This window comes from Parasteatoda tepidariorum, chromosome 6, assembly GCF_043381705.1.
Source record: "Parasteatoda tepidariorum isolate YZ-2023 chromosome 6, CAS_Ptep_4.0, whole genome shotgun sequence".
In the NCBI taxonomy this organism is placed as follows: Eukaryota; Metazoa; Arthropoda; class Arachnida; order Araneae; family Theridiidae; genus Parasteatoda; species Parasteatoda tepidariorum.
The window spans coordinates 74675821-74802218 of NC_092209.1; the positions used below are offsets into that span (position 1 = coordinate 74675821).

At 29.0% G+C, this 126398-nt stretch overlaps 5 protein-coding genes across 13 annotated transcripts in view; 2 read left to right on the plus strand and 3 right to left on the minus strand.

Moving 5' to 3' along the window:
* Positions 1-23945: 23945 nt before the first annotated feature.
* LOC107455332 (dnaJ homolog subfamily C member 17) lies at positions 23946-51595 on the minus strand. Its single transcript, XM_021147690.3, has 10 exons — positions 51285-51595; positions 48441-48510; positions 47584-47642; positions 46534-46621; positions 32543-32613; positions 32081-32165; positions 31573-31622; positions 27713-27790; positions 27535-27609; positions 23946-24469 (listed from the first exon to the last, which is right to left on the minus strand). The coding sequence occupies exons 1-10, from the start codon at positions 51351-51353 to the stop codon at positions 24215-24217; spliced, it is 900 nt and encodes a 299-aa protein (XP_021003349.1). The 5' UTR covers positions 51354-51595; the 3' UTR covers positions 23946-24214.
* Positions 51596-51679: 84 nt separating this feature from the next.
* Positions 51680-58185, plus strand: LOC107455335 (GTP cyclohydrolase 1 feedback regulatory protein). The gene is made up of 3 exons (XM_016072859.4): positions 51680-51844; positions 53192-53286; positions 55423-58185. Exons 1-3 carry the CDS (start codon positions 51809-51811, stop codon positions 55556-55558), a joined length of 267 nt encoding a protein of 88 aa, XP_015928345.1. The 5' UTR covers positions 51680-51808; the 3' UTR covers positions 55559-58185.
* Positions 58186-66033: 7848 nt separating this feature from the next.
* LOC107455338 (eukaryotic translation initiation factor 5) lies at positions 66034-83947 on the minus strand. 4 transcript variants are annotated; one of them, XM_016072862.3, is made up of 14 exons: positions 83685-83947; positions 83423-83529; positions 78980-79109; positions 78227-78252; positions 75732-75995; positions 74640-74721; positions 74043-74215; positions 73099-73215; positions 71876-72022; positions 70468-70620; positions 69575-69736; positions 69324-69488; positions 68740-68877; positions 66034-66498 (listed from the first exon to the last, which is right to left on the minus strand). In XM_016072862.3, the coding sequence occupies exons 5-14, from the start codon at positions 75804-75806 to the stop codon at positions 66373-66375; spliced, it is 1338 nt and encodes a 445-aa protein (XP_015928348.1). In that variant the 5' UTR covers positions 75807-75995; positions 78227-78252; positions 78980-79109; positions 83423-83529; positions 83685-83947; the 3' UTR covers positions 66034-66372. The 4 variants fall into 4 exon arrangements, with proteins under 4 accessions (XP_015928348.1, XP_015928349.1, XP_015928350.1 ...); XM_016072863.3 differs by having other exon boundaries at positions 83622-83692; XM_016072864.3 differs by lacking the exon at positions 78227-78252 and having other exon boundaries at positions 83685-83912.
* A 10117-nt stretch (positions 83948-94064) lies between these two features.
* On the minus strand, positions 94065-101690 carry LOC107455337 (eukaryotic translation initiation factor 3 subunit a). The gene is made up of 2 exons (XM_016072861.4): positions 97984-101690; positions 94065-94463 (listed from the first exon to the last, which is right to left on the minus strand). The coding sequence occupies exon 1, from the start codon at positions 101455-101457 to the stop codon at positions 97984-97986; it is 3474 nt and encodes a 1157-aa protein (XP_015928347.1). The 5' UTR covers positions 101458-101690; the 3' UTR covers positions 94065-94463.
* Positions 101691-107048: 5358 nt separating this feature from the next.
* The window catches only part of LOC107455340 (protein lifeguard 1), a 25849-nt gene continuing 6499 nt past the window's right edge, over positions 107049-126398 (plus strand). For 3 of the 6 annotated variants that reach the window (XM_071182633.1, XM_071182631.1, XM_071182632.1), the window contains exons 1-6: positions 107049-107265; positions 112865-113074; positions 114130-114208; positions 116305-116358; positions 121756-121846; positions 125131-125168. In XM_071182633.1, the coding sequence (XP_071038734.1) occupies positions 112918-113074; positions 114130-114208; positions 116305-116358; positions 121756-121846; positions 125131-125168 (419 nt within the window). In that variant the 5' untranslated portion in view covers positions 107049-107265; positions 112865-112917. Of the gene's footprint in view, positions 107266-108767; positions 110548-112864; positions 113075-114129; positions 114209-116304; positions 116359-121755; positions 121847-125130; positions 125169-126398 lie in introns of those variants that run through there. The other 3 variants (XM_043043038.2, XM_043043040.2, XM_043043039.2) reach the window with 2 other exon arrangements.

The following is a 126398-nucleotide window of genomic DNA, read 5'->3' on the forward strand; positions in this document are numbered from 1 at the left end:
CCTAGTTCATGATTATATATATATATAATGATGATGATGATGATTTATTATTTATTTTTAGCGCAAAGGTGTTTAAGAGGGGTGAGAGTTCGGATGAAAATTATTTCGAAATAAGAGGTTGGAATGAGGTTCTGAAAGAACAAAGGATGGCTAAAATGCCAATTGGAGAGTCTAAGAAGACTCATGAAAATGTCCTTGAATGGGACAAGGATCAACAGTCTGAGAAGACTGGTGTTGATGCAACTCTTGACGAGTTTGATATGGCCATCAATGACAAGTTTGAGTTGCGCGATTGGAGTGAAGTACTCGCAGAACAAATGGTGACTGCAATAAGAGCTTCCAAGAAAGCTCATCAGAGTAAAACTCTAGAGGAAGAGATGGTTGCCAAAAAGAGTGAACACAAAACTGCTCTTATATATGGAGCATTTGATGAGTTGGATAGAATTGAAACCATTGAGCAAATGATGCTCTGGTTGATACACTGGTGAAAATCGAAAAAAGACTTTCAGAGAACATGTGATGAGCTGGATACAGTTGATTCGGAAGAAAAAATTATGAACTTGTTGATACGCTGGTAAAAACTTGAAAATTGCTCTTAAAGTTTATGAATTTTCAATGGACAGTTAATGAGCTGGTTAAAATACCTAAAAGACTTTCAAAAGACGGTTGATGAGCTGGATACAAATGATACGCTCCAACAAATGATGCAATAGTTGATACGCAGATAAAAAGTTCGAAAAAGAAACTCATAACGATAAAACTGTTTACTCGATAAATTCAAATACACTCTGTAACAAAAAAATCGACGCTCCAAGAACGCACTAAGACGCGCAAAATTTACGCTCGATCAGGCTGGAATGATGCCGACTGGGGACGGTCTTTAGTGACGAATCCCGCTTCCAACTGTGTCCTGGCAATCATCGAAGACGTGTTTGGAGACGCACAGGGCAGAGGGGGATCCTGCCTTCACTATTGCACGCCACACCGGCCCTCAACAAGGCATTATGGTCTGGGGTGCCATTTCCTTTGACAGCCGGACCCCTTTGGTCGTCATTAGAGCTACACTTACTGCACAGTGGTACGTCGACGACATCCTAAGACCTGTTTTGCTACCGTTCCTTTTGCAGCACCCTGGGCTGGATTTTCAACAGGACAATGCCAGACCACGTATGGCACGTGCTGCTATGAACTGTTTGCAAGCTTGTCAAACTCTTCCTTGGCCTGCCAGATCACGAGATCTCTCTCCCATCGAGCATGTCTGGGATATGATGGGAAGGCGATTGCATCTGGCACGGAATGTTGATGACCTCGTTCGACAATTGGATCGAATTTGGCAGGAGATACCGCAAGAGACCATCCGGGAGCTTTATCGGTCTATGCCACGCTGTATGGCAGCTTGTATCCAGGCTAGAGGTGGGTCAACACCTTATTAAACTTGTTACTGTAGCTCTGCTATAAATTATTCAATTGTTCTGAAATTTTAATCATTTACTATTCTTTACATTGTCTTCCTATCCACCAATTTTCGTTTCAATCGGACAACTCCTTCTTGGTGCGTCGATTTTTTTGTTACAGAGTGTATAAGACTTTTTTCAATTTTAGTTTCTCAGAAACCATCAACATTATTTTATCAGCAAAAACTATGTAGCTAAAAAGATTTTTAAAAAAATATATCAAAAAAAATTTTTAAAAAAGGTTTTGATCCTAACTAGAATAAATTACAATAAATAATCATTTGATATAGAATTTTGCGTTAAATCTTTTGAGGGAAAAGAATTTTAGAAAAGGACATAAAGACATTTTATTAGCTACAAGAGATATAGAAAAATACTCAAAACGTAAAAATAACGTATTGGGATCCAAAATTTTAATGGATCTCTTTGCGTAAACCACTGGAACTATTAAATTTTTTTTCCAATGCCCACCAGGACATTAACTTTTGTCTTTCGGGTATCAGAAGGGCAGATTTGTTGCCAACTCTCACGGTTACCATATTAGGTGAGCCAAGGTTGCTCCCACAAAGAAGGACAGATAGTACAGAAAAGAGAAGGAAAGAACATCCATACCTAATCCGGGACTCGAACCCAGGACCTTTCTTGCTTGAGGTCAGCACTCTGATCACCGTAAGGCTGGTCGGCCCATTAAATTAATAATCCCAAGTAAAACGGTAAGATATTATTTGATCGGAAACTTCATTCACTGGAAATAACATTCATTGGAAATAACAGTAGCCAATGAATGCTGATTGCCTTGTTAACGACATTAGTTTGTCATCCTCTCTCCATAGCACAAGGAAATACATTTTACACTGATTTGCCCTCCTCAGCCACTGTGGCTTTTCTTGTTCTGTTTTTCATTTTTTTTTCTCGACTACTACGGCTTTTCTAGTTTTGTTTCTCTCCTTTATTTTTCCATTGGCAATTTCACGTTTTATACTTCAACTTACTTTTGTTTCTTCTCATTCATGTCTGGCAAGTCTTGAAAATGGGCGCCTGTTTTTGAGCACTGGGAACATGTCGATTGTTTTTGAATAATACTGAAGTTTTTGAAACAACTAATGCTGGAACCTTGTCACCCAGATTATACCCAGGGCTAAACAGAATAGAAGGGCTAGTTCACTCCGCTCTTAGAGCTGAAGCTACGATTTCCCTCCTCATGACGTCACTGTGTCCACAGATCTCGGAGATCGCAAGCAAAGATACGATAACTTTGCATCTTTCTCTTTGTAAAAATAAGTTAGACTTTTTCTGGTTATTAGCCTTTAAACTTTACGTAATTAACACATTATTTCCGCTCATAAACATAGCTCAAAAAAAACTTTCTTGGTTATTATATTAAAAAAAATACCATTTTAAACTTATAAAAATGTTTTGCTAGTTGGTGAAAACGACACGATAAATACTTTATTTTAAAAAGTTCAGTTTTAACTTTAACTATTAAGAAAAATGAAGGCATATATCGACACTTTTTTTATCTACATATTCTTTTATAAAGATAAGTTAAGTTAAATTTAGAATCCCTGATTTTAAAATATGTCGTTAATAGCAATTTGTTCATACTTAATCATTAGGAAACATCAACCTTAAACGCTAATTACTGAAACAAAATAATAATTTAGGTTCATAATGACATCAGAAATTTTACAATTGTTTATAGACATTTAAATTTACGATGATATAATATATAGATATTTAAATTGAAGAGAATATAATTTTTAAAAAAAATCATAAATATTTAGAATAACTACATTAAAAAATATGTTATGAAATTAGGAGAATTTCAACTATATACTATATATTTTATTTATACTTTTTACTTACATTTTAATTTTCTTTGACTTTATCTATTTTTTAATTCTTTTCACCTGCCTTTCTTTATGAAGTAGCGAGGCGGTTTCTATTTAGATAATGAATTTTTATAAAAGTTCTTTACGACAGAATAAACGTATTGCGGTTTTATATTAACTGTGTCATTTCGGAATCCATTCTTTACATAGTTGTTCATTTACTTTAGGGAACACGCGAAAAATTATACTTTTTCCTTTTGTTTTTATATCAGAATTTTTGCAAGTTGCAATCGCGCAAACTGGCATTTCGATAATAGTTTTAAATTCTTGTAAATTCACTGCAAAAACTGAGGAAAGTCATTATAGAAAATAACAAATGTCTTAGAATATCTCGCAAAAAGAAATGATCCAATATTAGTTAGAGCTAGTAAGGCCAAACGCTCCGTTCTTGAAGTAAAAGTGCGAGCTTTGCGCCAAAGTGACGTCACTAGAGTGACGTCGGAGGATCGGCGCGGCGAGAGATACTTCAAATGAGTGAACCAGCCCTTCTATTCTCTTTAGCCCTGGATTATACCTGTTCTCCTGGTTAGGGTATTAAAAACCCAAATTTGTGGTAAAAAAAAAGGTATATTTAATGACAGAATACATTTTTGGTGCCTGACTTCATAATTTAAATCATTGTTCTAAATTATCGTAAATGTCTCAGACTTGGGAGTCGCAGTTGAAGAAAATATTGCAAGATTAGGAAGAAAAAAATTTGAAAAAAAAAAAAGAAACGAGTAGAAGTTTTTGATGTGAAAGAAAATATTTATAAAAATATTTGTAATTAAATGAACAACAATATTATTCGAAAAAATTATTATGAAAATTATATGAATTATAACTTATCACAAGCTTAATTTTCAACATGTGAACTTTTTTGACCCTTTGTTTTATTGGAGTATTAAAAAAGAACTCAGAAAAATTTTGAAGAGTTTGAAATATCGATATTAATAAAGGAATTATTAATAAATAATCTTTTCTATCATAAATTCTAAAACTAAGTTTGTTTAGATAAGTTGAAAAGTTAATAAAAAATATGTTCAAGTGAATTTTATGTATCATTTGCAATAGTATCCTAGTTCATGATTATTCACTAAAGAATCTTCTTCTAATGCTTATATATGTGGATGTGTGCAGGTAAGGCTTATATCTAGTTCTTTCTCATTATTACAGTATTTGGCACAATTACAAGTTTATATAAATAAATTTCTTTAAATTTATTTCTTCAACTATTATATTATAAGTGTGTAATTTTAATTGAGATAATTGATCTTAACCGTAATTGTTCATAAGAAATAAAAGTGTATAATTTATAGTTAACATTAACCTTCTAATAATATTAAAACATCCCAAGGATTTCGTAAAACATTTTTTGAATATAAATCGATGTAGGAATCGAACTTTCAGAAAAGTTCGGAGTCTAATTATTTACCTACCGATCACAGCTCTAATTAGCTCATATTTGATGTTATTTTTAAACAGAGAATTGCAGAACAAATTTGGATCGGGAAAATACATTTTCGTAACAGGAGGAAGTGAAGCTTGAATTTCACCTTCATTTAAACATCAGAAGACTCTATCTGTTTTAGTCCATTCGCCAATTAGTCCATTCGCCTAGTTGTCAAATATCTACTAGATATAACAGAAGTGGATTTAATTAGTCACCAAAAGATAATCTGAGTCCTTTATGCCATTCGCCTAACTCATTTCAAACACATAAATCTTTAATCAAGGGGAGAGAGGCGAATGAACAATTGGCGAATCTACCCTCAAATAGACCCCGGAAGTCATTTTATATAAGAAATGCAATTTAATCGAATTTTTTATCTTTCTCATATTTTTTCATTCTAATTGAGAATTACGACCAAACAGCATAAATATGTTCTTTATGTATAGTTTTACAATTATATTTTTACATTAACAGTCGCTAGCATGCGAGCAGGGAAAAAAATTTTAATTATTATTTTTTAAGACATGAAATTGTACAAAATGCTGTTCAATGTATTGAACGCTGAGCTTCACTGGCTTAAATAAATATCCAGCAAAGACCATAGATTTATAATATAGGTATTATTTTTTGAGTAATAAAATTATTCTCTCAGGAGATTAATTAAACGTTCTGTTAAACAAGTTTCGTTCAAAATTTTTATAATAGAAATAGGCTTATTCGCAAACTGATCCACTCCTTAAGTAGGCTTAGCAACCTACTTTTATGACGCTAGTAGCTTTCAGTTGTTGGAGATGATGATTTGTCACGATTTTCAAATTGTGGAGAGAGAGTTTGATTCAGCAGTTCCGGTCCAAGAATGAAAAGTCCAGAAGATGAAAGTAACGTTATTGCTTTAACACCATTAACGTGATAAGCTGTTCAATCGACAGATGATACAAGCAAAAAGAGAATATTGATGTATTATTTTTTTAGCAATAAATTGTACTCTCAGGAGATTAAATAAATATTCAGCTAAAACAAGTTTCATTCATAATTTTTAAAATAGAAATAGGCTTATTCACAAGCTGAGTCACTCCTTACGTAGGCTTAGCAACCAACTTTTATAACGCTACTAGCATTCAGTTGATGAAGATGATGATTTGGCTCGATTTTCGGACTGTCGAAAGATAGTTTGATTCAGCAGTTCCGGTTCAGAAATGAAAACTTCAGAAGATGAACCGATGAACATAACATTATTGCTTTAACACCATTAACGTGATAAGCTGTTCAATCGACAGATGATATGAGCAAAAGAAGAATCTTAAGGTGTTATTTTTTAGAAATAAAATTGTTCAATCAGGAGATTAAATAAATATTCAGCTAAAACAAGTTTCATTCATAATTTTTAAAATAGAAATAGGCTTATTCACTAGCTGAGTCACTCCTTAAGTAGGCTTAGCAACCAACTTTTATAACGCTACTAACATTCAGTTGATGAAGATGATGATTTGGCTCGATTTTCGGACTGTCGAAAGATAGTTTGATTCAGCAGTTCCGGTTCAGAAATGAAAAGTTTAGAAGATGAACCGATGAACGTAACATTATTGCTTTAACACCATTAACGTGATAAGCTGTTCAATCGACAGATGATACGAGCAAAAGAAGAATCTTAAGGTGTTATTTTTTAGAAATAAAATTGTTCAATCAGGAGATTGAACAAATGTTCAGCTGAAACAAGTTTCATTCAAAAATTTTATAATACAAATAGGCTTATTCACAAACTGATTCACTCTTTAAGTAAGCTCAGCAACCTGCTTATATGACGTTGCTTTCACTTGTTGGACATGATGATTTGTCTCGATTTTCGAATTGTGGAGAGACAGTTTGATTCAGCAGTTCCGGTTAAAAAATGAAAACTTCAGAAGATGAACGTAACATTATTGCTTTAGCACCATTAACATGATAAGCTGTTCAATCGACAGATGATACAAGCAAAAAAAAATCTTAAGGTATTTGATTTTTGTTTCCTTTTTTTTTTTTTTTTTTTTTTTTTTTTTTTTTTTTTTAGTAATAAAATTGTTTCCATAGGGAATTAAATAAATATTCAGCTGAAACAAGTTTCATTCAGAATTTATATAATAGAAGTAGGCTTATTCACAAACTGATTCACTCTTTAAGTAGGCTTAGCAACCTACTTTTATGACGCTACTAGCTTTCAGTTGTTGAAGATGATGATTTGCCTCGATTTGCGAATGTGAAGAGATAGTTTGATTCAGCAGTTCTGGTTCAAAAATTTAAGGTTCAAAAGATGAACGTATGCACCAACAATAGATGATGATTGCTCCAACACCATTAAAGGGATAAGCTGTTTAGTCGACCGAAGATACTATCAGAAAAAGAAATCTTAAAGTATTATTTTTTACGTAATAAAATTTTCCCAAATTTCGTTCACTGTATTGGACGCTGAGTCTTAGGGGATTAAATAAATATTCAGCTAAAACAAGTTTCAGTCAGAATTTCTATAATAAAAATAGGCTTGTTCGCAAACTGATTCATCTCTTTTAGTAGGGTTAGCAACCTACTATTATGATGCCAGTTGCTTTCAGTTCTTGGAGATGATGATTCGTCTCGATTTGTGGATAAAGGAGAAAAGGCTTGATTCCTCAGTTCCGGTTCTTAAATGAAAGATTCAGTAAATGAATGTTTTTGCGTCAACACCATTAACATGATAAGATGTTCAATCAACAGATGTAAAAAGAAATAAAAGATATCACTCTTAAAAACAAGAGATTTATAATATTACTGTAAGCGCATTTGAAACGCAAAAAGTGCTTTACTTACGAAAAAAAAAGTAATAAATATTTTCCAGAAGAAAAAAAAATTTATCGTTAATCTATTTTCAGCGATTTCAAAAATCATTGCACACTAATACACTGCAATTTATTAGAGCAAAAAATCAAAAGAATCTGATTTTTCATTTTTACTTACAAATCTATAAAAGAAGAAAAAAATAACATCTAAAAACGTATCTTAAGGCTTTAAATCTTAAAAAAAAAAAAAATCCTGGAAAACTTTTTCTGGAGTGATGACAATAATCTCTTCATCTCAAACATTCTTAGAAGGGAAAAAAAATAGACCAAAAAAAAAAGTTCCGTTCTGATATTCATAACCGGGCTTCCTGTCTTTTCTTTTATGATGGTGAAGATTTTTTCTTCCACCATGTCCGAAAACTGTTCTTGCTTATCTACAGAACATGCCTCCAGGGCGCGCTACTTCACAAGGCAATCTTACCTTTCTTTTACGAACGCGATAGTTCCAAAAAGTTGTGTGTTCCCGCGACCTGCATATTAGGTGCTTCGGGCGCTGCTGATCTCAGGGTTTTTACCTTTGAAAAATAGTATAAAGAAAAGATTCGTCTACAAACACCTTTTTTTTTTTATCATTTAAAGAGTAAAAGTTTAGAAGAAGAAAGCTACTTTTTTTTAAGCATTGTTTGTTATTATTCTTTAGAGTAAGTTTATGCTTGAAAATGAAAGAACAGTTCTAAAGGTTTTGATAAACTTGTGTAAGCAGAAATATCTACAGTAGATATGAAAACTATTTTTCTAAAAAAAATTGTTAAGCATTTTCAGATAAACAGAGAATGCACATTCAAAATACATGAAAAATTATGTTTTTTTCTTTTTTTTTTTTTTCAAAGTAGCCCATGATATAGTAGAGAATTGACTTGTGATAATAATATGAGCTATGAATGACATTTAATATTATTTAATTTACAATATTTTGTCCTTTTTTTTACGAATGCGATAGCTCCAAGACACGATAGTTTTTATGATAGTTTTGTTTGTTATTATTCTTTAGATTAAGCTTATGCTTGAAAATGAAAGAACAGATCTAAAGGCTCTGATAAGCTGGTGTAATCTAGACATGAAAGCAGTTTTTAGAAGAAAAAATTTTAAGCATTTTCAGATAAACAGAGAATGCAGTTTAATTATATATGAAGAATTATGGTTTACCAAATTCGCTCATGATATAATAAAGAATTGACTTGTGATAATAATATGAGCTATGAATGACATTTAATATTATTTAATTTACAATATTTTGTCCTTTTTTTTACGAACGCGATAGCTCCAAGACACGATAGTTTTTATGATAGTTTTGTTTGTTATTATTGTTTAGATTAAGCTTATGCTTGAAAATGAAAGAACAGATCTAAAGGCTCTGATAAGCTGGTGTAATCTAGACATGAAAGCAGTTTTTAGAAGAAGAAAAAATTTTAAGCATTTTCAGATAAACAGAGAATGCAGTTTGATTATATATGAAGAATTATGGTTTACCAAATTCGCTCATGATATAATAAAGAATTGACTTGTGATAATAATATGAGCTATGAATGACATTTAATATTATTTAATTTACAATATTTTGTCCTTTTTTTTACGAACGCGATAGCTCCAAGAGACGATAGTCTTTACGAGCACGATAGTTTTGTTTGTTATTATTCTTTAGAGAAAGTTTATGTTTGAAAATGAGAGAACAGTTCTAAAGATTTTGGTAAACTTGTACAAGCAGAAATATCTACGGTTGATATGAAAACTATTTCCTAAATGAAATTGTTCCATATTTCCAGATAAACAGAGAATGCAGATTCAAAATATATGAAGAATTATGGTTTTTTTTTCAAAGCCCATAACATTCTAGAGAATTGACTTGTGATAATAATATGAGCTGTGAATGACATTTAATATTATTTAATTTACAATATTTTGCCCTTTTTTTACGAACGCGATAGCTCCAGGACCCTTTTACGATAGTTTTGTTTGCTATCATTTCTTTAGATTAAGTTTATGCTTGAAAATTAAAAATCAGTTCTAAAGATTTTGATAAACTTGTGCAAACAGAAATATCTACGAGTTTCAGATATTTATGATATGAAAACTATTTCCTAAATGAAATTATTCCATATTTCCAGATAAACAAAGAATTTAGATTCAAAAGATATTAAGAATTATAGTTTTCCTAAGTGGCTTGTGATATACTAGAGAATTGACTGGTGATAACAAATCGAGCTGTAAATGACATTTAATATTATTTAATTTATATTATCTTGCCTTTTTTTTTTTAAGAATACGATAGTTCCTAGAGTTGTATTTTTCCACGACTTTATATTAGGTAATAAAAAAAGAATATCAAAATAAGCCGACTCTTTGGTAAGCTTAAGGGGGAATTAAAATACTAACCACTTTATTTGTCGGATGAAAATTAAATAAGTTCGTCTTGAAAATCCAATTATTTTACGGAATCCAGCAACCCAAAATTAATTAATTAAATACACACAATTACTGACCAGATGCAAAAAAAAACTGAAATTCGTTAGTGTTACTTTTAAAAAATATCCTGTCTTTATATTTTATTGTTAAAAAATAAGTAAAATTTAGAAATACAAAATGTTAAAAGTTATTCAAAATTTGAAACTATGAAAGTGTCCAAGGGAAATAAAGTACTCCCGCAATTGATTTTACTAAAATATTTGTTGAATGCAAATAAATTGATTTATAAAACAATTTCTTCTTGCCAATTCGAAAATCTTCGCTTGAGCTGAATTAGAAAATAAAAAAGAACAACCACTTCGACAGAACACTTAATACGTTCTACTATTGATAATTAAAAAGAAATGAAATCTTAAGATTAATTAATGTCACAAATATAACAATTGCGGTCTTATAATGCATTATTAAAATCACTCAAGTGTCTTAAAAAATGTATCTTGGCGGTCAATTTTCCTAGCCCTTATTCAGATGCTTTTCCTCATCGCAGAGAAGAAAATCCATACTAGGAAAACCTCGTGTGGTAAGGAAAAGCCAAAAACCAAACGAACATAACGTAAAGCGTAATGGCTTAAGCTAAAAAAACACCAATCAATGATTTATTATTTATTCAAGTAATAAATTATAATTCATTGGAAACTTATCTGCATCAGTTGTAGCTGTAAGCAAGTATCCACTTTATTTCCAAAATTTCTATTAAAAAGGACATTTTCTTCTGAATAAATTGGCTGCAATCATGAGGCTCGCAAAGGCCTAATTTTTGACAGGGAAGTAGTCATAATAGTTTTCTAAATTTAATGCATAAGAAGAAAATTCTTATGGCTGCTAAATATTTGCAAAAAGATTAATGAGTTTTAGCTTTTTCTCGCTTTTAACTTTGATGAATTTAAATCTATGAGGACTCAGAAAGAATTTCTTTATTTGTCTGAAATATTCAGGGGGATTTTTAAAGATTTCTAATTATTAAGGAGCACACATACTCACCGCACCTCCTGCCAAAAACGTCCATGATTGTTATCGATTCACTCCTCAAGTTAAATAATTTGTAAGTTTAAACGAGCATCCAATTCATCTCTGATTTATTAGTATTCTTGGAATTAATTAATTATGATATATGGACTACTTGACGTTGAACTGTAAATTATAAACAAATATGTACTCTACTTCAGAAAAAACTAAATAATTTTAAATCATCATTTTATAACTCAAGATAAATATTTTTTAAAAGTAAACAGAATTTCATTTTGTAACAGCTTTCATTAAAGTAGCTTTATTAGAAAAAAATCATAGAAAACGCACATGTTTCTTTTATAAACATGCATTTGTTTACGGTGAAATTTACAATATGAAAATATTAAAGAAGTTGTGATGTTAGAAAATTTATGGTTTTCGTAAAAATGTACATTTAAAAATAAAATGCTACAGAGGTAAAAAAAAAAAAAAATTTCTTTTTTAAAAGAAACTGTCGATGATTGTCAAAAGAAAAAATCCTACGTAGTTATTCAATTGTTTAAAAAAATATTTTATGAAATTAGATTCTTCTGAATCAAATTTCATAGAATACAATCAAAAATTGAATTCAGAATTCACGCTTCACAAACGATTTATATGAAATGAATCTGAAGAGCTGAATAAGTTTACTTAGCAATGGAAAAATTCTATTGGATTTATATTGATCTCTTTCTTGAAGTAGGTTAATTCAAGCTTGTAAGCGCATAATAGAGTCTTTAGAGCCCTTTTGGGGTATCTACTCAGCCTATTCCCGATATATTGGAAAGAAAATGCAGCAAGCCGCAATCAGAAAGACTTTTCAAAATCGTCTGCCGCTTAGCGGAAAAAGAAAAAAAAAATTTTAAGTCGGCCATCTTGAATCGCAAAATACAATGAATGGTTTTAGTTAACGATTGATTCTATTCAGCCAATCGAGTCTTTTTTAAGCCCTCCGGTACGTTTTTGTGTCCCATTTTTTCCAGCCTTAAACTGACTACTTCATGTCGGAAGAAAATTTCTTTATTCTATTTTTTCTTTTTGTTTTATTTGTCGACTCTGAATTCTACTACGATCTTTTTGTTGTAATTGGTTCTCGAAGTTTTCTGTTATTTTCTTTGTAACTTTTTTTTTCTCTTTTTTCCCCCTTTAATTCTAACTGAAACGTATTAGCATTGCATCTTGCTTTTTTATATCAATCTCAGATTCCATGTTCAGCCTCGGTTCCGAAAGGAATATATTATTTGAAATTGAATTCTGATGGCAACGGTATAAAATTGAGCGCGCGAGCTCGCTTTTTCATTTCCCTTTTTTTCCATCAAAAGAACAAGTTTTTCCTGATTTGTCCTTCTGATTTATGGTTTGCTGGATTTTTTAGAAAACGCTGTTTTGGGGTGTTGTGGCTTTCATTTTCTAAAATTCTCTCGAGTCTGGAGGCGGATTTCGAAAGAATCTTACACACACTTTTTAATCAAACTAAAATTGGAAAATTCAATTCCATTTCACACCTGACACAAATAACGACATATCACTTTTACTTTGAAATTTGATCAAAACATAGAGCAATAAATTTATAAAAGCACATAAATGATTTAGAATTAAATGAAATTATAATGAATATTTTAAAAATATATGCGCACAGGGTGTTCCATAATCACCACTCTTAATTTATAGTTTTACAAAATTGAAGAAGTGAAAAAAAATGTGTATATTAAAAGACGTAAATTTTAATTTCTGAAAAGAAAAAGAAAAAAATTATCATTATAAAAAATATATTTATTTTATAAATATAATTTCATCAGGGTTTCTTATAAGTGTGTAGATAATACAATGAGATACCGGCAAGTGACGTAGTGTAGATATCTCGATCCTGATTGGTTCTTGAAATGTGGTATTTGTTTACGTTAGCAACTATTCTTTTCGTTCTATTTCGAGTAAGCCAGCTCTGTCAAGTATAAAATCACATAAGTGACACGTACTATATTCTTTCACAAAGATTCCTTCAAAAAAATTTCAATTCTTCCATTTTATATTTCTAACTTAACACAAAGACCGGTACGAAGCTATGTAGAACATAAACAAACTAAGTATGCAAAGTTGCCAGGTACACAAAACAAAAATCTCTCTCTCTCTCTCTCTCTCGGATTTGAATGTACAGTTTCATGTCACAAAAACCAGAATCAGCTATACTGCGCCAAATGAAACGACATAACGTTCTCAAAATAATCTAATCAAAGTATGTCTGTCACAAAAAAAAAATTAATAATAATAATAAAATGAAGCAGGAGGAAGAAAAGAATGCCGTGTTGTCTCTGAATTGTAATAGCTGAAATCTTCTTGTTGAAAATAAGTATATATCTAATATATATAATTACGTGATCTCTTACGTGGCTCCCAAATTTTGGCTGTATTTCTTTTCCGCCGGTGGCAAAGTTTGCTTTTTGTTTACGTTACTATTTCTCTTACACGGCGAATCGACCAATGATTGCCGCTAAAGATGTCACATGCCAAATCTAGTTGAGATGGCTCAACATATAGCGCTTTTAAAAACGGAAACGGAAATAACCAGAGAGCATCAGCTGCGGCAATCTCATATTATTAAGCTAGGCAGAAGTAAGTAGTCTTTGTCGATAGATCTCTATTTTAGTATTTTGTCGAAAGCGCTTTTTATCACGAATTTATTTGACGATTTTTGATTTATATCACGAATTACACTATAGCACATTTCTAATAGGTTTAACGAATTACATGTCATTTATTTGAATTCAAATTTATTTTAATGACTTAGTATTTACTAAAAAGATTAAATTTTTTTTTAAAAAAAAGTTTTTATATGGATTTGAATAATTGTTTTGAATTCTTAGAATTTTGTGCATTTGCAATGTACCTAAGTTAGTAACGAGTGAAGCGAGCTTGGTTTGCGAAGCAAACCATTTAAGATTGCGTCGCAATTTTCGGGGGTTAGCGAGCAGGGGGTGCAGCCCACTAGTTTTAAAAAATTGTCTTATGAACTCGGTCCTGAAATTTGGAATTTTATGTTTTATTACTTTAACCAAAATGAGGGATGTTACACTTGTTGTTACTCCTCCCTCTCACTTGTCTCCAACTGTTACAAATTCAGAAACACCATTCAACCCCGGCATCATTTATGAACGGCTTCTAATGTATCTAGCTAATTTCCAGTACTAAGGTAGAATTAATGGATGGCCCCTAATATAACTAGCTAATTTCCACGGACGGACCCTAGAAGGAAAGGACCTTTATGTATCTAACTAATTTTAATAACTGAGGTAGAATTTATGGACGGTCCCTAATGCATCCAGCTTATTTTCACAACTGAGGTAGAATTTATGAACGGTCCCTAATGTGTCTAGCTAATTTATACAACTGAGGTAGAATTTATGGATGGTCCCTAATGCATCTAGCTAATTTCCCAATTGAGGTAGAATTTATGGACGATCCCTAATGTATCTAGCTAATTTGTACAACTGATGTAGAATTTATGGATGGTCCCTAATGCATCTAGCTAATTTTCCAATTGAGGTAGAATTTATGGACGATCCCTAATGTATCCAGGTAATTTCCACAACTAAGGTAGAATTTATGGACAAACCCTAATATATCTAGCTTATTTTCATAACTGAAGTAGAATTTATGAACGGTCCCTAACAAATCTAGCTAATTTCCACAACTGAGGTAGAATTTATGGATGGTCCCTAATGAAACTTCCTAAAGATCATCCATAAATTGCAACTGAGGTACAGTTTATGGATGATCCCTAATATATCTTGCTAATTTAGACAACTAAGGTAAAGTTTATGGATTGCCTTGAATGTATCTATAGTCTGTTGCAAGTTAAGAAAAAACCATTATCTCTCTGTTTGATACCATAATACAAAGCATAATTATTATTTTTTTAAATAATTGACAGCAAAAATTAAACTTACCAAACAGTATTCCAGATCATTTAAATCAGTTAATTTTGAATATTTAGCAGTATTAATTATTGCTATCATCACTATCCCCAGACCACACATTTTCGATAAGTCCATCCATTTGAAAAAAAATTGTTCTTGTATTTTTATGACATAATCGATGGCATTTTTCCAATTCTCGGTCGCAATGCCATCTAAATCTTCTTGAGCTAATAGTTTTACGTTTGAAAATAATGAGGGTTTTCTTTTTCTTCACATTGTATCCTTTAACCTGCTTCTTATCATTTTTATAGGGTTGAGTTCGCTGTGGTATGGTAGCAGGCGTAGGTTGCTTATTTACAATGGTTATTTATTTATTTGCGATTTCAACAACTTTATATTTCTTATAATTATCTTTTTAACTTATTCTTTAAGTTCGATTTAAAGCATGTCGTCAGTCCAATCAATATTTTTGTTACTAAGTTATTCTTAAATAGTTTGCTTGTTCCAGGACTGAGAAGAAATTTTCTCCAGTTTAACACTAGCCCAAGGAAGTCATTTTGACTGCTTTTTAATTTCAATTCGAAAAACAATGATGTATGTAATGACACAATATCTTAGAATTTTGTGACTTTTCCTACAACATATAATCTTTTTTATTGTTAATATATACTAATAACTTGTTATATAACTGTAAATAATATAAAAAAATTTTAAAAATTGATTTTAAACAAATGTCTTTACACATTAGTTATTTTTTCACAATCCAGTCATTTTGACTGTTTTTTGGCACTGTTTTTTGTTTATAGGTATATACTAAATTTCAGTCTCTCTATTGTTAACTGAATGGTATGAATTGTAGTCAACAACTATGATCTGGCTTAAGTTTTGACTCCAGTTTTCTATCCGACAAAAACTTCTCCATCACCTGGGTCAAATCCTTGGCTTGAGCTAATGTGGCTTATAATTAGGCCCTTTATTTTTTTCATACGATACTGCGAGAAAGCCCGAAAAAAGATGGAACTTCGTGTGCACTTTTGATTGTTGAATCTTGCCACTCGTGCTATGCCCTGTGATAATCCACGTTTCGTCTAAATAGATATTTTTCTCAACTCCCTAATACGGCACAAATAATTTCGTCCCATAGAATAATGTCAGTCCGTTCTATTAAAGCCGTTTGAATTTTTCTCTTCTTGAACTGAAATCCCAAATCTTTCATAATGCGTGATAACGTCGATTTATGAATGTTTTTTTTCTTCTTACAAAAATGTTCTTTTCGTTATCCATTTCAGCTATAGTTTTTCCAGTGTAGGAATTACATTTCTACAAAAGAAATAAGAATGTAAAAAAATCATACTTGGCAAGGCAATTACATTCCAACAGCATGTTCTGTACCCTGCGTATGTAGCAACCTTTCTTATTTTCTACATTCATAGCAAAAAACAAAGAACTGGAAACCCCAGTTGAATTACTCTAGGAACAGTTTCATTAACGCTCATTTGTTTATTTTCTTCTCATAAACAAGAATAAGCATTTAAGACATTTTTCCGAGCTGAACTTCGGAGTGATTTCCCGGAACGAGAAGCAGAGAACTAATTTTTAGGTAGAGTAGACATTTTGAGAACAGTAATCAAATAATGCGATTTATAACAAATTCAAATCAAAAATTTTAAGCGATAAAGTAGAAATAACAGTAATTAACAATAATAACCAATCAACAAGTAAAACGAATTAATAAAAAAGATATTTAAAAATCGTTACACATCTACGTTTTCCTTTTTGTTTTTAAAGAAATTGATAAAAGAATAATTAATATTGCTCCTCGCAGACGATTTTCTTCTACAGCAAAACAAAAGAAATTTTATTTATTTTTTTAGTGGTCCAATCAAATTCAATGCTCTCGCAAGGAAGACTAGGAAACTAAAACCTTTTTTTTTTTTAAATAATCTTATGATATATACCGTAAACGATAACACGAAATATATTTCTGTCAGACGTGTTTAATTTTTAAAAGCTTTTATGTTGTTTTAAAAGCACATTTGCATAATTTGATAACGAACTAAAACGGAACTACATGCAGTCGCGGATGGTTACTTAAATTTTATACTACAATAATCTTTTCTTAACTTGCTTGCAATGGAGCTTAGTTAATTTTTACAACTGATGGAGAATTTATGGACGGCATCTACTGTATCCAATTTCCACAACTGAAATTGAATAATCCGTTAACCTTCCCTAAAAAAAAAAGAAAAAAAAGGGGGGTTAATTTAAAATAATGACAAATTAGTTTTAAGAACTATATTTTATTGCAGCATATGCCAGGTGATAAAAACTGGTTGAATATTCGATTTTTAGACAATCGAAAAGTATACTACATACAACACTGTTTTAATTACTGTCGCATTAAAAAAAAATTTTCCGTCAGTGTGTCTGTCTATGCGTACGAAAAAAATAGAGCCAATACGAAAATTTAGCAACTATCAGGGAAGAAAACGTCTAATGCTAAATTGTTTTTGTAAAGAACTAGGAGACTCCGCCCCTGCTCGCTCCCGCTCACCAATCCCCGATTGCTTCTCATTTATTATTTTTCCCAAAGTCGTTATTTTCCAAAGGGGAAAAAAAAGTAGGTTACTTTATAAATAAATATGAAATTAGTAAAATTTTATGAAAGCTCATTTTGTTTTATAATGTCAATCGTAACAAAATGAATAATAAATAGTAACTAAACTAATTATCCAGTGTTTTTATAAAAAAAAAAAAACTCTATCCCATTTTCTATACATTATTTGCATACCTTTGTAATTTCAAGTTTCTAAGTTTTAGAGTTTTTGCGCAGCTAAACATAATGTAACGTAAAATTTAACAACCAAAATAGTGAAGGTGGCGTCGTGAAAGATTTTTTTAAAAACGCTACAAGCTTTACTTCTCATTGTATGTACCTTGAATAACGCAGGCAAAAATTCTCACTTTTATTTGTTAGATTTTTAATATTGTTACGAATTTATAAATATGAGTGTTTGGCCGATAGCTTGCGGGTGTATAAAAAATCAAACGTGGACTGTAAACTATTTATTTTGCGGGTGCGCTGGTAGCGCTGCGGAGCGTGTATGCGCTTTTGTTGTTTCACATCAACTGGCTCTTGGCTGATAACAATGACGCCAAGAAGCCAACGGGCGTAGCAACATACCGGCTTCAACATACCGGGCCACCTTGAAACATAGTTTCAAAATTTGCACATAAATTGACAAAAAACAGAATTAAACTATACATCTAATAAAAAGATAATTATAAAAACTAATGCAACATACATAAAATTTAAATATATATAATTATAAACAGATGTATAGATTCCTTGGTATAAACCGGATAACTAACACNTGTTTATTTGTGGCTTGAAGTTAGGCTCGCAGAAAATGCCGTTCATGGGTTAAATTTAGTAGGAATAACACAACCTGTGACGTAGGCTATAGTATACCCAATTATATTTCTGTCAGACGTGTTTAATTTTTAAAAGCTTTTATATTGTTTTATATGCACGTTTGTATAATTTGATAACGAACTAAAACGGAACTACATGCGTCGCGGATGATTACTTAAATCCTATACCGCAATAATCTTTTCTTAACTTGTTTGCGATGGAGCTTAGTTAATTTCTACAACTGAGGAAGAATTTATGGATGGCATCTACTGCATCTAATTTCCACAACTGAAATTGAGTAATCGGTTAACCTTCCCTAAAAAAAATTTTAAAAAAGGGGGCTTAATATATAATAATGACAAATTATTTTTAAGAGCTATATTTTATTGCAGCATATGCCAGGTGATAAAAACTGGTTGAATATTCGATTTTTATTTTTAGACAATCGAAAAGTGAACTGTACAACACTGTTTTAATTGCTGTCGCATAAGAAAAAAATTTCTCATCTGTATGCGTCTATGCGTACGGAAGAAATAGAGCGAATACGAAAGTTTAGCACCCAGCAGGGAAAAAAACATCTAATGCTAAATTGTTCTTTTTTAAAGAACTAGGAGACTCCGCCCCTGCTTGCTCCCGCTCACCAATCCCAGTGATTGCTCCTCATTTATTATATTTCCTAAAGCCGTTATATTCCAAAGGGGAAAAAAACGTAGGGTATTTTTTAAATAAATATGTAATTGTTAAAAAAAAACTTTAAAAAAATTCGATAATTCGTTTAGTTACGATCTGTTATTCATTTTGTTACGATTGACAAACTGAGCTTTCATAAAATTTTAACTCTATTCCATTTTCTGTACATTATTTGCATACCTTTGTAAATTCAAGTTTCTAAGTTTTAGAGTTTTTGCGCTGCTAAACATAATGTAACAACCAAAATAGTGAAGGTGGCGTAGTGCAAGATTTTTTTCAAAACGCTACAAGCTTTACTTCTCACTGTATGAACCTTGAATAATGTAGGCAAAAATTCTCACTTTTATTTGTTAGATTTTTAATATTGTTACGAATTTATAAATATGCGTTTATTCTTTTGTTCAGGGGCTAAATATATCATACGGACCCTAAATAAAGAAATTAGAAAAATTGCTAGAGTATCGCGTAACTCCAACGTAATTTAGAGAAAAAATAAAGCCTAACGTATTTCTTGCGGAAGACTTGGTTTGGCGACATTTTCGCTCACTTAAATTTTGTCGCCAAAATGGTAGTTCTGGAAAATTAGTGTTTCAAAGCGATAGGACTAATATTTACAGAGTTTACGAGAATTGTCTAGAATCATACCGAAAGTTCCGACGCCAAGCCAATAAAAATAGGAGTATGAGAGCGTCCGCCTTCCAATGAGGTGGACAGGGTTCGAATCCCAGCGATGGCATCTAGATAGGAATTCCGCACCCGGGATTGCACAGAACACAGTGCTGACGTGAAGTATCATCCTCAGAGGTAGACGGATCATGGATTAGAGTCCCCTTGCAGTCAGGCTAATCGTGGGAGGTTCTCATGGTCTTCCTCTCTATGTAATGCAAATGCGGGTCAGTTCTATCAAAGAGTCCTCCACAAAGGCAAATTTGCCCCAATACTTGATCCACGAGTTCTCTTGTCTTCTGGATTGGGTTCAAAATTACAAGCTACATAGTTGAACATTAGTAGTGGTAAACCCGAAAATTGGATTGGCTGTTCAATGACTGTTATAAAATAAAATAGGAGTGTTCGACGCCGAGTAATAGTATGATTGTGACTGTAGCAGTGTTTTGACTAGAGTCAAATCTTTGACCTGTCTGTGATTCTAAATCCTTTGTTTTGCTGTATTAAGATATTATTCGAGCTGTATTTGAGTGCTCAAAATAGCTGTATTTTCTAGAAGTTTTTGCTAATAAATTTTCGGAATCTCAAGGAGTGTTCTATTCATCTCCAATCGAAACGAACCACTGTATTTGGTACAATATTTTTATAGTACTTACGTTAACTAATTTAAGGGCAATAGTATGGTTACTTATTCTTGTAGGTTCTGATTGTGTTTTTTTAAGAAACTTTTCTAGTGAACTTATAAACTTATATTAGCTCACCTTTTAATTAAAAGACTTGTGAAAATATAGTGATAAGACACACTTCAAATTGTTCAGGAAAGTTTTTTTAAGAGATTTTTTTTTTTTTTTTTGATGATGAAAAACATCACAAATTTACTGAAGGCTTAAAATAAGATGTTTATCTAGTAAAGAAACTACTTGGAAAAATATTAAGAAACAGTTTGATGTAAAAATATGAGTTATGGAAAAAAATGTTACTTATCAGAATACTGCCACAAGCACTTGAATTGAAGAATTTTGCTCATTTTCATTTTGGCAAATCGAATTTCACAGTAAAAGGTTTAGAGCAGAGGTTGCCAAAGTGGTCTATATAGACCCCCAGGGGTCCATTTAACAAAAGCGGGGGTCGATCTGAGGGATAGGGAGGGTCGATTGTGGGTCAAGAAAAAAAAAACAGTTCTCAATACGCAAATCACGCATACCTAATTAAGTATGTAAAATTTGTGAATTTTTTTTCATAATTGACTCAATATCAGTTTCTTTATAAAACATAAATTAATAAACGTATATTTATTGGGGTGAAACAAGTATTTACGTACCANCAGTGTTTGGCCGATAGCTTGCGGGTGTATAAAAAATCAAACGTGGACTGTAAACTATTTATTTTGCGGGTGCGCTGGTAGCGCTGCGGAGCGTGTATGCGCTTTTGTTGTTTCACATCAACTGGCTCTTGGCTGATAACAATGACGCCAAGAAGCCAACGGGCGTAGCAACATACCGGCTTCAACAATGAGTTTATTCTTTTGTTCAGGGGCTAAATATCTGATACGGACCCTAAACAAATTAGAAAAATTGCTGGAGTATTGCGTAATTCTAACATAATTTAGAAGAAAAAAAATAACGTCTAACGTATTTCTTACGGAAGACTCGGTTCGGCGACATTTTTGCTTACTTTTCGATAATTTTGGCGACTAATGGGCAGTTCTGGATAATTAGCGCTCCAAAGCGAAAGGACTAATATTTACGGAGTTATACGAGAATTGTCTAGAATCATGTCGAAAGTTCCGACACCAAGCCAATATAAATAGGAGTGTGCCACACAGAGCAATATAGTTTGTCTACGGTAAGAACTCCCACCGCCACAAAGTCTCAGGGCGTCTGATGCTATGGAAACTAGAATAGCACATTTCAGGGAGGGCTAACACAATAGACAAAAGGAAAAGATTCCCTTCCTCTCGCCTACCGTAGCTAAAACATGTCCTAAACAATGACCCAACACCCCTTCCTGAAATAGTTTTGCCTCGTTACCATAGTCACCGCCATGGGTCCAGACGAATGGGTAGGGGAGTTCTTACTTTAGACAAACTATAGTCTGATTGTGACTGTAGCAGTGTTTTGGCTAGAGTCAAATCTTTGTCCCATCCGAGATACTAAATCTTTTGTTTTGCTGTATTAAGCTATTATTCTAACTGGATTTTCTAGAAGTTTTTCCAAATAAATTTTTAGTCTTTAGGAGTGTTTTATTCATCTCCAATGGAAAAAAACTAAGTACTTACATTTATTAATTTAAGGGGGATATTATGGTTACTTATTCTTGAAGGTTCTGATTTTGTTTTTTAAGAAACTTTTCTAGTGAACTTATAAACTTATATTAGTTCACCTTTTAATTGAAAGATTTGTGACAATATGGTGATAAGCCACATTTCAAATTGTTGAGGAAAGTTTTTTTTAAGAACTTTTTTTGATGAAAAACACCACAAATTTAATGAAGGCTTAAAATAAGATGTTCATCTAATAAAGAAACTAGTAAAATGCCTACTTGAAAAAATATTAAGAAACAATTTAAAAATATGACTTACATGGAAAAAAATGTTGCTTATCAGAATTGAAGAATTTTGCTCATTTTTATTTTGGGAAATCGAATTTCATAGTAAAAGGTTTAGAGTAAAATACAATTACTATATTATAAAATAAAAACGTTTAAGATCCAATAATTCATACATTGAAATAAAAAAATTTAGTTTTCTCCTCATACTTTTTAATGAAAATGTGTGTTACCTATCATTTTAAGTTAAATTTGAATTAATAACATAATTCAACAGTTAAATTAAGAACATATGCAGTTAAAAAATATTAATTTCTCTTTTTACTGGAAATGTTTACCTGTTACTTATCAAAACCAATACTTCTTGATTAAAAATCGATATTTTAATTTGCAGTAATATTACTAGTCAATTTTTAAAAACTATTTCCAATTATGTTTCTAGAGATGGGGTAGAATGTAACAAAATAGCCAGAAATGAAAAACATAGTTTACATTTTTATTTCAAAAGAGTAAAGATACAATTAAAGAATATCAAATGGTTCGTGTTAAAATCGCAATTGATGTAAATTATCGATTTAAAAAAACGTTTTAGCTTCTTCTTTTTTATATTTAGTCCTTGATCTTTATTTTAAAGTTGATATTTTGACAAAAAAATAATAATAATAATAACTATATTTTAAAAGCTTAAATTAATTAAAAAAACAAATGTAAAAAATGTGTACTATAACAAGAAGAGCAAATAAGTTTTTTTTTTAAAAATATTCATTATTTTCTGAGAAAAGGTACAATTAAGTTGTCCATTTTAACATTATTTAGGATAAGACATCCAAATCCTTTAAATTGAACAAATATAATTAAGATATTCATACTTTCATATGCTTGTTGCTGTGGAATGGCCAATGAGCATTCCCTACCTTCCAGTTTAAAAAGAGTTAGTATAAAGTAGCAAAGAATATTTTTTTTTAAAAATCCAATCTATAATAATGAAATTTCAAATTTAGAAACCCTACTTCGAAGTGTCTAGAGTTTTTACATCTTTGGACAATTTCAAATTTAACAACAAAAATCTATAATCAAAATATGCTGAAAAGAAATGTAGTGTAAGATTTAGTTACAAGATTTGAGTCATTATAGAGAGAAAAACAATATTAAAATTAAATTTACTGCAATAATTTAAATTTAATAATAATTTAAACTATAATAGTTTAATTTCATTAGCACAATCATTTAATTTCAGTGTGCAAAACTGGTCAACTGTAAACCGTATGCTTATATTTTAATAAGAACAGATCGTAGCTGTTTTAATTAAACTCAGAAATAAATTGCTTATAAATTGGCATAAAACTAAATTTTTGCAGCTAGTAAAAGCCAAAAAAAGTTTTCTGTAGCCCTCTTCTGAAAAGGTTGAGCATTTCTACTGAATAGTGTTTTGTTTAAGAATTCCTCAACACTTGTAAAAATATCCAATTTTAACCACTTAATACTCTCAAATAAAAGAGAAAAAAGAAAATATAAATTAATAAATTTATTTACAAAATTGTAAGAAATCAATTTTTTTATGATTTAAGATCTCCTTATTAAATAATTACAAGTTTATATAGAGAACAGAAAGTTTCACAAATGAAAACAAAACAAATAACAAGGAAAAAAAACAGTTTAATATAGCAAACAAGTGAATATCTTTGTACATATAACAAGCTTGAAGTATTTACACTGACTCTAAATAAAGTATAAAATAGAAATCTGACAGTTTAGCATTTATTATTAATCTGTTGAAGAAGACTAAACAATAAGATTTGCCTTTATAATATATTAAGAGCTTCATTTTGAAAGAAACATTTTTGTATAAATGGTAAAAATGGAAAATTTAATACTAAACCTAAGCTAAATGCAAATTAAAATTTATTAATCATCTTCTTCCATCATTTGTTGAATAAGACGCTTTCTTTCTTCAGCTTGTCTCAATTTCATTAAAACTATACTTTCATAATCTCTTGAAGTCAAAGGGCTAACACTGTTCTCTCCAAACTCAGGTGGTGGACCTCTGGTAGTAGATGGACTTTGGAACCGAGCATTATTTGGCAGTTGGGGCTGACCACTAAGCCATGATACAGTAAGAGGAATATCCGTATTTCCTTTCTCTAATTCAAAGGCTCTTTGCTAAAATTAAAAATGATAATCAAGTATAAACTTTTAAATTTGGTGGTTAAGAACAAATAGAATATTAGAGTAGAAAGCAAATAATACACTGCACATCAATGAAAGCACACCAATGCGTAAAAGTACATTTTCAAATAGTGTAACTAAACGGAATCAAGGACAATCGTTAACAGCTTTATGGATTTTTAATCTACACTATTTCTTTCACAATATTAAATATTGAAATAATTTTAAAGAGCAGAAACAAAAAAAATTAGTATATTTGGAGTCATACAATCCAAACAAGTTTATAATCTTAGACTATTTTGCATGAAGTAAATTTTAATTCTATTTCTAGAAAGAAAGAAAAAAATCTTTGCTGTTACATAATATATTTAGTTGCTCTGCATAACAATTTTTTCCTAACTTGAAGACCTTGAATTTAAAAACCTGTACCAATGAGTAGAAAGCAATTTTTCCAAAAAATTTTTTAAAAAATTCCCTAACATAATATTAATACAAATCAATAAATATTAATGAAAAAAAACAATTTCAAATTTGTTTAAGAGAAGTTTAAAACAAAAAAACTCACACTCACAATTCAAAATGTATCCTTTAAGATAAGGTAAAAATTCCTCAGACTACTAGCGAAGTAAAACTAGACCTGATTTTGAATAATAATTTATATTTATTTATAAAATATAATCGCGTAATCATTAAAAAATAACACAGTGCAGTCTATTAGTATAAAAACTTACAACCACCATATATTTTTCTTCTTTTGTGGGATTTCATGGTAGCTGTTTTAAAACAAATTAAGAAAAACTTCCAAAACCTACTTAACAAGTAACACCAGGTCTTCTAAAATATGTGCATTATATACTTTCCGTTCTCTGAACTTTCTGGTTTCAAATTGCTTTTCAGATCTTAAAAAGAAAATTATAACCTTAGAAATCTAAATATGAATGCTAAGGCAGTGAAAGAAATTTTAAATGTTCAATTGTTTTTCGATTCAAATGCATTTGGTCATTAATCTTTAATGTACTAATAGAAATAGATTTTCAAAAATTAAATTCCAGTTTAACACGACTTATATTATTTTCCTGGTGTAATTGGGCTAAACATTCAAAATATTTATTAAAAAAACATTCATTCATTATTGTTCCTGGTACTATTATATAAAATATTTAAAAAAAACATATCAATAAAAAAATATGTTTTTTAATCATAGAAATAAAATTATCCTTATTATTATTTCCCCTTATTTAATTTCCCATCTTACAAAACCATAAAATATTTTATAAAATAGTAATTTGCTGTGGTAGATGAACATAAATTTCTATAAAATTAATTTCAAGCTTAATACATTTTTTGGCCCCTAATATTATTATACTAACTATTTTAAGCTAAAATATTAACTAACCAGTACATTTTTAATGAATAAAAAAGTTTGAATAGAAGAATTAACGATAAATTTTTTTCCCTACAAAAAATAAATAAATCATTGAGGTACATGATTTACCACTCATTATATACATTGCAAGTGCAGTAATACAAATTAATCAGTAATTAGTAATGCACACTTAAAATTTAATAAATCTAAATTTCAATTACCTGAGAAAATTTTGCAAAACTAACAATAATTACATACAAATATGCTCTGCAAAATTAAATATGAACTTATTTCCTAATACCATAATGATAAACACAACGACAAACTAATAATAATAGTAAGTCTCTTTGATAAAAGCTCAATGTATTTAGCCTTATCTATAAAGATTTCAATTTAGTTTTTTTTTTTTTTTTTTTTTTTTTTTTTTAAATATTTAGAATGATTAAATTCTTTCAATATGTTAATAGCATGCATGGATAAAAATGCTATTAACATTGTAAAGCAACAGTGCAATAATTATAGCAACTATTATTTATTCATTTAATAGCTGTATTTCAAGGAATTAAATAATTAAACTTATGATTCAATAATTCTGAAAGAAAAAAAAATTTTAAATAAGAAATAAAATTTAAATTGTTAAGATAATATTTTATAAGTTTCATGAATTTTCACTAGATAACAGCACATTACAATAAAATACCATGTAAATTGTGTTCTTCACCAAAAATTCTTTCCTGAATAACTGAAAAATGTAGTTTATTATTTTATATTGCCATTTTCAATCAACTAAATTAACAATATCCCATTCAATCAATTGTAGATTTTGGAGAAAAAAAGTTTCTTAATTTACATAAATCACACATTTAGTAGGAGAAAAAAGAAAAGAAAAGAAAAAAAGCTGATAGGAAATAACAAACTTGATTATATATCTTAATCTTCAATATAAGTAATTAACTTTTCTCACTATTCTAAATAATCTCTTTTTTCAAAAATCAATTAACAAATCTGATCAAAATAAAAAATTGAATAAGATTTTAAAAAACAAGTTTGTGATTAAGTTGTAATAATAACAAAGTAAATAATTAGGTTTAAATTTTAATCCAAAAGTGTCAGGAACTAAACCTGGGGACGGAACCAATGTGCAAAGCACTTATGAAATAATTGAAAACATACCTGAATTTGAGCAGGAAAAAGAGTGTACATAGAAAGCATACACGTGTAGAATATTGAAGTTTTTATTAAAAAAAATATCAACGCATGTTTTTTTTTAAAAAATTTCTGAATATGAATCTTGATGTGCAATTTTTAAATCAAATGAATACAAATCACAATGTGCGATTTCAAATCTTGTGAATGCAAGCAAAGTTTAAAGATGAAAGATAACAATTTTTCATTTTTAAAACCTGAATTTTTGATTTTTAGAACCATATTACAATGTAAATAAATAATGCATAAATATTTTATGCATTTCTACATGAAGTAAATAATCTATTTTAAAAGCTAATTAATTAATTTGGTAAAAAGTAAAAATGAACAATTCTAAACTTCTTTAAAACTTAAAGTTTATTTTGCTATTGAAGTTTTAAAACATAAACACACAAATCTTTTTCAAACAAATATATAAATAATATTTCTAAATGAAACTGAAAAGTCTTAGATATCACACTGAGTTCAAAACTGAAGTAATACTTACAGCTGCTTCAAGACTTGAAAATTCTAAAATAGCAGTGCAACGCTTTTTTGACGGGTAAACATTCACTTGACCATACTACATAAAAATAGATACAAAACAAATTAAAATGAAGAAAGTGACAAGATTTTAAACAGAAAAAGTTCTGTCAAAAAATTTAAATGAAATTATCCGCACTTACTTTTTCAAATATTTTCTCAAGATCTTCTTTATTATAGCCTCCATTAGATATTTCAGACTTAGCACTTTTCCATTTCACCTAAATTATTTTTGGAAAGTAATGTATATATTTAGATATAATAATACATTTAGTGTTGAGAAAAAACACACATAAAATATGTAAATTTTGTAATTACTGCAAAATAAAAAAATTCATAGGATTTATATGTAAACAAAAAAGTGGACCTTGAAACTAAAAAGTAGTAAAAATGTGTACATCATATAAATGTCATCATTTTTTTACCATTTTAGCAAAATCTTCAGTACAGGCAGGCATATACTATATATAGATATACATATCCGATAGCAAAAACCCTAGAACGGGGCAGAGGTTGATGTTTATTATCACAACATCTGTAGAATATTTTATACTTAAGACTTTTTAAAAAATGAACAAGGGGGAGGGGGGGATTGCCAGCAGAAAAAACTAAAAACATGTAAAAATTAAAGATCAAATAAAAAAGAAAAGATTTTATCTATATTTTACAAAAAAAAACAGCTTTTTTTATAATTAGGTACCAAAAAAAAGCCACTTATTCATTATTCTGGTTATAGTTTTATTTTTATGAAAAGTACCTATGATGATATTGCAATGATTTTCCTCTAAAAAAAAAAAACTTAATTGGCACAAATCAGAAAAGCATAAATTACATTCTGTTAACTTATTTTTTTAAAATAAAAATAATAAATTATTTAAACATATATTATCAACTACAAGTTCATCCTTTTTTGCTGATTTCTTCATTGGGTTTAGCATTGTCATTTCTTTTTTTCTTTTCTTTTTTTTCCTTTCAGGCAAGAATAAAGTAGTATGTATAATTAAATTGAATTTAAAAATAAAAATTAAATTTTGTACATACTTTCATTATATTTTATATTTGCAAATTGTGGTCAATATATGTTAAATTAAGCTAACTTTTTACAATAATAATCTCTGGACTGTGTTAAAGTTAGAAACAAATTAAAAATTTTGAAAAATTTAAAAAAAAACAATGTAGGACAAGATGCCATGACCATGTCTGTCCAGACATTTTGTGAAAGGTCCGTTTTTGTAAAATTGTGAAAAAATTACTTGTAATTTGTGAATATAAAATAAACATTAAGTCACATTCTTTCAACCAGGGTCCGCTTTTGTGAATTTGTGCAAATAGGGTTCGTTATTGCAAAAAAACTTTTTAAAGGAGTTTTTAAATTGTAAAGACATACAAGATTATGCTCAACACTGTAAAATTACAATTAAAAAAATTTAATTTTCAAAAATAAACAGCAATTACAGCTACTAAATTAGTGATGCAACATACAAATATTTGGTATTTAGCCTATACTGCAGAATATTCATTTCGGACAAATAAAGGAAGAAGCGTCTGTCAAAGACAAGATTTAGTTCGTTTACATTTGTCATTCTTTCCACCCCCCTTCCTGGGAAGGGTTTATTCAATTAACAGAACAGTAATGGAGATAAATTTGTGAAGGGTCCGTTTTTATGAAAAGATATTTTGTGAAGGGCCGTTAACGGACCCAAATTTCTTCTAAACAGACCCCTGATGACAAAAATAAAAAATATGCTCATTAAGAACATGCTGACACTAATTTTAATATGTTTGCAACTACATTTATTCAAAATTTTAATCCTTTCATTTGCATAACAAACTATGTATGTAAGTTTAATTACATTAAAAAAAAACTTCTAAAACACTAAAGTTACAGGACAAGACACCATTAAATATTGGTATTCCTACATGAACTTTAAAGAGTATGCTTATGGCAAGCACATCAAGGATAATTTTAAAATATATCTCATAACTTTATATGCTTCAACGAAATTCCTTAATCCTTCTTGAACTAAAGAGTCATTTATTGAATATTCATGCATATATACTGTCAAAATACTTGAGATGAAAAAGAGGATGTTATTAACAGGGTTGCCACAGATAAAAATGAGCAAAATAGTTGCTTTTAGTAGCCTAAAGCATGAAAATAGATGCCAAAAACAATGAAAATAGTTGCCTAAATAAGAACAAAAATAAAACTATAATTTTATTAAATGACTTAATTGTCGTATACCGTGATCCATTTAGTCAAGTTGGTGGCAAATATGAAAATTTTTATATAAACTATTCGCAATTTTTATATAAACTATTCGCGTAAATATTATGTATGGTGAGTTTTTGTGAAAAGGGATTACTCAAATTCAAAATTCATGCTTAGTAATATCGTATTAAAAATTGGGTTTTTTAAAACTATGCAGAATTTCGTAACAATAACCGTTGAAAAGGCGATAGAGAAACAAAATAGACTTACAGTAGAATCTGTGCAAATTGAACGCATTAAGAAGTGATGACTCAAATTTGCAATCTAAAATTTTTTATTTTTCAATGTTTTAATTATTTATTTAATTCTTTTAAATTTTATTATTTTTATTTTAAATTTTTTATTTTTTAAGAAAAGAAATTCAGTGTGCTCCGAAGATTTCGCAGACTGCAGGTTTTCAACCCAATTTATGCTAAAAAACATTTCTAGGAGTACAGAAAAGTTTCCTAATAGTCTCCTTTTCCTGAAAATAGTTGCTTTTTCATCCTTTTCAGGCAAAAAAAGCTGCCATAGTTGCCTCATGATGAAAATAGTTGCATTTTAGTTGCCTGTGGCAACCCTGTATTAAGTGTTGGCGTGTTTGCCAGATGAGTACACACAAACTTAAACAATGGGAAATAAATTTGTTTAAACCTACAAAGTATAGCTTTCCTTTTAATATATTTTTTAAGTTTGTATCAGGAAAATTTGTTTCTAAATGGCACAGGCAACTTTGAACAAAAAATTTCTGATATTGAAAATCTAACATAAGTTTTTTAATGAAAAATTTATGATGCATGTATAAAACACAATGCAGCATAAGAGTCCCAAAATAGGCAATTGAGAAAATATATACGAGGCCTGTCTAAAAAGTATCCGACCTTAATTTTTCCCTCACAAAGTAGTGATTCTAAGGCGGCGTAGCAGTGCACGGTGGAAGGAGGAACCTTAATGCACGTGTTTGAAATTTTTTCACCGCGTTCGCTTGTGCAAGTCGCTGGCTGGTGGACGCCAAGTAAGGTGATGTTCGTAGTGTTCGTCGGATTTAGTTTTCTCGCAAGATGACTGAACGAATTGAGCAAAGATACTGCATCAAATTCTGTCAAAAGCTTGGTGATTCTCAAAACCAAACAATTCGCAAGATTCAGCAGGTATTTGGAGAAGAAGCGGTGGGTGTAACACAAATTAAGGAGTGGTTCCACCGTTGAACAACTGGCGAACTGGACGGCGAACAACTGGCATTTGCATCACGACAACGCCCCTGAACATTCACCCCAATTGATCCACACTTTCTTAGCCAAACATGGAATTACAACCGTTCACCAACCCCCCATACTTCCCGGACCTGGCTCCTTGCTATTCCTGGTTGTTTCCAAAATTGAAGACGCCACTGAAAGGATCCCGTTTTGAAAATAGAGAAGAGATAAGGCGGAACGCGACGACGGAGCTGAACACCATTCCAAAAGAAGACTTCCAGAGGTGTTTCCAGTAGTGGAAAGATCGGTTGGTTAAGTGTGTGCAAGCACAAGGGGCCTACTTTGAAGGAGATTAGGGTCCCAACTCCGTCAGGTATTCGAAATATTTTTTCTGGCCAAAGGTCGGATACTTTTTAGACAGGCCTCGTAAATTAAATAGTTGCAAATGATCCTCGAAAGATAAGATGTAAAATATTAAAATTCTGAAAATATGTTTATAAGAAATTATGTAAAATAAAATATTGCAATGTTACTGAAGATAATAAATAAATTGAACCTTTAATCTTGGTTGTTGGTCTTCATTCGTTGGCTGTTCTTTGTCAACACCTAGACAGACAAAATTCATAGCCTTTAAAATTTATAATCATATTTAACAATTTAAAACAATAAACGCTTAAATAAACCTTTTTATTTTTGAAATTGTTTTCAGTTAATGTATTTCATATACAAGGGTGAAATTTTAAGTCAGTTTATAAGAATAAAATAAAAATTTGGATTTCGTTTTCCTGCCCTAAGACATTAACGATCTATGAATGCTTAGTAATTTGGCAATTTTTTTAATGAGCTTAACTTATTGTTATTCTAATACTGAATGTAGTTTTGAATTAGATTTTTAAAAAATGTATAGAGCAAAAATGGTTATATAAATGGTTATGAAGGATCAAGGCAATTTGATACCTATAAATTTATAAACAAAAACCTGTCTATTTATATAATATATGTAATTATAATTGCTCGATAATAATATGCTAAATATGACATGAAAAATATTGTAAGTAACATACCCAAATTCTCATTTATAATTTGTTGGCGAAGAAGTTCCATCTCCTTTTCAACTATGCTCGATCCCTCCTTTCGCAATCTATCAATCTAAAAATAAATATATCATTTAATAACATCATTTATAAACATTTAATATATTTAAATCACATCTTTAAATAAATAAACTATAACAGTTTAATGAGTATAAATAATGTACATAGTATAACAGTGTAAATTTTAAAAGAATTCTCTGGAACTCGATAATATTTTTAGAAAAAAATAATGAAAATAATACAAAAATCCTGAAAGAAGTTACATACACAAAAATATTTCTAAAAAAATAATAATTTTTGAATTATTAGTAAATAATTATAACTACTTTAATAAAAAAGTTCTTTTTTAAATTTTTTGAAATATTTTAATTTAAAAAAAAAAAATGCATTGCAACTGTGCTTAGTTTAGTATGTTCAGTTCTTTATGCTTACTTCTTTTTTAAGTTTCTCTGCAGATTTAAGTTCATCAAACTCTTGGGCAGCTTTTTCTCTAGCTTCTAAATCTGTTTAAACACACAATAGTGAGATATTAATAAATATATATTATAAATATGAGATATTAATAACAAAGGTAATTGCAATAACGTAACTGTTAAAAGTGAACTAAATAATAAAGCTATTATACTACTTTATTATTGGGATTCTACATATTCTATTCTATTATTCTACAAAAAGAAATTAATGAGTTATTTCTACAACAATTCATACACTGCATACTTATAAATTAACTTCCAGATGAACAGAGTGTTCTGAAAAGCACAAGAAGTTTCATGAATAAAATTTTTTTCATACAGGTAAAAAAAAAAAGAATTCATGAAAAAACAAAATAATTTCATTTAATTTCTAAAAGAAATAGAACGAATAACCTATTTTTATTAATTTTGACAATATTTCTTAAAAAAATGAACTTTTTACCAAAAAAGACGTTTTATTTTTTATTTACTTTATTTATCAAGGGTGGATGATGAGAAGAAAATATCAAATTGCAGTTTAGGTCAATATAATTTTGCTCTCCCGCCACATTTATGCATTATCATTGCCAATCAATGTCCTATCTCACGTAGGATCTACTATTACACCTCTGGGTGAAATGTCACATTATGGACAATAAAATATACCTCCAAAAAAATTTATATAATAATAATAAAAAAAAATTCCTGTTACTCTATTATGAATAAAGCATCATTTCTCCAGAGTAAACCCTCCCTCACCTAACCAGACATGGGCACATTAATTTTTATCTAAGAAAATTCTTTTAAAAATCCTTTATTTGAATAAAGCAAAACATAGTTAATAAAGCAGTAATAGCAAAAAAATGGACTTGCTATAGTTTCAGATTTATAAACAAGAACTTTCATTAGTGTCAGAAAATTAGTGTTTCAAGTGTGTGAAAGGTTGCTTATAGAACTGAAAATATATTTTCATCATTTATTCTTTATTCTCATTGTTTTGCTTAACTCATATTGTACTGCATTCAGGAGAACTCTTCCAAATATCAGTCTCGCGTGGTGGGAAATACTATGGTTACGAGAGTAAGTCACTTCGGAAAGAAGTGTGGAGTGAATAGTTTTGTCATGATCATGGCACAAGTCGATCTGAGAATATTTTATTTGCGATCAATGAACTCCTTCTTTCTTCCAATGCACCCCCATCAGAAATGTGCTCTCTCTCTTGTTACCATAGCGGCAAACAGCCCCATACTTTTAGTCTGGAGGAGGTCTCTTCAAAGCTAAACAGTATGTGGCACAAAGTATATCTATCTTCATTTGGATATGCTTTGTATGCAATTTTTTTAGCATGAAATTTACAAAAGTGTGAGCGCTTTTTATGGACGAAACAATAGAACAAGGTGAAAAATAAATTTTCATGTGAGAGGGGTAAAGAAGAATATTGCAAAACAAACCTTTGTTTATGCCTTTTAACCAATTACATTGTTGTAAGTTCTTTATCGCATGATTATACTGTACATTGTAAAAACTATTTTTTAAAAAGACTTAATACGACTAAATGTCTTACATGCAGATATTAACAATTTTTCTGGCATTTACATCTGGGATATATTTCATATTATCCATTGAATTTGGAAACTTTCCTTAGTAAATCATTCATAAAATTTATAATCGTTCATATATTATTGTTTGATTGGAAAGACAAACTTTGTAAAATGTCTTAGTTCAATGAAGAACAAAGACATTTTTATCCCTACAAAAATTAATGAGATTGGAGTTAAAATATAAATACATTGAAAATGCATCGCTAAGTTCTTTTAAACCAAAATATTAACCATTTACATGCTTTAAAAAGGGAACATGAACTTAGAGTTTGCATTTAATGAGCAATTAAAGTCTGAATATTATTTTTCATAGACTTAAAATTTACACTATGAAATATTTTTTGCATTTAGTTTGGTTCCGTCACCATAATTATTTGATTATTTATGAATTTTAAAAATTTGATTAGTTCTTAAATTTTTAGCCTACTAGTAATATAATTTACTAAAAATCCAATTTTTATAATACAACTACAATACTTACAAGCTTTTAAAATGATAATATAACCTTCAGTTAGGCATTAAATTCAAAATTTTAAATTAAAATTTTAAAATCAAAATATTAGTAGTTAAAAAGCAAAACTTCAATTTTTGAAACATTGGCATTTTAATTCTAAGATTTCAAGTGATACTTTGAATTATTTCATCTGCATTTTCTTCAGTTGGTATTATGACACTTATTCAAGATTAATAATGAAGTTTGAAAAAAAAGAGGGATAAAAGTGTTTAGGTTCAACTTCTCTTGACATGAATTTGCAGATGGGAAAGATACTGACAAAATACTTTAGAAAGTAATGCACTCTTTTATACTTAGCATTTTTCTCTTTTCTTAAGACTCCAACTAATAAAAAGAAATTCTTTCTGATAAAATGATGTCTTATACAGGGTGTTATACTTTTTTGTGTCATTTGACAGTGAATCTCAACTCTATCAGACTTAAGATTTAACATTTAAGGGATTTTTCAATGTCTACACAATAATGGTCTTGGATAGATTTTTACTATTCATAGTTTATCCTTTCTAAATCTTAAGATTTATTTTAATTTTATTTCTGTGATGAATTCCTTGATACCGAGTGAGTTAAATAATTGTATGCCTCGTTTTATTATTTTTCTCATTTTTAAATTTTGTTAGATCTTAGCATCACGACTAAGAGATGTATAGCAAAACAAGAAACAATGACCTTGTTAAAATCATATTCTGATTCAGATTTTTTTATTCTTATTTTTTTTATAACCATAGTTGAACAGCCGACCCGATTGTGGGCTTACGACTACTAGTGTTCAACTCTGCAGTCCTGTAATTTTCAACCCAATCCAGAAGACAAGGAAACTCCTAAATCAGCCACCCCATAGGTATGATTTGTTTTGGGAACATGGAGGACTTGTGACTAAACAGATTTAACATGCATCAGTCATCATTTACTACACGGGGAGTCTCCAGCCGGTGATGATCGAAGAAATTACCTCTTGGACATGAGCCCATTGCCTTACTAACAAGGCTATCATGGCCTCTAATTCAGATTTAGAATATCTAGATATATACGAGCTAGAGCCTGATGAAATAAGAGTTTTAAATAATTAGGAAAACATATATTAAAATGATTTAGAGCCTGTTATTCCATTCCATGCCAGTAGAAAATTGTTTTCATAAGTATTGGAGAACATGAAGTAGAAAATCAAATATTAGAGTCAAGTGCAACTGTGAAATTCTAATGAAGTGAAATTTGATGAGTCAACAAAATTATAATAGTTGAAAACAATTTTGTAAAAACATCATGAATGCATATTGAGCTTTTCTTGACATAAACTATTAATGGAGAATATGTAGAATATCTCATCAATATATAATCATTTTTTTTTTAAATATTTAAACTATTAATATCTTTCCCAAAATGATATTGAACAATTTCTTGAATTTCTTAGTAGATGCCATCTTGTTCCAATTGAAGGTATGTACTGGAATGCAGCTGAAGCAATCATGACCACCGTCAGTAAAAAATACTCCTGCCAAATGTTAATTTTCCAAAAAAAGAACATCGTTAAGAAATTATCAGTCATTTTCTAACTGTCTTTATAAGCCTTTTAGTGTGAATTCATCAAATTTCTAGTAAATTGGTTTAAACTTCTTAGTTTGGTATTCAAACAGTTAAAAACAAGCTTCATATAGATCTTTTTTCTTGATTGGATCAATACACAAGATGCAGGTTATCTTCTTTAAAGATATTGCGCTGAGTTTTTTTAAATCCCAATATAATTTTTCTTACTTTGTTTCTTGTACCTTTTTTAACGTCACATGCTTTGAGTTCTAAAGAGTTGAATTTAATAAAATATATAATATACCTCAATTTGAACATCTTACAATATCAAAAAATACCTAAGCAATTTTTTCTTAAAAATTTTTTATAAATTAAGCAAAAAAATATTTCAATATATACTCATAATGAATTTTAACTTGTTCCCGTTCCTTTTTAAGTTGTTCCTGCTCCTTTATTTTTTCTAAATTTTTCCGCTATATCTTCATTATTAATATCATGAAATATTTCCCCAGGTTCTCTGAATTAAAATAGCATAATTCCTATTATCATGGCTAGTTTTATCTGATTTTATTCACTTGTATTTATTATCCATGCACAGTTTTTCCTATTTCATGTATTTTATATATCTACGCCTTTTATTGAAATTTATTGACTTTTTAACATATTCGTCTCACTATTGACAGTCTTACTACCTTTATGTATTTTATAAAAATAAAATTGTAGTGTGCATTTTACATTTTAATGCTGCATTAACTTACTGTTTGGCGCAGCATATCCTCTTTTGGATCTTGTGCCATTAAACTCTGCATTCAATCAATTCCTTTTATCATGTTACAAACTGCAACCGTAACTCCTTATGCTGTCGAACTGCAACCGTAACTCCTTACGCTAAGGTCAGATATGTGTATGTATTCAGGCGAGGAAGTCGAACTTCTTCATCATCACTGAACTTGTAGACATCATATTTCATTCATCGTCATGATTTGTTAATTAGAACAATAAAATGTTCTATTGTTATTCAAATTGGCTGTCGTCATTAGATATTTATCATTAGGTATATTGATGCCAACCCCGGACCTATATATAAAAAAGGTTGGTCGTACTGCTTATACTACATATAGAACATAGCAAGGTAAGAGATACATTTCATTGATTCATTTTTGGAAGTTCGTAATGGGACCTTCAGTTAAAAGGAACAACTTTATTCCATGGACCTTTCCAAATCACGAGGACCGGATGGCACATTCATGGTGTCATAATTGATCATCTCGGTTTACGTGGAAGGCAATTTCTGCTGGACATTTTTAACCACTCTTGGAGATGCGGAGACTGGAAGAGAGCCTTAATAATTCCTATGCAAAAAAATGGCAAGTCTGCAAACTCCCCCGAGAACTATAGGCCAATAGCTTTGACTTGTGTCTCATGCAAGCTTATGGAGAAAATGATCCTCTGCAGACTGAATTTTTTCTTAGATTCCAAAGACCAACTCCCCCGAGCACAATATGGTTTTAGGAGGGGTCACAGCATCACTGATCAGAACCTATATTTCAGTCAAAGCATTAAAGATGCCCAAAATATGAAACCCACTAAACATACCGTTGCTGCATTTCTGGACTTATCAAAGGCCTTTGACAGAGTCTGGCTAAAGAAACTTATTGTTAAGCTTAATGAGACCTTCAACATTGGGGGCAGAGCCCTCGCTTGGATCTCAGATTTTCTACCGAACAGATTCATCAAAGTAAAATATGTTAACACCCTCTCCAACAATTTTAAACTATTCCAAGGAGTCACTCGGGGCTCAGTTTTGAGTCCCACACTTTTCTCACTGTTTCTGGGGGGACTGGAGGAGAGGCTGAATGGAGCCAGCAAGATTGNCATTAGTGTCAGAAAATTAGTGTTTCAAGTGTGTGAAAGGTTGTTTATAGAACTGAAAATATATTTCCATCATTTATTCTTTATTCTCATTGTTTTGCTTTACTCATATCGTACTGCATTCAGGAGAACTCTTCCAAATATCAGTCTTGTGTGGTGGGAAATACTATGGTTACGAGAGTAAGTCACTTCGTAAAGGGGTGTGAGGTGAATAGTTTTGTCATGATCATGGCATAAGTCTATGTGAGAATATTTGCTTTGCGGCCAGTCCACTCTTTTGTCACTTTAATGCACCTCCGTTAGAAATATGCTCTCTCGTTACCATAACAACAAACAACACATACTTTTAGTCTGGAGTAGTTCTCTTCAAAGCTGAACAGTAGGTAGCACAAAATATATCTTCATTTGCATATACTTTTTAATTTTTCAAGCATAAAATTTACAAAAGTGTGTTTTTTATGCACCATGCAATAGAACAAGGTAAAAAATACATTTTCTTGTGGGAGGGAAAAAGAAAATTGCAAAACAAACCTTTCTTTATGCCTTTTAACCAATTGCATTGTTGTAAGTTCTTTATCGTATGATTATACTGTACATTGTAAAAACTATTTTTTAAAAAGACTTAATACGACTAAATGTCTTACATGTAGATATTAAAAAATTTTCTGGCATTTACTTCTGGGATATACAGTCGAACCCCGCTATAGTGAACCGTCTGCGCACTCAGTAATGTGTCCACTATAACCGATAGTTCACTATATCCAAATTTTTTGAAGAATATTTTTTGCATAAGACAGTTGAATGATTGAAAATTGGCTTTGCAATTTTCCATAAGTTATTTAAAAAATTATTAACTAATTAACAGATAATAAAGCAAAAATTATGGAAAAAGTAATTACGTCGCTAAATATTAGTTTTATTTTCCCCTTTTATGAAAAAATTTGTGATTTTTGATCGAACACAATTTGATTTTAAATTGAGTTCATCAATTTTCTTATCTACAATGTGCAAAGAATGCAAGATTTTTACATTTTGAACAAGATTTTGAATCATCTTAACAAAGCATCTTCTACGTTTTCTCTTTCAGCTCCACGCAGTTTTTTCGATGAAACCATGTTTTTGTCGTATGCCGCAAGAATTGCACTTCGATTTTTCCAAATGTTTGAAACTGTAGATTTTGACAAGGAAAATTCCTTACACAGTGTCGATTGATTGGTTCCATCATCAATACGCTTTACAATTTTAACTTTGTCCTCTATCGAAAACGCTTTTCTCTTTAGAGAATTTGCCATTTTCACTGCTTTTGAAATAAAAATCTTGTCTCAAATAGATAATGTAAGAATATGAAGAGAGCAGCTGTAGAATGAGTTAAATTGTTCCCCTTCTTGATTGTCAAGGGGTGATTTGTAAAGAATATGGTTTGAACAGATAAGAAAATTCCAAAAATTCAGCAGGTGGCCAAGTTAACTAGTTGTAGAGCAAGCTTGGGGAAAAGAGATAAAGCGAGGCTTGTCAGGGAGGGGGGAGTATAAGATAAATGATCTGTTTGACATTTATTACAGTATAGTTAAAAGTGATAAGCATAAAGGAGAGTAATATGACACATTTTATAGGAATGCATTCATTTTCAGTCCCAACACCTACAAGTTTAAAGATGGAGGACTGAAAAAGATATTTAAAGAAATGAAATTTGAGTCCACTATAACCGAGTTTCCAAGTTCTAAGCTGTTCACTATAAGCGTTAAAAATAACATTATTTAAATAGGAATACGGACGGGACCGCTAAAAAAGTTCACTATATCCCAGGTTCACTATAGCGGGGTTCGACTGTATTTCATATTATCCATTGAAGTTGGAAACTTTCATTAGTAAATCATTCATAAAATTTATAATCGTTCATATATTATTGCTTGATTGGAAAGACAAAATTTGTAAAATGTCTTAGTTCAACGAAGAACAAAGACATTTTTATCCCTACAAAAATTAATGAGATTGGAGTTAAAATATAAATAAATTGAAAATGCATCACTAAGTTCTGATAAGCCAAAATATTAACCCTTTACATGCCAATGCTCCAAAAATGTAACATAGACTTAGAGTTTACATTTAATGAGCAATTAAAGTCTGAATATTATTTTTCATAGATTTAAAATTTACGTTATGAAATATTTTTTGCATTTAGTTTGGTTCTTTTACCACAATTATTTGATTATTTATGAATCTTAAAAATTTGATTTAGTTCTTACATTTTTAGCCTACTAGTAATATAATTTACAAAAAAATCCAATTTTTATAATACGACTACTAAAATACTTTCAAGCTTTTAAAATGATATTATAACCCTCAGTTAGGCATTAAATTCAAAATATTAGTTAAAAACCATAAGTTCCATTTTTTAAACATTAGCATTTTAAGAGCTCTAAGATTTCAAGTTATACTTTGAATTATGTAATGTGCATTTTCTTCAATTGGTATTATGACACTTATTCAAAATAAATAATGAAGTTTGAATAAAAAGGGGATGAAAGTGTTTAGGTTCCCTTAACTTGAATTTGCAGATGGACGATGAAAGAAAGATAGTGGCAAAATACTTTAGAAAGTAATGCACTCTTTTATGCTTAGCGTTTTTCTCTTTTCTTAAGATTCCAACTATTAAAAGGAAATTCTTTCTAATAAAATGATGTCCTATATAGGGTGTTACACTTTTTTGTGTCTTTTGACAGTGAATCTTAACTCTATCAGAGTTAAGATTAAACATTCAAGGGATTTTTCAATGTCTTCACAATAATGGTCTTGGATAAATTGTTACTATTCATAGTTTACCCTTTCTGATTCCTAAACTTTATTTTAATTTTACTTCTGTGATAAATTCCTAGATACCGAGTGAGTTAAATAATTGTGTGCACCCTTTTTTTTATTTGTCTCATTTTTAAATTTTGCTTGATCTTAGCATCACGACTAAGAGATGCATAGCAAAACAAGAAACAATGGCCTTCTTAAAATCATATTCTGATTCAGATTTTTTTATTCTTCCCTTTTTTATAACCGGAGATGAACAGACGACCCAATATTGGGCTTACGACTAATAATGTTCAACTCCGTAGCCTTGTAATTTTGATCCAAACCCAGAAGACAAGGAAACTCCTAGATCAGCACCCCCATAGGTATGATTTGTTATGGGAACATGGGGGACTTTGTGACTAGACAGATTTAACATGCCTCAGTCATCGTTTACTACACAGGGAGTCTCCAGCCGGCGATGATCAAAGACACGACCTCTTGGGCATGGGCCCATTGCCCTACCAACAATATCCCGGCCTCTGATTCAGATTTGGAAGATCTAGATATATACCAGCTAGAGCCTGATGAAATAGGAGATTCAAATAATTAGAAAAACATAAATTAAAATGACTTAGACCCTGTTATTCTATGCTAGTAGAAAATTGTTTTTAAAAGTATTGGAGAAGATGAAGTGGAAAATCAAATATTAGAGTCAAGTGCAACTGTAAAAGTGAAATTTGATGAGTCAACAAAATTAAAATAGTTTAAAACAATTTTGTAAAAACATCATGAATGCATATTGAGCTTCTCTTGACATAAAACTATTCCTGGAGAAAATGTAGAATATCTCATCAATATATTATCATTTTTAAAAAAATATTTAAACTACTAATATATTTTCCAAAATGATATTGGACAATTTCTTGAACTTCTTAGTAGATACCATCTTGTTCCAATTGAAGATATGTACTGGAATGCTGCTGAAGCAATTATGACCACTGTCAGTTAAAAACGCTCCTGCCAAGTGCTAATGTTCCAAAAATTGAACATTGTTAAAACAAAAATTACCACTCAATTGTTTTAATTTTATGGTCTTTATATGCATTTTAGCAAGAATTCACCAAATTTCAAGTAAATTATTTTACACTTCTTCATTTGATATTCAAGCAGTTAAAAACAAGCTTTATATAGATCTTTTTTCGTGATTGGGTCAATGCAAAATGCAGAGTATCTTCTTTATATCCTAAGACTTGTAACCAAGTTTTTAAAATTCCAATAGAATTTTTCTTATTTCGCTTCTTGCACTTTTTTTTTTAAGTCACATGCTATGAGTGCTAAAGAGCTGAATTTAATAAAATATATATTATACTTCAACTTGAACATCTTATCACACAAAAAATTACCTAAGCAATTTTCTTTTTAAAAGATTTTCATTTTTCATTAATTAAGTAAAAAAATTTCAATATACATTCATAATGAATTTTAACTTGTTCCTCTTTCTTTTTAACTTGTTTCTGCTTTTTTACCTTTTCTAAGTCTTTCCTCTATATCTTCATTATTATATCATATAATATATTTCACCAGGTTCTCTGAATTCAAATAGCATAAGGCTCTTTATTTTTCTTTTATCACATGCTACCACTACTAAAGATTTGAATTTAATATACATAATACTTCAATTTGATTATCTTATCATTAAAAACATAACTGAAGCATTTTTTCGTCAAAAATTCTTTATTTTTCGATTAACTAAAAAAACATATATATTCATATTAACTACATAGTCATATTTAATTTCGACTTGTCCCTTTGTGCATTGTTCTCATTCTTTATTAAACTGTTCCTTTTTTTTTATCTCCACTGATATTTCACCAATTTCTGTAAATATATAGGCTGCAAAGCTGTTGTGCTTGTTGAAACAGTGTATAAACTTGTTAACTGTGAAAGTTTTGCCAAGTAGTCTAATCGAGTCTTGAGAAGTTTTGTTTTGATCTGTTTCTCCATATTCCAGGACATTGCTCGAAGATTATTTGAATATACAAACTGAATCTGTTAAGTCCAATAATATGTGACAGTGTAAAAATGTGTTATTGGATGAGCTGAGTATTCAGCAACAGTAGTTGCCTACGACAATCTTATCAAAATCTAATAAATCACTAAAACTGTAATTTTGGAAATATTTTTTATTTATTCACTGAAATATCACAAACTAAAGAAATTAAGTTAAATATAAGTAATTAAATTAATTTTCTTTGCTCTCACACATAGTTTTTTTCCCCTCCATTTTAATAATGTGCTGTTATAATTCAGCTATACTCAGACTTTTAAAATAAAAAACTATTTATATCACACACTTGTAGATAGTTGACCATTTTATGGCAAAAACAAAAATTTATTAAGTTGGAAAAAATAGTTTTTCTGGATTTGTTGATGAAACATAAAAGTTGTAATTTTCGTCATTCCATTAATCCTTTCATTATTACTGAATAGTTTATCGATTATCATGGCTTCCAACTCTTCAAAAAGGAATAGCATGTTATATCATCTATTTAAAAAAATACAATACAGAAGTGGAAAAGCTTTTTAAAGAAATGCAAATCAATAAAATTAACTTCAAAAATCCAGGAACTCAGCTAACAATTCAGATTTAGAAGCTGCTTTGTACAAATGGACTATTCTAAGAAGTAGAGAAGAACCAGTATCTGACAGGCAATAATGCAAGTGAATTGTTGAATAAAATATAATTATCAGAGTTTTTAGGATAAAAATAGACTGAAACACAATGCATATCTATACTGAAGACTTGAATTATTTCATGTTATCTCCACTATCAACTTTTTCTTTTATTATGTAAACTACCATATTATGCAAATTTCTTTCAATAACTTTCCAACCATTCAAAAATTTTCTTCTGAATCACAAGACTTCAATTAATAAATGTATTTCTAAGTCATTTGTTTCTCATAAATAAAGGTCAAAGTTCTTTCTCACATTAAACTTTACAGACTAGTGCAAAGAAGCGTGACATTTCTCTATCATAGCAAATCCCTATGTAAACAGCTTTATTAATAAGTTGAATTCTGACAAATAATTTTTAGTGATTAAATACTACTGAACATATTCATAATTATAATGTATTCATTCGACACTCAATTTTTGCTTCCAATTCTTCACGGAACATCCTCCACTTCAACTATATTTTTCCAACCATTCATTTTATGTGTCTCACAAACATGTTGAAAACTTTAAATCAATGTCATAGCTATAAACTATAAAATACAATAATTATCTACAAGTTGCCAATAGATATTCTCAGTGTTCTCCCTAAGTGTTTTTAAAAGAACACCTGCCCTTTGATTCCTGTAAATGCAACCTACTTGCCCTTTATGTAATAAAAAAAGTCGCCATCCCTTTAAGTCTTTTTTATTTATTTTTTTCAGGAAAAGATTGTTTTCTTCACCACCTATGTGAAACAAAAGTCCATTTCTGATTTGTTTCAGATGATTATTTAACTTCAATTTTTAATTTCATTCCTTCATTTTAGTTAGATTTTTCTTATGTTGTCTGATTTATATATCTCTCGGTCTCGATTTTGGTCTCAGAGATATTGACATCATTCATTTGGGAGGGGGTTATATTAATGAATTTTTTTGTGATTTTAAGTTCTACCATTTAATTTATTTTAATAAATACCTTTATTTAGAAATGCCCTTTCAAATGTTTACTTTCTCATAATTTTCAGTTTAAAATGTAAAAAAAAATATTAAAAAAAAAAGCTTTAAAGTTGTTTATCAATTAATCTCTTTCTTTAGATTACTTTTCTTAGGGAAATTTATACACAGAGATTGTCTTCCAGCTCGACTTAAATTATTTTCAAAAACTTCAACTTTTTTTGTTAATGAGTGATAATTACTTCATAACATATACACATAAAACATTATAAAAAGTTAACTTAAAAATTGAAGATCAAATTCAGTTATTACATAACATTACATATCTTTATAAATTTTAAGTAAGTGCCCTTTCAAAACTCAAAGAGCCCTTTTCTGCAATTAAGCATCCTGCCCTTTTTATTCCTAGGGAGAACTTTGTACTATTAATATATTTTTTACAATCGCTGTTATTGTTGGTATTTTCAAGCTAAGAAAAATTTCACTTAAATTTTTTGAGAATATAAGGACTGCAAAAGTGTTATAGTACAAAGCTTAAAAGAGGTAAAAATAAAACTGTTGTATAATGATGGAATATTGCAAAAATCCTAAAATAAAACATTGGAAACAAAGAGTAATCTTAATTTTTAATATTTTGTTTTGATGTGAGTTTAGTATTCAACATCATGTAGAATTCACCAATTGTTAAAGATCAGTTAGATCAATATTATAAGCTAACTGTATAGCCAATATCTTTTCCAAATTTTTCCAATTCAAAACTTCCGTATGCATATTTCTTAACTTATGTTTTACAAAATTTTCTCGACCTTATTGAATATTAAAATTAGGAAAAAAATTTCAAATGGTGCATTTTCTCTATGCTTCTATCAAAAGCACTTGTAAACCAAAACTAGCATAAGAAGTTTAAAACTTCAAGCCTAATTTAATGTGTAATAAACTTCATTGTATTTTACTTTTTCAAAATTAGCAGCATATGATGACATATTTTTATTATCATAATTTTATTTTTCATAGAAAAATTTGTAAAGTATTATTAAACTTTTGTTTCTAACATGGTTACTTTAACAAAAACGTAAAAGTTTTTAATGTTAAAAAAAACTAAAAAATTGCAATCAAGAGGGTGCAATTAGATCACTTTTATCTGTAATCAAACACGTCTTCAAATAGAGCACTTCATACCGCGAAAGAACTTTCATAGTAATGCCCTACTACATAAAACAACATCTTGGACCAGCAAGTGAACTTAAATACATAGTAAGTTCATAATCTAAAAATTCAAAAATAAACATAAATTATAACATAAGAAAGAAAAAGTTTTCTACTGATGAAATCAAGAATGTAAATAAAAATTAGTTAAGCCATATTTTCAAAACACAGTAAATAATTTTTCATAGGTATGGAGCAAATTATTAAAACTTTCACAAAGAAGAAAAAAAGATTACCTTCTTTAAGTTTTTTGCGCTTGCTGTCAAGTTCTCTGTGTCGAATCTGGGCTGCTTTTCTTGCCTTTAAGACTTTATCATAAGCAGCCTATTTAGAATAAAAGAATTAAATGTATTAAATATATTATATACAGGGTTGGCAAGTTTTTGACACATGACGGTTTTTACCGGTTTATACCATGGTTTTTACCGTCATGTCAAAAACCCATAGTTTTGGTAAAACTGTATTTTTGAGTTTAACTGCTTATAATTTAAAATTAATTCATTTTTGGGCAATAAAATTAGAAAAAAAGTTGTTAAAAGATATTTAAGAACAGATTCTTGCATTGAAACATGATTATATCAAAACATACTATTTGAAGTAAAATATTAGGATACTAAACAAAATTTTCAACATTTCCAAGCATCATTTTGTTTGGCATATTACATTACTGAAGAATGTCAAGTCATTCTTGACTTAGAGTTTATTAGTAGTTACAAGTTTTGAAAGTTTTNAAAACACAGTAAATAATTTTTCATAGGTATGGAGCAAATTATTAAAACTTTCACAAAGAAGAAAAAAAGATTACCTTCTTTAAGTTTTTTGCGCTTGCTGTCAAGTTCTCTGTGTCGAATCTGGGCTGCTTTTCTTGCCTTTAAGACTTTATCATAAGCAGCCTATTTAGAATAAAAGAATTTAATATATTAAATATATATGTATGTGCATATATATATATATAATGAATATTGCTACACTTTCTTTCCCTTTTATATAACTATCTTAAAGTCAATGTAACATCTTACAATAATTTTGAAAAATAAAACTTTTTATCTTTTTGAACTTTTGTGTCATTTCATGCTAGACACAGCATTCTATGTAATCAATGACAAATGATATATTTAAAAACCAACATAAATCAAATTATACAAATTTCATAAATTAAGTTGAATAAAGTATGGCACTATCTTGAATAACAAAATAAGTTTCTTTTCATAAAATATCCATTATGCTTAAGCCTTACCTATGAAAAAATAGATATTGACTGATGTTGAATTTGAAGAAGAGCCTCAGAGCTCATAAAAATCTTGATAGGCTAAATTAAGCCTTACCTATTGAAATACAGAGCTATAAGCAAAAGCAGAGAGCTCATAGAACTTTACTATACTCAATATCCATTATTCTAAACAACAGTAATATTAATTTGAAACGAATATTTTTAATAAGACTTTTTTTTTTCCTTTGAAGCATACCTATTTTTTTTTTTTAAATACACTTTTAATACTTTATTTAATATGGCAACAAACATCAAACACTTCTTAATGTTACATTAGATTAAAATTATTTTTTTTAAGAATTGATCAGATAAAGATAAATTCAACAAACTTTTTTTAAGTCAAATAACTGGTTGACTGTATTTTAGTATAGAACATAAGAATTTTAGAATCTAATTCATCATAAAAATAAAAAAAATCGAACATTGTTAGGATAAATTAGCTAGTCTAGTTCTACTATCAAACATCATTAGATGCATTTATGCTATCAAATATTAAATTCCTTAAATAAATAAAAGGATTGAAAATTTTCTTGAATGAATGAATGAGTAAAATGAAACATAAACAGGAAAATAAATTATTCTTACCCTTGCAGACTTGTCTGTAAGTACTTGTAATGCCTTAGAGAGTTGTTGAAAAAGTTCAGCTACAAAAATAAATAATAAAATTACTTTTTGACAACAATTGGTGAATGAGTCAAAGTGAAAACCCTGAAAATTTTAAGTGCAGAAAAATCGATATTAAGATTTTATTTTATTTACCATATAATGCATATTTCATATTTAATCATATCATGTTTCGTATTTAACACAATTTTTTTGAATAAAATTTCTACCTACAAATGAAGAATATCACACCTTTATAGTAATTAATTTAAGAAAAAACTTAGTTCTCACAATCTCAATGTTGGATTTTCGAGATCCTGTGAATATGAATAGTGATATTGGATTTTAAAAACATGTGAATACAAACCACAATATTGCTCTTTGAAAACATGTGAATACAAATTACGACATTGGATTTTAAATTCACGTGAATACAAATAGCAAAATTGATTTTAAAAATGCATAAATACAAAACACAACAGCGTATTTTTAAACCAGGTGAATACAAATTGCGATGAACAATTCTTTAATCATGTGAATACGAATCACAATGTGTAACTTTTAAATCAGGTAAACACGAAAATCAATTCTTTGTATTCAAACCATGTAAATAAAAATGCGATTTTAGCAGATTCCGGTCAGTTCCAAATATTCAAGATGGCGAAAATCAGCGAAACCAGAAGAATCGAATTGGATTTCTGCCCATAGAACCATGATTTTTATTATGCAACCGTAAGACCGTAATCTCGACCATAAAATCACAATGATAGCAGATAAATTGTAACAGTCGGTGCTGCTGAATCAATACAAAAAATTCACTGTAGTAACAAAATACATACCTGCTTTAGGATTATCAGGATTTTTATCAGGGTGACAGGCTAATGCTTTTTTTCTATAAGCACTTTTTATCTGAAATCAAATAAAATGTATAAGTTAACATAAGTCTCTTTACTTTTATTAATAAAAAATATCTAAAAGAAAGAATTCATAAAATGTTAAACTATAGTTCATTGCAATATATTTAAAACACAAATACTTCGAAATTGCTTAAAATAGGAGTAAAAATTCTTAGAAATTGCTTAAGTTATGGACAATGTTACTAATTAAAACAAATTTTTGGGAAAAAATGTGAATAAAGATGAGAATGAGAGTCATGTTAACATAATCCACTCAATTGTTGGTCAAAGAACAAAAGTATTTTTAAATTAATGCCCGATTCCCTTTTCTGCAAACATTTTCAAAAGATTTTATTTCTCTTTCCAAAGAGGTATTCCATGGGAAGTTTCAATTGTTGTTTTTTTGACAGGTCTCTATGACACATTAAAAAAAATCCGGATGTTTTACTATTCAATTTATTACACGTGAATTTCAAATTACTAATTTGATTATTTACTTAGATTATTTTTAACGTCAAGATTCCACAGTTTTTTTTCCCGACTTTTCGGCAGTTATTGCTAGTGCTACCAATTTCCCAGGGTCCTGGTTATTTCACAGTTGATATTATTTCTAACAAATAAAATTTTAATTGCACATTTAAATAATCAATTTTTGATCTGCTCAATATACACTGATATAAATCCATGTAGTGTTTCCATTGCATTTTTGGTAGTTATATATTGATTTTTACCTAGTATTTAAATTTTCTGATATATTTCAGACAATGTGGGAGGTTCCACCCTGCATTTTAGAATTTATTTTTTAACGCAATGATTCTACTTTCTTTTTTACATTGCTATTGGTTTTCACATAGCTTTTAAAATTTTATTTATTTAATACGATATTATTTATTACAGCGGAAACAAACCACATATTTGAGTAACTCCTTTTTTAATAGTCCGATTCACAAGATTCCTTCTTGATCTTTTTTCATTATTTACGGCGGATTTCACAATTTTTAATTTTTTTTTTTAAGGGATGATGATTCACAAAATATCGCTCATAATCGTAAAATAAAAAAATATTACATTCTTCAATTAAAAAACTACAAATAGTCTTTTCTCTCTTTTATAAACATAGCACTTTTGTTACTTTAAATTAGTAACACATATATTAGTCATATTAAAAGTATCTTGCAGAAAGATAATAGTGCTAAAGAGTTTTGTTGCAGAAAGTTCGAAAAAATTCTGCCACAGGGTTAACAAAACAAATAAGTAGATTAAAATTTATTCAAAATATTCGTTAGAGGCTCTTACTTAATGAGCTCTTTTTTTTTACGATCTCTGAAAAAAATCTATAACCTAATGTTGCAGTCAGAGTGCATTAGAGACAATGATATCAATAATTTATTTTTAGAGTTGAAAGATTAGGGGGGAAAAAATGATTTTAGAAAAAACTAGGCATCTCAAACAAAGAAACCTCTTCTTATCCTTTCAAGCTAACTAATTTTTATGATGTAAAATTAAATACAAATTTAAACACTAAACATATATTGCTTAATTATTTAAAATAGTTCTATAATTCATTATTGGTAAATTTGTTTTTACACATAATTATATCCATTCACTTCAAAATGTCAGTAGGGTTCTTTTTTACTGACGCGAAATTTTGTGCATCAATCGGGTGCTTATAATGCCAACACAAGTGGCGTTTTCGCACCAAGAAAATGACACTAACTGAAACTTAAAATGGGGAGATTTCCGTATCGTGATCTGTGGCAGAATAATAACCAAGTCTAGGAAACTTCTGGGCACAGGCCCGCGAGAAACTAAAAAAAAGATCACAGAAAGACCCAACTCGAAAGGTATAACTCGCAGTCACCCCCGGGCAGAGAGGATATTTCCGTTTCGTGATCTGCCGCGCCAACTACAATTGCCAAGGTGCCAAATAGATTTCAGACATGCTTTTTAAGAAAAAAAATATGTAGATGTTTGCCCGGGGGTGGCTACAAGTTATACCTTTCGAGTTAGTCCCTTTCTATGCTGTTTTTTTTAAGTTTCTAGCGGGACATTGCCCGGAAGTTTCTAAGACTTGGCAATTATTCTGACGCAGATCATGATACGGAAATCATACCCCCGGGCAAATATCTACATGTTGTTTTAGAAAAAATTTCAAGTTTTAACTCTATTTGGCACCTTGGCGATTGTAGTTGGTGCAACTACGAACTAGCTTGTTTTTAAGATGAAGTGCACTACGCTGTCACAATAAAATTTAATTGTAATTGAAAAAAATTGGAAAAATTAAGATTAACGAGCCCCTCTTATTTTGGTGATTTTTCTGTCTGAAAACAAAGAAAATGACTGAGAAGTGAAATTTTTAAAATGACCAAGTATCCCCAACAAAATGGCAATTTAAATAAAAAGAAAGTGAACCAGGGGCCCCCACCAGGGGGGAAGTGGGCACAGGATGCGCCCACTTAAAGCTAGGGGGGGAATTTTTACACTAAATAAAACGAATAGTTTGGGGGGGGGTATTTAGAATTTGCCCAAGAATGCGCCCAAGAGCTTGGGGATGCCACTGAAGTGAACGATTTTATACGCAATTAAAGCTCCAGGTTAGACTGCCTCATAAAAATGCGACCCTATTCTACACTGTAAGCAAAAAAAAATTTTTTTATTGATACACACTTTTAAAACCTATAAGAGAGTAAAAATTCATTATTAAAAGTATAAAAATAATCGCCTAAAATATCATACGTAAAATATTCATTAAAAACAGCCTAGTGGCAAATATTAATAAATGCTTACTTCTTTTTCTTCGGCAGTTGAACTTATATTCAATAAATCATAAAGATCCAGTTTCATTAATTCCTCCATGTTTAAACAGATGCGAAGTTTTAATCGAATTTACAAAGAAACCAAATATGTTTTTATTCTAAAAAAAAATTTTATTTTACACGGCTAGAATTATTTCGCCTTTTTATAATTTATTGCATTAGGAACATTTCCTGCTTTTAATTTCTGCCCGTTAATATTCTGCCCAATAACTATAACTGAATGCAGATTTTAGCTTACATATAATATTTTTAACTGTTCATAATCGAACATGGTGTATTAGTGACAAACTGTTTTAGGATGAAATTCAGTGTAAATTTTTTAAACTGAATCCTTGCAATTCGTTTAACATTTATGAGCTGTCTTGTGCTATTTTGAGCTAGAACAAGGACGAATTTACGAACTAAGAATTGAATTGTATATTATCAATACGCAAGAAGATAAGAAAAATAAATAGATTTATGATATTGAATGAATTCTAATTTTTACTATTTAAAATGCCCTACGTTGTGATATCTACACAAATAAGAGTGGTATGGAAACTGTTTTTTAATTAATTCTTTCTATTTTGTGAATTGGTTATGGCATGTTATTTATTTTTGCTGATTACTATTACAACTGAAGGAAATAGTATTTACTATTAATACGGGAAATTTTCAGTATTCTTGATTACATTAGCTCACTTGTAGCATTTTAAGGAGAATATTTCTTTATCGTGTCCTGTCTCACAATCGCCAAGGCACCCAATGAATTTTAAACTTGCAAATTTAAAAATAAATAAAAAGGAAAACATTGAAAGTAAAATAAATACATGAAACGTACGTAATAAAAACTTAAAACCGCCCACGAGAAACTAAAAAAGAAAACATCACAGAAAGGGACCAGCTTGAAAGGTATAACTTGTAACCACACCCGGGCAACCTGCGTTTGAAGTCTAGCATTTTATCATGGAACAGTTAAACAAGGACTGATACACACTCTTGGTCTCATCACATTCTGATTAAAAGGTCACCTACCCTTTCATTGACCACTGCCAGTGATGTCTAACTTCAATGATGTTTTAGGAACCATGTTTTAAGTAAAGGAGGGAAAAAAACAAAAATGACACCTTAGAATGACTGATTTTTTTAGAAAATGGATGGAACAAGTTGCTGCTAAACATTTCTGTAACTCTGACTAAACACTCTTATTTAAATTTAAATAAATTTCCATCTGTAACGCTGTAGTTTTGATTCCGATATCTGATGGTTGTGAACATGATAATCTAAAAAATTTCAATGTTATCATGTATAAAAAGGTTCTAAATTTGATTTCAAAAATCGGTGGACATAATGCAATAAATTTTTAAGACTTTCAAATGTCTTGAAGCTTTGAAGTCTCAAATATTTTATCATTGTCCATATTTGAGACATTGATGTTTGGTCATTGATGTTTGGTTTGCTGTAAAATATGTCTGTCCAATTCCGCAGGCAAGGTTTGAAAGAAATTCAGACAGCCCTGAGAAAATGTTTGCACTAATTTTTAAAAAGTCTGAACAAAAAAACTCTATATTTTTGAAGGAAATTTCAAACTAAAAAATTTGTGCTCTGGTGTAATTTTAGGCTCTGAGAATTTTCTGGAGCCCTGGCTGGACTTAATTAACAGTTTTAACTCACTACAGCTATTTAATTTTTTACTCTATTTACTTATTAATCTATATTCAATTTCCTTAACATATTCTTTTTTTTCTTTATCTGTATAATAAAAATTTCAAATTCAAAATATTTTTGGAATTCCTTTAACAAATTTACGTTGTTTTAACTACCACATTAAACTTTTAAATTAATTCTTGTTTAAACATAATTTATTTTAAATTTCTTTCAATATTTTTTTATTTACAGGAAAGTGGCCCAACTATAGTGGGTGATGAGCAAGCAGATCCTGAGCTTATGAAATATTTAGGTGCTGAATTGGTTGTGCAGTTAGGAAACAATTTGTAAGCTGCAATTTGTTCAGATTTTACTCACATTTCAATTTATCTTTGGTTCAGACATGTTTCAGCAAAAGAGGAACAAATCTATACAACGTTATAGAAAATTTGATTTATAAAAGATAAGATATTTTAAGTTCATTAATCAAATATATGATATAGGATTAGGAAAGTTAAAAATAACTTATTTAACATTCAAATAAATTATTCACTGTTAAAAAATTATGGAATAAAGAGATTCTACCCTGCCGAATTGAGAACTTTAATTGATGCCATATCTAATACTGCAAGGGGGAAACAGACCCAAGCATTCAGCTTAAGCAGTTTTTATTTATTTAACAACCAAGGATTCTAAAACTTTAAATATATTTGGAATATTTTTATTTTAAAATTATTTTTTTAATAAATAAATGTTCGGCTTTGGCAAATATTTTATGTAGAATCAAATATGATTTTAAAACAAATTTAATAAAGAGGTGTTTGGCCATTAAAATCTAAATTTTCTTTACTATAAGAAAATTTTAAAAATAATTTGTTGAAAATAACATTTCTTTACTATAGAACAAATCTTACCTACATTTATATCAAAATGAATTTAAATTATGAATTTTGATAAATATATATATTTTTAATGTTTTTTTAAATAAGCTTTTTTTCTACTAATGTAATACATAATAGGGTTTTTTTTCTACTCCTGTAATAATACTCCATTTTTTAGGAGTATCTAATTATGAACCTGCCTAAGCATCCTAAGCAAATCTGTGTGGCCTGTGTTATTTCATATCAAACAAAGACTTAACAACAAAGACTGCTTAAAATAATTATTTGCTGAAATTTCTATTTAATTCTACCTGCATAAATAGCATTTTATTCAAAATATGCTTTATTTTGTTTGTTTTTTTTAAAAAAAATATGTTCCTTATTATATATAGTAGAACAATAAATTATAGTAAAAATGATTTTCATAAAATAGGAAATTAAAACCAAAAATTATTTCAAATATGAAACATTATCCTAGCCATTTAATTTTGTTGCTTTAATTCATTTATCATCTTTTGTAACTAAGCCTATTTCTAAAAAATAAATCTAATTTTTTTAATGCATTTTTTTCCTGAACTTGTTTTTATTCTGTTTAACTTCAGTGTTCATCATATCTAAAAGTATGTGACATTTCAAACATTATTACAGCATTGAAAGAATTAGTCATGTTTATTATACTTATTTTGGAGTTTAAAAAAATCTATTGTTATGTGTTTTAGAAAATACTATTTACCTGTAGTTACTCTCTATATATAAATATGATGCATTGTACATGGTCAAAGATACAACAAACACACAAAAAAAAATTTATTACATTTCATTAGTGAGGTATATCAGAGAATCATGCTATCCACAGAAAATCTTGAATTATTCACTTTTCTGCATGTATCTTTTCTAGGAATATCTAGAGAAAATGTTCTAATATACTCCCTAATAGTATCAAAACACATGATGAAGGGGAAAAATTAAGTATTTTGAATTCTTTTTGTGAAAGTCAGCCTGGCTAAAGTATGACCTCCACTTTATGTATGCAAATGTATATATTGATTTATTATTTTCTTGATTAAATTATGTTAATGGGTAGAATCAATCCCTTATTGTTGTGTTCCTCGCATTATTGCAATGAATCAGCTAGGAGGCTGAGCGTTCAACGTACCTGACTATGAAGCAGATAGTTGCAAGTTTGGATCCCGCTCTTGGTATGGATGTTTCTCTTTGTTGTTTGAATGTGTATTACCCTATGAACAGGCATATTTTGTGGCGTGGGTAATGTTGCTCGCCTCTGCAAAGTAGGTTCATAGGTGCCCACTGTTTAGCATTAATTGAGAAACAGTTCTGGAATCGTCAGAAGCGAAGAACAAAAAGTTCAGTGCCTGCCGTTATAAAAAAAATCTATTGTATTGATATATTTTGCTTTGGTAATATTAATACAATAAAAGAACGCACTCATTTTTGCAGATATAAGTGTGTTGAGAAAGAGGTTATATCTTTTCGTAGTTAATTTGTCTTTATTTTTATATAAATTTTAAATTCTTTTTTTAGTTATTATTTTATTTGTGCATACATGTAGATTATGTGTGACTATTTTTTTTTCTCTTGTAGCCAGGAATATCGATCTGCTGATCCACCAAGAGTTATTTTAGACAAACTGGAGCTTAGAGGTTACAGAGTAGTTGCTATGGCAGGTATTGGCCAGACATGTATTTGGACTCTGAACAAGCCCCCTGAGTTTGCTTAATAATATACATGATTTGAATATTGTGTAAACCTATACTCTAGACAAGGAAAAATAAGGGCTAATAATGATAATCAAACCGTATTTCTAGATGCATAACTATAGATGTAGAGAAAATGTTTTCTATAGGATACACTAGTGTATTATTGTACTATTGCAAATGTATAACATAATTTATGTATTTGTTTTTATTACTTTATTGTTAGTTAATCGATTAACTAGTTTTATAATATGCTTACGGATAGAAAATGATAATTTAAAACGTATGTAGAATTCTTTATTAATTTATTTTAAGCTTATTTACTGACATATACATATCTCTATAGGATTAAATTCCATTTTTTTAACACAAGTACATATTTTTAGTTTGTAATTTTAAATTGCTGAGAATACTAATCTTTTGAGAGTTTTTGTTAGAAAGTATTTTATACGTGATATTTAAAAGTATTTTTATCCAGAGTAACCAGTTAGAGTAGTTATTTTATTATCATTATTATTTTGTAAAATTTACTAATTATGTATTAAAATTTACATAGTACTGGTGAATATGATGCTCAAAGGATCTTCACTAAAATTATATGATTTATTATTTAATTCAAAATAATTTTTAAATTAAAATTGCCAACTACTTTTTAAAAGTTTGAATTCTCTTTATCTACAGAAGAGGTTCCCAAATAGTGTTCCATGGAACCATAGGATTCTGTGGAAAAGTCACTGCGGTTCCAACAATTAAGAATTTATTTCATCAATTTTGATTTTTGAAACCTATAATTAAATTAAAATTGCCAATTAATAGACCTGTAATTAGGTTAAAATTGCTATTTTAACCTAATAATTCATTATTTATTTAATATTTCTGTTATTTTTATGTAATTATTTAATTGAAGTACTTGTAAAGAAAGAAATTTCCAAACAATATTTTTAACAAAAATAACAAAATTCTATTATTATTTTGCATCGAGTTAAAATAGCCAAATTTAAGAATAAAGGAGTATATTTTTCTGATAACCATTCTCAATGTTTATTTTCTTCCTTTTTTGTTTTTATTTGATGGAAATCATATCATTAATCTTTTTTCTTCTTCTTATCAATAAATGAATATTCTTCATCAATGAATATTCTTCTTATCAATAAATTAAAATAAATAATTATTTTTTAAGAAAATGGGTTTTACTTTTTCAACCTTAGATTTTAATGATTGTTAGTTGAGGAAAGTGTAAAACACTTTGTTTCTCATTCTGTTAATAGGTATTCTTCTAAATTATAATTTTAAAAAATTAACACTATTTAATAAATGTCTAATTAACAATAAATGAGATTTAAGTAATATTCAGTATTATTTATAGTATGTTTTAATAAATGGGATTGGTGGATATTTAATTTTATGAATATTTAATTTTATAATCAGTACAAATTTTAACCAATGATTCTTACTTTGGGCAGATGTAACAAGATTTGTTTCTTACTTTTCTTATGAACATTCTTAAATTTGTTTTAAGTAGTTGTTTAAAGAAATTTTGGTTGTGACAATTTAGACTTTAATTATTGTTAGTATATATAATAATATAAAATGTTCATTTTAAAAATGTTCAATGAAATATTTTTACTATCTTATTGATTAAAGATTTAGTCATAAAATAAATAGTTTTCATGAATAATGGAAAACAAATTATTTAATTTTATCATTTTATTTTTTAATGTATCAAAACTTGCATATTTAATTTACAATTCGGTTTCAGTAACAATAGCAAATGTTTTGTTTTTAGAATTGTTTATAGATATATATATGTAATACTCTGAGATTTATATTTTTTATATTCTAAGATCTCTAGTTTGAAGTATGTATATTACTGGATAAAAATGTATTCTTGTAAAGTATAAACATTTTCTGTGTGTTTATAAATATCATGCAATGTTTGTATGAAGTATGTTTTTTATAATTTAAAAATTATGTTTAAGAAATTGTTGTATCTTAGATTAATATGATTATAGCATACCTTTTAAAAAAGTGAAACAGTATAAATAGCTAAGAAATCTTATAAAATGTTACTATATTTTTTATACTGTAGATATTATAAAAGAATGTTACCGAAGTAGTGAAAAATTGTATTTTATATGTTTGAGATTATTTACTATACATTTTATACATTATTATAATTTACTTTTTATTTTTATTGTTTAGTTGCCTTAGAAATCGTATACTAAAGCATTAAAAAAAATTCATTTGCCTGTAATACAATTATTTTGTAAATTACAACTATCTATGCTGTCAATTGATTGGAAGATCTCTTTTTAACAATTGTCCCTCCACTATAAATTCCATTTAAAATTTGCCATAGAGGGGCATTTAAATATCATTTTAATATTTCTTTCAACATGTTCCTCCCCTATTCAGTTTTTTGTTGAGAGACATTTTAAATGGCATTTCTAAATCACTTGAATTTTTGAGTTACAGTAGAGAAATCTGGCTGTAAGAGCAAACATTAGTTTAGTTTAAATAGGGCAAGGCAGTTACATTCAAATGAAAAAAAGATGCAGTAAAACTTCACTAATCTGAACCAGTTATGTTCATTGCTTGTTTTGATTAATCCAAAAATTCTGATTGTAATTAATGTTTCACTCGACTTGTAAAATAATTAAGTATAAAGGTATAAAAATTTGAATTTTTTCCGATGCTAAATTGTTTTAAAGATGAAAGGTTAATGTGTTATTAATTTATCTCTTTCAAACTAAATTGTTGCTTTACCATTGTTTCCCACCGAATTGTGTTACTTTCCCATTTAAACTACATGCTCAATGTACCCTTTATATAATTTTTTAAATATTCACTTGAACCAAAAGAAATTATGTAAACTTATTTTATCAACAAATTTCTCCAGATTTTCACCTTAATTAAAATTCATATTTTATCTTCCTATTCTTTTATTCAATTTTTAAGAAATAAAAACTCTCTTTTTAAAAAAAAGGCTTTTAAGAATATTTTTACAAAGATTCTTTTCAATTATAATTTTGGAGAAGTAATATCAGTTCTAATTATTTTGAATTTCCAGAATTCGAATTTTTCGGGTTCTACTGATTCTCAAAGCATACTCTGCTTATAAAGTCTTTAACTAAAACTATTTTATGTCTTGCATATTTTTCTTTACAGCCTAATAATGTAAATAATATGTTACACTAAATTTAATAACATTTATAATGTTTAGACTAAATTTAATTGCAGATAATAATAAAAAAGATTTAATTGCAGAGATAATTTTAATAGTAGTATACATTGTGTGTGCAATAAATTTTCACTTTCTTATGCATGTAAAATAATACCAAAACTCAAAAGAAAAATTTCTCTGTTTTTCATTTATTTTTCAGTTTAACTAACTGCATTTAAGCAGTGCATTTATATTTTTTACTTTTTATAAGATCTTAGTTAAGATAATTCTCATATTTACAACTTGTCTAATAATTTTTATTTTTTGTATTATAGTTATGAAACTTTTGTAGTTTTTACAAAAAAAAATTATATACATAAATATGATATCTAAGTGCTAAAAGAAACTCATGTATAAGCTTATTTAAGAAACAGAACAAATTAAACTATTAAAATTTAATAGTGAGCTTTGTGAATGTAAAAAAAATAATCTTCCGTTAGTTGTAGAGCTGAATGGGTAAAATTGTACAAAAAATTGCTAGTCAACCAATGTTTCTCTCTTTGCATAGAGAAAAAAAAATTTCCATACTTTTGTTTATATGTTTAAAATTAAGAGACAAGTTTTAAAATCATGTGTAAACTGTTGCTCCTAAATTAGTCTTCCTTTATAAATTAAAAATTTTTTTACTAAATATGTAATTTGTTTTTTGCGAACTTTTTATTTACTGTAAAGAAACTTGTTTTGTTTTTACATGCATATTTATTCAAATATACATGATTGGAACAGCTGCTCAAATTGCACAAAATGAAATTTCTGCACCAGCCTGCTACAAAACTCTAACAATATTCATTGTGCAAAAAGCACAAATTTGGGTCAATTTTGCACACAATTTGTGCACAAAAGTCAGTTTTGTTTGCTCCGAAAGAGTCATGCTGCTGTTCCATCCCTAAATATGAAATTATTAAGAAATGTCTGGAATGTGTCTTAACTATTGTGTGTATATTTGAATAATATATATTTTGTATTTGATATTTATACATGTGTTAAATGGAAGTTCTACGCTAAAAAAAAGTACTTAACTGAGTAAAAATATTGCCATAATAAGTACAATCCCATTGATGATTTAACTACTCAGCACGGATTGACAAACTATCTACATTCGTGTCAAATATTTAGAAAAACATTTCATCTTTTAATGCTACAATTTAGAACTTATGATGAATATTCATAAAGAACAACATCAGCCACTGATGTAGATCTTCGTTAATTAAAAAAGATTGCTAACATGCTAAAAATTCTAATTGATATGAACTTCTTTCTTCACTTTTGAGAAACCTTTCAAATACAATTCTTAATGATTGCTTCTCAGCATTTCTCAATTTCCAATAATCGCAAAATATTCTTAACTCAAAGTGTTTCTTTAAAAGAAAAAAAAATTAGAATAAATTAGTTAACATTTGATTTCACTATAAATAGTTTGTCAAAAATGCAATTCAATGAAGCTAATATAACAAATTTGACTTCTGCATATTTTAGAAAAATTTTGTAATTTTTGTTGACAGAAGTTGCAAACATTACCAATTAAAAGTTTTAAAGAAACAATATTAAACCTTATTATTTACGTTGCAATTTTAAATCTATCTTACAGTCAGTCAACAATCCTAGGTATTAGTATGAAAATAAAATATAAAAAAGGTAAAGCTAATGGCAGCAGATGCTTCCACATCAGAATTCTATGACTTTCGAAACCAATATTTGAAGTTAAATGTATAATGTTAACTTTTAGCTCCAAATTTGGAATTTACAATATTAATAATAAAATTGCTTTTTATTTGTTTAGTGCTTCCATGATTTTTTTTAATTTTTCTCAAACCATTTATTTATAAAGTAAAATATAATGTTCAGTTTATTTATTTTATGGTGGTTGTTATTGATAACTTTTAGTTATAGTTGGTTATATTTTTAGTCATGTTTTATATGAAAAGTAAACAGTATATTAGCAAAAGATCTTTTTTATATATATTTTTAGAGTTTTTATCTTTAGTTATGCATTGTTATTTAGTTTTTATATAACTAAAAATGTTTCTATTGTTTAAACGACAAATGTCCTATTTTTATAAATTTGTTATTGTATTTAGAAAGAAGTATTTATCTAAAATAAATCTTATTCACATAAAATGACGTGGATAAATTTGAAGAAGAAAAAAATTAAACCCTTTAATACTGTGGTTCTTAAGAGTCCTCGGCATCTTGGATTTTATGTAAAATTTTTGATTTGGATATATATATTTGTACTTCACAAATCATAGATGATATAGTATTATTCAACAGCACAATACCTTTTAAAGAGTTGAAAAATAAAGAGTTCTCAATATTAGATCAGGATAAATAGCGCCTGATAATCTATAATACTATGAATTTTTCCTCAAAATTTTAAAGCAATAAAATTATGCGATTTGTGGTTTTGAGAAAGTAATTTAAAACTTCACATGTGTCAGCTTTTGGATTTTTCAAAATTTAATTTTATTATAGTTTAAATTGATTGAAACCGATTAGGATAATGCTAAAAAAATTCCTATAAAGCTAATAGCACAAAAAAATTTGATATTTATAAAAAATCTGAAAACAGATAACTGCATACATTTTAAATGCTTTTAAAAAACTTCTGAATGCAGAATTGTATTGTCTATTTTGTCAGAGAAAATTTTTATTTTATTGTATAACCGTCGTCGAATAGCCGACCCAATTTTTGAGGTTTGCGACTACTAATGTTTAACTCTGTAGCCTTGTAATTTTGAACCCAATCCAGAAGACAAGGAAACTTCTGGATACAACTATTGGGGAAACTTGTCTTCGTGGAGGACTTTTTGATGGAACTAACTCGCATTTGCGTTACATGGAGAGGAAAACCTCCCACAGTTAGCCTGATGGCAAGGGAGCTCTAACCCATAATCCATCTTTCACTGATGATATTTTACGTCAGCATTAGTCGGTGCTAGCCGGATACGGAATTCGAGCCCCTGAACCATCACGGCTGTCAGAGAAAATTAAACGAGAATTTAAAATACCGCTCTCTTTATATCTCAAATTCTGATTGGGTGGCGGCCTTGTATATTACATGAATCGAAAGATACTGTTGAGCACAGTAAATTTAATTAAGAGGGATAAAATAATATTTAAATTTTTCTCCCCCACCCGACCCTCTTGGTAGTTGATTTCGGTTACGAGACTCCTCTGACGTAGGAGTGGAGACGAGAGGGGAAAATACATAAAGTGTGCAGTAATTTCGATTCTCTAAATTTTTTCTGGCAAAATTATACCTATACTGTTCTGCAATCAGAAGTTTTTGAAAAGTAGTTAAAAACAGCATACCTTTGCGTTTATTTATTTAGATTTTTGATAAATATTTTTTTTTGTGCAATTAACGTTATAATTTTTTAAGCATCGATCATCCTAAGTCGGTTTTCATTACCGTAAACTGTAATAAACATATATACATATTTTAAAAAACCTGAAAATTGACAAATGCATAATTTTAAATGATCACTAGTAACCACAAATCGTATATTTTTATTGCTTTTAGTTGAGAGAAAAATTCCCTAGAGGTTCTAAAAATTATTAGGCGCTATTTCTCCTCATCTAATTAACCGTTTGAGTGCGGCGAAGCGCTATCGCGCTTCGCTTGTTGTGTACCGAAAATGCGGAGACGCTGCTGTTGGTTGTTAGTAGTTGGTTAGTAGTGTTGTACGCATATTATTCCGCGCTATTAGCATATATATATAAGAAAACTCTTCAGCACTCAAGTGGTTAAATGACCTCTTTATTTTTCCTTTTTTTTCAGACGATATTTTGTGGTCGAATAATGTTATATCATCAAAAGTTCGTCAAACACAAGAAAAGGAAAAATTAAACCTTAAATTCAAGATGGCGAGGGTAGGGGAACCATTATTGGTCTGTGTAAAAGTTCCAAGTTGCCTTTTTTTAAATGAAAAAATTGTTTATATCATTGTTAAAAAATGATATCAAAAAATTTTATTTCTCAAGTTATGAAATTTTGCTGGAATATTTAGTTTGTGGGAAGAAAAAAGGATTTAAACACTGAAAACATGCTTATTGTAAAATTTCAAAACCTAGACATGCTTAATTTATTTTGATATGAATCCAAAGTCTAAAATGTTTTTATAGTTGTAAATGTTACTGATGTTTAGATTTTAAAGTGGCCTGCAAGTAAACTTTTAGTGGAATTGTGATATCTAAGGGGAATTGGAATCCACTACTATATTAAAAAAAAGACTTAATTTAGGATTAAAACCACTAAGATATTTAAGTCATGCAGAAAATGGATGACACAAATACTGCCACAGCTCGGACATGGTTCACATATTATTTAAGAAAAAAAAACAGATGGTGCATTAGTTAAATATCATGCCCAGCAAAATCGAGGCACTTCGACCACTTGGCTGGGAAATCCTGGAAACGCTACGTATAGTGTGGTAATTATAGCAACAACAACAAAAAAAGTTCCTACGGAAAAATTGATACCCAAAATTAATTATAAACAATGGCTGAAAAATCACGAGACGATCGGTCAAATAGTTTGGAAGTTAAAAGGGTTTTATGCACAAAAAAAGTACTATTTTGTACTTGTACCAATTTATGCATCTGGCATTGCTTTCTAGACAAGTGAGGAAATAATTTTTCACGCCGAGTCGAATGAAACTACACGAGTCAAGAGAATTAATAGTCACAAGTTTTTATATATGAGCGTGCAAGATAATGTGGTAACTTACATAAAGAATTACTCAATATACACATTAATATACATATCGCTTCTTTCATAATTGCAATGGAAAATATAGCGCTTAAGTAGGTATTTATTGTGGATAGAAACTTTTATGGGTCTGGTTGGCAGAGCGTTGAACTCAACTCCGTGAGAGCGGGAGTTCGAAGCCAGACGACCGAAGACTCCTCGTGCACGTTAAGTCTGTCGGGTCACAAAGTCCTCCATGTTCCCATAACGAATTATACCTCTGGGGGTACTGAATTGGAGATGGATCATTTTCTGGTACAGGTCAAAATTACGATCTGTGGATGAACGAATGGGTTTGCCCTATAAATGGGTGTTGCAGAAGTCGAATTCGTGGCCATAGATGGCGCCACAGGAAACCGAGAACAATCGAACCCTTTGCCTCAATAGCCTACGACAACAGAAACTTATACTTCCAGATTTCTACCGATTCGTCCTTGTATCCTTTCAGATGACATTAACATTTCATTATTCACCTTTATCTTGGATAAGCAAATTATTTGTATTCACCATATTTATAACAAAAACTTTTATGGTAATAAGGAATTATTTTTAGTGGAAGATAATTTTTCACTTAGTGCGAAATACAATCGGAATTTATTACCCATTTGCAAAATGGTTGTTTTGGGTTTGATGGCGAGCATGTGGATGTCATCACACATTTCAGCCTTAGCACCTATCGAATTGTCTATTAGGTTGACGAAGATTGCAATAGATAAAAACTTGAAATTGCTAATATATCAATTATTTACTTATGCTATAAATATCATTGGGAAATCTTCAGGCCGCAAGTACCGTTATACGAAGCGTATTCTAAGTACCCCCACTGATATGTTAATAATGCGAGTCTCTGGCGGTCCTAGAATATCTAGCTTAGTTTGTTTCCATGGTATCATGTCTGTTAATTTGTTGCTTCGCATCTGTTTCTCCTCGCCACTTTACAATATNGGAAAAATCTGAGAAAAAGCGGAAATCTGCGGAAGAATCTCATCCCTGTAATTTGTTGCTTCGCATGTTTCTCATCTCGCCACTTTACAAGATCAGTTTGAATCTTCGCAGAGTAAAGAGGAGCATAATTTAAATTCTTTAATTAGTTAAAATTTCGAAAAGAAAAAGTTATTTCTATGAGAGTCAAATAGCCGTGAACAAGTAAGCTTTCACGAGACTCGCAATCATTTTTGTATTACTTTTATAACAATTCAATAGTTTTGTTGCTTCCTGTGAAATATCTTTTTAAATATATACAAATATCCTTCACAAGTAGTCAAATCAACATCACCCCAATATTGGTGACGCAGCCTGATCAGAAACTTTGCTGTCACCCAAATATGGGTATCATGGCAGTCAATGTGTTAAATTATATGCTGCTAGAACTCCCTGAAAGTAGAGGTAGCACTTTTTTCTGCAGAACATGACTGCTTGCACTGGCTCAATTAAATTACCCTTTCCTGCGCATACAAGATTTCGAATGCTATCCACACTTTTATTATCTATTTTTCTATTGATGTTTTACAATTCAATTCTGAACACTGAATGCGGACAAAAATTTAAAAAATGGAAAGATTACCAACTCAGTTGATTGTGACTTTTTGATGTTGTGTGATAAGCATTATAACTCTATAAATTTACCCTTTCAGAAACTATTAAGTTAAATACAATTAATTTTGCCTTTTCTCAGCACCAAGGTTTTTATAGAAATTTTTCTTTTAAAATGACAGTCAGAAAAAATTTATAAAAAGTTAACCATTTAAGAATATTTCCATAAGATAAAAAATTAAGATTCCAGATAATCTGTGTCACATTTAATACAACGTTAGCAGTGGTTGTCATACTAATCACACTCTATCCTTAATCTGCAAAGCCTCACAAAAAATAGTCACCCCACCCAAAAAATGCGTAATTCTGCACTTTATTTTCATTTTTCTTTGTCAGTGGTTACTTTATAAATCAAACATACCAGAAATTTACACAGGGATAAATGACAATTATCTTTAAATTCTACAAAAACCTAATAACTTGAATGCAGACTTCATTCTACAGCAGGAAAGAACTCTTAGCATATTTCAGTTTTTAAATAACTAGGAAGTATTTAAAGTTATTATATAACTTAAAATATAATGAATGTAAAGTTTTGAAACTAACTTTCTTCCTATAAGTCTTATGACCATCTTCTCACATGATACTTATAAAATGCTGCGTTCTAAAAAAATTTTTTTAACCGGAAGATCACTAAAAATTTTGAAGAAAAAAAATTAAGATCTGAAATCACTTATGTAAAAATTAGGGAAGTATATTATTTATAAATGTTACTATTTTTCGCTTTTGATAGGACAATTTGTCCCTGCAGCAGGTAATATATCAACCCTGAATTGTTTTCACAATTTATATCATATAAAGAATAAAAATACTTTTCATAAGTATCTTGTGTTACAAGTTTCAAAACCAAGTTATAATTTATTAATATTAAAGTTAGTTTTTATGAGATATGCATATAGAGTACAGTAAAAAGAAAAATTAACAAGTCAATATACATTTGTTGCTGATTTATTTAAGCTCCTTTTTTACACCATTACAAAATACAATGAAAAAAAAATGACTAAATATTTCATCCTAAAACAAAAAGGGGTAAAGATGTTTTGTGATACCCCTAGATTTTCTCATGGAAGAAAATCAAATTACAAATATGTAGTTCCAAAAAAGCTAGACAAAAACAATTTTTAAAACGCAGAAAGTCTGAAAAAGCATATTCCTCATCGGGATGCATTGGGTAACAAGGTATGATACAATTAAAACAAAGAAAAGAATATCACAAATATCAATGTATATGTGCTAGACATAGAATTAGCAAAAAAAAAAAAAAAAAAAGATTATATGGCATCTATATCCAAATCATCATCCTCATTATCAGCGGCAGAGACTTCTTTCTTTACAGGTTTAGGTGCCTCTTTTTCCACACTTATTGATGTGCTGATGTGACGATCAGAATAAACAACCTGTTTGGAAAAAGAATATAAATATATCATTCCAATTAAGAAAACCTCTGCCTTGGTATTCATTTCAGGTTAATTAAAACTCAATTCCAATATTGTCAATAAATTACACAGCAGAAAATGAGTATATAAGGAAATTTTTCAAAAAGAGATGGTTTGTATTCTCTTGCCAGATCACAAATAGTACTAATGAAAATAGTTTTTTTTTTTTTTTTACTTACAATTTTCTTAAGTACAAATCCCAAAAAACTTCAATAACAATTGATAATTAAATTTATTAATCACTTATATTTTTATTCCTATATTAATATTTATAGAAATAACAAATTATCAGATCAGTACAATGTTGTTCTTTATATTTCGTGAATACAGTGCACTCCCGATTATCCGGGTTTATCACCGGTACAGGTCGCACTGACAATCAAAAAGCATGGATAGTCCGAAAACTCCTTTAAAGAAAAAATCAATATCAGTACAAAAAATATAAAAATTACTGACATTTGCATGCTGTATAACATCAAACTAGGAATTTTCCTTTTAAAAAAATGTGTAATGCGTCTTCGTCATATATTGATACACATGTTTTACGAACCGCAGTAATGTCACCGTAATCAAATCCTCCCATATAATCTAATAAAATTTCCACAGAGCAGCAGAATGAGGAATTGTATTTCCCTCATTTACTATATCTTCTGCATCAGTTACTATCATCATTATTTTATTTAACAACATAATGATGTCTTCATCTGTCAAATACTGGAAGTCAAGTTCACATGCATCNCGTAATTCGAAGCTTTTTTCAAAATGTGAGAAATTCGCGAATTTTGAAATTTATTTATAGAATACGCGAATTTCTCGCAGTAATAATTTTTTAATGCGAGAAAAGAAAAAAATATGCGAGATTCTCGCGTTCTCGCGCTGTAGTGAAAACACTGTATCATCATTATTTTATTTAACAACATAATGATGTCTTCATCTGTCAAATACTGGAAGTCAAGTTCACATGCATCACTTTGAAAAAAAATCTACAAAATTTTCTTCGCCAAGAATTTTGAAACCTCAGATTTCTTTTGCTTGTTAGAGAATACTGAAATCGTATTTTTCTTGAACATCTGAAGAAGATTGTTCATCAAGCGACATGATCTTTCTCCAAGATCGAGATAAAGTAGACGATTTTACCAAAGACCAAGCTGCTGATATTCCATATACTTCAATCCAATAATAAATATTGCTTCCAAAAATTTGGTAGTGTTACAACTTCATGAATAAGATCTTTTTAATCTTGAAAATGTTTCTCTTTATATTTTTCATGTGACTCCGGAATGAGCACAGATAATCCGTGCACGGATAATCTGTACTGTAATTTGAAAAGTAATTGTACTACATCTTAATGATCTCTAATTAGTAACATTAAAAAATAAAAAGACAAAGAAATTTAAAATTTTGAAAATTTATGCCAATTATTTTATAAATAATTGAACTAAGAAAATTAAAAACTAAATTTTTTAAAAAAAAAATGACAGGGAAAACAGTTATAAGCTATGGAGTATTCAGTCTAATTTTAAATAAATATTTTTTTAATTGCTTACAATAATTTTTAATTGTAAAATACTGTTAGCATAATTTTAAAAACTTAAGTCACCGCATTCGAATGACAGATTTCCTTCAACCAGATATTCGACACCAGAATGCTCAGTCATTCCACTTTTTTGTTTTACAATATATTTTTTTTAAATTAGCCTAGCAAATACAAAAAAACTACTTGTGGTTACAATTACAGCTTTTTATCTTATAAAGAAAAGGCTTCTTCCAAGTAAGGACAATTTATAAGGTCAGGGGTCTGTCCAGATCGAATTTACTACCGTTTAGCGGTACCTTCACAAATTCAACTTCAGGAAAAAAGGGTAGTTTCACAAAATACTTTTTCTTAAAATTTTTTTGTATTCCTTAAGAAATGATAAATCTATATTCTTGCCATATTTTTGTGTTGGATTTTTATATATATTTTTTAATTTTTCACAAATTATGTCTAAATTTTTACAAAATAGGTACCTCTCAGAAAAACCTAGACAGACCCCTGACCTTGGTGTAGACGAAAGACTTAATCTTAACATGTATAATCATTCCATTAATAATTTCCAAGAATCTTTTGTTTTACTGAAGAGAACTAAGTTCATTAAGAGAAGTATAAACAAACAGATCTAAAGTTTATCTACTTCAAAATTTTAAAAGAAAATTAAGTACCTCAACTGCTTCTTCATCATCATCCTCATCACTGTCTCCAGACTCCTCTTCCTCAGCCTCTTGAAGCCATTTAATAAAAGGTTTTGCCTTATCATGAATTTCTTGAGCTACATCCTTATTTACATATTTTTTGGACACCTACAAGAATAAAAAATAACTTTAACACAGTCACTTAACATTGTTGCTGAGAGAAAAAAATTTTATCCACATAAACTATTTATTACATAAATTCAAAGTTATGCCCTTTCTGATATGAGGAATCCAGTGGTTTTGGTTACATAAAAAGGAGATATTAAAGAAGATGACAATTGAATAAAATACTAAATTGGTCTATTTAAGCTCAAAATTGATGCTATAATCCAAATAAAGTTTCTTTTAGTTAACATGAGCCCTATGATAAATGTTACCATACAAAATGCTGAAGAGTTTATTGGCCAAAAAAGAATCTGTATAATTATATTTACTACTTGCTAATGAAATGTAAGACTTTTGTATCGATTAACAAAATTTTTTCACTTAAATTAGGTAACAAAAAGAATACTATGCTGTGTTTAGAGCTGAAATACAAAGTAGACAATTTTTACCTTCTGCGACCAATCTATTAACACTTCTTCCTCCAAAATGTCAGTATCATAAAATGCTTTCAAAATGTGTGGAACCTTGACAATTAAGTTATCTTTATGCAAATTGATTACTTGTTCCAATCCACCCATCAAATATTTTTGGGCTTTTTGACTCCCATGGGTAAACTAAAGAAAGAAAAAAACATTTAGCACTCACCCAAGCAAATTAACTCTTAATAACAACCAAAATAACACTAAAAATAAAAACTTACTCTTAAAAACAAAAGTCTGTGAGTTTTAACTTCTTGAATGATGTGCTCCCCAAGCAACAATTCACACAAGACTAACACAGCCTTATCTTTAATATCAAGTCTCTCAGCCTCACCAACCAATTCTTTTTGCAGGTTTTCAATGGTTCCAGTTTCTTTATGTTTCTAAAAAAAACACAAAGGAAATTAAATTTTAACCTCTCAAAAGATTTTATTTATTTTTTTACTTAAAGAATTAAAATCATTATTGAGGATGAATATCAGAGATTTAGAAAAATATGGGAAATGTTGCTGCATAATTCATTAGAATGCTTCATCACATAAATTAGTGGCATTAGTGCTAAACCATATCTCTACCTAAAAAGTTATGAATGGACCTGCACCATTTTTAGTTCATTTTCTGAGGTTTCACAATGTAATAGTTAAAAGCACCACACTTAATTAAATTCTTAAACCACTTAACTAAAGATTCTTTCCAAGTTGAACATGAAATTTTAAAATGTACAGAATTTATAAATTCTCAAAAGCCCACTATTTAATGAATATGTTATTGAATGCTGTTATTACTACTAAGCTTAACAACAGCAATTACAAAAATGTTTCACAATTACTATTTAAAGACAGTAAGAAGTGTTTAAAATACCGAGAATGAAACAGCCCAGATTTATCAGGACGTGTGTACTTTCATATATATCTACATATACATATATAGCACAATAAAAACAAAAAGGATAAAAAGAAAAAAGAAAATTAAAAAGTTATTTTGTTTTTAATATTTTTTAAAAATATTTTACTTAAATAATCTTTCTTCTTCTCTTTTCTTAAATCCATTATTTTTTATGTTTTCTCTCTATTTTTAACTTTATAATATATATAAAATGGTATATCAATTGTACCTTAACAAATTCATAGAATAAATCTAGTCTTTCTTGGGGGGATTTTTCTAAATCATCATTGAGCATTAGAGTTTTAGCTCCGGTTGTTAAACTCTCCATGCGCCTAGCTACAGATTCAGCATCAGTGCCGTCACACCAATCATCATCGTCATCCTATAAAATGAAAGTTTTATTTATTATCTTCATGATAATCAGAATTCAATTTCCATAACAAATTTCCTTAGTAGAATCTATTCCTAACTTTCACAACACCACCAAAACCATAGATATGTATACAAAGGTTTAGCTAATATAATAGAACAATTTGCTACTACTGAATTCACGATCATATTGGTAAATTAGAAATATAGGCTTTAAACATTTTTGAGATAAAAATCTCACACATTATACAAACTATTATAAAAGCTTCAAAGGAAAGATTTCTAATTATTCCAATATTTATTTACAATGTCCAATTATTCTATAATTTCCAATAATTGTCACTGAAATGTCCCCTTATTAGCATTGAACCACTATCTTAAAACATATTTTAAGTGAAAAACCAATTCAATAATTTATTCCCTACTAGTCTTAAAGCAAGAGATATTGGAAAAACGCTACGTTAGCGGATCCAGATTATTTTTTACTAAATAAGGTACAAAAAACTCATTAAAGCCATTAATACTAAAATTTTAATGGTTTCAGAAAATAAAATGGAAGAAGAAAAAAAAAGAACTTTACGCCTCTAGAATATTGAAGTTTATTTTAATGGCAAAAAAAAGCCCAGGTACGGAATTATTAAAAAATAAAAACAGTTTTTATTTTTCTGATGATTTTGCTTGAGTTTCTTTTCTAAATTTGTTATTTGTATTTCCTGTTTTTTCCTGGACTTCAATACAAAACCATCGGGGTACTGTGGGAGTTAATTTAGGCATTTGCTTCTCCCTCAATTAGAAATGGCTTTGTTCTTTGGCTACCGGGGCCGGTACCCCCTGAAGACGTCGGCTTCGGTGCTCATATTTTTATTTCCTTCATTTCCATTACTCCTAAATAATACATTTCTCTATAGTTTTTAAAGCATAGTGAGTGACTGACGTAATATTTTTTTAAAAAAACTTATGCATAAAAATTTTGTTGTTACTCTTACAGATTCTCCTTACTAGTCGAATTCTCCGGATTCTGTTTTGACAAGAAAAAAAGCTATGTCAATTTTCTTCAGATAAGACCAGTGGGCCAAAATACAGCGAAAAGGACTTTTTAGAGGGGATTATTCGAACTGAAATTTAGTAGAAATTTTTTTGAATCACAAAAATATTGCTATATACAAAAATATAAAAGAGTTTCTTATAAAAACCTAGCTATGCTGGAACGGATTTAACATTGTACCAAGTATAACTGATTTTAAAACAAAAGGTGCCAAGTAGTATACCTTTTCTGGTGATCCATTCTCCATGTCTGAATCATGATTTGGACTATGGGAACCACTATCATCACCATTCTGTTGCTTTTTGGGAGTTTTCTCATCCTTACTTTTTCTTTTGCCTTTCTTGGTTGAACCAGTGGTTTTAGTTGGATCCTGAAACACATCCAATAGTTGTAAAAAAAAAAATTTCTTTTTTTTCTTCTTTTTTTGAAAAAAAGAGAGCACTTCAGGGTCAGAATAACTTCAGAGATCAAATTATTAAGTGTTTTTTACCCTTTCAAGCAAATACAAATCAATCACTGCAATATTTAAACAAGAAAATAGAATTCTAAATTATAAACCAAACCCATAAAAGTGTTTTTAAGTTAAACTGATATTGTAAAAAATATCTTCCTATTTTAAAAATATGTAAGAAGTTAATTTGAAGTAAAAACTTTTAAATTAAGAGGGGACTGCGATATTTCAAGCAATTAAATTTTTACTTGAAATTCCCCCCCTCCTTAGCTATTTCACATAACTTAGAAGTGTAGCTGGAGTTTTTCTGTTATGATTAAGAGAGCATTTTGCCATTGGCAAGGTCCTGTAACCACTAATGCACTCAATATTTGTTAGGCACTAAGCTTAAAGTTAAGAATATTTTCTTGAAAAATCTAAAATTCCATTAAATTTTAAAATGCATGTAACAATGCACATTAAAAAAAAAAACTTAAACAATTCTTGTTTTCAACTATTTTATGATTTATTTCCAATGAATTTGCTTCAATTTACTACTAATTCGAAAACTGCTTAAACATTATCTTTAAAAATTGGATTTATATTTTAGGTAAAGTGGGATAATTTTCCTTAGGAAAAAAAAAACATAATACAAGTAATTCCAGATAGAATTCATACATTTACAAGAAGCAAGTCTACAAGATTAAAGACTTTAATACAGCTAGAGAAAACAAGATTTATTATTGCAGAACTTACTATCCTTAACAATTAAAATTAAAAAACCTAATCCATTTTTAAACACATTCAAACTTTCTATCTAAAGATTAAATATCCCATTAAAAGATTAATATTCCATTAAATTAATTTCTCACATACAAAGAAAATGTTAAATTAGTCAGATCAGGGTCTTCATGGATCATCTCAATGTCTTCAGGATTGAATTTTAAAAATTAAAATAAATAATATACGCACACAATTTGAGTAGGATACATAAAATTATAAGAAAATGTACTCACTTGTCCAGGTGGATTTTTAAGAATAAATGTAGTTAACTTGTGAGTCGAGTCAAGTTGTCCACTATAACCACAAGCAATGCATTTTGTGTTTATCACACCTTTCTTCGGGAGGACATTCTACATTTAAAAAAAGGAGGCATTAATTAAACAGACAACACATAAATCTTAAGCATTTATATATTCACAACATAAGATCGATGGTAAAATAATGAACTTATATATGAATAAATGAATCTTAAAAAAAAAAACTAGCAATGTTTTATACTATTAATTATTCATAAACAAAGCAAAAAGCTTAGGAAAACAAAAAACATCAACAAAAAAAAATTTTCAACTTTAATTTTATGTTTCTTATGTGCTCAATTATATCGAAAGTTTGCATACGGAAAACTTTTTTTTTTTTGTGTTATGATATCCAACTTAAGAGACTAATTAAGAAAAAAACAAGGTGAGCAGCCAGATTTTTCAAACAAAAAAATAGACACCTTTTAAGTACTTTAAGCACTCAGAAAATATTTTTAATCACTTTCCAAAAAAAAAATCAATTAGGATCTGTGCAGTTATAAAATTTTTTTATTTAGTTTAAAAATCTTAATTTGTAAACATAAAATCGATAAAATTATTCAAAAATTTTGCATAATCATGATAAAATAACTAGTTTCCGATAAAAATTAGAGAAAATTGCAAACATTTTTGTAATACAGAAAGACAATCAATACGGCAAAGAAAAAATCTCGTTTTAAAGGATAGAAAATTAAGCACTTTTTACAAACTTCGAATAAAAAAAAGTATTTTTATGGGCTGTTAAAAAATGTCATTCAAAAACAAGCACATTTAAGCACTTTTTAAAAATGCTACACAACCTAACAAAATAATCGCTCTTTTAGTTCATTAAAATTTATAACAAGGCAGCAGTTTATAAGAAAATTATTTAAGTTACTTACCAAAACAGTTTCCGGATTGTCACAAGAAGGACACAAAACAAATTTCTTGATAAACCCATCCAAGAGATCCTGTAGCTTTGCAGCTTCGTGAGAACCATTAACAATATAACGCTCATTTTTCAAGTCAAACTGTGTTTGAGCACCAAGTTCGCATCCAAAATATTTGGTTGGGTCTAAAATAAAATTAAAATAAGTGTTTTTATACAGGAAAAAATCATTAAGTTTCAAAGGCTAAGCAGTCAACAAAAATTCTACACATGTGTCGATTTGATGTCAAATAATACCTCATAAATAACAATGCATTTTATCATGTTAAAATATTATTAAAACAAAATAATTGTTTTGCTTTTTTAACAAAACTGATTTTGTAACAAATTAATCTTAAGCAATCTAGAATTCTAAATTTTTAAAAAGCAACAAATTAGGTTTTTTTCTTTTGCTGTTTCAAGAGTTACAGAATGAAAACTTTCAGGAAAAAAAATATATAAATTAAGCATGGAGCTAATAGTGAGTTGAAAAAAGTTAAATAGTTAATAAAGTCAGTCAAGTACTTATACTAAGAAATTAAATTTATTAACTACAGAAATGAGAACTTACATGTTGGAGGTCTATTCAAGGCCTTAGCTACTTCAACCATATTTACCACTACAGTCTTAATGCCATTGCCCTTTCCTTCCACCTATATCAAATATTCAAAATTAATAAATAAAAATCTAAAACAAGAACTACAAAAATATTAAAGCAAAGGATAAGATTATAAACTCATCACTAAAATAGAAGTCTTCCAATTATTTTAAAACGAATTTTTTTTTTTCATTATTTACCTAAATGGAGAAATTTGAGAACATATGGGTAAACAGGAGATAGTCGTAAAATACAGGAGTTTTTGTTAAAAAACAGCAGGTATGAGTTTATTTAATCTGGAAGCATTTTTACATGGCTAACGTTTCAACCGATGTTTAATTGCCAGTTTTAAAATATAGTTAATTTTTCCGATCTGATAATGCAAGATAATCATGAATTTTTTCAAAAATAATTTTAGTTGTTGTTTGAATTAAATTTGATTTAGGATATATTCAATAAAATTATATAAATTCTACTATCTAAATTTAATTTTATTTAAATTCCTGAGCTGACACTATCATGTATTAATATAATACTATTTCATATTTAGAGTTTTATGCAATGATTCTGGCAAAATCATGATTCTTACTGACTCATGGCTCGAAAAAAATTACGGGTAATAATAATTATTTAAATGAGGAATTTTTGATTGAATAGTTAACTTAAAGGAAAGTTTTAACTCATGTAAAGTAAAGTGAATATGCTTCTGCAATAAACAGCTTTTGAGTACACACATGAAAGGCTTGGGACGAGATGACAAGCCACATTTTCAATCAATTTCAATGACAAGACAATATGACAAGCCACATTGTTCAGGACAGGATTTTTTCCAAACAGGAAATAAGATGTTTCTGTATATCCTGCTGCCAACAAGTAATTTAAATAATAAAATTTTGAAAACAAAACTAAAGAACAATTTTGATTAAAGAACTTCGCTTAAGAAAATTGGCTTATCACCACATCGTCATCCTCTTCAGTCTTTCATACAAAAGTATATAATAAATTACATATTACTTAAAAGTTGCAATAATAAATTATAAATAATGAGAGAGAAAACATAATTACCTTGGCAAGGAGCTTTGGCATCTTATAGCGGTAAAATTGGTCAGAAAGACTACGATTGACGTTGATGTTACTCATGATTAAAACTGAAATTAATTAGTGGAGGGATCAAAAAGCTTTTTTAGAATGTGGGTAGAGAAAGAAGTGCAAGAAACTGGCCTGCCAGATTCCCTGCTTGCTGTCAAGAACAGATTGCTGGGAGATGAGGCTGAGGAGATGGAAAGTCACGATCTGAATGGCCGTAATTTTTGATGGTTACAAAGCACCCTAAAACATGACCCATACATTCAGAAAAACATTCTCTAACATGCTGGACAACAAAAATTATTTTATTATTTCACTAGATACACTTCCAAGAGAAAATTTAAAAAAAGTTAATATTTAAAGCACTGAAACAAAACAAAATATTCCACTTGTTGGCCCCTGTAATATTTTTTAGTTTATCATTACTAGTTATCAAAACATTATTAAAGTTGAATGTTACCCATGGAACTATTTAGTTGATATTTCCTCGAGAATACAATTTTATGGCTCCTTAATTTTCAGCTTTTTATTTCAATTTTGCAAACAATTCTTTGATATTTTTTTCATTAATTTATTAACATTTTCAACTGATTATCAAAGTATTAAATGTTTAACTTGAATTAAAATTTTATAATATGGTTAATCCCTAAATTAAACATTTTATGAAAATTTAGAAAATATTGAATATTAATCAAAGTATAAGACATTTAACGGGACATAAAGCTCTACACATTTTTTATTATATTTCAATAATTTGGTAAATTAAGGGTTAGTATAGTTAAAAGTTTTAAAGCAATCTATTTTAACATAATATTTAACTCAAAAAAGTTTGAATTTTAATGAGGTTAAAGATCTTCAATAATAAAAGCAAATTAACAATGAGCATTAAATTTAAAATATAAAAACAATTTAAGGAGTAATATTACATAAAACTGATACTTCAGATATAATTGAAAGTGTAACTTCTAAAAATTTGAAGTCTATGAGTATCAAAAAACAATTACAGCAATCACTTTTTAAAAAAATTTTTAAACAATTTTGTAAATAATTATATTTACAAAATAATTTTAAAAAAATTTTAACAATTCATATAATGACTAACATATATATTACAATCATTCACCATTGATATATTTAGGAATAGAATTTAGTTTTCAATTATTGTATTCTTATTTCCATTAAGGCACTTTTTTACTTTACAACACAAACAAAATGGAATATTCATGTCAGGTAAATTCAAAGAGTATTACAGCCAGAGTCACTGACCTTAATTTTTATAGTTAGCAGTAAAGTGACCGTTGTTTAATTGTCTAATTTTTTCAGTGTCCTGTTGCGCAATCAAAATATGGTCTATGGATTATAAAGCTACGATAGAGCGAGAGGAGCTAAGGAAAGACCTTTCAAATTCTAAATGTGATTACCTAGTCTGGAATCCACTCAGATATTTTAAGGTTAACTATTTGCTTAGATGTTTTTTAATCTGGCTGCAATTTCACGATAAATTAAGAATTTTAAAATTTATTTAGATGTGATGAACAGAATCTTAGTATGTCTGCTGTGTGACTATAATTTTTAATTAGAGACATACTGCGTTCTGAAAAGAGCCCTAGAATGTTGACTTTGCTGTGTTAAGTGAATCTGTTGTATGTGAAAGGATTTAATGAGTGGAGTTAAATTTTTATTGCTGTGCATCTGCTAAAGCAATGATTAAAGATTGGTATAATTTTAAGTGTTTTGAAGAAATAGTATCCACGCTATATAAATGAGTAAGTGTTTATTAATGGGGCTCACGTCAGTATGATGACAATTGTCGCTGTACTGACAATGTTCAACGAATGTAGCTAAGATCATATCGCTGCTTTAAAACTAAAACGACACATCTGCAGGCATTACACGTTTGCAAGATGTGTCGTTTTAGTTTTGAACCAGCGATATGTACGGAAGAAAGAATTGTCGCCTTGGGAGTTACAAAATAGTAACGAAAGTAGTTTTTTCTTTGAATTGAAATTTATGCATTTACATCATTCATTACTTAATGAAATTGGCCTATAAATTAAAACACAACTTTAGACTTCATACTAAATCAGGGGTCTGTCCAGGACAAATTTACTGCCGTTTAGCAATACCTTTACAAATTTAACTTTAGGAAAAACGGTAGTTTCACAAAATACTTTTTCTTAAAATTTTATTTTTGTATCTATTAAGAAATGATAAATCCATATTTTTGTGTTGATTTTTTAATATAAGTTTTAATTTTCACAAATTATGTCTAAATTTTCACAAAATAGGTACCTCTCAGAAAAACCTAGACAGACCCCTATAAATTTATAACACTTCATTAGACTTTCGAAAGACTTGAAACAAAAGAAATAAGTTAAACAAGAAAAATAAATACAACAAGGATTAATATGATTGATACATTAATTCATGTGGCAAAAAAATTAAAATCTATGAAGACTAATAAATTTACTTACTGTTAGGCAGGAGTATTAAATTTCCCCTACAAGAGCCAAAAATGGATAAAATTCATTAAAATAAAATATTTATCCGTGATGGGTACCTTTGTATTAGAACAATTTTTTTATTTGCCAAATAAAAAATTCAAAATCAAAAAAATTCAAAATCTGGTTAAATGGAATAACTACAATGAGGCAAATAGAAAAACACACCAATTTCTAATACACAAGCACCACTATTTAAAAACACCCACACATACAAACTTAAAATTTGAAGCCAACACTTTTCAAAATCTGAATAATTACAAATGCATCTAAATATAAAAAACTTCAAACTACTTTTAGCTCTTTAAACTTATAAAATATTAAGTTAATTTAAACCGGATCCAATAACCATCTAGATATTTATTCTTTCAATTGAAATTATTAAAGACTTGTGGGTATGGTATCTAATTTTTTAATTCAGCTTTTTTTGGATATATTATTTTGGCACCAAATCAAAAAAGACCAAGGCTAAGATTTGATTTTTCTTTATCTTATTGCATTTTGTAAAGAGTCTGATAATTCACATCAGCTCTAATTTTTTTTTTAATAATCTACATTATCTCAGAAATAAACTAAAAGTTTTAAAAACTTAATACCCATTGTTGTAGGTAACTAATTACTTCATTGAATGTCTATACATATTTTTTGGAAACGAAATTACAATTGCAATTACCAAACTTAAAATTCTTGCTTATATAGTAATCCATCAAAAAAAAATTTAATTACCTTACAGCTTGCCAATTGATGTCCCACTGCTTTCGGCAATGCATAAACCTTTGTAATCCTATATTCGTCAAACTAGATGACACAAGAATGTCTTCTTGATAGTGAGCTGGATTTCCACGACCTAAGTGTTCTGAAAATTATAGAAAAAGTAAAAATAAAAATATGAAGTTAAGTACTTGAGTACTTAAGTCATCAATTTAAAAAATGATGTTTTGTGCTTAATGGTAAAACAACAAGTTCTAAAGTTATATTGTTAAATCTACCTCATAACTTTCAATCCTTAATAGGGCTAGGCGGCAAATTTAGCCTAGTTATCATTAACAGATGTGCATAATATAAATTAACACAATCCACGTCAAATTTGTTACCATCCACCACAGAAAAATTTATATCACTTATTATAATTAAGCAAAAACAGTCTTAGATTTTAGATATACATACCAGTCAACATTGGAGAAATAAAATAACGGAGATTTTACTAGCGACATTTTGACTATGCATAAAGTTCTGATACATCATTCATAATTTTGTAAGTCAGAAATAGAAATTCAAAATTTGAAATAATATAAGCACTTACATTTAGCAAATTAAAAAATATGTATATAAATCTTAATCTAATGAAAAATTTTTAAACCATTATTTATTCAAACTATAAACACTCAACATACTGCAGATATATTACTATTACATATAATAATTTTCATAAAAACTATTACATTTTCAAAAAATATAAATTTTTGAGCGAATTCCCTCAAAATTAGGTTTTGACAAAAGGGTTGAAACTAATTACAAGAAAATCATCAATTAATTGCTTACAAAAAGCTTTAAAATTCAGATTTTTAATTTGCAGAAAGTTTATATATCATAAAACTTATTTCAAATTATTTAAGCTATACATTTTAAGTTTAAGATATATTAGCACTTTTTAGCTGAAGAAAAAAAAGAAATATATAAATTTTTTGAAATATCCTTTATGACATACTAGTTAGTCTGCTTAAAACTTATATTAACCATTTAGATATTTTTTAAGTATATATGTTCAGTTACAAGAAATTAAATTTTGCCTACTAAGTTATATCATGAAATTTTCTTATATTTTTTTTTTTTCATTAAGAATACTTTTAAAGTAAGAAATACAGCAAGTTTAATTATTATGAAACTTAAAAATGATTGTATGAATTAATTATCATTTATAAGTTACAAAATTTAATATTAACCAACAGTTTAATTACTTCTGCTTAAATAATTAACAGTTTAATTTTATTTGAATATTAGATAAGAATGTTAAAAAAATAACTAAAATAACTTAAATATCTGGATGGATATTTCTGGATGGATTCTGGATGGTATTCAATAAAAATATACACATTTCCATAAAGTTTAAATTTAATAGATCTTAATTAATATGCATATTCTAGACTTTTTCCTAAAAAAAAATCTAGTAAGACTTTTTACTAAAAAAATCTAATAAGAATTTTTTCCTAAAAAAAATCCAGTAAGAATTTTTTCCTAAAAAAAAATCTAGTAAGACTTTTTGTGGCAATAACTTTATTGATCGACTCGTATTTAATCTTGAGATTTGACAAGATCAACAGTTTCAAGTAACCATATCTACTGACTGTATTCACACCTGTCAACTGATATGAAAAACAAGTGTACATTTTTTTCCTTCTTAAACCTATCACCTTTATTTCTAGTTCATTGGCTAAAATAGACCTCTTTGATTTTTAATGCTTGTAGACTGTTTTCAATACTATATATTTATAACTTTTCAACTTTATAATTGTATTTTTAATAAAAACATACTGCATTACAACATTCAGTTGCGTGGTATTACTATTCATTTACCTATTTATTTGATTGTGTAAGCATACTGAGTATGCATAAAACGAGATATGAAATAGACCTATTCCTGGGGTGATTGTGAGCCCAAGTCAAAATTCCGGAAAATTTCTTGAGTTAAAATAAAAAATAATTAAAAAAAAGTTTAAATTGAAAAAAATCTATTTTCCTTTTTCTCAATATTTCTCAGTTGACTTAAAATATATTTAAAATTACACATACCTATGAGGACCAGGAGAAATAATTAAAATTTACAAATATGTCTCTTTCTCGAGTTTATGATTATAATAACTATTTACTGATAAAAAATTAATATTAATCATGAAAGTTTATAAAGTATCTTTCTGGCTCTCCCTTACAAACAAATAAAATTAACCGCGTTTTAAAGTTCGACCTTTGAAAATTTGATTTCCGGAAACTTCTATGATCAATGATTTTTTTAAACGTCTGGACCTTCGATCTCCGAAAACTTCCGGAGCACAATCAGCCCTGCTATTCTTAAAGACTTTTTCTAACTTATATATCATAACTATTAAACTAATTACAGCTAAAAACTGAAGTACAGCATTTCAAACATAAAGGCAACTTTTAATTGTGGAAAAAAACCAGCCTCGAAGAAATAGGTTTATTCCACCTCAAGTCTCAAGTTGTAGAATTAGAAAAAAAAATTTCAAAACATGATCAAATATTATAAATTTTTTCATTTCATAATTTTAATTTAGTAAAAATAATAGTATTTATTACCAACCTATTAAAACCTAATTTTAATACCAAGATAGATTGCATCATTTAATAAAAAGTTTCTAAGACAATGTTTGATCTGTGATTGTTTTAAGAGATCATGACTTAAATTTTGAGAGCTAAGATGTAGATATTAAAGAATCTTGTAAACAAATTCTCATTTTAATAAACAAAATATTAAGATGTGATTATGGCAGCCTGTCAAATTTGACCAAGACTGACAGAAGAAAAAAATTTTTAGGCTAAAAAAATTTAGCTTTAATAATGTTGTAAATTTACTACAAATCTGTACTAATACAGACTAGTTCTTACGTTCAAAAAATTTAAAAACTCCATTTTCTTTGAAGGACTTGGATTTTGATGAGTACTAGGTTGGATTTAAATCTCTAAAAGAGACTAAGATAAATAATTATCTGTGATTTCCCTCAAAAAGAGACTAAGATAACTATCTGTGATTTCCCTCAAGAAGAAACTAAGATAACTATCTGTGATTTCCCTCAAAAAGAGACTAAAATAAATATTTATAGATGAATCTTTGAGCCTTTATAAATTATCTGAAACCTACAAAATTTTCAAAGTTAAACACAAGATTGTTTATATAAAAGTGTTGGAAAAGTTAAACGCATACGTTGGAGTCCTAAACTTTTTTCCAATATCAGTTATTAAAGGCACTAAATTACAACTGAAACCTACAAGATAAGACATTTTAAGATGCTCTTAGTCAAAACAGACACTCTACTTGCAGTTAAGATTATCAGAAACTTTAATTCTTAAAAAAACTTGAATAATCTAATTAAGTAATTTTCACTAATAATTTAAACAAAAGAATAAGAAATTTATTCATTAAACATAACACATAGTCTACAATATTCAAATAGTAAAGAAAATAAATCATTAACTGCTAAAAGAATATTCTTAAAAAATCTCTTTTTTTATTAATTAACAATCTTCAATATAATCAAGAGTAAAATGCAAATGCACAAACAATATGAAGTTGAAACATATGACTAAATGTAAACATATAATCAATAGTAAATATCCTCAATAAGATGAACTTATTTTAATACATCAGATAAGATTGAATGCGACCTAAATTAAGCAACAAAATTAACGACCACTATATTATAAAATTTAAGAGTAATTAATTTAAGAATAATAATTTGAAGGATAATTAATCTGGGTTAAAAATCTCAAGTTATAAGTTTTTCCTTTAATTGACTTTATTATTTAATATTAATTATATATTTATTACCCCTCATTTTATTATTAAAATTTTTAATTCAATCAAATTGTAAAGGTTTAATTTCATTTGTATTTATATTTATAACTTTAAATAGGTGGCATTTAATATGTCCTAGTTTCTTAAAATAAATATTTGCATCTAACACTAACTTAATAGCTAAGAAATCCAGTTAAATTAATTATTAAAAACGATAATAAATTGTTCAAACAATATTTAAAATTATTACATATTGAATATATTTCCTCATTTCCGAGTACTTGAAGAGGAAATGCTTGAAAAAGGGAGATAAGAATAGAACATATGCTTTACAAAAAGGTCACGTCAACAAAGTGTATTGATTAAAATACCAATGAGGAGGATTCTTTTAAACAGTTTCTATTTATAAAAATAAAATTGGAAAATTTTAAAACTCAAAAAATTGCTACGATATAAAAATTCATCGCTCATGCCCACGTGTCACGATCAGGCTAGAACGAGAACTTATCAAACGGACGGTGGGAAAAATATCAAGGCTATTTAGGGCATTTTTTCCCTTCAGGCTTCTCTATAACAAGCTACAGTCATATATTGACCATTTGAGTTTAAAAAGAAAACAGTTCGAAATAATTATAACTTACCGATCAAACAAAATGAAGACGTCATATAAAACTGTGAATCTACGCAAATTTATCGATAAAATAACAGTAGCAGATATGGCGTCAACTGCTCTGTCGCAGTAAGATCCCTGAAATTACAAAAACAAAGAAATCAAAAATTAGTCGAAATAGAAATGGTTAAATTTTTGAAGTATAAATTCCAAAATTTCAATTTTTATACACAAAATTATTAATTGGAATTTAGTTATGCGTTGTAACAGCTAATTAATTTTGAACAACCTACCCCTAAAATGGAGAAAATGGAAATGATACAATCATGCGCAGAAGGGAATCATTTCGCGTGCTGGAGGAAGTAGTGCCAACTTTCCTAGAAAAAAAATGAAAAATATTTATAGGAGAAAAGCATTTGTCAAATTTAAATTTTCTAAATAAAACGGGGTGGTCAAGCTGTCTGTGCGACAAAATACCACAACCAATCATTTCTCATATTTCCTAAGGAGCAATCGGAGGTATGGCAACCGTATTCGGCGAGAATATGCTCCATTTAACGTACTTTTCTTAGATTAAAATATAAATAATTATATCAAGCATGTGTGTCTGGTTTGAAGTTGTTAAAACTTTTCATTGAGAACTATCAACTGTGTTCTCCAAGTGCTCTTCATTTAACTCAATCCTAAGGTGAACAGTGTCCTTAGAAAACTAAAAAGCTGGAAGTAAAATTTCTAAAAGAGAGCTCCAAAACTCACCACTTTACCATTCCAAATTATTTTTTAAAAAAATCTGTTGGAGAATTTTTACGAAGAATTTCTGTTTTTCACCAAGATAACAGATTCCATTATTTCATTTCTCCTAACGAGTATATTCTAGGTTCTTTTAGGTGAAAACTTTCCACTTTACTTTCAACCATGCTATGCACAGTGGGAAAATCTAAAGATATTTGTGGATGGATATTTGTTTCTTTTGTCAGAATTCAAACCTAGTAAAATGAAAATTCTCGAATTTAATTGCTAATTGATCAGTTTGAAACACATCAAGCTAAGAATAATAAGAGGTAGAATTTTAAAATTCTTTCTACATTTACACAAATGTTAACACTGAGCCCTGATTCAAAAGAGCTCCCGAAAATTATTTTTCGCTAATTTCATGCTATATGGTCATGTTATATCTTTCTCTATGGAATGCCAGGCCTGGGTGGGCCCTGAGCTTCTCGAAGAGTCTTTTCCAAGTCCAGGCGTAGGCGTCTTTCCGTTAAACAACTTCCTACCAATTTTTGGTTTTCGAAATGTTCATATCTTTTTCGAGACAATCGATCCATCTCACTGAAGCAAGATCTGCCTCTTAGTTTAGTTCCAATAGGTTTGGCTAGAAATAGTTTCAGGTTGTTTCGATCTTCCAGCATTGTAACCAGATGCCCAACCTTTATTATTTTTCTAGATTTTTACGTATTTCACGTCATCAAGCTCTTTAAAGATTTTATATAACTCTAAAAATTTTTCACCTTCGCCATAAGCCGTCGACCTGATGTTTGCTAATACTTCTTATCCTTTTGTACTAAAACATTAATTTTTTGGAAACCTTTTGGGGTTGTAAAGTGGGATCAAATTAGTACTACGTATTTTTTAAGCAATTTCGCAACCAATTTTTTTTCTTCTTATCCTTACCACATTAACATTTGTGCATAATATTGTTCAGTAAATCGTGCTCATTTTTTCATTTATTTATTTTTATTGTAAAATGGTTTTGCAAATAACCAAAATTGTGAACAATAGGTATTTCAAGTAAAGAAAACTCCCAAGCAGCTCTTGAGAAGAAAAAAACACTATGACCACCAGTTTAGTTCAATTGGGCTTATGCCCTGAAAAAGGAGTCACTGGACCGCATTTTCAAAAACGAAAAGGACATTGATGAAGAATGCTGCACAAACGTGATCTTGATTTTTATTATTATAATTATTATTTTGACATGATTTGTGGACATTTGGCTTCAACAGTACAGTAAGCTGCAACATACTTTCTATTAAAAGAAAAAAAATCAACTTTTGAAATACAGTCGAACCTCGTTACAACGTGAACACGCTTAACATGAATTTCCTTTAACGTGAACATTCGAGTCCCCGTCAAATTGTATACAGACATTAGACATAATACTTTAATGTACTTTTAACATGAAATATCTCTTAAGATAAACTAGAATTTCATTACCGTTGGGACAATTTATTTCCCCTCTGACAGGTAAGAAAACTGATCATCCACAATCTATAAGAGTAGGTTTTTTGAATGCTTTGTTATTATGATTATAATTGCAACATTACAGCAGTCAAATGAAGGAGTTGTATTTATTGAATCTGTTGAGGGGGTGAGGCATTACAAGAAACAACACAAGTCCTCTAAATACAAATAGAGTTTCCTTTCACGTCATGGGATGTCCCATGGGTGTGAATGTAACGAAGCATATTTATTTGAGAAATGACCATCCATATTGAAGCTTAATTTAATACGGGTAGTCATTTCTCCAACACCTTCACAATTTGTTCTAAGAAATCGATATTGAATTTCTACAAGTGACCACGTGAGAAGCTAAAATTTTTCTTAAATTTTACTAGCGAATACTTTGGTTTACTTTCCATTAATGGAAGCTTACGAAGCAATTAAAACTGTTCATTATTTTGAAATACAAAATAAAAATTCAAATCAGTTTTGGATACAGCTGACAAGTTTGAATACTTTTGGAATGAATGTGCGAATAAGAAACCAAATCAGTGAGCTATTGTAGACTATTTTGTTAGTAAAATTCTCTGATTTGTGCAATAAATCTGTTTTTTTTTTCTTCCTCTATCATTTCGTTACTTTTCACTAATTCTTTTATTTGCTTCTACGGAAGAAAAAAAGAGCAGAAAGTAAATACACTTCTTTGAAATTCGTCAGAACAAATTGATTTTCCCTCCTTCATAACTTAACTTTTTAAAAAAAAAGAAATTGGTTGTATTTATTATGAGATGTACAGAAGCGATTAATTTAAAGCGCAAAACAAAAAACATTTATTGAAATGAACTTTATATTAATTTACATATATATAATAGAAATTTAACACAACTATATAGATAATAGAAAATGTGCGCGCATTGTACGATTTTCATCAAAAAATTTATGAACTGATGACGTGAATTACTTTTAACGTGAACAAATTTTCTGTCTCCCTTCGATTTGACGTTAACCAGGTTTGACTGTATCAGCTTTTTCGAATCGTGTGTGGTCTCAATCGATTAAGTGGGGGGAAAACATACAGGAAACAATACCTCATATTTCTTTATCGCAATATACAATGAGTAAATAAAAGCAAGCACAAATGTGTCACTTTTTATACACAAAACCCTTAAAGACTTTAACAATATCGATTCTTTCTTTCAATTCAGCTTGAAAAATTACATAACAAAAGAACACTTACATGATGCTCAGATAGCTCCTGGATAGCAATATAAAATTGTGAACATAAGCACATATCGAAAGAAATGCTTTTTATACATAATAATCCGTGCAATTTGTGAACTTTTTGTTCTCTTGTGTTGTGTATAGTCTCACTCAATTTAGTATGAAAAAATAGGTCACTTGTTTACATACCAATGTCAGATGCATGAACAGGTACTCACTAGAAATTCCATCGTCTCGGGATCAGTTTTAAATTCAGTGTGAAAAAATGCATCAGAAACAATGCTTCACTTACTTTTCTATATGTAATTCATTTATCCTTCTCAAATTACCCCCATTTCCTTCAAAAAAGGGAGAAGCGTACAGAAAAGAATATAATAATTTTCAGGTACCATTTAAATAACATAAAGCTTTTTATGGAAAGAAATCTTGGGCATTAATTTTTCTGAAGAAAAAGTTCAATTTTACTGGATTCCAAGTCCACATCAATAATATTTTCATTCTGAAATGTTTTTTTTTTTTTTTAAACATTTCAATATTTTACACGCACACACACACCTATATATCTATAGTATATGCGTGTATGTACGTAACCGTTATTACCGGCCAAATATGGCTCTCGCAACGAAAGGGTCAAATATTTATATCATAATTTTAATTCTGCATTTTGGGTAAGATCTCATTTTAATTGTTTTCATTTAAACTTGAAACCGATGATTTGCAGCCCATACAGTCTAAGAAATTCTCTTCCAATAAATTTGAAAACTTAGGTAGCTCTAAAGAGAAAATCAATAATAAAAAAATAAATAAAAGGTTAAAAATCCTTAAAAATGGGATTTTTTACTCCAATCTATGAAGTAAACCTGATTTTTCTCAACTTTAAAATTTTTTCGGTATATATTGTTGATTTATAAATATAATTTTTCTAGAACTCTAGGAATTTGCAATACCTTTTTGACGTTCGTCCCCCCCCCCTATTTAAAGTCTGAACATGAAAAAAGAAAAATGTTTATCTGGATAGACAGGTTTACAACCTTACGTAAAAAATTTCTATTTTATCCGAATTTCGGATGAGTGGTGCCCACATATTAAAAAAAAAATCCCCTAAAAAATAGTTTTTAAGGTTTTCTCTTAATAAATATAAAAGAAATATATGGGCCGGGATAGCCTGGTCGGTAGGGCGCTGGGCCCATGTCCGAATCCCGCCGGCCGAAGACTCACCGTGTAGTAAATGGTGACTGATGCACGTTAAATCTGTCGAGTCTCATAGTCCTCCATGTTCCCATAACAAATCAATACCTCTGGGGGTATTGAATTGGAGATTGATCGTTCTCTGATTCAGGTCAAAATTACGATCTGTGGATGAATGAATGGGTACACCCAATAAACGGGCGTGACGTATGAGTGTGGCAGAAGTCGAATTCTTGGTCATAGATGGCGCCACTGGAAAACAAGAACAATCGCACCCCTCTGCTTTAATGGCATAGGCCAACAACAACAAAAGAAATATATTACTTGTTGATATTTCGCTTACGTGCAATATTAGCGAGTCAAATATACCAAACATCACTGGGGGAACCCAAAAGAGTTATGACGCGTCTACTGGAATGCGTAAAACTATCGCGGAGAAAGAAATAGCGCACCAGCAGACTTAATTACGCAGAATTAAATTAGACTTGGGATTTAAAAAAAACTTACTGAAAAATATAAATTGGAGATTTATATTATTTCAAATAGGAATCCGCGTTCAATTCGAAGAACCCTGAATATTACTGTATCAGGTGTATATCTGAATATTACTCTATCAACTTGTAGGGAAAAAGAACTAACCGACTCTACAGACCGCAACAATGTAACTTCCGAGTTGAAACTCGATGAAAGGGACCATGCTTGCTTATGATCTCAATACAGAGTTTAGTTTTTAAAGTTTAAATTCGTTCGAAAGTTATTGCAATTTTATGAGTTTTTTTATCAATTTTTTTTTTTACTTTACGTTACATATTGTTTTGCAGCACAAAATTTGTAAGACTTAGAAACTCGAATAAAAAAAAAGAGGGTTCAAGGAAATAAAAAAGAAATTAAGATTCGACAGTAAGTTCAAGAACAGTTAAATTTGATAGAAAAAATAGCATGCTAAGTCGATTTGCAGCCAGCTGAAATCAAACTACGGACATTTGACTAGCTGAAAAAGCTATTTTATTTATTTGTATACGTAAAGCCAATTTTGTTTCGAAATTCTAATTGCAAGTCTAAGTGCTTTTTCGTGATTTTATTTCAGCCTTTTTGTTTTAAATACTGACTATTAATCCATTGTTAAAGAAAATTTACTTTTCCTGCACGAAATCTTTATTTTAGTAGCTCATTCTAGAGTAGCTGTCAATTAAAAGTAGCAAAAAAAAAAAAAAAAAAAAAAAAAAAAAAAAAAAAAAAAAAAAAAAAACATAGATAGATAGGGAGATTTATGTTGCCAAATATATATTCAAAACTCAGCCCCGTCCCGCCCCCTAGCGGGGGCATCCGAGGTGAATATTTATTGATCTGCCAAATATATATATATATTTTAATAGCGGGCACTTGGGGGTTGTTCCATTGACCACAGGAATGCCAGAACTGCTACTCGCTTCTCGTTACCCAGTGGGCACCTGTGCCCACGTCACACAACCACAACCCGTTTATAGGGCGGCCTCATTCACACAAAAAGGAGAAAGGACATAGAACACACACACAGAGAGAGAGAGAGAGAGAGAAAGAAACATCCATGCCCTGAGCAGGATTCGAACCCGCGACCAGCGGTTCCGCAGTCAGGCACGCTAAATGTTGTCAAATATAAATCTTAACATTTATATTGAAATTTTAAAAAACATAAAACTTAATAAAAAGTGTTTAAAACTGTTCTCTATTTGAATTGTTATAAGTCTTGCCAACGGGTATAATTATTTCTCACTTGTTTCTATTATTGAGTCACACAATGTGTATTCTTCAGGTAAAACTTTTTTTTTTTTTCCTTTCAAATTCAGATGCTTATTTTTCGAATCAATGTAATCGTTCATTTCGTTATGATTAACATTTGAACAAAATGTTCTTACATAAACTTACAATTATGTATACTTGGAAAACAAAATATCCCATATTTCTGTGGAAAATAATGAATTTTAAGAAAAAAGAAAACAATGATGAATGAGAAGCAATTTTGAGCAGTGCCTTTTAGTATTTTTAATAAACCTTCCAAGGAAAAAAAAAAGATGAAAATAAAGGAAAATTGTCCAGATCAATCTCTTTTAAACATTAAATAGAGTCCTGATGGCTCAGGGGGTAGAGCGTTCGCCTTCCAATGAGGTGAAACGGGTTCGAATCCAGAGATGGCTGGTCGATACGAATCTGCATCCGGCTAGCACCGACCACAGTGCTGGCGTGAAATATTCCCAGTGGTAAACTGCTCGCGGATTAGAGTCCCTTCTCTTCGCCGTCAAATTAACAGTGGAAGGTTCTCGTCGTTTTCCTTTGCCGTGAGGCGAAACGTGGTAGATTTTATTCCATGTAACCCAAATGCGGGTTAGTTCCACCACAGAAGTCCTCCACGAAGGAAAATGTCTCCCAAGACTTGATCCATAAGTTCCCTTGTCTTCTGGATTGGGTTCAAAATTACAAGGCTACAGAGTTGAACATTAGAAGTCGTAAATCCAAAAATTGGGTCGGCTGCTCAATGACGGCTATAAAATATAACATAAAAACACTAAATGATAAAATTAAGTTTCACTTACTTATGTTTCTCGCTGTCAGGAATTCACACGGCATTAGGTGACACTAATTATCATCAGGACTACGACGTAGCACTCTCTTTTCAATAGGCGGCATAATATATATGTATAGATTAATTTAAAGGACCAGTCATAATATTTAAAAAATGAACTCTTCCCAAATTAATAATCTTTCCTTTGCAAAATTAAAAAAAAAAGAGTGTCTATGATGTCCTTAATTAATATTTTTAAAACTAAAACTTATTGAAAGACAGTAATTTTTTTCTCGTCTTTTTTCCAATTAAAACTGATCCTTATTTTCACATATTTAATTTTATAAATGGCGTTGAACAGTTGACCCAATTCTGAGTTTACGACTATCAATTGATAGCCTTGTAATTTTGAACCTAACCCGAAAGACAAGGGAACACCTGGATCAAGCATTGGACCAAACTTGTTTTCCTGGAGGACTTTTTGATGGAAGTAACCAGGCAAGGAGAGGAAAATCATCCACGGTTAACCCTACACCAAGGGAATTTCAATCTATGATCCGTCTACCACAGGGTATATTTTACATTATAACTGTGGTCAGTGCTAGCAGTGTAGTAGAATTCCTGCACACAGCTGGGATTCAAACTTGGATACCTCATTGGGAGACGAACGCTCTATCCCCTGAGCAATCCAGGGGAGGCTCAAAAGGAGAAGCCATTGAGGCTCTATTTTCATAAAAACAAGGCCCTCTCAAAAAGAATGTTTTCTACGGTAATTTTAGATTTAAAAAAATATGAGTAGCATTATTACAAAAAGCCTATTTAGACCACAGGTTTTTGTACATTTTCACAAAAACACGACCCCGTTTTCAAAATTAAAGGACTTTCCACAATTTGACAGGTAGTTTGGAATAACTTCTTGTTTCTGTGTTTAAGGAATGACAGTTGTTAAGTAGACCTACAAGGATATTTAAAAACGAAACAGTCAAACATTTCTATAAAGTTGGGTGATATCTTTAAAAATCGCAAGACCTTTTCCAGTCCTTCAAGTACAAAATACATAAAAAAACGAAATAATGAAAAGCAAACGTTTTGTTCATGAATATATTAAATAAACTTGGAATTTGTTAAATAAAACCACGATTCCTTCCTAAATGTTTGATGTTTTCCACACTCCATTAATTTCAAACAAATTTTCTTCTAAAGAATTATAAAAACTTATGTATACTGACATTTTCTCCTTATCCTATCTGTTAAGCCTATCAAACGATGTAGATGAAAATGCTCTAGCTATTATTATAAAGACTGATGTTCAATAGCAGTATTGAAAATAGTGTAATTGACTTTCGGTTTTGGAACAATATTCAAAATAAAATAATCTATAAAACTGGGAACAATTCTGGGATTTAAAATTAAACGCATGATTTATTATAACATATTTTTGTTTTTTAACCCTGGCTATTACATACTTGCCAACTCTTCCGAATTTCCCGGAAAATTTCATTTTTACACTTAATGTGGTGGCAAATTTTGTAGAATCACATTTTATTCTTCATAAAATAAACATGGTTTAAAATTATTTTCACTACTATTACATTTGAATAATTTAAACGTATGCATAAATAGCCTTGCTAGGTCTGATAATGTTTTTAATTGTTAGCTAATCCTTTACAAAACACCAACATACAATCATAATTTCATTGGCTTTACCCTACTACTAGAAAAATACCTCTTTGAAAAGCGTAACAGTAGGCAGGTATGCTATTATGTGAGCATCAATTTATAAATTTTTTTCTAATGTTGAAATATTACTTCATGGGGTGGGAAGTAACAAATTTTATACTTACCTTATACAATAATATTTATTTTAAAATTATTTTGAAAAAATGGAATGCAAGTAGCATTGTCAACACCTGATCTCACTTGTTATCGAGAATGTAAATTTTTAGTTGATTAGCTCTTATAAAACAAAGTTAAGAAAAAGTTGGAAATTACAAACAGGGTATCTACTACATTTTAGATTTCCAAATTCATGACTAATTCGAAGAATTTTTCATGACTTAACGAAGTTATTTTCTTCGCCAAAAACACAACAATAAATTTAAAAAAGCATTACAATCACATTCACTGAAATGATAGGTATAACCAAAACTGTTATACCTTGCATCTTCATATTTATTGATTTTAAATTTAAAAAACAGAGTAAAGAAAGAGTTTAAGCAATAAAAAGCTAAAAAAAAATACAAAAGCAAATAATTTTTTCTTTCTCCAGAATTACATTAAGATATTTTTCTTGTTCATCGGAAAGGAAAGAAAGAGGATTTTTCTGCTTTCATTTCGGAATAAAAAAATTCGCCAATGACTGGCTTGTTTCAGCTAAAATTTTAAATTGATAAAATTAAAAAAAAAATAATAATTACAAAAATTCTGAAATCACAGAAGTTTAAAAGATAATTCGCTCTAGAAATTGTGTTTTTTCTTTCGTTTTTTGAAAGAACACGAAAAAAACATATTTTAATCAAATATGACTGTGAGTGGGGATTTTTTTACAAATTCAGAACACCATGAAATTAGGGGTTAAATTCCATTTTAAAAATTAGATTTTTCAGCCACCTAAATCCTCCATGACTTTTCATAATTTTTTTTAAAAAAAAATAGCTAAAATCATGACAAATTTTGTTCAATACTGAAATTTATGACTTTCCAGGTGTGCGGATACCCTGCATAAAGTGGAAATCTGCAGATTCGAGGAAAAATTTCATGCCTGAGTCCCTGAATCTCATCACAGTATCAATGACAACAACATATATAATATTAAAAAGAATCTCTAACCAATTTATACTAAATTACAAATCTTAGAACTTTTTAAAGATATGTTATCAGTATTCATACACAGGAGCTACTCAAATATCATGTAAGAATAATTCTAATGATTTTGGAACCTTTCACAGAGAATATTCGAACAACCCCAGATATATAGCCAAACACCGGGTAGCAGGGGAGGCAAATTTTTGACAATCATCAAAACACCAAAATCTTAGCGTGGAAAATAAATACAATGAAGCAGTTATATACACAAAAAAACACTTATGAAATTACAAGTGATCTAATTATGATGTTCTTTATTAATTTTGATATTAAAACCCTTTTCAGTTTCAAAAATCCAAACTTTCGTTCTACACAACTATAATTAGTAATAAATATTGGATAATTATAAATAGAAATATGTAAAATTGCAATTTATCCAATTTAAACTACAAGAAAAATATAGAAATTTAAAACAATTTTGATCATTAAGCAAGTGTTGCGCACAATTTAGTCGCGTAGCCTTACGTCTAATAAAATATTCAGTTGGCAGTTTACGACAGTCTCCAAGTTTTTGATGTGTCATTTCAAAAACTAATTTTAAACATCAAAAACTCATCCCCGCAATAGCAAAAAAAGTGAAAAGTTACACATCTATTTTTTGAAGCAAACCTATTATTTCTCTTTAAAAAAAAACTAAATAACAAATTTTTTCATATCATTTTATTATTATAATTCATTTGACAACCCAAAAATTATAAATTTGCTCAGCAATATGCATACAATTCAATGAAGCTAGTTAAAAAATAATTTGGAAGTCAACAAATTTACAAAGCCAGCGTAACTACAAAAGGTAAATAACATATTTAGTTGAAAGGGAAATAAACTTTAGTACAGAATTCTATAATTTTAGCTTTTCAAATATAAAAGAAAACAGTCTATATGATAAATCAAGTAATTCGATGAAATTAACAATACAACAATATTATTTCTGAAAAATCAATTCTTATCTAATTTGAAGTAGATATTCTATAAATTCTGGAAAATCAATATTTTTTTTCTGATCTTAGAGCTTGGTGAATTGATCTATGAAGGTTCAAGAATCCTAGGGAAGAAAGAAAGAAAAAATTAACTTATAAACATGTACTAAACAAAAAAGTGAACTATTTGCCAGTTTTTTATTTTTTAAAAAAATCTTTTAAACATCTCATTAACACAATGGAACATTGGCCCACTATTCTAATTTTTGGCTAGAATTCTTCCAAATGTTTAAAGTAGTAGCAAAATGTATGCTTAAATATTTGATTTAAAATGATTTTGACTACCATGACATTTAAAAACTTGAAGATAGACCAACGAATATTATTTCTTATTACAATAATGATGCTTAGACAGAATTTTACAAGCGTTTGCTTTCTCGGGTATTATTTTCTGATTACAAAACTTAGTAGGTATAGTCTGTCTAAGCACTCTAAGTTAAGAACTCCTCCTGCCAGAAAGTCTGAGGCCATCTAGTGCTATGGAAACAAGAATGGCACAAAAATGGAGGGTAGCTTCACTCTAGGACAGGGTTTCTTAAACTATGGTTCATGAACCCCTAAGGGGTCCATGAGTTATATTTTGGGGGTCCGCTGACTACTCCTAATTTTTAAAATGTTTGGAAGCCTACCAGTAAAAATATAACATCGAAATCGATTGAATGTTGAACATGATATAAACGTTGCTTTGTCGAAAACCATCCCCCCTATTCAATTTATTAAGGAAAAGCAGCAGCAACCTTCACATTAAAAATTTTAATTTTGAAAATTTTGTATACTATTAAAATAATAAAATTAAATGTTTTCTAATAATTGATGTTTTCTGCAATTACTTTTTTCTCAGGNGGGAGGTGGTCCGTGACTTCTTAAAAAATTTTAAAAGGGGTCCATTATATCAAAAAGGTTAAGAAACACTGCTCTAGGACTAACATAATAAATTAAAGAAAGAGATTCCCCTTCTCCTCCCGACCCGAAACCACTCCAAAACAGTGCCATGCACCTCTACTTGAAATAGTCATACCTCGTTACCATGGTCACCGCCACAGGTTCAGACGAATGTCTGGAGGAGTTCTTATTTTAGACAAATTATAGGTACTTTAAGTCGCACTAGAGCTTCACAATGGGCTGTTAGCGCCGGTCAGGGAAACATCACTGAGGATGATCTGAAGTCATGCCATATCACAATTTTGATTCTCTGCAGAGGGGATACCCGACAACCTATGTGTAGTTGAGCACTTTTCAGTAGAACAGTTTAATGAAGACCGATACTATGTACTCCTGGTCCTCAAGGTGGCCAACTACCAGCGCACTGACCACAGCCAGTGATGCTTGACTTCGGTGATCTGCTGATCAGCCCACTGTGGGACTGATTGAAGATGTGCATTTTGACAGGTGCATTTTGATATTCAGAAATTTTTTCAGCAATTGAAACTTCAAGGCTTACTCTAGGTTTGCAAGGTTCCTACGCAGGCTGATTAAAGTGGTCGCCCACCAGCTTACTGACTGAAGCTTACTTTGGTGTTCCATTTGGAACCGTGTCTTGACGTTCAGTCCACTGCGGGACCACAAAACTTAGCAACTAACTTTTTCAATATATGATTCTACTTCTTATTATTTATGATAAATAGGTTCTGTTGGAGGAAGGGGGTGGAGGAGTCAAAATAGATTTATTTTTCCTTGCAGCAAAATTGAATTGATTAATTGTATTTTAATAATATAATTTAAAAGTAATGTTAATGAATGTATCCATTTAATGCTTGCATTAATGTTCGCATGCTGCAATATTAATTTACTTACTGCTTTAGTTTTTATTTATAGTTTGTTTTATAATATTGCGGAATTACAATCTAAAAGATTTATTTCATGAATATTTTTAAAATATTTTAATCTTTTAATTAAACAGGGTTGCCACTCAAATCTGAGAAAAAAAATTCCCCGTGTTTTCCCTGTACATATTATAGACAATATCAATAGGAAACAACAATTGTTGTGCTCATGTGTAAGCTATATTAAGCTAACTATATTTATTAGTTTTAATTGCTGGAAAAACGACTGAACATACTTAAAAAGAGTAAATGAAATAGTTTAGTATAGTTGAAATATCATGGCTAAATAATATATAGATTATGCTTTGAGGAAGACAAATATTTTGAGGCAGAATAATTTAACAATTTATTTTTAGAAATATATATATACAAGTGATGTAACGAATAGTGATGTGGCCGAATACTGAATATTCGGTGGTCGAATGCTTACTTTTTAAAAATTTCTCTTTTGACTATAATTTAGTAATTAAAGTAATTTTCAAATTAAAAATGAAATAAATATTAACAAAATTGCTTTTTTAATCTTTGTATATTTTAAAAAAATTTAACAACTTGATTTTTTTTTGTAATAATTTAAATATCTTGATGCCAATAACAAGGCAATATGGCTTTTATAAATCTAAATAATTAATAATAGCATATTTTAGTTATAGTTATACTTGTAATTTATATGCTATTTTATTTAAAATAAGAACTCATTACTACTGTTAAATGTATTCTTAACTTTCTTTTTTGTCAGAAAAATTATTAAAACCCAGAAAATTAAGCTTGTTAAGCAGCTTGTTTCTGTAAGTATCAAGACATCCATTAAATGGATAATTAATGTTTTACATTTATAATAAATAATTATATAATCATATATTTCTAGTGCATATTATTGATAAATAGATATTATTAAGGGAATCACAAATACATTTTAATTGCCGATTCAGATAGTATTCACACTTCTATTTAACAAACTATATACATTTGTATTTAATGTAAAAGATTCCAATGCTTGTTTAAATACATATGATGATAAATTTGCAACTAGAAAACGTTTTTATTTATGTAACATTATTAAATACACTTATGTATTATACAACTTAAATTGAGTAAATGTTAGATGTTCTAATAATTAATGCAGTGAAATGTAACTCTGCAATATTCATGATTAAATATATTTAAAAGCACATTTAAAAAAATATCTTTCTTTATTATTATGAATTTATTCAGTCAAATATCTAATAATATTCATATTCAGTCGAATAACTTCATTATTCGGCTAGGCCGAATATTTGGCAAAAGGGTCGAATATTCGCTACATCCCTAATATATACATATAAATAAAAATCTGAAATTATCTTTCAACAGCTTTTTTTTAAAGTTATAATATTATGATTTTCTTCTAAAACTTCTCAAAAGTGTAAGTATTTCAAATTTCAGAAATATTTGTAATATTTAAAAAAAAAAAAATCTTGTCTAGAAGAATATATGCATTAAAATTAGTAGCATATTTATTACAACCCAGTTCTTTGCGAAAAATCCACACTTTACTACTCTTTACTAATACATATACATAAAAAAAATTTGTTAAATTTAACTTCGTTCTTCAGATGAATTTAAGAAAAATAAATCCAAAAAAGCTTACTTATAATTCAACTGATCTTTTAAAAAGAATAAAATTAGCTGATTTAAATTACAGAAACCTGCTCACACAGAAAAGCTATCAAAAGCAATGGATGTGTAAAATAGCTGTATGGAGCATATGAGTTCAACTTACCTATCGTCTAACTGGTACAAAACCATCATCATCAGGTTCTCTAGGTTTATCTCTACTACGATTAAAGTCTCCTCTAGGTGCAGGCTTTCTATCAGAACGATCTTCATTTTCCCTTCCACCTCCACCAGATCTCCAAGATCCTCCAGCAGAGGTTCCACCTCCACCAGATCTCCAACTGCCGCCTTCAGGAGCTTTATCTGATCCACCTTCATTTCTGGAACCAAAACCATCACCACGAGAGCTGTAACCACCCGGACCATCATTTCTAGATCTGTATCCACCAGAGCCTTCATTTCGGGAACCGAAGCCATCTCGTTTCTCTCCTCTACGGTCAGATGTATCATCTCGTCGGTAAGAATCTCGGTCACGTGAAAAGTTTGATCCCCCTAATCCTCTATCTCTGCCATCAGAACGATCTTTATCTCTTTGACTCTCCGGATATCTCTTGACTTCTCTATCGCCTTCCCTACGGGCAGCAGGTGCTGCAGATCTCCAATTGGTTGTCTCCTCTCTATCCCTACGATCTCTGCTGCTATCTGATCTAAGATCATCTCTGAAAGCAGGTCTTTGATAAGTAGCAGGTTTCTCATCCCTTCTCCAGGTGTCCTCTTTAGGTTTTTTCCAATCTCTATCCTCTGTCGTAGAAGCGGCTCCCTCAGCTCTGCTTCGCCAATCACGAGCTTCATTATCTGCACCACTTTTTTCTCTACTACTTCTATCATCTCTTAAAGGTCTATCTTCTCTACTACTTCTGTCATCTCGATTTGTTCTATCATCACGTGGACCCCAACTTTCTTTTTTAAGTTGTTCACGTTCTCGCCAATTGGAAGCTGGTCTTGTGGTTTCTAGAGGTTTCTCTTTATTTCGGAGGGCTGTACGTTCTTCTTCTTGCTTCTTTTCTAGCTCTAATTTTTCGCGTTTTAACCTTTCCTCAATTTCTTTTTCCTTTGCCCTTTTCTTCGCTTCCATCTCTTCCAATTTTGCTAGTGCTTCTTCTCTTTCACGTTTCATTGCTTCTGCAATCATCTGCTGCTTCTTTTCCTCTTGAAGTTTGATTCTTTCAAGTCTTCGTTCTTCTTTTCGTTTCTGTTTACGTTCTTCTAAACGCTTTTTCCTTTCTTCAGTTAATACTTTTTCAAATTCAGCAAGTTTCTCTTGGTAAACAGATGCACGTGCTTTCTTCAAACGATCAAGGAATTTATCTCTATCATCTTTCAATCGCATGAGTCGATCCCGATATTGTACAGCAAGAGCTCTTTCTTCGATAATGGTAGTAATTCTTTCTTTTTCATGTTGCTCCCAGAAATCTTTATCTTTCGCTTTATGTTCATCATATTCAGCAAGTAGCAAAGGTACTTCCTCGATCCTTTTAGCTCTTTCCAAATGATCGACTTTACGTTCTTGTTTTCTTAATTTAGCCTGAAGTTCCTTACGTTCTCTGTCTAACTGCTCGACATGCTTATGCAACAAATCATCTGGATCTAACTTTTCTAATTCCTCTTCATCCATTCCATCAAATATCTTAGAACCAATTTCAGTCTTTTTCAGTTGCTCAATTTTCTCCATTACCACTTTTCTTTTCATTTCTGATTGTTCACGCAATAACCTCTGTTTGGTTCTTTCTTCAGTTTCTCTAGCCATTCTTTCTTTCTCAGCTTCTCGCAACTTTTGATGTTTGTCTTCAAGAAGCTTGCGCTCTTCAACTTCTTTCTGATAATTAAGATTCTCAAGCATTTCTTTTCTTTCCTCAATAATTTGCTGTCGATTAAGAATTCTCATGTGATCTTTAGAAGATGTGTGCATGTAAGCTTTCACAATTTCTTTAGACAACTCTTTTCTTTCAAGTTTCTTCTTATCAGGAAGAAGGTAGTTGACAGCTTTGTTCAAAACAGAATGTATGTAGACAAGTTGATTACGCATTTGTTCACTTGGCATGCTTTGCAACTGGGGGCCTTCTATGATTTCTTCTCTTTGAGAAACATTCAATTCTGAGCCAAAGTGGAAACACTCTTTCCTATGATCAATTCTAACTTGCAAATCATTTCTTCGAGCAATTTCAACTACCAAATATTCCAAATCAAACGGTTTCACAAATGGAGCTAACTCCAACAAACGAGAAAATTTGATAGTTTGATACACTTGAGATACTTCTTTGACCAATCTGACAACGGTTATTTCTTGGATAGAAGGGATATATTGTCGGAGCTCAGGAAATTCTTCCCATTTAATCAATAGTTCAAAAGATTGTTGAACCCTTGAACATAGTTTAAGAGGATGGAACTCTGTTTCCAACCATCTGTATAAATCTTGCAGTTGAGATGGTGCACTTTGGATTATTCCAAAACGAACAAGATCCTTGATCAATAGGGCTCTAGTAGGAGGGTTTGGCAATCCCAAAAGAGTAGACAATAAACGATGATTTTTGTCAATTACATTTTCATCAGTTTCGACAAGACGATCTATATCCGAACGAATTGGAGGCATAGGAACAGCAAGAGTAGCTAAAACAACTCTTGATGCCATTTTCAAGATTTCATCAGCTGTTATATTTTTCTTTTGCTCTCTAGAAAGATAGAATAATCGGAACAAAGCTGCTGCGTGGAATAAGTAGTTGTTACTTTTCCAAAACACCAAGGCAAGCTTCTGATAATAGTTAGCCATTAGACGTGGATTGGGGGCTTTCTTAGACAAGCTCATTAATCCATGAATATCCTCAATAGCTTTGTATGCTTCCTGCCACAGCTCCATCTGAATGGCACTATCAAGCTGAACAAGTCTAGTTTCTAAATGCATAGCCTGGCTTTCAGGATTGTTTAGATTTACTGATGTTTGTTGGTTTTGGTGCTTGTGTATATGCCCTAAATGAGCCCTCAAATTGTCACATAACTTCCTGAATTCGGTTTTTCGATTATATTTCAGACAAAATCGAAATGCTTGTTGTGCAATATCATGATACAAGCGCTCAACTCTTGAGTTATTTCTTAACAATTCCAGACAATGTCGATAAGATTCCCATAAAAATTTCACCCAAGGGGTAAGAACAACACGATCTGTTCTGTCTTGAGTATCCTCAGAGCTGACAGCACTTAAAAGCAAATTTTCTGGAGTCTGGACTTGGTCTAAATCATCAATATCTACTACTACTTGCTGAGATTCTTCTCTAGCAGACTCTGTTTTCTCTTCAGCAAGAGCAAGATACCCTCTTACAACATCTTCTAAAGACTTAATATTAACCTGTTGACAAATATTACGATACTGAAACAAACCTTCTTTTGCAACATGACTTTTCTTCAATTCAACACAAAGTCCAAGATACTTGCTCATAATAGGTTCATGGATCTTTTGCCATGTTCGGTGTTTACGACTTTTAATGACATCGCAAAGAGCATCAAGTGCTCTTTGCTTCTTACCAACGTCGATAAATTCATTTGCTCGCTTAAGAGCATTTTCTGGCCTCTGGAAATATTGCGGCATGATTAATCAGATTACAAGACTGAGTGCGAAAATAGACACTAAAATAACATAATACTACGAAACCAGTGTTCCGGTTGATGAGATTATATTAAATGGTCTAATCTAATGAAATTTCAAAATCAAGTACGAAAAATTTGACACAAAAACAAATATTAAATGTAAATATAGTCACAATACTACTAATGTAAACGTAAATTCGCTACAATTTACCACGCAGAGGAGAATTTGTTGCCAAGAATGATTTTAGAAATTCCAACTTCAAAATTCATTTTGTCATTCGAAATCAATAAATTTTATAGATGGCGCTTAACAAAATTCCTTATCTAGAATATTTTTTTCATCACGAAATATATGTGAAGTCAATTTTATTTAGAAAATTGGATATAAAGGATTCTACTGATCTTATTGAATCCCCTATTAAATCTTTTAGCTGATTGATTCAAGCTAAGTGATCAAAAAGTTTCTGCTTAAATTTTACACGGTTGGGAACCTGTATTTAGAAGATGGTCCCTCATTAGCAGTGGATGGAGAGCGATGAATAAAAAACACAATTATTTTGAATTAAAAAATAAAACAGGGAAATACTCGGAAATTTTCAATTAATTTTTTAAGGAGCTAATTTTTGTCTCAATTTATTGAGTGCAGACGATAATTTACGTTACGAAATCAGACACTAAAACGTACTTTCTCTGATATTTTATATAATAATAGTATATTTATATAATAATAGTTATTGATATTTATATAATAATATATTGATATTTTATATAATAATAGTAAAAGAAAATCTAAATTGTAAGGTATAAAAATTTTTTACATCATTTTGTATGTCATCAGTATGTAATTTTACATATGGCAAAATATAAAATTTGTGTAAATGCGTCAAATAGTTCCTGAGAAATTGAATTTTAAAAAAATCGTATATTTAAAATTCGATTTCTTACGAACTATACAACCAATTTCACTCAAATTTCATATTTTTCGATGCAAATTTACATATCTCAAGAACGCTTGAAGACAGCTGGAACATTTTTTCATATAATTATAAAATTAATTTATCCAAAGGTAATTCAAAACAAAAAATAAATTTCAGTAAATATTTATTACTTTTTATTAATTTATTTAATAATTAATAAATATAAAAATTTTTTACGTCATTTTAAAGTTTCATTTTAAAATCCGCCGTCTAGCGAGGACGATATTTTCAAGCTTCTATTTCTTTAATTTTCATTTAGTTCTACCAGAATCCTTGGAAGAGTAGAGTAGGACGCTTTTTTCTTTTCAGCAATAAATAAGGAGTAAAATTTCTCTAAGGAAAAGGTCTTTGAAGGAATTTAAAAAACGATCCAACAATGGTAAATCATTCGGAAACAGAAAGTGCAATTTGAAGAACAATTTCTCAATATTTTTTTCAATCTAACAAACTTGTAACCGATAGATAACTTCCGATTTCGTGATCGCATACTGCTAAAGATGAGCGAATTAAGGTAAAATAATTTCTTTTTTTTGTCCTTAATTCCTTATAAATTAAAGGGATGTTATTTTAGTCCACATTAAGCCCGCATTGAAGTATACTTCATTCCAGTGAAAAAATGTGATTTCAGAACTCGCAATAGTTATGGAATAGAATATTCTTCTTTTTTTATAGAATAGCATATATTTTTGTAACTATATAATTCGGAAAAAACAATGAAGAATCATCCGAACCTAATTACTTCAAATAGTATCATTTGTGTTGATTGTTAATAAATTTTATCATTTTCTTAATAAGTATTTTTTTAACTTTAAATGATTAATTTCAACTAGAATTCAGCTATTCTGATTTTTATTCACATATAGAAACTCATATCGAGATCTTCTTACAATTACAAAATTTTATTTTGTGAGTTGTCATCTTAAAGTAAGAAAAGGATAATCTATGTTTATATTATTTGAGAATAAAATTTTCAAACGAAAAACATTTCATTTTGTAATTCTTCAGATTTATAAAGCAAGTAAATGTTATGATTTTTAAAATAAAAAAATTATTTGCAAATAAATTTTTTTCTAATTTGATGATAGTTTGCTACAGATTTGTTTTCTACATCTGATTAAAAACTTTAAGAACAATATGAAAATTCTTCATTTCAATATGAGGAATTTTCAGGATCGTTTTCTTTATCGTAAGCATTCTTTATTTTTCTTTTTTTAGTTTATAAATAATGATTTTTTATTGAAACTTTCAATTTTTTTGAAAATAAATTTTTATTTAAAATAAATTTAGAAAAAAAGAAGATCTCTAAGTTTTTCTAAGAAAAAATTTAAGGTCAGAATGAATTTAAAGCGTTACAAAAATGAAATAAATGTTTATTCTTTGAAATTTTTGATTATTGAAATATGTCTGACAAAAGTGGTATAGTAATTTATTTTATTAAAATTTTTTTAATGTTAGGTGTTTCAAAAATTACTTTTAACAATAATGAAAAAAAAAAAGTTTATTTGTTTTTATAGGACGCTGCGTAACGCATGATACTCGTCACCTCTCACACACAATTGTATCATAAACAAAATAGTGGGTTACGAAAAACTGTGGTTCACAGAAAAATAACAATAATAATAAAAAAAAAATCATAAAAGAAATCGATGATAGTGATAATTTCAATTATTTATGTCAGAAACAATTATTGCTACAATATTAGCGACTTGAGACTTCGTTACATTTAAAACGCAACATAGGACTCAATAAGCATAAAAAAAAATACTACAATTCAGAATTCCATCAGATCTGAATAATATTAAAAAATATTAATTAAAATTAATTTATAGATTCGGGCATTTTTTTCTCTCGCAAATTTGATATAATGCAAATATTAAGTATTAAGACACAAAAATATTTTTGTAAAATTTAATAATAATTTTAATTAAATCTTTCAAAGTTAGTTTCAACTAACTCTAAGCTGGAATTTAGTTTTTAAATCTTATGACTATGAGGAGCATTGAATAAGAAATATCAATATACTTTTTTGCCTTGACCTGAGACATTGGATTGACATGATTTGGTGTTTTCTCAGAAGTGTTTTTATTTTTAATGTATTAGCAAAAAAATAAATAAATAATTGAATAGATATATGAAATAATTTTTTACTGATTTGATATAATTAACGACATCTTTAATTCTAAGCATGATTGCAGCAAAGTATAAATTTTTTATTGAGCTTAAAATTATTGTTTTTTTTTTTAAAAATTAGACTCCAAATTTCTTATTGAAATACGTACAATGGAAAATAGTATTAGTTTTCTGCTTGCAAACAACTTTTTTGCGAGTTTAAGTGTTGATAATAATGATTAAAATTGACATTACTGATGTAAGTTTCTCGATAGATCAACAATTTTTTTTTAACGATGCAATCATGATGGATTAAGCAAATGAATTAGGCTAAAAATAACATAAATACTTAAGAACAATTACGAGTAAGAGTTCTCTTAGAGCCCTACAATATAAATTGCATTTCACTTTTATAAATACTAAGGCGCAGGCTGGTATAATTAAACTCGAGAATCTCTTATGTCAAGGCACTGTAACTAGTTTTGTAACAGATGTTTATTAAAGTTTTTGAAACTATGTACAAAAACATCTAAAATTTATTTCGTATAACAAAATATTTATCATTTGTCTTCTAAGGATAAATTATTTTAAATGTATAATTTGCTTTCGTAGTTTCATTTCTTAAGATATTTTCCAATCAATTATTATTTAGGTAAAAATGTCGATTTTTCTGTGAAGATTTTTTTATTATTTACTTTGAATTCACCATTAATTTCTTTCGTATACTTTATCTAATATCTTATTCAGTAATGCTATGAAAATTTTCTTTTTTTGAGCAATACAATTATAAAATAAATCTTGTTTCTTGCACTTTTATCACTTCTGAAATTGCAAACTATAAAATTATTTTCAATAAAATCTTCATTCGAATTGAAAATGAATCTAATAATAATGTTAAAGTTAATTTGATCAGATTAACTATTGAAGTAGTTTCATTAAAATCTTCATCCTTATTTAAATTAAAAAAAAAAACAAAAAAACAATAAGGTTAAAGTAAAGCACTTTGAATGTATAAATTAATTTCTCAGGCCTATTCCTTCAGATTTATCTTAATTTATTATTTGCGTAAAAGTATCGATTCCTTTGTGAATAATTTCTTATATATATTTCAAATTCAAAATAAATTATCACTTTATTCTGATGAAATGTTTAATTTAGCGAAAAATGATTAATAAAAATCTCTTACATCTGAAAAAGCAATCAAGTGAGGCAGTTTTCTTTTTAAATGTATAAAATTCTTCCTTATAGCCACTTACTCAAATCTATTTCAGTTCATTATTAACGTTAACAATATGAATTTTTTTGTGAAAAATTTCTTATATGTATTTGTAATTAAAAAATTGACATTTTTTTTGGATTTTTTTGTGAAGAATTTCTTATATGTATTTGTAATTAAAAAATTGACATTTTTTTTTCCTTATTACGCATCTGAAATGCTTAATTTTCAATGAAAGCAATGTATTGCAATAAAAGTACCCTTTAAAAAATTTCCTTAGATCTGAAATTTCAAACTTTTGAGATAATTTTCCCAAAAACCTTCATCCTAAATAAAAATTAATAACATTAAGGTTAAAAGTAAAACATTTTAATTGTCGCAGCCTGCTTTCTCAGAGACGTAGTTTTGCTCAGATCTATCTTGATTTATTATAACAATATTAATTTCGTTGTAAATAATTTCTTATAAGCTTTTTGTATTGAAAAATGCTCAGTTCAATTAAATCTTCATCCCATTTAAAAATGAATAAAATGTTTTAAATTAAATATGAATTATATTAGTACATATGAATTATATATTTTGTGGTACCTTTGAAGAATTTTTATTTCGTTAAAAAGAGTCAAATAGCTTTTCTTATTTTTTTAAGTAAAGGATTAATTACTTCTAATATGACGCTTGCAAACGAACTAAGTTTTATCTTTCGGAATTGGGTATAATATAGCCTACGTCACAGGTTGTGTTGTTCCTACTAAATTTTACCCATGAACGGCATTTTCTGCGAGCCTAACTTCAAGCCACAAATAAACAAACGAAGTGTTCGATCGTTTAAATAGCTGCTCGCCAGATTTTATTGCATTATAAAGAAAAGTTATTGAAACTAAATACAACTAAATAAACAACAACAACTAAAACAAATAACAACAACTACTAATAACAATAACTAAATAAACAACAACTAAATTCCATTCGTTTAGCATTGCGTCATATGTTGTTCCTACTAAATCGAAGTAGTTGTGTTTTTTTCATATTATACCCAATTAACACCGTTATTCAAGAACGAAGATTTTGTACACGTTATTTAAGAACAAGGATTTGGAACCGGTTACTTGATCACTGATATAGCTTAACCGATAAGTCTTAAAGAGTAGTCAGGGAATTTGAGCCAATGAGGAGGCAGAGACGGTGATGTCATTCCCTAAAAATAAGCAGTGATGTCATTTTCCGCCAATAGCGTCCAATCGCGCCCATTTTGAATTTAAGCGCTCGTGATGTTCATCGATGGAGGTTGTAATTAAATTTTAACTCTGCAGTGGAAGATGACTAAGATGATAAACCAAACCAGTTTTTTTATAGCGCATGCGCATTGGTGCGATTGCTTCCTCTCCTGCATCACTCCTCCCCCGTAGTACTATGAAAACTTTATTTATTCCTATATTTCGTGGTGTGAGATAGCTACAAAAGTTGTTTTCTCCATTTCTGTTGAACGTGTAGCTGTTAATAAATTTTGGTAAGTGGAAATTTTATAAATATTAGATTTCATTATTATTTAATATTAGATTTAATTATTCAATCTAGATTACGAAATTAAGCTGATCGGATTTTTATTTAAAAAAATTAATAATTTAAAAACTTTATTAATAATTTAAGAATTTTAATCTTGTGGTTTTACATGAGGTACTGTTACAGTACAGTTAATTTTATTGCATTAAGATAGTGATCGTAAATTAACTCATTTTTTTCCCTCTCAGTGTTCTTTCGTGGATATTTCTTTTAACCCATGTGGTAACAACTCAATTATGAGCTATACATTATTTTTTATTTAAAATTTAGAACTAGTATAATTATGATTGTGACCTTTGTGGTTTTTATTTTAAGGTTTTAAACTATTAAGATAGTGATCTTAAATTAATTTATTTTTTATTTCTCAGTGTTCTTCCCTTTATCCATGTGGGATTTTAATCACTTTCACATCTTTTGTGTTGTAATAAATTTTATTTCGCAAATCTCACATGTTTTTAAAATTATTGTAATATATTTTTACTATTAATGCGTGATGTATTATTCAGTTTAAAATTTATGAAGAGAATAGTGGTTATTTCTTTTAATCCATGAGGTAACAACTATATCATATGAATTTTTTTTTAAATTTAAGATTTTGAACTATTAAAATTATGATTGTGATAACCCATGTGGTTTTTATTCTAAAGGGTTTTAAACTATTACGATAGTCATGTTAAATTAATTTATTTTTTCTCTCAATCTTCTTTCCTTTATCCCTGTGGAATTTAAATCACTTTAATGTTGTAATAAATTTTATTTTGATCATTCTAATGCTACTCAATATGATTCTTCAGTCTCTCCAATTATGTCTTATAACGAAGAGTGCTTATTTCTTGTTACAAGATTATCAGATTTATTTTAATTTAGTGGTCGATACGTGTTTTTATCAAAGCTATATATAAAATGTAAAAATGTTGCACAAATAGTTTTAAAACCGAACTTATCGGTAAATTATCAGACACAAAACTGAGAGAAAAATAATGGTAATAAAATGTATGTATGAAAAACTGTGGTTCTTAAGAAAATTTTGAAAAAGACACGTTAAACAAAGAAATGGAAAGAGAGGAAAGCACATCAATAACAATATTATAATAATTGATTAAATTAGCAGGCCTCTCAAATGGTTTCTAATTTTCCCAAAAGTCCGCAAAAAAAATTACAGTCGCAAAAGTCCACCCATCATAAGAAAAACCACGTTTTACTCATTGCTCTCTCTCAAAAAAAATTTTAACTTAAAAGTAATTTAAAGAAGTTAAAAAATTAAAAGTCATTAATTATTTTACTAGTATGCTCCTTGCACCTTTACGCAAATTCTACCCTCTGACGTCATATGAATCAGATCGATCATTTGCAAATCAATGAGAGCTATAAGCTAAGCAATATATATCAACAGAATCTAAGCTTGATATATATCAACAGATAACACTTTCCTCAATGCAATGTTTCAGCTACCCCATTTCGATTTCGTGTTTTATGTCAAATGCTTTATTTTTGGGAAATAATTTCTTTTAAAAATATAACCACTTGCTAATTAAAATTATTTGGAATATTCAAAACTTATAGTTTTTATGAAAGGGGGGAATGTAAATTTTTAAAACAATGGCTTGGATAGATTCTAACGAGCATATTGTGTTTGGGTTACCCAAAGCGAAAATAATTTGATTCCTGTCAATATTGATAATGGCTTTTATACTATAAAAAGGCGTTCTGAATCGGAAAAATATGAGTCAAATTTTGCTGCGAAAAAAAAAAAATTACGACCAGCTTGCTTTATCTGGTCCTACCACATCATTAAGTATGCTGAGCATTAAAGATCAAGCTCAGAGCTCATTCTAGGCAGAAAAAAGAGCAGGGTGCAAAAGTTAAAAGAAAGGGCATTATTATTAAAGCATTATTATGGACTTCTAAAAGGGCAATAATTTCTTTCTATGGACTTTTTACGTTCTATGAAAAAACATTGTCAATTAGTGAAAGAAATTTTTTACTTTACTAACAGTAGCAAAGCAATCATATTTACTAATTTTTATTAATAAATTAACATATATATCGAGTTATTGAGCTAATTAGCTGAGTAATTTATTTAAAATGCATGCATATATTAATAAATGTATGTTATTATGATTTAATAGTTATGATTTAATAATTAAATCTGTAGTTATGATTTAATAATTAAAATGATTAATAATTAAAATGATTAATAATTATGATTTAATGATAGTGGAAGCAACTGCAAACTTTTAAAGACAAGTGCAACAAGGAGGTGTGATGGCTATTTTTCCTTTCCCATATAAATCTATGTATTGGCAGCAATGACAAACTTATTAAAAGGAGTTGAAAATTTAAGAAATCCATTGTACAGTTTGGAGAAAAAATAAAGAAGGGTTGAGGAAAAAAAGGGTATGATGGAGTCTATTACACCAGGACACTAAATTGCATCAGGGGCAACAGGGTGGATTCTTTTGACTACCCGTCCTGTTTACCCTTCCTAGAATGAGCTTTGTCAAGCTTATAAAGCCTGAAAATGATATCTGCTAATATCCCAATTTCTACCTACGAAGCTATAGATAAGGTGTTTAATTGTATGTTACAACTATGGAACACTTTTCACTTAATCCTACGAAAGCAACTTACCTAATCGCTGATGCATTAGCATCCTGTTTCAGGAATGATTTTTTGAATGAGATAAAAAATTCATTCTGTACTTTAGAATTTGATGAAACTACAAAGAATGCTAATTTTGAAAGGCTACATAATATAAAATTTGTTTTTGGTCTGAAAAAATATTAAAAAATTCTCATCACTTGGAGACATTTTTCTTAGGCTATGCAGAAGATGTAATAAAACATCTTCTAAAATCTACCATAAACAATGCAGGTTTGATTCTTTTAATCTTGCTAATGCTTTCCAGTGATGGACCCAATGTTAACAAAGACTTATTTAATCTAATGATTAAGGAAATAAAATCAGTTAGAGGAGTCTGGTTGTAAAATATGGGATATTGCAGCATAAATATGCTACATAATGCATTTATGATAGGTTTAAATGTTTTTGAATCTAAAATTTCTGATTTGACTATTGCATTATTTCACTATTTTGATGGATGGCTTGCTAAAAAAAAGTGTTTCAAATTGCTTCAGTTGAAAAATAGCTTAAAGACCTTGCTTTATCAGACATTCAACTTCAAGATGCCTTACTTTAGAATCTCAGAGAGAGAGAGAGAGAAAGTTTAGTGAGTTAAGTTTAATGAGCATAATTTTTTTTACTAAAAAAAATAATACTTGAAATTAAAAATATATATTACATTACTTTCTTAAGACATACTTTGTAGTATTTCATTTAGCATACACTTGCGGAAAAACATTTATTATTATAAAAATTACAAAATGATTGAGTGTGTATTTTATTTTTAATGTTTTAGATTAGTATAGTGATTATAAAAATGTATATTTGTTCAATATGGATCAATTTTGCTTTTATTAAATTTTTTTTGGACCCCATTTCAACAAAAACGTTAGGGTGACCTTGGGTAAGTCCTGATCAAAAAATGCAAACATCTATTTTGTGAAAAAACTATTCAAGATAGAATTTTAATATTTACTGGAAGTTTGAGGCTGTATGAGATGAGTCCTATGCTACCTTCTTTTGTTTGAAAGTCTAATAAGAATTTAAAAGATTTTTAATGATCAGGAATTACCCTTTCTCTTGATCATTTCTGGGGTAATTACTGATCACCAGTTTTTATTGTAAATGGGCTGTTTATAAATAATTATACAATAGTAATTCACAAATACAACATTAAGATCAAACAAATAAACCAAAAAGATATTTTTAAGCAGCTATTAAAGCGTTTTATTTAAAAGCAGGAATAAAGATTAACACTAGCTCAGGCAGCAGCTCTCACACTGAAATTTTAATTTTCTATCATTAAAAGAAATTTGCTATTTTTGCTTTCTAGAAGCTTAGTATCCTTTTTAGGCTTATAATTTCTCACCATATTTATATTAGGTTAATTTATCAACTTAAAAATTATTCTAACAATGTACGCACATAAAGGTAAGACAATGGTAAGAAGAAAGGTAAGACAAGCTAGAAATGGTGCATATCAGAACACATTTGTCTTGTATACAGTTAAAAACAAATTTTGTGATTATAGTTAAAATATATTTTATAGTTGTTCCACTTAATAAATATGAACTGTTATTTAAGAAAAGACAAATAACTATTTATTAGCTATTTTTTATACTATGTATTTATATAAGAAATGAAAATGATCAGGAATTAACCCAGTGATCAATAATTACCCCATCTGTAGGGGGCAACATATGATATAGTTTCCTATAATCAATTATAATGTTTACAATAAAAGTGAAACAATTAAACAAAAGCTTACACTATTTTTATATCAAAGAAGAAGAAAGTAACTTAAAATATTTATTATTAAAAGAAGGAGGGGGATCTTTGCAGAAATGTGCACATTTTGAAACCCATCTTTGAAATGGAAAATGCAGAAAGCATTTTAAAAGATACTTATTTTTTTAGATTAAACAAAAAGCTATTATTAAGTAAATGTAGCAATACTTTAGTGAAGTGTACAAGCATTCTTGTCCATGTCTCAAATTTAAAAAAAATAATTTTTTTGAAAGTAAAACTTAGGTGATCAATATTTACTCCAGAGTGATCGTGAATTACCCCGGGTCACTCTACCCATTTTTCTCAATTTTTTATCCTAAAAGTGTTGAGGCTTGAATTAGGAATGAAACAGACAGGTTAAAAATAAAACCTTTCTAAGAAATTTAACAATGCTCAACGTTTGAAACTCTTAAGTGGAAACTTGTAGCTAGAATTATGTAGTAATTTTTGGAATAGAACAAAATAAATTTATATAATTCAATAATGAGCAAATAAATTTATATAATGAATTGGGTCAGTTCTGGGTGAGCTAACAGAAGATCCGGATGTGATGTCCCACCCTTATAAGAAAGAAAAGTAGGTTGAGCTCTGGTGTTCTTAATGAACTCAATTTGGTTTGAGTCAATAAAGTCTTCCAAAAAGTTGCCAATAGAGCAGTTTTGTCTATATCCCCACCTCTGAGAGTGGGCATTGAAATCACCAAAAATATGTGAGCGTTTGTTCTAGTCTTTAATCAGACAGTTAAGATTGGGCTTATTCTTCGGGGGATTATAAACAAAGGTAATGCGAAAGCCCCTGGTATTTTTCCAAACTTTGACATGGAGTGTTTCACAAAAGTGTCAGCCGTTAGGGAGCTTTTAACAAATATAATCATCCCAGAGGCTATTTGCCTTGATCGTGGTAAAGAAAAAGACTGGTATTGGTCAAGTGGATAGTATTTCAAGTGGCCAGCAGCAGCACCACTCTCAGCAATACCAATAATGTCTGGTTTCACCTGATAGATAATGGTTTTTAGTTCAAGGAATTTGTCTTGAGTCAGGCCACCAGCATTCCAGAAAATTTTTTTTAGGCTGGCTTTGTCCTTGCCCTTAAAAGAAATTTTTTTTTTGTAATAATTGGAGATGCCTTTATTGTAGGAAAAGACTGCAAGATAAAGACAAAGGCTGTAACAGATTTAGCGTTATCCAGGATGCACCACAAGGAGGCCTGTTACTCTACACCCTATTTAGTAGTAAAACTTCTTTTAGGACAGAACATGAAGGAATTTAAAACGAACTCCTATTATTCTACAGATTCCGTTTATGAAGGGTTTGGAAGCGGTTTTTCAGAGAAAACCATTCGCATGGGTAAGTATTTTGGTAACTTATTAGGGTTGGCCAGTTACATATTTAGAAGATATATATTTATATATATATATTATATATATAAATATATATCTTATATATTAGATATATATTAGATATATATTTAGAAGAATATCTTGTGGGCTCACACAGTTGTAATTTAGAATTTCTAAAAGTTTTAAATTACAAATAATTAATTACTGTGTATTTTTAAGCATACTTTATGCATATAATATGATTAGAGAATTATTTAATTAAAAATAACTTTATAAATTAACTATTATATTTTTTCACTGTTTTCATTTTTTTAACAGCAAAAACAAATATAAATTTTTATGTAACAATTCATAAGTGTCACAGTGTTATCTAATTTTATGTATTAAAGTAAACCATTTTTTTTTTTAGAAACTGAATTATTTAATAAGTATCGAGCATTGTAGGTTTTTAAAGTTAATAAATCTCTTTTTAAAATTTTCTTTAAAAAGTCATGGTTTTGTCCAATCTTGCTATTCAGGAGCTGTAAGTTGATTTTTCTAACTTACTTCAGTGAAAAGATTTTTCACTGAAACTTTTGATTTTTCTATTTACTTCAGTGAAAAGATTTTTATGGTATTTCTCCTCATTTAGAGTGCCACATTGATTAGCACATTTTTCTTTTCTATTTTTCCACCTTAATGTTTCAAACTTGTTCCATTAAAACAGTATTTTAGTGTTTCATACGTATTGCTTTTTTACTTGAAAACTTAAATAAATAAAGTAAAAACATTTTAGCATCATAATTCGTTTAAATGATTGTTCACGCTTGAGCATTATTTTGTGTTTTTTTATTTTGAATTGTTACAATTTTATATGTTCTTATGGTTTTATAAAGCTAATAATTATTCTTTTTAATTTTTATTTTGAACTATTCTTATTTGAACAGTAATAAATGTAAATATTTAGCTAGTTCTCTTGTGTATTATAATAAGCAGATTAATTTAAAAAAATAAAATAAATGGGAAACTTCTTTGCTTTTCATTTATTCTATTTTAAATTACTTATGTTAACTTTCTTTCTAGCTTTTATTCAGAAAGTGTATTCTATATTGATGGTCCAGTGGGCAATCACTGTTGGATTTATAAGCCTCTTTATTTACAAGTGAGTTTTTGGCTCAAATATTATTACTAACGTTATTTTTTCACTGTTCATTCTTTAATTTTAAGATTTAAGAGCCTCTCTGTAGAATGCAATATTATTTCAATTTTAAATTATTTTTGCAAAATTTTATGTTTAATATTTAATTTTTATTCAATGGCCTTTTTTTTAAAAATTAAGCTTGTTAAATAATAACCATTATTCACACTTTAAAATAAAATATTTTAATTTATAAAATCAGTACAGTAGGGAACCGATTATCCGGAACGATCGGGACCATCGCTATTCCGGATAACTGATTTTTCCGGTTTTCTGAATCGCTACAAAAAGCCGTTTTTTTTATTGTTAAACCCAACTAAAAAAATTNTTCTAAATATGCCACCTGTGGAGCTCAAAAGTAATACAGTAATGATTATTTCTAAAATGATGGTATGGTAAACATCTTTCAAAAAAGAAAGAAAAATCCTAAAATTTTTTTTAAAAAAATGGCGGGAAAATTTATCAAATTTCGTTCCGGTTTTCCGGTTTTTTGATTTCCGTATAATGGTTTCTGTACTGTATAATATACTATTTTTTAATATTATCAGGTTTAGTAAAGTCGAGATATATTGAAAAACATATATTTTCTCCTTTCAAAGTGAAATAATTCGTTATTTTTAGAGACATTTCATCACACTTTCTTTTAATTAATTTATTATGAAATCTGTGATTTTTTATTAATCTTGATCCAAAATAGAGGCAACTACTAGAAGCAACTATTTTGTTCATTTTTTTTCTGTGGCAAGCCTGCAGTAGGGGCTAAAGAATTTTGGGGGATGCTGGGCAAATTCATGAGTAATTGTTTGTTGTTAGAGCCTTTCAATGGATCAGTAACAACTTTATAAAATATTTAATTTTTAAATACTGAGAATGCTATGAATTTTAACAAGTCATATGAATTAACGAAGTTTTTATTTTTGTATCAAAAATCATTTGCATTTTCAAATTATGTATTATTATATACAGTAGAGAACCGATTATCCGGAATGGTCGGGACCATAGTGATTCCGGAAAACTGATTTTTCCGGTTTTCTGAATCGCTACATAATGCCGTTTTTTTAATGTTCATAAAACGAAACTAAAAAATAATTTTGAAATAGTTTTAGAAAAAATAAAAAATGATAAAAAATAATACACTTAAGTTTAAATAAGGAAAGAAATTATGAAATAAAAATTATATACAGGCTTATATATGTTATGGCTTATATATATATGGAATTATTATATACAGGCTTATATATATATGGCTTATATTAATAACATATATAAGCTATTTGTGCTTATGTGAGATTCGTCTACAAACGGCTTTTGATCCGTTCTCTAAATCAGTTCTTTCGTCAACTCGATACGCCGTACGCTCTAAATAACAAAATGGGCTCAAAATCTTGCAAGAAATGTTTTTTTTTTTAATTGAGGAAAATTTATTTCCGGTTCCGAATTTCATTCCGGTTATCTGGTTTTCCGGTTTTCTGATTTTCGGATAAGAGATTCTGCACTGTACAATTAACCAAGTATGTTTAAAATAACTTTCTTATGTTACAGTTAGAGTAACTAATTTTTCACAATGTGAAAAAATACAGATATTGCGAGTTTTGCTTTGGAAATGTCAAGTAACATTATTTAACTCTCATCATTTGGCATAGTTTTAAAAAATAGATAACACAAGTACATAAAATTTGTGAAAAAGTTTTAGAAATTTGTGGAGAAAGTTCAGAATTTTGAGAATGTGCAATGTAATTTTTTGGTATTCTATTTTAAATTTTTTTTCTCAAATGAAAATAAATTTCAAAATAGTGTAGCTAAAAAAATGCAAATAACATTTTTAAAAAAATAGTTTTTATTAAAAAAAAGAAATATATATCAGAACTTTACTATGAAATCTCCCACATGAATACATTGGAATGACTCTTATATAATTTGATTACACTTGTTCTTTCACTGTACAAACCATTATATAATTTAAATTAAGCGATTTTAATTTTATAAAAATGAAATAAGTAGCTGTCAACCATATAATTTTGAAGTATTTTTTGTTTCTAACCTCATATGTATTTTTTTAGTGATTCTGTGCAAAATTATACAGTGCAACACCCCAAGATGATTATCTTTACCCTGTAAGTTGTGCTTTTTTATATTTTTATTTTATTTTTAAATTTAAGTCCTGGTTTGTTCTATTAGTTACATTTGAGTACTTAGGTTTATTCATTATGCATTTGTTCTGGTTTACTGGTAAAAGGCTTTTGCATTAGTTTGTATGACTAGACCAGGGATGGCGAACCAATGGCACATAAATGGCACGCGACACACTATTTTGGGCACGCCACTGATCACAAAGTTCACTACGAAGCATAATAACAATTAAATTAAAATTTATAAAAAGAAATGAAAATATTAAAAATTATTAACAAAAAAATTTATAATTAATGCCAAAAAAAAATTAGTAACCATAAAAAACAGGCTAACAATAAATAACCAGCAAAAAGATATTTAACAGACCTGCTTAAACTAACATCTTACAACCTAATATAAGTTATTTGTCATCTAATCTGCAACAACAGAATTCACACTGATGTTACTTTAAGTTGAATTATGCTTATAACCGAGACACTGCAAAATGTTTTTTTTTCTTCTTTATAGTAAATAAAGAGTTTTGATAGTATTTAGTATTATTACTTTCCCAATAATCCCGAAGTTAAAATTATTTGACGGCACGCCTATGACCTCATTAAACAATTTTTGAAAAAAATGGCGCTTCGGTGCATAAAGGTTCGCCACCCCTGAACTAGACCAAGGTACATTCAAAAAGTTGTACAGTGCCCGCCGCTAATAAAATCACCGGATAATAAAATCAGCCGCTTTATAAAATCAAATCGGCAAGACCCGAATCGTTGCAATATTAATACATGTTAAAAACATCCTTTAATAAAATCAACACCGCCGCTTTTTAAAATCAAAATTTTGACCACATAATAAATCAAAAGTGCGATATCTCAGCTTTTTTTGTTCTTATTTATAAAATTTTATTTTTTCGAAGTTTAAAGATTATTTTAGAAGAAGCAACAGTTACTCACAAGCCTGTGAAACAGGTGTGGTTAGCACTTTCCTGTGATATACATAGTGTAAGAGTTAAGGAAAAATGTGGGTGGTAAGCGGAGAGTTCATAGAAATCAATTTAACAACGTCAATTCCTTGACTTGAATGAAGTTTGGAGAAACCTATCTCCCTCAACAGGGGGTCGAAGGGGTTGAATTCTTATCTTACTTTTTATTGAATGAACCATAGCAGGGAGAGAAGTTTCTTTTGTTATCTATCTTAACAGAGAACATGAATAGATTTCCAAAAACTGTCTGTGCGCCCATATTATTTAAGCCATTTGAGTAAATTATAGTTAGAGTAAGAGCACATATCATTTTTAACTTCGTTTGGTGTTAAATTTTATCAGCATGCCGAAAAGGAAGGATTTGAGCCTTAAAGATAAATTCGAAGTGTTGCAAAACTATGATAAGCTTCCTAAATGTAGTCAACGTGAAGCTTCAATTAAATTAGGGATTTCCCAAACTGCTCTTTTCGACATTCTGAAACAAAGGATAAATATTTCCGAGGAAATAAAAAAGAATGGAAATCTGTCAAGAAAGCGTGAAGAAAATCGGAGGAAATTGAAATGGCTCTGTTAGAATGCTTCAAAAATGCACGCGAACGAAGAATTCCAATTTCCTGTGGAATTTTATTTCACAAAGCACAGTTTGCTAACTTATTTGGTGATTCTGATTTTAAAGCTACAGATGGGTGGCTAACCTGATGGAAAGAACGCAACAACATTGTCTATCGTAAATTGCATGGTGAAAAGCAAGATGCTGATTTTAGCTCTGCCGCCGATTGGGTAAACGACGTGTGGCCAACACTCATCAAAGACTATAAACCAGAGCAAATTTTCAACACAGATGAAACAGGATTATTTTTCCGAGCACTTCCTGAACACACACTGCTGTTTAAAAATGAATCGACTGGTGGATGTAAAAAAATGAAGGAAAGACTAACCGTGCTGCTAACATGCAACATGACAGGAACTGTGAAAAAAAATCCTTTAGTGATAGGAAAGAGTTTAAAACCTCGATGTTTTAAAGGAGTAAAACACCTGCCCACCAGTTATGCCAACAGCTATAACGCATGGATGACATCCAGCATCTTCACAAAATTTCTTCTTGAATGGGACAAGGAGCTGAAAAATGAAAAGGTCGTCTTACTTTTAGACAATTGTTCTGCGCACCCTGCTGATAAGGACTTGAGTTTGAAAAACATTAAATTAGTGTTTTTGCCACCAAACACTACAGCTATTATTAAACCCCTTGATCAGGGAATCATAAGATCATTCAAGTTTCATTACAGAAAAATGGTTGTTCAAAAAATCATTAGTGACATAGGCTGTGACAGCTCTTCGAAACTCTTAACTGCAAACAAACTATCGAAATCCCTTATGATTTTGGAATCAATGCATTTGATTCGTAACTCATGTGACATTGTTTCAACCCAAACAATATCAAATTGCTTTAAAAAGTGTGGATTAAGCACTGGTGATGGAGCTGATAACTGTTTCGAAGAAATGCTCAGTAATGAAGAAAATGAAATGGATGAGAATTTTTCATGTTACGTAGCTATTGACGATAACCTACAAACATCAGGAGAAAAATCTGATTCTGAAATTGTTACTGACATCAAAAATTGCAAAGTTATTTCCAATCAAGAAATGGAAGAATCAGACTCAGAAGATGAAATAAACTCATCTTCAACGAAAGTCAGAAAAGCACTTAATGTATTGCGGCAAGCTTTAGAACAAAGAGGAGGAAATATCGAAACTATAAAAACTTCCATAAACTCTCAAATGATGTTGAAAAGTTAATTTTAAATAGTGTAACTCAAGCAACCATTGATCGGTTTTTTGCAAAAGTTTTGTAAATTTAATCTTATGTAGGGTTTTACTTTATTAAAATAATTAAATTAGTTGAATAAAGCATTAATGTTGCCATTATTTCAGCTTTTAAAGTGTGTGCATTTAGAATATATCTTAAAAATGTGATTTTTTTTTCAAATGTTGAATCGCCTCTTAATAAAATCAAAAGAGCATAAAACGAAAGTGATTTTAATAAACAGCGGGCACTGTATCGGTTAAAGTAAAATTACTAATCCGTTTTTAAAAGTTTATTGGATTTTTAATTAATTTAATTTAATAATCCTCTAAATCGTAATTTTTATTATAATTTAATCCGTGCTTAATTTTTTAATTTAATAAACATTTTTTGGATATTTTATGTTGATGTCTCATATTATCAAAAACCACTTAATTAGTCTAAACAAACTGTTTTCAAAAACTGTTGTTTGATGATGATACTAAAAATAATACAGTAAAGAAGGAACTTCAGTTTCATATTATGCATTTGTCCAAGCAGCCTGAAGAAGTTGTATACTGACATTTAGAAGCAATTTTTAAGGGCTCAGAAGAAACTGTTCTCAACAAACTGAAACTGTTCTCAACAGTGTAAGTTTGCAACTCAAGTTATTGAGGTAGACTTCTGATAAACCTGTAAGTGAATTATAAATCTGGCAACTTATAAATGTCAAACTATAATTGAAGATGAGAAATATGGATTGATTAATATTTTTTAAAGGAATTGAAGAATATTAAGATTCTCCTATTTATTTAGTGGCTAGTAATATTTATTAGTAATATTAGTAAACAGTAATAAAAAAATTTTTTTTTTGAAAAAAAAAAAAAAAAAAAGGAGAGTGAGAGGGAAAAGAACACAAGCAATTGAAAAACTTCTTGAATAGTGATTGGCCACAAAATATTGTCTGTATTAAGGTGGCGAATTTACTCAATCTGAAAAATTTGGAAAACAATAAGAAAGCAGACACAACAGTGAATTTCATTGAAGAAAGCTCAAAGTTATATGATTCATAATTAGAAAATTTTCAAAGGTTGGAATGAGTAGTTCTAATACATCTATTTGATACTGAAATAAAAATTCAGGTCTTTTTTGTTGCATTGATACAGAAATAAATGTACCTTTAAAAAATGAGCATTGGGAATAAAAAACTTAATATTATGAAAAAAATATCAATAAATTGTGCAAAAATAACAGGTTAGATGTGTACCTATAATTGCATAATGGCATTATTAATATTTCTAAAGGAAAGAATTTACTGTCAAATTTACAACTGCATCATGGTTTTTGTGCCCTAATTTACAAATCTGGACAAATGTTTCATTTTGTGATAAAAGAAATTACAACAATGCCAAATTGTGAGAACTGAAAATTTTTTTTCTTCTTTCTTTCTAGCACTATTACAGACATGTGTTTCAGTTGAATTTCCTCTTTTTCTTGACATTTCAATTATTTTGATAGTTACTGTATCAACAGTTTAATTCGGATCAATAACTAAGTTGGATGTAGAAAACTTATTCGGCAAAATATTTTTTATTCACTTGGCTAAAGTTTTTTTCTGCTGATTGGCCCAACTGCATATTTTTTCAAAAGTTACTGAGAACTGGACGCATAGCAATCTAAAAAAGTGCTACTTCTATTGACAAAATATGTATTTACTAACATGAAAAAATGATGCTAAATGTGACTAGAAAATTTTATTAGCAGAAAGTGAATTTCACTATTAGCAGTGATTCAAGAATGGATCTTTTTTGGGGACACTTCAAATATTCATGTATAAGTAAGCTCTTTAATGTTTGTCTGTCATTGTCTCATTGATGCAGTGAGATAAAGTGAGGATTTTCTGTATCCCATATAGAGTTTTGTAAAATTATTGATTAAATGACAAGTTAGTGATTAAACATGCTATAAAGCTTTATTCTACGATTTCAGAGATTCCCATAAATAAAGATGATATATAAGGATTATGTCATCTTTATCTGAAAGACCAGAAGAAAATAAAGAGGAGTATCTAAGATTAGAAAAATAAAATTATGGAAAGATTGATGGATTTTTTTTAATGAAAATTTTAAAAGTCTAAGAAGTGGAAGAAAAAGCTATGAGAGATAATCAGAAGAAAAAAGAAATTTGCTTAATCAGCTGCTGATGTACTTTTTACATAGGCGAGCCAGAAATTGAATATAGCTATTGAAGCTATATTAATCTTCACTGTTCATTTTCTTTCAACTTTTTTTTCCGGCTTAGGCAACATGTATTTAAGCAACTTTCCATTATTTTACTACAAAAGTTATTCTTTACATTTGGCGTACAAACATTTAAATAAATCAAAAAGAGTTTACGTACAAGAAAGTGTTATGCAAATATTGTAAATTTTTTTATAAACCCGCAATCCACAAATTAGAAATGTGTTTATTTTCATTCAACCAATAAGGTAACTAGCTGAAGACATCATGAAGATATTTTTTAAATATTTGTTTTACCAATTAAATGTGTTATCATAATTTTATTTAAAGATTAATATTTATTAAATTCTCTATTATTTTACCTTTTAATTTCTAAAAATTCTTTCAGTGTTATGATGGTAATATTGATGATTGCTATGACTTGCTGTGTTAATATGAGAAGAACCTTTCCATTAAATTTCATTTGTCTCTTTCTTTTTGTAAGTTATTTTCAATTTTTAAAAAAAAATTCTGTATTCCTTAAAATAAAACGATTTATGCAAAAGTTGTAGTATTTAGAATATGTTAATGCATGTGTTGTTGTATTTGTTTTTTTTAATGCAAATTTTTATATTTTCTGTTCTAAGTTTACAAATAGCATGAATAATTGTAAATGCTTATGTTCGCAGAGAGTTTCACCTTTTGTGTCAACCCTTTTACTCATTTTTAACTATCCTTATAAAAGAAACTCAGTTGTTAAGACCTCATATGCAGAGGCATATCTACAGAAAAATAACAAATTTATGCCCTTTCATATTTTTTTAAATACATAAAGCAATATTTGAAGTATGTAATCATCTTGTAATCATATAGTAAAACATCATATTTTATTTAATCAAGAAAAAAGAATGTTTTTTGAAAAACTATTACAAATAATCTAATTGTAATAATATTACATTTATGCTTTTTTAAAATCATTGATTAAAAACATATACAGTAATTTCCGGTAAATAGGCCGCGGCCTATACGTGTTTAAAAGTTGGGCTGCGGCCTATATGTAGAATTTTTTTATCCCATCCCACAAGTGAGAATTTTTTGATCTAGGTGGATTTATTCAAAATCAGATGTTTAGCAAAAATTTTCCAAAATAACGAACTTAATTCGTAATGTTTACTCTGGTAACGTTTTTCTTTCTTATTTTTTTAAATGAATTTGCCGAATTTCGGATCGCTTTCGGAAATTCCAATATGGCGCCCATATATTACGATAATTCAATTATACTGTTAATTTCCGAAAATTAATTAATTACAATAAATTTAGTTCAGTTTTGATCGTAGATTATGATGGGGTGAATTTAAAAATGTCCCATCTTAAGAAATTTCATTAATTAAAATAATTATCTATATTATAGAAATAACAATATATATTTTTAATAAGCTAACAACTAATGATTAAAAAACAAGCTAACAACTAAATACAATTTAAAAATAAAAACTAGCTTTCAAATAATAAAAAAAAATAGCAATTAATATCTAATAAAAAACAAAAGAGATTGATTTACATCGAATAAAAAGAAGCCTCAAAAGGGATAGAATTCATTTTGTATCCCACTTGGTAGTTTCAATTTCAAAAGGGTGTGGCTAATTTATGGTCAAACTGGAGGGGGAAAAAATGGGGACAAATGAGTAGAGCATTTCCACAGCTGTCAAGATTGATTTATCAGTTTCTTCCAACTTGCATTTCTTTATTTTGTTCATTGGAAATGCAGATGTTTTTACTTTTCCCTTTATTTTAAACTGCTTTTAGAAACAGATGTTTCCTTTGACTCAGATTTTTTTTCATGTTTTTTTTTAAAGATAAAATAAAGTTACTTCATCAGAATAAAATTCAAATAAAAAGAGAATTATACTGATTTTTTTTTCTCTTGTTAATAAAAATTTCTTCTAAGAAAAAAAAAAGAAAAAGGGATCAGATTAAGTGCTGAATATCCAGCAGTGAAGAATCAGATTTCGATGGTTTTGAATAGATATATGCTCAAAAATATTTGAAAAGTATAAATAAATAAATGCTGATTTATTTTGTGATTAGTTTATTTTTTATCGCATACACATCCTTAACTTAGGATCATTCTCAATTCTTTTTTTTTTTTATGATAAGTATACATAAAAATGATGATGATAATGTAATGAGTATACATAAAAAAAAATATTTATCAATAACTTTTTTCTAAGTATAGAGTTTATGTTTTAAAGATTATTATTTTTTATGAGTATTTTCACACATGTGATATTTGATAAAAATCGATGATCGATCGAAAAAACGAAAGTGCGGCCTTTAGGACGGTGCGGCCTATAAGATGAAAATTGAAATTTTTAACGATGTTTTTTGCGGGTGCGGCCAGTACGGCGGTGCGGCCTATTTACCGGAAATTACTGTAGCAATTTAGCATAATCATTGATTAAAAACACATATACTTCGATACTATTGTGAGACAACTAATTTAATTAACCTCAGTTAAATTTTAAATTTTGACTAGCATCATATAGATAGAAAATGGTGCCCTGATCTGGGGTTTATTTTCTTTAAAGGATACAATTTAAAAATAATTATTTCTAATCATTAAAAACGAAATCAAAGTAGGCTTATGTTTGAAATATAATTTTTTACAAACAGTAAAAATTTAGAAAGCTTTTAGCCCCATATGTATTGTGAACTAATCAATTAAATGAAATTCTTGCAATAAGAGAAAAAGAAACTTAAAACTTAATAATTTTGATCAGTTTTGACATTTGCTAAAAATTATAATAAAGTTACCTATATTGATTAATTTTTTTTTTATTCATTGAAAAAAATGTGCGATTTGAGAAAAATTATTGATAGTAATACATATTTCTATATAAATATAAAACTGTTCTAATATTCAATAAAAGAAAGGAAATAAGTGTTATAGCTTTCATTCAAAAATGTGTTAATGTTTAACACTATCTTTTTAAATTGTATAGCAAACATAGAACAATTCTGAAGAATTAAAGCACTGAACTAAAGTGCTCGAAATTGCCGTTAAAAATGTTTCGTTTTTAATATATGTTAGAAGCTTATTTATAATAAAATCAGTAAAATTAAATAATAAAAACATTCTTAATAACTTTTGATCTAATGATCTACACTTGTCAAAGTGCAAATAATCTTAAAATCATGTAAAGAAATTTTGATCTTTATTTTGATCACATAATTAATAAAAAGTAAAGACTGTATTATTTTGTTGTGTAGAATTTAAAAGGTAAATTATACTTAATGGTTGCAGTTTATTACAAAATTTTCCTACTAAATATATATTTTTTAGTCTTTTAAATTTGATAACATATTTAATATTACTAATATTCTCTAACGAAAAAAGCTGTTTCAAACATCTTTAATACATAATGACAATGAATTATTTTTGGGGGAAAATGTACCTATTTTAAGAAAAAATTTATAAATTTTTTTTCCAGTATGGAACTTAATACACGTTTATCAAAGTAAGATTAAAAATAAATTTAGATGAAGATTGTGTTTGTATAATATTACTTTTTATACAGACACATGTGGTGTTTTCTCCAATCTCTTAGTCCTTTTTAGTTTTAAAATTGACTTTTGATGGTTTTTCTTGCCTAGATTTTTTTTTTTTTTTGACATCATGAATGAATTGTATGTTAGCACCAATCTGCTCAATATCTATCAGTTTATACCATATATATCTAATATTATGTTTATAATTGAAATAATATTATTAAATTCTTTTCAGACATTTGTTTTATCTTTTCTCCTAGGAGTTGCAAGTTGGTAAGTAAAATAATTATATGTATGATTGCAATTAACTGTTTAAATCTAGGGTTATCAAACTTTTCAATTCAGGTGTCTTTTCTAGTTTTAATTCCTTTTTTTCTTCGTAATAGTTAGAATCTCAATAATCATTTAAGAACTCGTAAAATATCACTTACCGCTGGTAAAGTGATAGGTAACAATAATTTTTTTTTATGGGTATTTCTGGATAAAGAAATTTTTAGAAATATAAGCTTAGGAAAAAAATGGTAATGCTCTAAAGTCTGTGTAAAAATATATATATCACATTTAGACAATTCCAGTATATAATGTAGTATATCTTAATCAGACATGTGACTTTTCAGTATTTTTTTTCTGCTATTGCGTATTTAATATCTCAAAACATGCTCTCAATTTGCCATTTTAGTATTTTTATTCTGATTGGGTTACATGTCTTTAATATTTGCAGTAGTATTGAATGTGTTATTTCTTCCAAAGGAAAATGCAAATGTTGAAATGAAATATTTTTGGTGTTGCTTTATTTTTTTAGAGCCACTGAATGCATGTATAAACTTTTATTAGTGTCCAAATGAAAAGAAAAAAAAGGAAGAGCTTTTAAATTTCTCAAAATGAGACTTATCACTTCAAAAATGTTTGAATAAATTTGAGTGTAAAAAACTAATTTTTATGAAACTTAAATACCTTATTGCACTGGTAATAAACTGCAGATTATTTTTGTCTTTTGAAATGGATAGCTTTTATTCCAGTATTAATCATCCTTTTCATCAGAATTTATAAAATTTATTTCTTTATTGTGATTTATGTGTACCACTGTGAATTCTCCTCTTGAGCAATGCTGATGAGATGCTGAATTGACAGCATGCAGCATAGAACACAAAAAGTAAATAAAAATGGAAAGTAAATTGTTACTTAATTGCTGGTTTTTACAGTATAGGAATTTATTCCCTTTTTTATTGAATTTAAATAAAAAAAGCTTTTTGGATACAATTCAACCATATAATTGCGTGTGCAACTTTAGGTATATATATATATATATATGTGAGGATTTTTTTCTTTTTTTACATGATTTTGAATTGTAAGGTATTTTAAAACTATTTTACATCATCTTAGAGGATACAATTTTACATTGCAAAATGCCAAATCTGAGTAAAATCGGTCAAATAATTCTGTAGTTCTTGTTTCAGAAAAGGGCTTTTTTTAGAAAAATATAATAGCTGGTTTTACAAATAT

What these genes read in the sequence shown, in the direction of transcription:
- LOC107455332 (XM_021147690.3), bottom strand. Translation starts at nt 51,353, where the DNA reads ATGGAGGAATTAATGAAACTGGATCTTTATGATTTATTGAATATAAGT. An exon ending in AATTATAAATGAGAATTTGG is followed by an intron (nt 31,623 to 32,080) that starts GTATGTTACTTA and finishes TTGTCTGTCTAG; the next exon opens with GTGTTGACAAAGAACAGCCA. An exon ending in TTTCAAGTCTTGAAGCAGCT is followed by an intron (nt 24,470 to 27,534) that starts GTAAGTATTACT and finishes TTTTAATTTTAG; the next exon opens with CAAAGAGCCTTTGAATTAGA.
- LOC107455335 (XM_016072859.4), top strand. Translation starts at nt 51,809, where the DNA reads ATGCCCTACGTTGTGATATCTACACAAATAAGAGTG. An exon ending in TATCTACACAAATAAGAGTG is followed by an intron (nt 51,845 to 53,191) that starts GTATGGAAACTG and finishes TTTTATTTACAG; the next exon opens with GAAAGTGGCCCAACTATAGT. An exon ending in GTGCAGTTAGGAAACAATTT is followed by an intron (nt 53,287 to 55,422) that starts GTAAGCTGCAAT and finishes TTTCTCTTGTAG; the next exon opens with CCAGGAATATCGATCTGCTG.
- LOC107455338 (XM_016072862.3), bottom strand. Translation starts at nt 75,806, where the DNA reads ATGAGTAACATCAACGTCAATCGTAGTCTTTCTGACCAATTTTACCGC. An exon ending in TTAAAAATCCACCTGGACAA is followed by an intron (nt 72,023 to 73,098) that starts GTGAGTACATTT and finishes GATGTGTTTCAG; the next exon opens with GATCCAACTAAAACCACTGG. An exon ending in ACAGACTTTTGTTTTTAAGA is followed by an intron (nt 69,489 to 69,574) that starts GTAAGTTTTTAT and finishes TTCTTTCTTTAG; the next exon opens with TTTACCCATGGGAGTCAAAA.
- LOC107455337 (XM_016072861.4), bottom strand. Translation starts at nt 101,457, where the DNA reads ATGCCGCAATATTTCCAGAGGCCAGAAAATGCTCTTAAGCGAGCAAAT.